Here is a 144,179-nt window from a genome sequence, read left to right as displayed (position 1 = left end):
GTCGCACTCCACCTCCTCCTCTGCCATAATCTTCTTCTACCTGTTTCCAAGCAAACTCCCCTCCTACTAACGCTGCGCTGAGTCCCCCAACAGGAACAATCGACATGTTCGCTCTTCAGCCTAACCACCCTCGACCCCCTGCTCCCGTCCCACATAGATTGCCCTCAGCCTCGTGCTCTGCGCTCCCCTCTGCCCCTCCCGCTGCCCTGTCCTCTTTTGTCCCCTCCCCAACCTACTTCCCACGCCACTTCCTCCAGCTGCCTCCCATCCCGCTCTGAAGCAGCTTTAAAGTTCTGCGTTTAGATGGCCGCCTGCCTTGCCCATTCACAAAATTCCGTCCTTCCCTTTCTGAAAGCTCTCTCGCAAGGGGTTCACTGCCCCAAGGGACCTTCACTCAACAGGTCCAATCTTGGTGGAACAATTGCAGATCGACCCCCCTCCCCTCCATCCAGCCCTCTAACACTTCTGCAGTTTCAAACCCTGTTACAGCAGAGAAGCAGGAGGATTCTGTACTCACTGCTCAACGCTCAAGACGTCTTCAAGGTTCTGCGTGTTAGAAAAGCTGTGATGTTCGAGTTACTAGCCCTCTATCTCAGTGAAACACTGCAGGAGGTGAAGACTGATAAGGAATAGCAGTTAGCTGAGAACCAAACCCACACCAGTTTCAACAGGCTGACCTGCAGTTGGCCGGGAGTGGGCCCACCTCTAGAAGGCCCAGGGGCTGTCTGTTGCTGAATTCCCCACTGCTGTCTCGCTGCCCCACCTTTGCTCTTTGTCGCCCCCTATCATGACTCATAGGGGAAAGCCAGGGATTGGCTGCTGTGGCACGGTGGGTGACCTGCCGTCCCATTCACACCAGCTGATTGTTTCTCAGTTTACGGCTGACCAAGTCACCCAGCCTCAGTGTTTCTGGTGCCTGGTTCATCCCCACACAGAGAGGAAGGTGTAGGGGTGAGGCAGTGCCATGGTTACTGGTGTGTTAACAACAGGGGGTAGGTTGAGGCTGTGACTAAAGGTCACAGGCAGGTGATGCCTAGGCTGAATATTGGACTTCAGGCCCAGGCCTAGGCTTGACCTTGCTGCTCAGGTGGGAGCCATGCCTGGTACAGGGCAGGTGGGAAGCCAGCCCACCAGCAGCTGGGCTCAGCCCAGTCTGAGGCCTTTCTTTGAGGCCTCAATCTTCACTTCCTTTTGCAGGTCACTGAGGTCACCCAGCTCACAACTCTCTGAGAGCTCCCTGTAAGTAGTTATTCTTTCTGGGGGGAGGGGGGAAGGAACTCCCACTCCCACCACATCTACTTCAAAGACTAGCAAAGTTTCCCTCCACGGTTGCTGCCTGACCTGGTGAGTCTTTCTAGAATTTTCCATTTTTATCCTCTCTCCACAGTCTCTGTTGATTTTTGAGGGAAGTTGGCATCTCTTATTGACCTCATATAAGACACTCACCTTCCCTTTCACCCTATGGAAGGTCATTTATGTTAGGGGACTCTTGGTAAGCTTGATCCTAGAATTGTCCACTAATCGCAGTAAAACAGCAATAATTCTAACTGGCTGCATCATAGTATGGGGGTGGGGTGGGCTAATATTAAAATAAGCTGCAGAAAGTTGTAAACTTAGTCAGCTCCATCATGGGCACTAGCCTCCATAGTATCCAGGCCACCTTCAAGGAACGGTGACTCAGAAAGACAGTATCCATCATTAAGGACCCCCATCACTGAAGACATGCCCCCTTCTCATTGCTACCATCAGGGAGGAGATACAGGAGCCTGAAGGCACACATTCAATGATTCAGGAGCAGTGTCTTCCCTTCTGCCATCAGATTTCTGAGTGGACGTTGAAACTATGAACACTACCTCACGACTTATTTTCTATTTTTATTTTTGCACAATTCATTGAATTTAACAATAACTATTTTATATATACACTTAAATTCACAGTTTTTTCCTCTGTTATTATGTATTGCATTGCACTGCTGTCGCAAAGTCAACAAATTTCATGACGTATGTCAATGATATTACCTCATTCTGATCTGCTATCCAATTATTCAGAATTCCCAGTTGTTGGACATCCCCACTCCCTGGTCGTCATTTCCCATGGACCCCTTAAACGCATCGAGGCCCCAGTACCCGCGTTCATTGTAAGGTTACCATGGCCCCCTTTCTGCACTCCCCTTAAAATCGCTGGAAGATTTACAAAACTGCTGTGGAACGTGTAAAAAAAGTGATTCAAAGTGTGTTGGGGGAGGGGGGAGGTTTTTGTGCTATTGAAGTCATGAGGGAGCTGGATTCAGAGAATTTTACTAAAAAGACCAAGGCTGATTGAATCCTTCGAGCAATAGGGATTCCAGGCCCATTAAAGACCACCACAAATTACAGATACCGTTTCATTATTGGGGATAAAGACCAGCAAAGAACGATCAAACAAGTGGAAATTATAGGGCCCCTTTAGTCACAGGGGATAAAAGGCCACGTTAAGCTGAGGTTACAGATCGAGAAAGTTCTGGGTGTCCAGGCCGGAAGCAAGGGACAGGCCTGTTCAGATCGCTGCTTCATGAAGTTTGCTCGGCTCCGCACTGAAATACAGGGTCTCCTGTGGACTTCAGTTCACAACGCTAGTTGCTTGTGGATTTTTTCTCTCTCTCTCTCTCTCTCTGCACATTGGGTGTTCGACGGTCCTTTTTTTATGTACATGGGTTCTTTTTATGGGCATGACATATTTTCTTTTCTCATTACTTATTGGGTATTTGATGGTCTTTTTTTAAAATGGGTTCTTCTGGGTTTCTTTGTTTTGTGGCTGCCTGTTAGGAGACGAATCTCAAGGTTGTAAAATGTATATGCACTTTGACAATAAATGTACTTTGAACTTTGAGGCCTGATGAGCAACCAGTGATTACAGTCTCCAGCTGAACACTGAGACACAATAAACTGTATAACTAAACTACTACTGACTCGACTGGACTATCGGAGATTACATTAATGTTCCCTCTAAGGTGTGCCCATGTGCGTGCACACACATCTTTCGTGGCTAACGCACAGAGAAATTTAAACTGCGCACCAAAGTTTGTCACCCTTGACCTTGTTGGCATGTTAAGTATTTGTTACAACTGTACACAATCACATTTCCCTTTCTGGTTTCTGATGCGGATGGTGTTTGCAATGTGGAGATGTTGGTGATTTGTCTGCGGATTTTAGAACTGGTTTACTTATTCTGTTTTTATTGAAGAAATTAATGATTCACTATGTCGAAATTCCAAAGAAGCAAAAGGTGCGAAGTATAAATTAACTGCTAGTTCATTTAAAGCGGAATGGCTCAATGAAACAGTAGAAACTGCTTCACCGAGAGCTCATGAGGTCAGGAACGTGCAGCTACTAGAAATATTTATGTACAATCCGGAAACTGGTGTTACCTGTGTGTATTGTCGTGATGCAAAACCTGCTGGAGAATTTGCAAGTGGGAAGAAGTGGAGTGATATTTGGAATTTGACTTTTTAAAGCATCATTTTGCAAGCAAATCACACATGGACAAACAAAAGCTCCATTGAAAAAAATCCTTCATTACCCTTTGAAGGCCTGCTGTGTATGTTTTGTGAGAGGGCAGATGAACGAGAGTGAAAACGATCAAACCCAGAGGAGATCAAAGTTCTTATTGACAGAGTTTTGCTAGCTGTTGAAATGAATACCTTTAGATGTAAAATTCAGTGCGCACATGTTGTCACTGGGCAAAAAATTGCACAGCACAAGCCTTTTGTGCACACTGGACATCACAAATTAGAGGGAACATTGGATTATATGTAGCTTAAGTATTTTACAAGGATATATACGCCTGATAATTTACCAGGGATTACAAGATTCATACTCAGACTGTGCTGTTCAAGATCATAAGAATTAACTTGCACAAAATACTGGAGAGACGCAGCAGGTCAGATCTGACGATGGGACTCTGCTCTAAATGTCAACTGTTCATTTCCTTCCGTAGATGCTGTTGGCCTGCTGAGCTCCTCCAGGTGTGTGTGTGTGTGTGTGTGTGTGTGTGTGTGTGTGTGTGTGTGTGTGTGTGTGTGTGTGTGTGTGTGTGTGTGTGTGTGTGTGTGTGTGTGTGTGTGTGCGTGCGTGCGTGCGTGCGTGCGTGCGTGCGTGCGTGTGCGTGTGCGTGTGCGTGTGCGTGTGTTTGTTTGTTTGTGTTTTGATCCCAATTTCCAGCATTTGCACAATCTCTTGTGCCATGATCGTATGAATTCTGAGTTTAAACGGCCTTGGAGAGAACTGAAGCCTGACCTGGATTGAAGAACGGCAAATGAGTTTGACTTCAACAGTTTCTCTCCGTGACTGCGTGGATTTCCTCCGGGTGCTCTGGTTTCCTCCCACAGTCCAAAGAGATACTGGTTGGTAGGTTAATTGGTCAATGTAAAATTGTCCTATGGTTATGTTAGGGTTAAATCAGCGGTTGTGCTGCTCGACGGGCTGGTTGGCCTATTCCTCGTTGTATCCCAATAAATAAATAAATTTTCCGACATGAGGAGCATGAATATTTTTGGGAAGGGAATTAAAAAGGTGGGAGCCTGATCTTCAGTGACAACGGGACACTAGTGACCTGTCATCTTTAGCTCTGTACACGGGAATTAACGTCTTTATTCAAGGAAGGCCGAGGACAGACCTGGTAGAAGTTCATAAAATTGTGAGAGGATTTTCAAATACCCAGGGGCAGCATTTAACGTGAGGGGGCAAGGTTCTGAGCGGGTGTACCGGGGCAGGGATTTTACACAGAAGGTGCCTGAGAAATGCTGCCGGAGGTCGTGGTGGAGACGGACATGATAGAGGCTCTTAGAGAGCCATGTGAATATGCAGAGAATGGAGGGATATGGACCATGAACAGGCACAAACTCATTAAGTGCCATTAGCTTAATTTGTTTGGTACCAACATCACTCCCGTGCTGTCTTGCTCTGTGTTCTTTGTTCTATGAACCGGAATCAGATTTAATATCAACGGCATATGTTGTGACATTTATTGACTTTCTGGCAGCAGTACAATTCAATACATAATGATAGAAAAATACCCAAATTAAAGTAAATATATATTAAATCGTTAAATTAAATACATAGTACAAAAGTAGAAATTTAAAAAAAAGTAGTGAGGTAGTTTTCATGGGTTCAATGTCCATTCAGAGATCGGATGGCAGAGGGGAAGAAGCTGTCCCCGAGGACACTGCCCTGAGGTTTACTATTAATACCTGCAATGGGTGGGTTGTTCCACAAGGAAGGATTGGGCAGGCTGAGCTTGTATCTGCTGGAGTTTAGAAGAACGAGGGGGAGCTTATTTAAAATGGAACAGCTCCTGAGGGGTCTTGACGGGGTGCAGGTGGAGGGGATGCTCCCTCTTGTGGAAGAATCTCGAACTAGGGGCAACTGTTTAAAACAACAGGACGCCGTTTGAGTGCAAACACTTCCCCTCACGATTTCTTATTACCTCACTTCCGCCAAGGGCGGTGAGAGCAGGGATTTGATGTTCCAGGCGGAGGCGGCAGGGGCGGGGGAGGGAAGGCCACTGGTCACGTCGTTGTTAAATGGTGGAACAGGGTTGAGGGGCTGAGTGGCCTGCTCCTGACTGGATTGTGTGAATGGGGAGTGGAGAGGAATGCACAGGATGAGGGACCACAGGCCTTAAGCAAAGGAGGGAAGAGCTCAAGCATAGCAACAATAAGACGGAGAAAGACAAGAGAGCAAGGGAGGGTTATTGCTGTTTACTGTCCTGCCCCACGAGATTGGTGGAGTGGACATTTGAAGATACCAAAGCGCCCTGACGGATGGGTTTAGGCTTACTTCTTACACTGGAGCATAGATAATTGGCCCTTAAACAGGAGGACAGCAATGAACTGGCCTAACCTTCAGGAGAAGTTCTTCTCTTTGGTACCAAGGTAAATCCGAAACTGTTTGACGTGTCTTGCTTCTTTTCTTGACCCTGGTCCCAGTTCTCTGAACTCAAAGGGCCCGAACTTGCTGGTAGATTCTGCACTCTGAAGACCAGAACGTCCCTGAAGCCCCCCCTCTGCATCCTTCTCCTGATCTTTCTGAACTGAACCGGTGCCGAGAGTTCGCCTTCTTGCTCGGCGCGGTTCACCCTGGGCGGCCGGCTCTCCGTCGGAGGGGGCGAGAGCCGATCTCCAAACCCTGGCCTTTGCTCACTGGGAGGGAACCCAGCATCTCGAGTGGGGATGAGGCTCCTGCACTCCAAAGCACTCCTAGCATCTTTGCTTAACGACCTGCGGAGATCTGTTGGTGTCCCTCCGTCCCTCAGCGCGCCTTCAGGACTGGGCCCGTGGGTCGTGGTGTCTTTGGCTGGGAAGAGAATACACGGGCCTAACCTGACATGGTACGTGACTTGTGGCTTTTTCTCATCACGAGGTGGCTCGCCCTCGCCCAGACCCCATGAATATCGTGCGTCTGCCCTCTGAGGGATGCTCTGGGGTTTAGTTTTGTGACTGGGGACAGTACCAGAGTAGTCCGGCCCCAGACTCTCACTGTCTGCGGGAAGGGCCAGAGGCTGCACTGGGGCGGGGAGCCGAGTGCAGGGCCGCTCCGAGTCCACCCAGGAGCGAGAACCGAAGCACTCCGAGCCTGGAGATGAAGCTGGCTTAAAGTCCGGAGCCTTTCTAGGCCGATCGTGCTGAGAGTTCCGCGTACGTGGTCCTGATCGTACAGAGCAAAGGTCTGAGTGAGGGCTGGGGTTCGTCTGTCCCGCTGAACTGCGGCTCGGCAGCACCGCGGCTTTCTCGAGGAGCCGGTCCAAGTCAGCTTTTTGCCTCCGTGCTTCTGCGATGGTGATGTCCTTGTGCACGGTGACGGCCTCTCCCACCTGGCTAGGCTGCCTGTTCATGCACCTTTCTCCGGTCACATCCCGCGCGGGAGCCGCCGAGCTGCCGAGATCTGCGTCAGACGGATCAACCTTGACCATCCAGCCAGGACGTGGGCTACTGGGTACGCTGGGGCCCGGACCCCGTCCTGCCGAGCCCCCCGCCACCTTGGACCGAGCCGAAAGCTGTCGAGCTGGCCCGGGGGCAGGGTCTTGGCTCCTGTTGTCCAGCAGGCTGTCCGAGCACTGCGAGAAGGAATCGATGGTGATCTTCCGCTTCAGGATAGGAGTCAGGATCTGCTGCCTGAGCCCCTGGTCAAGGCGGGGCTGACTCTGGAGCAGGTTGTGTGAAGGGCGCCCTTCTCCATGCCTCTGGCGCTCCTGAGACAGCGGTGGGCTCAGCGGTGGCTTCCTTGCAACGCGTGCGGTAAAACCAAACTGCTTCTCCATTTCTGACACCGTCCACCCGCTCTGTAAGACGAAACCAGATGTTACAGACCGTCAATACCCAGCTTTCAGACCCAACCCAGCGCTGCACCTTTACAGTAAAAAAAAACACAGATTACAGGATCGGTATCATTCCTAGCAAAACAACTTCACTTTTGTACCTGGAAAATACCTTTTAATTATTATCCCAGCAGGTGATGTTTCATCGGCTCCTCACTCAGCTCCTCTGGACGGAGAAGATTTCAGAACCCCCTTCATTGACTACAGGTCAGCATTCAATGCCTTCTTCCCCTCAAAACTAATCAACAACCTTCAAGTCCTAGGCCTTCAATACTTCATTGTGCAGCTGGATCTCCATTTCCTCACTTGCAGACCACAGTCAGTTCAGATTGGCAACAGCATCTCCTCCACGATCTCCCTCAGCACAGGGGCACCACAGGGCTGTGAGCTTAGCCCCTGCTCTACTTGCTTTACATTATGACTGTGAGCTAAGCACAGCTCCAATATCATAACTGTTTGCTTATTTATTATTATTACTTTTATTACTTAAGGTTCCTTAAGGTTATAGCCGGGTCTGGTAATGGGGACAAGCTCACACTACCTATTAAATGCTCTCAATGGCGTGCACCTCTTAAATAGCTTCTGACAACCAAGTCCAGCTCCTGGCCTTCATTTGTGGCTTAGCTGCTAAGCCTGGCGGAACTGTTTCTAACAGACAGAAGGAGGGGCAAACGCGGGCAACCGGTGCCTTAAAACCAGTCGCTTCAATAGGGCTCATCAGCCGTGGTTGGCAATTCATCTAGGAGAAGGAAAACTCTGATCTCAAACCCCTGGCGGCTAGACCCACTCATGGGGAAGGCTTCGGGAGTAAACCCCGAGGGAAATATCCGGAGCTGGAGCCCCTAATGGAGTCCTACGTTGAGTTCGATGTTGACTGGCAGCTGGTGCCTAACTGTATCGGACTCTGCCGTCCCTTTGGGTTCATCAGATACTTAGAGAGAGGGAGTTGCTACATGGGCAATAGCTTGCTCTCCAATTTGTACTGCCCTGACTTGCGTACCTAGACAACTTGGACTCAATATCCATGGTCAAATATGACTGCCGGTGGCCAAGAAGAAGAAGACGAAGAAATTATTACTGTTTCTTTCTCTCTCCTTGTATCTGCATAGTTTGTTGTTTTATTTGTTTGTAGTCTTCCACTGGTTCTATCGTGTTGCTTGTACTTATTGTGATTGCCCATAGTAAAGTGAATCTCAGGGTTGTATATGGTGACATATATGTACTTTATAATAAATTCACTTGGTACTTTGTACTTTTTTAGCTAATATCTGCCTGAGGCTGGAAAACCAGGAAGGGGCATTCAAGGTCAACACACGTACAACACTGGAGGAACTCAGCAGATCAGGCTGCATCTATTGAGGGAAACGAATGGACCATGCTTCATGCTTAGACTCTTCATCAAGATTGGTAAGGAAGGGGGAAAAGGACAGAATAAAAAAGTGTAGGGGGAGCGGGTGAGCCATAAGCAGATAGGTGAATCCAGGTGAGGTGGGGAAGGCAGGATGGGGGTGGGGGGTGAGAATGGGAAAAAGGAATGATATGAGGTTGGAAGGTGATAGGTGAGGAAAACAGAGAGCTGAAGAAGACAGATTCTGATAGGAGAGGACATTACATCCATGGAATAAGGGAACGAGGTGGGGGAATCAGAAGGAGGAGGTGAAGGTGATGGGCAGGTCATGAGGGTGGGTGAGGGGAAAGAGAAGAGTTAAAGCAGGAGTCCGCAGACCCCTTGGTTAATGGTAGGGGTCCATGGTATCAAAAAGTTTGGAATCCTTGGCTTAATGGGACCACAGGGACAAGGGAAAACGGAGCGGATTGGTTAAGGGAGTCAGTGATATTGATGTTGTTGACATCAGGTTGGAGACTACCAAGACAAAACATGATGTGTTGCTTCTCCAATCTGCATCTGGCCTCAATGTGGTGGTAGAGAAGGTCATGGACAACAGTGCAGTGGAGAGGGCCATGGATAACATAATGGTAGAGAAGGCCATGGACAATATGGCAGTAGAGAGGCAATGGACAATATGGTGGTGGAGAGGACATGGACAACGTAGCGGTAGAGAAGGCCATGGACAATGGGGCAGTAGAGAGGCAATGGACAATATGGTGGTGGAGAGGACATGGACAACGTGGCAGTAGAGAAGGCCATGGACAACAGCGCAGCAGAGAGGGCCATGGATAACATAATGGTAGAGAAGGCCATGGACAACGTGGCAGTAGAGAAGGCCATGGACAACAGTGCAGTGGAGAGGCAATGGACAATGTGGCAGTAGAGAAAACCAGAGACAGACATCATTCCATGGAGAGACATTGGATGGTTTGGGAATAGGGTCACCCCACTTCTCCTCAAGATTTACTTTGTTAATCATTTGCAGAATGAGCTGGTAATCTCCAATTAGGACTGTAATCCCAGATGCAACTTTGCCTCGTTCCTTCTGAGCATTACAGCTCCAACGGGCTTGCTGTCATACCACTGCCGCGGTGGTGGTGGTGGGGGCACAGTGGGCAGCTGGTAGAGCCACGGTCTCATGGCTCCAGTCTCCCTGTTCTACCCTGACCTCTGGTGCTGTCTAAGTGGAGTCTGCATGTTCTCCCTGTTCAAAGTAAACTCATTATCAAAGTACATATATGTTACCATATACTACCTTGAGCATGTTCCCTCTAATTTTTTTAACAGCTCACTGACCAACCATTGCTCTGGGGGGGGGGGGAGATTTTTACACGGCCTGAAACGTACGCTACACTTTGAATGATACTTTATTAAAGAAAGTCTCAGCTGGGTGGCAATAAAGGAACGTTTCAGTTACTGCTGCGCACCCTCGCAGCTGAGAGGGAACGGTGACCCTCTGATTCATTTTCTTGCAGGCATTTACAGGAAAAAATGAGATACCGGTAATAGAATTTTACAAAATAACTGTACATAGACAAAGACTGACAGATGCCAACGTGTAAAAGTTGGCAAACCGTGAAAGTAAGATGAATATTGAGTACTGTGGCCATGTAGGTTTCTCTCAGGTACCCTTCTTTCCTCCCACGCCCACACTCCTGACTCATTGGAATTGAATGAGTACTCTACACTTCTGTCTGGTGTAGGAGTGTCAGATGGATCAGAGGGGAACTTGATGGACCTGTGAGGGGTAGGAGGTCCCAGGGTTGCTGGCAGCCTTGGAGGAGTGATGGGACTTTTACAGAGCCACAGGCATACAGCGCGGAAAGGTGCCCTTTGGCCCAACTCAGTCGTGATGCCTATATACAGTGATCCCATTTGCCAACTCGATTCCAGTATCCCCCAAACATATCCCACCCACGCACCTGTCCAAATACGTTTTAAAATTAGAGTCATAGAGTCATAAAAAAGTACAGAACAGAAGCAGGCCCTTCAGCCCATCTAGTCCATGCCGAGCCATTTAAACAGCCTACTCCCATCGACCTGCACTGGGACCATAGCCCTCCAGACCCCTACCATCCATGTACCTATCCAAATTCTTTCACTGCCTCTGGCAGCTCCTTCCAGATACTCGTCATCCCCTGTGTGAAAACTTACCCCTCATGCCCTATTTAAATTTGCACCCTCCCACCAGAAAAGCCAAGCACAACTGAACTAATGTTATTGATTACACCACCAAGTTCTTCATAATTCCTTACAACAGTAAAAGAGACCATTTAGCCCGCAAAGGCCCCTGATTCTCATCCCCCACTGATGCCACTAATGATCCCGTAAAACCTCTCCCCCGCCCCCCACCATCACATTCTACCCCTCACCTACACACAAGGGGCAATTTACAACAGGCAGTCTAACCTAGCAACCTGCATGTCTCTGTGCCACGGGAAGCGAAGCCCAGGTGGGGAGAGCACTGAGCTTGGAGGTAAGCGAGGACAAAGTGTGTAGTGTGCGTGTTGCCCTTTTAACCAGCGTGGCTTCGGGGGGACACGGGTTAGACAAATCTGCTTATTCTGAGCGGCAATACGAATTGCCAGTTTTCAGGACAATGATATTGAAAATCACAAGCTGGCAGACGTACTCTGAGGCTCCTTTGTAACAGGGAGGACAAAGACCCTGGCGTTTAATGAGAAGGTGAATTTTCCTTCAGGGTCTGAGGCACCCAGGAACATGCGTTAAGTTGCACCTAGTTTTCAATAACTTGGCACCTTATTTTAAAAAGTTGTGTGAACAACTTTCTACCCACTTATTTAATCCCTGTCACTCCTATTGGGGTGTAGGCCACCAACAGGAGTTCACCAGAGTCCTCTGTCCTGGGCCAGTCATTCACGTTGACTCTAGGTGTAGTCCATCTTCTTGCTGGATCCTTCCTCTCCCAGGGATGAGGTCTTTGGAACTTCTGTTCGCATTTCTGTAGCTCCGGATTTTACAGGATGGGGTTGCTAGCCCTATGGTCAACCCTCCTCCTTTTGTAGCTGGGTTTGAGGCTGTATGACTTTCTACCCAGTGGCTAAAGTTATCACCTCATCTCCGACGGTGCAGTAGCCCCTCGGTCCAGCACCCCAGTGTTAGCAGAGCACAATCAGCTAGAGGCGTTCAGCAGGTTGAGCAGCATCTGTGGGAGGAAAGGAATCATCGATGTTTCAGGCCCCGATGCAGAGTTTCAACCTAAAACATCAGTGATCCCGTTTCTTCAAAGATGTTGCTCGGCCCGCCGAGATCCTCCAGCAGATTGGGTTTTGCTTCAGACTCCAGCATCTGCGGTCTCTTTTTTTCCAGAGTGTCCACAGATCTTTTACTCTGGATTAAAGCAGCCTTTGAGTCAAAGAGAGTCAAGTGCCTGGACAGGGAAGGGAGACACCCAGCCTTGTTATTTGATTGAATATGATTTAGCATCAAAACTGCTTTAATTGGTTAAATCCCAAGCAGCATTTGATCTCAGCTGGGAATCAACAGTCTGCCATTCTCTCTGGGGAATCCTAGAGCTTCCTACTCGTAAAGTCCATGTAAAGGTGCTATAAAGCCACAACAGCACCTACCTGCTATTTAACATGAAGCAATGGTAGTCAGGCAGTTGCCCTCATGTTGGGTCTCTCAGAACCTTTGTTGCCCTGATGCATCCAGAATGATAAAGCCCCACCGAGCCGACTGCCCCTCACACCCGGCTGACAGGGTTTTCCTTTCCTGTGTGGAGTGGCCCGATCCACTTCATACTTCCCCGAGCTGAGGCAGCAGAATGTTGGCCTGCACTTCGCGAGCCCACGTACAGCTCAGAACCCTGCAGTAATTTCCATAAATTTCCACACAAGTGGGGCCTTTGTAGTTCCTTCCTCTCACGGCATTCCTCCTTGTTTTTTCCCTCCTTTCCAACAGGAGTGGCCTGTTGAAAATCCCTGAGCTGCCCCTCACGGTTCCCTCGTTTTCGGAGGGACGCTTGTCCGGGTGGTCCCACCAGCGCTGGACATGGAAACTCACGGTACCATGGCAGGCCATTTGTCCCGTTGTATCCATGGTAGCTAAAAATGGGCTTGGCCTGTGACCCTTCGGGTTACAATTGTTCACCTAATAATCCGGTGGCTGATGGGCTCCTGCCTCCACCTCCCTTCCTAGCAGTGAGGATCAAGCCCTCAGAAAACGCTGAGTAAGAACATAGAGCGTTGAATAGTACAGGTCCTTTGGCCCATGATCTTGCGCCACTCTTTTAACCTACTCCTTGTTCAATCTACTCCTTCCCTCCTTCATTGCCTATTCTTTTCATTCAGGTGCCCTTGTATGTCCCTAATGTATCCCTCTGCCGCTACCCGCTACTTCCCACTCTCTCTGTAAAAGAAAACCTACCTCTGACATCTCCACTAAACTTCCCTCCACTCACTTTAAAATAATCTCCTCTGGTATTGGCCGATGCAGCCCTGGGAAAGAGGCAATGACTATCAACTCGATTTATAATCTTATACACCTCTCTGAAGTCACCTGCCACCTTCCTTCACTCCAAGGAGCAGAGCCCTCGCTTGCTCAATCTTTCCTCATAAGACATGATCTGTAATCCAGGCAGCATCTTGGTTAATCTCCTCTGCATCTTCCAAATAACCTTTTCCTCATCTTCTGCCTTCCACTGAGGCCCTCTCTGTGTGCGGAATTAGGCTTCTTTTCTCCGACCTGTCATCCTTCATTCCATCTGCCTTGTTCCAAAGGAAACAATCACGGGCCAGCCACTTTTCAAAGCCTTCCCCGGACACTGCTAGTCACATCAAGGCCATTCCTATTCAACCGAGGAAAGGATCACAGCACTGAAACTGCTGCCAGACACACAATGGGCTGAATGGCATTCTTTTGCTGTGGTATTTTATGGCCCTTTGGGCACATTAATTTTCCAGCTTGTTTGAGGTGCGGAGGATGGTGCTGGTGATGCTCCACGGCAGGAACTTGGTCTGAAACTAATCCAGCTCTAATGTAACTCCCTCCTCCTAGTTCCTCATCGAGTCATACAGCAATGAACCAGACCCTTCAGACTAAATCATCCATGTCAATATGTTCCCCGGTGAGACGGTCCCATCTGCCCAGGTTTGGTCCAGTGCCCTCTGAACCTTGCCTATCTATGTAGAAAGATATCTAGACTTAATTTTAAGTGCTGCTAATGTTCCCACCTCAACCACTGTTTCCATCAGCTCGTCCCAAATACGCAGCACCCTTTGTGTGAAGAAGCTGACCCTGCCGACCCTCATAAACCCCCTGCTCTGATCTTAAATCTATGCTTTCTTGTTTTTAGTACAGCTCTCTGGGAAGAAGGCAATATGCTTTCTCCCTGTCGTACCCCTTCATGATTTTATATGCCTCTGCTCATTCACCCCTCAATCTCCAACATTAGGAATAAAGTCCCTGTCTTCGCAACACCTCATTGTAACTCAGGCCAGGCGATACCCTGGTAAATCTTCGCTGCCCTCTTTCTCTATCTATATAAAGAGATACTGTATGTAGATAATTTATTGATCCCAAAGGAAATTTCAGTGTCACCGTAGCATTACAAGGGCACAGATATACAAATATTAGAAGAGAAGTAAGAAAGAATAAAAGATAAGTTACCTCAATCATTCTAACAGGAGCAGGGGGGTCCTCACTTTCCCGACTATAGGTTGACTCATTATCGAGCCTAATGGCCGAGGGTAGGAATGACCTCATATGGCTCTTTGGAACAATACAGTTGTCTTAGTCTATTACTAAAAGTGCTCCTCTGTTCAGCCAAGGGGGCATGCAGAGGGTGAGGTCAGGGCAGTCATTCAAGACTTATGGTTGGCCGTTCTTGGGGACTGGGACCACACATGATGTTTTCCACACAGTCGGGACCCTTTCCAGTCTGAGGTTCAGATTGAAGATGGGCTGGAGAACTCCACACAGCTGCTCAGCACACTCCGTCAGGACCTTGGGGTTCACACTACCTGGTCCTAATGCTTTGCTGTGTCTGTGTTTCACAAGAGCCCCTCTCACCTGCTCAGGAGTGAAGGTGGGTCCATGATGACTGGGGGTGGGGGGTGGCATAAGGAAATGACCACAGTACTCCAGGTGCTGCCTCACCAACATCTTACATAACTGCGTCGTAACTTCTCAGCTCCTCTACTCGTTGCCCTGACTCAAAGACCAACATGCCAAGAGTCCTCTTCACCATCCTGTCTACTTGTGATGCTGCTTTCAGCGAACTAGGTGCTTAAAAATTGGCTTTATTTGTTGCACGTAGATCGAAATGTCAAAACGTGGTCAAATGTGTCGCTTGCGTCAAATCAAATCAGCGAGGACCGCGCTGGGCAGGCCGCAGGAGTCACCACGCTACTTGTGCTGCTATAGCATGCCCTCAACAACACAGCATAGCCACAATCAACAGAGCACGCCCCCAACTTGCACTCTGAGGTCCCTCTATTCCATAACACTCCCCAGGGCTCTTTGTTTCACTTTCTAGTTCCTGTTGTGGTTTGAGCTCCCAGAATGTAATACCTCACATTGATCTGGATTGAAATCTATTTGTCAGTCCTCAGCCCACACTCCAAGCCGACCTAGGTTCCCCCCGTAATTCTTCATAACCTTCTAAACACAACCTCTTTCATTAACATTACTGAAAGTTATTAACCATGCCTCGAGCTTTCACATCCAAATCATTTACAGCAATTCTTCCGCCAACTTCCGGCCACATCAGTGGCATCCTAGAACGTCTGTGGGAGACCCTGACCAGCAGTGGTTCAAGGAAGCAGCCCACCTTCAGCTTTTCTGGGGTTGGGAAGGAATGCCGGCCAGATCCCAACAAATGACTGACGACGTGCACACTGTGAATCAATCTATGCTCTGTCCTCCACCATGGAGCACTGAAGAGTTGACCATTTTATTCAACCTGGCAGAGGTTTCTGAGCATGACGAACCCAGACCCCCCCCCCAACCCAACCTCCGCCAAACCAGACACCATATTTACATGGGGGTCAGACCCCTCTGCAAACCCTCCCCCCGGGAACGTGCAATACACCGCCAAAGAACACGGGGCGGCCGTCAGCATGATTCTGAACAGAGTGACACAGAGCTGACCCTACCCCACCACCATCCCTCCACACATCAAATCGCGTGGAGGCTCAACAATGGCCAGCAGTCATGTTCTTGGTCCAGGCATTGCAACCATTCCTAAGGCCAAACATCAGCGATGTCCGTGAATGAGGCTTTGTGTCTCACTTCATGTGTCAGACTGATCAGTGAGGGTATTGTTTTGGAGCGAGACTTTTGTTCTGAAGAAAATGTCATAAAGTGGAAGTTTCTTTTCCCTCCTTGTCGATTGGATAAAGGCTCCGTCCGGAGAACGATACCTATGGCTATGAGACCGGCAAACATTCTGGTCTTTGATGGAAAGCCAAACCAGTAGGCTGTCCTCCTACAGGGCATGGAAACTGGCCCTTCGGCCCATTGAGTTTGTGCTGCCCATCAGCCATTCATTTTATTCTCCCTCCCCATTCACACCAAGTGCCCCCAGATTTTACCCCTCACCTGCACACTGGGGGCAAATTACAGCAGTCAATTAACCCAGCAACTAATCTTTGGGATGCGTGAACAAACTGGGCACCCGGGGGGAAGCCATACCGTCAGAGGAAGATGTTGCCCGACCTGCTGAGTTCCTCCAGCATTTTGTGAGTGTTGCTCTGGATTTCCAGCATCTGCAGAATCTCTGGTGTCAATGGAGGAGATGCTGGTATGAAACTGGAATCGGTTTATTATTGTCACATGTACCAAGACACAGTGAAAAGCTCGTCTTGCATTCTGTTTATACAGATTAAATCATTACACGGTACATCCAGGTAGAATAAGGTAAAACAATAACAGTGCCGATTAAAGATTAAAAGCTACCAAAAAAGTGCAATGTTCATAATGAGGTAGATTGAGAGGCTAAGAACCCATCTTATAATACAGGAAGTTCGTTCGAGAGTCTGATGTCAGTGGGATAGAAGCTGTTCCTGAGTTTGGTGACACTGCACGGTCTCCTGGTTTTAATAACCTTTTTATAACTTGTTATGTGTAACCTTGTCTGGGCTGTCCTCACCAAACCACCAGATAAAGGGAGCCATGTGTTACAGGGATGTATCACCCCAACGTCACTCGATGGGCGACTCTTCACATCCAAGACGTGGATCTAATTCCCATTCCCAGTGGCCGGTGCCCAACGGCCAGAGATTCCTGGAACATTCATTCGGGTTTTTGTCTCTCCTCTCAGGTGAACTTCAAGGAAGGCAGTTCCAGAGTTCTCCCCGTGTTCTGCTCAATCAGCTGATCACGTCGCATCACAGGGACTTGCTGCATGCACTTTGGCCAGTTTGATTTTGACACCATAGAGTCGAACACCACAGAGAAAAGCCCCTCAGCCCAGCATCCTCACTGACCATCAACCGCCCATCTGCACTAATTTTGTTATAATCTCCCCACGTACTCATCATCTCCCCCAAGATCTTACCGCTCACCTACGCCAATGGGACAACTTAGATCAGCCAATTAACCTGCTGAACTGCATGTCATTGAGATGTGAGAGGAAAACGGAGCACCTGGAGGAAACCCGTGCAGTCACAGGGAGAACGTGCAAACTCCACACAGACAGCGCCGGAAGTCAGGATCGACGGAGCAGTGAGGCAGTCGCACTATCTGCTGCGACAGAACGGAGGATTTAATTCAAAACTATTCATTGCCGAAGAATAATTTTGAACATCCAAAAATGTCAGAAGTCACAACATAGAGAGGGAGGGGGGGAGGGAGGGAGGGAGGGAGGGAGAGAGAGAGAGAGAGAGAGAGAGAGAGAGAGAGAGAGAGAGAGAGAGAGAGAGAGAGAGAGAGAGAGAGAGAGAGAGAGAGAGAGAACACTTTAAAAGAAGCAACAGGGTGGAAAGCTGAAAAACATTCTGTCATAATGAGTCAGGTTTTGTAGGAGATGGGACTGCCTCACAGTCCCAGAGATCCAGGTTCAATGCTAACCTTGGGTGCTGTCTGTGTGGAGTTTGCATGGTCTGCCTGTGGCTGTGTTTCCCCGGGTGCTCTGGATTCTTCCCATATTCCAAAGATTTTCTGATTGGTGGGTTAATTGGCTGCTATTAATTGTCCCAGTTGGGAGGAGGGTCAGGGGAGGACTAATGGGAATGGGACAGAGTAGGTTACAGGAAAGGAAGGAGAGGGGTTGGTGTCACAGGTTTACCTAAACACTGACTTCGAGTTTCTGAGTCACAGAGCACTGATACATACATTTTAACCCAACGAGTCTACGCTGACCAAGATACGCACCCAACTAGACCCAAATTCCTGTGCTTGGTCCATATCTGTTAAAGCCTCGCCCCTCCATGTACCTGTCCAAGTGTTTCAACCACTTCTTCTGGCCATGTCCCATGTACTCATCATCCTCTGTGTGAAATAGTTAATCTCCCGGCCTCTTTTACTAAATATTATCTCTTATACCCTCTAATTTTGGACTCCCTTACCCTGGGGAAAAGACTGTTACCATGCTCCCTATCCGTGCTTCTATTGATTTTAAACATTTCTGTTCTCGTTCCGTATATTCCAAGGAACAAAAACTTAGCCTGGCCAACCTCTCCCTATAACTGAGGCAGCATCATTGTCCTCATTCCATCTTTCCTATATTAGTCTCACCAATAACTTACAACTGCAACTAATGTCCCATCTCCTATACAGTGCCCTGACTGTTAAAGGCTAATGTGCTAAATGTCTTTTTCGCCACCCGATCTATCTGTAATGCAGATTTCAATGAACTATTTACATGTACTCCTTGGTCGCTCTGTTTCATTACACTCACTGGTGCCCCACCATTCATAGTATAAGCACTCCATTGCTTTAACTTTCCAAAATGCATCACCTCAAACTTATTTGTATTGAAATCTATTTGCCACTCCTTGGCCCACTTCCCTAATTGATCAAGATGCCCCTGGAGTATGGGCATATGAATTTCTTCTAAAACGTCTCCACTTGTTTCCCTTACCTTGAGCAACCAGGATTTTCTGCTTAGTGAACACCAAGGGGAAATATCCATTAGAAAACCCAACCATCTCCCATGGCTTGAGACATAGACTGCCCCGCTGATCTCTAAAGGAACTACTGTCTTCATAACTGCTCTTTTAACTGAAACTGCTTGGGGTTCATCTTAACCTTATCTGCCAGCTCCATCTCATACCTCCATTTGCCCACCCTATTTCCCACTTGAGGATCCTCAATGAAGTGCTTTGAGAAGTTGGTGATGGAACATATCAACTCCTGCTTGTGAAGTGACCTGGATCTGCTCCAATTTGCCTACCGTCACAACAGGTCAGCAGCAGATGCCATCTTATTGCCCTTTCACTCAACAGTGCAACATCTGGAGAGTGAAGGTGCATACATCAGGATGCTCTTCATTGACTATAGCTTGGCATTCAATACTATCATCCCCTCTAAACTAATTAAGAAGCTTCAAGACCTCGGCCTCAATACCTCCTTATGCACCATTTGTGGGAGCAGAAACACTTGGCGCATTAAATCTGAAATTCTTCATCAGAACTGAAGAAGTGCAAGGTAGGTGGGGAGGGTGAAGAGTGGAGCAAGGGGGAAATTCTTGGACCGGGTGAAATAATGGAGCTGTTAAGAAATTGCAAAATGTGATAATGATGACCAAAATATATGCAAGAAATACTGAAGAGCAGTGGGCAAAAGTGGCTCGTGCTGATATAGGTTGAGAGAGTGAGTTATCTAGGGATGGAGAACCGATACTTCATTGCATTTTGTGCATTTTTTTGTGCGTGGGGGGTGGTTATGTTTGATGCTTTTTGAATGGTTTTGTGGCTGTCTGTGGGGAAGACGAATCTCAGGGTTGTATACTTTGATAATAAATGCACTTTGAGCCTTTGATTCCTGCAGTCTGCAACAGCCCAGACTGATATCCAGTCTCATCTGCCCCTGCTGGGCAGCTGCTGGCTCTGCTGATGAGGTTGGATTTCTTCAGACTAAGGAAACTGTTTTAGAATAAAAACCCTAAGCACGGCAGGAGCAGGATTGCCATGCATTCTCTCTGCTCCTGAGGGTGGCATTAGATGTGGAAATTACTTGAAAAATGGGTAGCTCAGGAGGTTGATAGTTGGGCTGAGCTGTTCTCTGATCTTGGTAATCCATTTGATAATGTTTTGCCACCATACAAGGAGACTTCATCAGTGCACTGTTCATCTGTGGTGTGTCCTTCGAATGCCTGGCCTTTATAAACTTATTTAATGCTCCAAGAACATAGAATTCAGCTGTACCTAAACCTACAGCAACATTAAGGAGAATAGTACGCAGACCTAAAGAACAAACCAGGACAAGACCAATATGGTCTACAAAATCCAATGTGGGGACTACAGCCAAACTGGGGGACAACTGTCCACAGGGGCCTATCCAAAGGCTGTGAAGCAGCATGACCAACTCTCCCATGAAGAACGAGAGTGACTAGATACACTAGTGAAATTTAAGAGACTACTGGACAGGTATATGGAGGAATTTAAGGAGGGTTATATGGGAGGCAGGGTTTAAGGGTTGGCACAACCTTGTGGGCCGAATGGCCTGTACTGTGCCGTATTGTTCTATGTTCTATCAGTAAATGCTGTGACGCAAACGAAGAGAATTCCTAGAAGCATTGTTTTCTGCGAAGTATTCGACAAGCAGACACCTAGGCCTCGATCCCATTTATAAGCAAAATTCCAGACAACGCACGGAGTTCACCACCCAGCCAATCTGCGACAAGGTCGCCTTCCCTACATCACAATTGAGTTTCCGTAACGACGACCAATCGACTGATTGATAAGAATATTAAGGCCAGCATTCGGAGGACACACCAGAGGTGAACAGTGCGCTGATGATGTTTCCTTGTATGGTGATGAAATGTTTGCAAATGGATTGCCAAGATCAGAGAACAACTCAACCCAATTCAGTAATAGATATATTTAAGATGGAGGCAGATAAGCGAAAGGTCGAAGGAAAGAGGGTGATGGGGAACAGGCACAGGTGAGGAGTTGAGGCAGCATAGATTATATTGAATGGTAGGGCAGGCTTGAGGGGTCGAGCAGGCTCCTTCTGTTCCTGTTCACTAATGTTCACATTCTGCCCTTGATCTGCACTGGGAATGGGATCCTTTACTGAGAAGATTGGAAATGAATGTCGCAGATTTTGTTAAAGATTGTGACAGAGGACTCTCTGATCTACAGGCTGTTCCCGGGGACGCACACCGAGACCAACATCCGGTGCTGCTGGCAGATCATCAACTCGGTGAAAGACGCTCTTTGGTCGGCCCGAAACTTGATGGTCTACCAGCACACGGAGATGTCCGTGAGGGAATGCTGCCGACTGGCACATTCTCGGCTGCAGGAGTACGTGCTGAGGGACGCACTCAAACTCTGTGCAGCCACCGCAAGGGCCCGGTGGGGAAGGACCACAGTCTAGGGTTCCTCTGTTATTGTACAGGTGGGGACTGGGTCCTTGGTAAAAATTCTTCAACAAGAAATGTGTGCAAAGTAAAGTTAATGCATAATGTAAGTTGAATCTTACAGGTGGCACTGAAACTGATCATATATCAGGGTGCTACATAAAATAGTTTGCAAGTTTTAAGCATAAAGTGATTGGTTGGCATCCATCTGTCTGGAAGGACAGTGGGTGATGATCATCATCACAAGCCTGAGCAGAAGGTATGGAGATCCTGAGAGGCCCAGTCATCAAGATCCCCCTCTCGGCCTCACCAGTGTAGTCCGAAGGAAAGCTTATGAAGCAATGTGTTTGGCATCAGCTTGGCTGCAGGAGCTGCTGGAAAGATGTTCACTGATGTTCAGCCACCTCAGGGACTCCACTCCGGATTTACTGTCTGGGTTTACTCCCGTAGCCTTCGTCTCTCCCGAGGCAGCCCACAAGGCAGTGGGGCTATTTACCCACAGCTGGTTCATGATCACCAGGCCGTGTCCACACACCGGTGGGCCTGTGTGCTACGTGTGCGGGGGCCAGACCTCCTCCCCGTCCTCTGTAGTTCAGCCTGAAAGTGGAGAACCAGTGGAGAAGGGTTCCATGTGAACAGCAGTTGAACATGGGTCAGTCGGTCCTAAGAGATGGGCGAACGCCGTTCTGAAGGGACGGGCAATGGCCTCCGTTGCCCTGGGACACTCTGAGGAACACATCTGGGTCTCTGCGCCCGGCCGCTCTGAGGACCACGTCTGGCTCCCTGCGCCCGGCCGCTCTGAGGACCACGTCTGGGTCACTGCGCCCGGCCGCTCTGAGGACCACGTCTGGGTCCCTGCGCCCGGCCGCTCTGGGACAATCTGTAGTTCTGAAAGGAGTTCGGTTTCCGAGTGTCGCCAGTGAGGAGGCACTACATGAGGCTTGCTGTTGGAGAGGCTGTGTAGGGGCAGGGAGAGACTTACACATCCAGCTCTCCGTTTTGCAAGACTGTTAGCCAGAGGTGGAAGCTGAAGTTGAGACCAATAAGCCCTACCAATACACTACCACACTAGACACAACAACCATTTGGACACGTTTGCTGCTGGAACACCTTCAGGGTAGTGAAGGAAGTCTAGCTGCTTAAATATCTTGGTAAAGGAAGTGTTCTGGGGTGGCTGAGTGCTGCATCCCACAGTTCAATCAGAATCAGGTTTATCATCACCGACATGTGACGTGAAATTTGTCAGCAGCAGCAGTTCAATGTGATACATACTCTAGCAGAGAGAGAGAGAAAAAATATAATAAATAAAACTTAATAAATAAACAGGTAAATCAATTACGTATATTGAATAGATTATTTAAAAAATGTGCAAAAACAGAAATACTGTATATTTAAAAAGGCGAGGTAGTGTTCATGGGTTCAATGTCCATTTAGGAATCAGATGGCAGAGGGGAAGAAGCTGTTCCTGAATTGCTGAGTGTGTGGCCTCAGGCTTCTGTACCTCCTACCTGATGGTAACAGTGAGAAGGGGCCATTTCCTGGGTGCTGGGAGTCTTTAATAATGGACGCTGCCTTTCTGAGACACCGCTTCCTAAAGACGTCCTGGATAATTTGTAGGCTAGTACCCAAGATGGAGCTGACTAGATTTACAACCCTCTACAGCTTCTTTCCATCCTGTGCAGTAGCCCCTCCATACCAGACAGTGATGCAGCCTGTCAGAACGCTCTCCATGGTGCAACTATAGAAGTTTTTGAGCGTATTTGTTAACATGGCAAATTGCTTCATACTCCTAAGAAAGTATAGCCGCTGTCTTGCCTTCTTTATGACTACATCGCTATGTTGGGACCAGATTAGATCCTCAGAGATCTTGTCACCCAGGAACTTGAAGCTGCTCACTCTCTCTGATCCCTCTATGAGGATTGGTATGTGTTCCTTCGTCTTACCCTTCCTGAAGTCCACAATCAGCTCTTTCGTCTTACTGACGTTGAGTATGTTCTGAGGGGTATTAGGTTGCTCAGGACTCGTGTGAGCTGAGGTTAGTGTGTAATGACACCTCCAGCACACCTCTGCTGCACAAGGAGGGCGGGGAAATTGCTGTCTCAGCTGGAGGGTGTCCACATAACAAACTCAGAGTGAGAGGCCATATGTTGAAGGGTGACAGGTGGAAGAAACATGTCACACAAAGGGCAGCGGAACCAGGGACGATAAAACGGAGATTGTTCGGTGAGTGATGGTGTGTCGTGCAAAATGTTGCTGGTTTTCTTTTTGCTGAGGGATTTCTCTTCTGTGAAATAAACGTTTCCGTAATAAAAGAAGGAAGTGGTGAAGTGGCAGAAGGATTGCCAGCATGGGGCCTTGTGTGAAAGGTTCGTCAGCTGAATATGGGTTGGGAGATATACCTTAATGGCACACAGTAAGGGAACGTGATAACCCTGAGACCTAAAGGGGAAAAAAGGCAGAAAGTACATGTGGCGCAGTACTGGCTGTAGAAAGGCAAAACAATAAAGAAGGGAGTAACTAAGGAGAGATTTACAGCCAAAAATAAACCAGGCATGGAGTGAGGAGTGAATCTGTGGAACTTTATATATTTTTCGAGATTGTGGGATTTGGGACCATGAGGAGAGGTCGAAGGGAGAGGGGGAAATGGACAGAAAGCTGTGCTGATTAAGCGTTTGGCTAAGGGGCAGACACCCTGTTTTTTTTTCTGTGATACCTCTCCTAGTAGGTCTTCAGAAAGCAGGTCAAAGACAGAGAAACCAAATCAAGTTACCATAGATACTCAAAATCTGGTATAAATATGGAACGTGTTTAGTAGGTCAGGTGGGGACGGGAAAGCTGAGTTATGACATTGGGTTGATGACCTTATCAAGCACACCCGGATCTACTCTGTACTTTTCCATAGTTGTATGTACTGTAGAGACACACACGCACACACACAAAGGAGATAAATTACAAAGGCCCGATTTCTGGGGATGTACCCTCAAACCAAAGCTGACGTATTTAAATTGATAAGGAATGGACGGACAAGGAGAGAATTTTCCCCTCAGATGGAAGTGCCCAGACAACAGGCCCAGTGGGAGAGCAACAAGCAAAGTGCTGGAGTCAGACTGCATCTGTGGAGGAACTGGACAGACCCTTCGTCTGGACTGATTGGAGGATAAAGGGGTGAGGGGAAGCGGAGAGGCAGGAGCTGGCATGTGATAGGTGGATCCGGGTGATGATGGGGGATGATCGGCAGATGGAGAAGGCAAGTGTGAAAGTAGTGACCAATGCTGGGAGGAGATGGGTGGAGGCAACGAAGGACTGCAGGTGGTGGAATCTGAAAGGAGAGGAAGATGGAGCATGGAATCAAATAATGGAGGGAGATGGGGGGAAGTGGGAGATGGAAACAGACCCTATGGAAGGAGTGTGTGGGTGACGGCAGTTGAATTGGGAGGTGGAGGGGAAAGAAACAAGAGATAGGGGGCTGGAGTGGGTGTGGGAAGAATTAGGTAGATCAGGAGGAGAGAGAAAGGGGACAGAGGGGGTGTTGTTGGCTATCTGAAGTTGGAGAGTTGGGCTCCGTGTTCCACCTTCCTATCCTATCTGCAGCCCCTTATTGCTTCCACTATCACCTCCCTGTCTCCACTCTCCCCTTCTCCATCCGCATTCCTCACCTGGATCTACATATCACCTGCCGTCTCTTAATCCACCCCAACGTTCATAAATTCACACCGGCTATCTCCCCTCTATCTTTCAGTTCAGATGACCTGAAACGTCTTCATTTCCATTTCCTCCACTAGTTGCTGATTGTTTTTTTCAGCCCTTCGCATGTTGCTCTGGATTCCAGTACCTGTGTCCCCAGCTCAATGACAGAGGCCGGGCGAAGAGGAACGACATAGGGAAAGCTGGTGGGTGGGAACTTCCCACAAACACACAAAGATCAAACATAACGTACAAAAAAGCTGGAGGAACTCAGCAGGTCGGGCAGCATCCGTGGAAACGAGCAGTCAACGTTTCCGGCCGAGACCCTTCGTCAGGAACGAAACGTTGACTGCTCGTTTCCACAGATGCTGCCCGACCAGCTGAGTTCTTCCAGCTTGTTTGTATGTGTTGATTTGACCACAGTGTCTGCAGTGTACTTTGTGTTTGGATCAAACATAAGCTTTTGTCATGCGATTGACCATGTTCTGCCAGTCCTAGCAGTGACTCCTCCAGAAGGACCACAACCTTGTCATTAGGTTTGGAGGATTGTGTGCCTCAAAAACCCGGAGAAATATGTTGGCTGGAGTCAGGACTTTATGCTTTGCCTCTTGGTAGGCTCACCCATGCCAAACAGGTCAAAGAGCAGAGGACGGATGAAGAATGGTCCACCAGTCCTCCAAGTTTGGGGGTTCAGTTTATGGCTAACAACCCTGACTGGTAAAACAAAATTGTTACAGAAACAGCAGTGAAGAATCCTTCTACATTCCTGAGTCCCCACCCGGGACTTGCATGACTGACAGAAATGAAACCCGAGAGGGAGCTACTGGCACGACAAAGGAAAATCTGAACACTGCCAGAGACGGAGGAGCAGGCAGAAAGTAAAGAGTGACTGGACTAACGGTGCTAAAGGAGTCACGGTGTGGATCGGTGAGAAGGACCGGGAAAGGAAGAAAAGAAGGAAGTTCTCCCCCATTGAAGGAAGCTTTCCCTTGTTTCGGCACTTTGTACCCGGTGAGGGTGTTTCGAAGAGTCGCCGGTGTAATGCAGAAAGCATGGCCGCCAGTCATGCGCAGGAAGTTCAGGTTAACAGTAAAATGACTGTGTGCAGATGGTTTATTATAGCAGTGACACTGGTGAAGGTATAAATACAGTCTTGACAGAAGGATCCCCCCCCAAAAACCCCTACCCTTACCCGGCTTATTGTAAAAGAAGCGCTGGGGATCTGTAATACTCACCAGAGGGGACGGGCGGAACCTTAGGTGTAACATCTCATCCCCATGATGGCTGGGGCCAGACCCTGACACACTGAGTGGTTTTGCCCGAAGGTGCTACTGCCCCCTCTGCCCTCCTGGCTGGGTACAGAAGATCCAAGGATGTTACTTCAAGGGAGATGACGAGTTCTCCCAATGTCCCCAACAGTGTTGCTGTCTGTGGGTTGAATACTAGACTGCACCCCTTGCAGAAGCGGCCTTACCCACTGGCTGGGAAATGTTTTGCAATGACGAGGCTTCGCAAATGTTCATGATTTGTAGAAATCACTGGATGCCACGCGGGTTCTGAGACACTGGTGGTGGGGCAGAGGTTTGGGTTGACGGGAGCAACGTTCCTGCTCTGCCACACTGTCCCAGCCACAGCACCCCCTGAGCGGGGGGAGCTTCACCATGGCAACTGCTCTTGCTGGGGCACAGGAGACGTTGACCATGGGAGATGCTCCACAGCTGCCTTGATTGAAATAATAAGATGGGGACAACACTTCACCCCCTGATGGTGAGAGGCAGTCGGTGTCTCACCTTACAGCCTGGCCACGATTCAATGGAAGGACACTCTCTCCGTCTCGTACCTTATCGAGGTCATCTCTGCAGTTTAGCACCTGGTTACATCGCCATCTGGTAAGGAGACTCCAAGATCAAAGGAGACAGGATCAAAGAGGCTGCAGAGGGCTGTGCACTGTGCACTCCACCACTCCATCAACAGTCCATAAACCCATGAATATGACTGCACTATTCCTCTTTCGCATTATTTATCTATCCATCCATCTATTTATTTATTTATGTGGCTTAGTAGTTTTTTATGTCTAGCATTGTACTGCTGACTAAAAACATCAAATTTCATGACAGATATCAGTGACGATACAACTAATTCTGGTTTTGAAAACGATCTGCCATAGTTGGGAAGATCTTGGATCCTGCTGCAGGGATTTGATCCAAAATGTTGACAATCTCCTTCCTCCACATATGCCGCTCAACCCACTGAGTTTCTCCAGCAGATTACTTGTTGTTCCTGGTTCCAGCATCTACAATATCTTGCATCTCCAGACTTTGGACCTTTTTTGGATTGTCACGACAATGAGAAGAATACTTGACCTTATTGTTTTTCATCTGTATTAACGATTTAATGATATTGACTTAAATGATAATGTGGTAAATTCTTTAAGGTTGTTATAGCTGGAAGGGGGTTGTGGTGGTACATGTGGATAAGCTCCTACTATCTACTAAATGCTCCCAATGGCGTGCATATCAAATAGCCTCTGACAACCAAGTCTAGCTCCTGGTCTTCACATGTGGCTTAACTACTAAGCTTGGAGGAACCATTTCTATTGACAGGAGAAGAAGCTGGGTTACTGGTGCCTTAAAATTTATCGCTCTGGGCAGATGGGGCTCATCAGCTGCGGTTGGCAGCTCATCTAGGAGAAGGAAAACTCTGATCTCAAAACTGTGCTGTCTTGCGGCTATACCTACTCGTGAGGAAGGCTTTGGGAGTAAACCCTGAGGAAAAAATCTGGCACAGGAGTCCCTAAAGCAGTCCAACGTTAAGTTCGGTGCTGATCGACGCCTCCTACAACGGCGCTGGTGCCAAACTGCATTGGTCTCTGCCATTCCTCTGGACTCATCAGCTGTGTAGCGAGGGAGCTTTTGCTACATCGGCAGCAGCTTGCTCTCCACATCGTACCTCCATGGCTTGCATAATAGCGGTTCTGCACCAACAACGTGGACAGCTCGGAGGCAGCATCCGTGGTCGACCCCGAAACAGAGAGCCTGAGCTGTGGCAAATTGTGTCAGTAAATTTGCAGACGACACGAAGACTGGAATGTAGTGACAGCAAGGAAGGCTATCAAAGCTTGCAGCAGGATCTGGACCAGCTGGGAAAATGGAATGAAACATGCCAGATGGAACTTAATGCAGACAAGTGCGAGGTGTTGCACTTTGGGAGAACAACCAGAGTAGGTCTTCATTTCAAGAGGACTAGAATTTAAAAGCGAGAATGTGATGTTGAGACTTTGTAAAACACTAGTGAGGCTTCACTTTGGGTATTGTGAGCAGTTCTGGGCCACTTATCTGAGAAAGGATGTGCTGAAACCGGAGAGGGTTCACAAAAATGATCCCAGGATTAAACAGCTTGTCATATGAAGAGTGTTTAATGGCTCTGGGCCTGTATTCACTAGAATTCAGAAGAATGAGGGGTGACCTCATTGAAACCTATCGAATGGTGAAAGGCCTTGATAGAGTGGATGTGGAGAGGATGTTTCCTATGATGGGAGAGTCTAAGACCAGAGGACACAGCCTCAGAATAGAGGGGCATCCTCTTATAACGGAGATGAGGAGGAATTTCTTTAGCCGGAGAGTGGTGAATCTGTGGGATTCTTTGCTACAGGCAGCTGTGGAGGCCAAGTCTTTATGTATATTTAAGGCAGAGGTTGATAGATTCTTGATTGGTCGGGGCATGAAGGGATACGGGAAGAAGGCAGGAGATTGGGGCTGAGAGGGAAAATTGGATCAGCCATGATGAAATGGTGGAGTAGACTTGATGGGCCAAATGGCCTAATTCTGCTCCTATATCTTATGGTCTAATTCAGTGAACAGTAGAACAAAGTGATCTGGAAATACTGATCTAGAATTCCTTTAGAGTGGGATAGCGAAATTCTAGGCTGTTTCTAGAGTAGGTCACATGGTCAGCACAACATTGTGGGCCGAAGGGCCTGGAATGTGTCATAGATTTCTATGTTTTGCTGCTACATTTTGTAATGAAGCTTTTGGCAAATTGGTCTTCATAAATCAGTGCACAGTGCAGGTGTTGGGATGTAATGTTTAAATTGTACAAGATGTTGGTGAGGCCAAATTTGGAGAATTGCAGAAAAAAATTTACAAGGATGTTGCCAGGGCTCAGGATTTATAAGAAAAGATTGAATAGGTTTGGACTTTGTACTCTGGAGTATAGGAGAACGGGGCGGGGGGGGGGGGGGAATCTTAGAGAGGTATAGGTAGGCTAGGTACATGAGGGCTTTTCCCTCCCAGGTTGGGTCAGACTTGAACTACAGGTCATAGGTGAAAGGTGAAATGCTTAAGGGGAACTTGAGGGGGGTATTTCTTCACTCAGAGGGTGGTGCAAGTGTGGAACACATGGAAATAAGAGAAGTTTGGATAAGTATATGGATGGGCGGGGTGTGGAGGATTATGGCCCAGATGCGTCTTGGTGGGAATCGACAGAAAAACAGGTTGGCACACAGATGCTATGTGCCAGAGAGCCTATTTCTGTGCTGGAGTCTTCTCTAACTCGTTGACTCAATAACCTCTTAATGTCTTCAATATGATTTAAACTCTGAAACCACGAAATCTCGGCTCAGGGTAAGTCTGGTTCCTTGGAAAATATGGCACCTAGATCTCCTGAAGGAATGGATGAGACCAATTATGCCCAAAAACTGCAGCTGGACTCACCTGTCCTTGCTGGCTGTGTTACGTTACCAACCTACTGTCCCATGGGTAAAAATAAAGCGATCTAATTTTGTCCCGGGCTGTAGAGGAAGCTATATTATCTGCTGAGAGAGAGAGAACTACTGACTCCCAGCAGCGAGCCGCTGCCATTGTTTCCGTCCTGCTTTGATTGGAGGCAACAAGGTTACTATGGGAACACGTGCATGTAACAAGCAATTTTCTGCTGTGTTAAAGGGAAATAGCTGTTACAGAGTTTAACTCTTCTCCAAAATCCTCTTATTTCTTTAGAAAGGATAATAGGCCTTTAAGAATCACGCTGACAGGGACGCAATAACAGTTTGCGATCCACTGGAATTTAAATACTTCCAAATCTAACATCTGGATTATTGATGCCCTTAAAGCTAAAATGATAGACACTGATTGACAACTACCCCATTCACGGAGGGATTTCTTTGGACAAGGGTAAGGCTGTAAATCTTATTATTCCGTTTTTTCTTCATGATCCTCACTAAGGCAAGTGGGGAATTTAGCTAAGTGATTCTGTGGGTAGCTGCTGCCTTTCTATCGCAGAAGGTCAATACATTACGCTACTCTTTGCAAAGAGATGAGTGATGATCTCTATATAGGGCTGAACCTCGACCTGCTTTGATTTTACCGTCCGTTTTGTGTGACCTTCTACAAAGTATTGACCACTTCGTGCTTTTAAAGAATTAGAACGAAAGACAAATCAGTTGACTACGATATTTTTTTTATTTTAAGACATGCTCAAATGCTGCCTGACAACCTGTAGACAGGTTACGTTTGCAAACATAAAGATATCTTCTCACAGTTTATGAATCAACTCAGACTGAGTGAATCTTTTACACATTTGGGCGTTTACTACTGCATAGACAGATGATGTGGATTCAATATTGCACTTGCCAGGGTATTAAAGCTTAGGGTGGTAAAATACATCAGCCCCAATGGGGTTGAGTGGATGGTGGATCCGGTCTGAGAGGCTTGATTGAGTTGAATTCACTGAACGATGCAACTGAGCGCAGAACTAGTTAAATATCGTTATTCTCTTAACCTTTTGATCCCGCTGATTTAACCTCGTGTGGATGGCAATTGTGATTTTTCAACCGGATGAATTGATTGGATTACAGTGAATGGTTTGATCTGAGTCTGCATTATATACAGGAAGGGTACGAATGGTTTGATTGGAGCTTGGATTATATACAGGGGTGAATACTGGACTGCAATTGTCAGAATGAATAGGTTTGGTTTGGATTCTCTAATAGGGGTACAATTGGGCTGTCAATATCTAAATGGTCGGGGTTATTCTACTTTCACAAATAGATCTGTGGCAGGAACCTTATCGGGGGATTGTCGTACACACAACGCGGATTGACTGAGTATAGATCATTTGGTAGAACGGCAGGTTTCGACCTAATTAAGCTTTACAAACCATTGCCCGCCATCAGTGGTCAATATGGCTTCCAAGTAAGGAAAGTTATTTCATTACATTCCAAAGACGACCAAAAGCATTCTAGGTTCATTTATATATTTGTAACACGGCTACTTCAGTTAATTTTATGCAAGCAAACTCGTACGATTGATGAGCACCGGTTGGTGTCTTGCAGTGGACCTCAAACGGTGAGGGTTATGGGGTCCAGACTAAGCGTCGGGAAGCTCCGCAAAGTTCATGGGCAGTGGAATTCGGCGTCCGGGTAGAAGTATTTAAACCGAGAGGAATCCACGATAGATCCGGATCACTTACTCGGACCTGCAAAACGAAGTCAGTGGAATTGGTATCAAGTAAATCTGGATTCACTTTGAAAACAGGCATTTTGTAAACACGAGAGGTTCTTGCAGGTGCTGGAAATGAAGAGCAACGTGCACAAAATGCCGGAGGAGCTCAGCGGGTCAGGCAGCATCTATGGAGAGGAATGAACAGCCGATGTTTCAGGCTGAGACTGTTCTTCAGGACTGAAAAGGAAGGGGAAGGAAGCCAGAATAATGGGGGAGGGGAGGAATACAAGTTAGAAGGTGACGGGTGAAGCCAGGTGGGGGGAGCGGTTGAGGTGGGAAGGGTAAAGGACTAAAGAAGAGGGATTCTGATAGGAGAGGTAAGTGGTCTATGGGAGAAAGGGCAAGGGGAAGAGAAGAGGTAAGAGGGGACCTGGAAGGGGGGCAAATATTACCGGATGTTAAAGGAATTGATGGTTGTGCCATCAGTTTGGCGGCTACCCAGATGCCCGAAACGTCGACAGTGCTTCTCTTCCTGTAGATGCTGCCTGGCCTGCTGCGTTCCACCAGCATTTTGTGGGTGTGGAATATGAGGTGTTGCTCCTCCAATCTGAGAGTGGTCTGACTGTGGCAGCAGAGGAGGCCGCATTAGGACTGGAATTAAAATGGTTGGTCTCTGAGAGATCTGCTTGTGGCAGAAAAGCGAAAGTGCTCGACAAAGCGCCCCCCCCACCCCCCAGTCTATGTGAGGGTTAGTATTTTGTAGCAGGGCCACTGAATGATGAAAGGAAGGATTCCCCACCATCAGAATATCAGCACAAATCCCACAATGACGATGTGGCCGAAGATTCTCTCAGTTCATTATAACCTCATGGTAAACAGCATTAAAGCAAGGATTTTTTTGTTCAGTGCAGCACTCACCCGCCGTGCGCGAGACAGCTTTTAACCACAGCAATCTCAGGCTGAATGGAGTTGACCTCCTTTGAATTATTCCTATCGATATTTGTAGAGAGGCTGAGCTGTTAAAAGCAATGCCATTAGCTGCTAGACATTCAGAGGATTTATTAATGGAGTCTGTAGGAGAGCCATGCTCTGCGTGAACTCGTGTGGAATGCACTGCCAGCGAAGGTGGTGGAGGCGGATACAATAGGGTCTTTTAAGAGACTTTTAGATAGGTACATGGAGCTTAGAAATATAAAGGGCTATGCGGTAGGGCAATTCTAGGCAGTCTCTAGAGTAGGTTACATGGTCTGGACAACATTGCGGGCTGAGGGGCCTGTAATAGTCTGTTATCAGACTCTAGGTGGGTGCAGCACAGAATGTGATCCTCCGGAGTCTGAGCCCAGTTTGAACTTCAGTAGACACTGGAAGGGTAATGGAGATAAAAGGCTTTTCAAGTTATATATTCATCAAGATATCAGCCCGTTCTCCGCCAAAAAGAACTTGAGCTAATTCCATTCACAAATACTGTGTACAATCCACCTCTGCTTCATAAATGCAATCACATTGAGCCTCCCCCACCCCCACTTCCACAATGAAGTCATATGTACTCTATTCCTACTTTAGTGTCGAATCGTCTGCCAAGTCCGTTAATGAACAGCAAATTGATTTAAGACTGTGTGCTTAAAAATATGGGAACACTAAGAGTTCTTTTAATTTTAATTTTTTCAGAAAAAAGTCCTTCAGATCGATCACCCCTTACGACTCAAAATCGGATTTTTGTTAATTAATTTATTTATTGAGATACAGTGCGGATTAGGCCCTTCCAGCCCTCCGAGCCGTGCCACTGAGCAATTCCCCGATTTAACCCTGGCCTGATCACAGGACAGTTTAGAATGACCAATCAACCTACCGGAGACCCGGAGGAAACCCGCGCAGTCACGGTGAGAATATACAAACTCCTTGCAGACAGCAGTGGGAACTGAACCCTTGTCGGCTGTACTGTAAAGCATTGTGCTAACCACTAGCTACCCTGTTAAACTTAGATAGATAGATAGATACTTTATTCATCCCCATGGGGAAATTCAACTTTTTTCCAATGTCCCATACACTTGTTGTAGCAAAACTAATTACATACTATACTTAACTCAGTAAAAATATGATATGCATCTAAATCACTATCTCAAAAAGCATTAATAATAGCTTTTAAAAAGTTCTTAAGTCCTGGCGGTAGAATTGTATAGCCTAATGGCATTGGGGAGTATTGACCTCTTCATCCTGTCTGAGGAGCATTGCATCGATAGTAACCTGTCGCTGAAACTGCTTCTCTGTCTCTGGATGGTGCTATGTAGAGGATGTTCAGAGTTATCCATAATTGACCGTAGCCTACTCAGCGCCCTTCGCTCAGCTACCGATGTTAAACTCTCCAGTACTTTGCCCACGACAGAGCCCGCCTTCCTTACCAGCTTATTAAGACGTGAGGCGTCCCTCTTCTTAATGCTTCCTCCCCAACACGCCACCACAAAGAAGAGGGCGCTCTCCACAACTGACCTATAGAACATCTTCAGCATCTCACTACAGACATTGAATGACGCCAACCTTCTTAGGAAGTACAGTCGACTCTGTGCTTTCCTGCACAAGGCATCTGTGTTGGCAGTCCAGTCTAGCTTCTCGTCTAACTGTACTCCCAGATACTTGTAGGTCTTAACCTGCTCCACACATTCTCCATTAATGATCACTGGCTCCATATGAGGCCTAGATCTCCTAAAGTCCACCACCATCTCCTTGGTCTTGGTGATATTGAGACGCAGGTAGTTTGAGTTGCACCATATCACAAAGTCCTGTATCAGTTTCCTATACTCCTCCTCCTGTCCATTCCTGACACACCCCACTATGGCCGTGTCATCAGCGAACTGCTGCACATGGCAGGACTCCGAGTTATATTGGAAGTCTGATGTGTACAGGGTGAACAGGACCGGAGAGAGTACGGTTCCCTGCGGCGCCCCTGTGCTGCTGACCACCGTGTCAGACCTACAGTCTCCCAACCGCACATACTGAGGTCTATCTGTCAAGTAGTCCACTATCCAATCCACCATGTGAGAGTCTACTCCCATCTCCGTTAGTTTGTGCCTTAAGATCTTGGGCTGGATGGTGTTAAAGGCACTAGAGAAGTCAAGGAATGTAATCCTCACAGCACAACTGACCCCCTCTAGGTGAGAGAGTGATTTGTGCAGCAAATACGTGATAGCATCCTCCACTCCCAAGAGTCAAAGTATTCTACAGGATTGTTACCTCCCTTATTGCAGGATATTATATTCTACCGGAGCTTTCTCCTTATCCCTGTATTTTCTGAAAATTATTTCTGCAAAATAAGAGATGACATTCTTTTAGACTTTTTCTCTTCCACGGGGTCCAATTCTGCTTTCGGTATCACACAACCATTTGTCTATTCAGCCCATGAAAACCCTATCTTCACTGGTGGAGCACACCTGATGGGCCAAATGGCCTAATTCTGTTGCTACTGTGTGACACTCTTAGACATGTACAGTATATAGCTAGGGTGCCTAAGACTTTTGCACAGTGAAAACCTTAATTTTATGTACTGCACTGTGGCTGTCGCAAAAAAAAACAAATTTTATGACGTAACTGATGATAAACCTGATTTTGATATTGGTCTCTATTGTGGACTGAGAGTGGGAAGGGAGCAGGAGGAGGGGAAACATGGTTGGGGAAAGGGGAAGAGAGAGAGAGGGGAGGGGGTGGGAAGCACCAGAAAGACATTTTGTAATGATCAATAAACCAGTTGATTGGAATCAGATGACCTTGCCCGGTGTTTCAGGGCTGGATGCGTCTGCACCCGTGCCACTCCCTGGCCCTGACACTCCTCCTTTGTCACCTGACATGTACAGTACTGTGTAAACGTCTTGGGCACCCTAGCTTCATATATGTGCTCAAGATTTTTGCACAGCACTGTATATACCCACCATCGTGTGTGTGTGTGTGGGGGGGTTATTTCCCCCTCATTTAAACCCATGCCTCTAATTTTAGACTCTCTACCCTGGGAATTAGACAGTGAATATCTATTTTCCTACGGCTCTCATAATTTTATAAATCTTTAAGATCACCGCTCAGCTTCCTTTACTCCAGGGAAAACTATCTCAATCTGTCCAATAATTCATGCTCTTCAGTCCAGGCAATGTTCCTGCGAATCATTTTTGCATCCTCTCTAGTGTAATCAGCTCATGCAGATCCAGAGATCTGCTCAAAACCCCAGGAGCAGTCTCACCAATGGTTAGTACAGCTGTATCGTGACAAGCCATCCAGTGTACTCAGAGCCTTCACTGATGAAGGCAAGCATGCCACACGTCATCTTCAGCAAAAGTCTGAGGAACATGTTTAAAAAAAAATCTGTAAAGCCAAGATGCTTTCAAGAGCTATGAAATGAAAAGTTTCTAAATATCAAAAACTACTATTAAGAGCAGCAGGCAGTAAAAAAAGACTTAATCAAATCAATTTTTGGCGTGACCACCCTTTGCCTTTAAAACTGCATCAGTTCTCTCAGCTACACTGTCGTGCAGTTTTATTTATATAAAAAAAATAGCTGGTCAGTTGTTCCAAACACCTTGAGGAATCTGACAGGGTTCTTCTGTAGACTTTGGCTGTCTTGCTTGCTTTTTTTTTAATACATAAAAAAAACCTAGCCGTACCTAAGACTTTTACACAGTGCTGTATGTCCTGGCAGGGTTAATTGCCCAGTTCTTTCAGGTTTTTGAAACACTGAGGAATTAACATATCACTTGGCTCAAGAACAGCTTCTATCCCACTGTTTTAAGATACTGAATAGTCCTTAGTATGATAAGATGGACTCTTGACCTCATAATCTACCTCACTGTGCTACACTACGATATGAATGCCAATCGTTCCTTCCTGAGGCCGCATTTTGGCAAGTCAGATCATTTAGCTGTACTCCTGCTACCTGCATACAGAGTCAACAGAACAAGGCTTCAGAGACCAAGACACTAAGGCAGAGGAACAGGTACAGGATTGCCTTGAGTCAGTCAGCTGGACTGTGCTCAGGAACTGATCTGAGGACCTGAATGACTACACCAGGGTTGTTCAGATTTTGTTAAACAGCTGTGAATGAGTGTGTCCCCACAAAATTGTTCAGAGTCTACCCCAATCAGAAGCCCTGGATGAGCCATGAAATCTGGAATTTGCTGAGATCCAGATCAGAGTTATTCAAGCCTGGAGATCAAGAACGCTACAAGAGGTGCAGGTATGATCTCCGGAAAGCCATCTCTTGGGCGAAGTGGAGATTCTGGACTAGACTGGAATCAACGAGGGATGCTTGAAAGCTGCGGCGGCGTTTGAATGCCATCACCTCCTACTAAGTTAAATCTTGCGACATAGGGGACAGCAGAGCTTCGCTTCCAGATGAGCCCGATGTTTTCAATGCTCGCGTTGATGCCCAGAACAGGGAGGGACCATTGCACACCCCATGTCTCCTGATGATCCTTTGGTCTCAGTATCCGAAGATGACATGCAGGCTGCCTTCAAGAGAGTGAATCCAAGGAAAACATCCAGTCTGGATGGACTACCTGGCTGAGTACAGAAGGCCTGTGCCGACCAGCTGACTGGTGTGGAACAGGAAACGTAGCAACCTTCCTGACTCTAATGATATGTGTGAACTTGATTTCTCAACCTGTTATATGGGCTCAACTTGTTTGTATTCTTATTTTTGTAGCAATAGTAAGGCGATTACTCGAATTGAGTATAAATTTCTCCTAAGGAATTATTTCCTTCATGGTGAATGCCTCTGCATGACTTTGTTTAATATGGGGAGTCTGATACACGGCAGCCACCACGTGGTCTTTGACAATCAGGGTCAGAGTCCAGTAGGATGGAATGCAAGATGGCCGGGGACTCTTTACTGCCATTGTGATGAGTCATCACCTTGCGCCAGCTCCACCGTTGAGGTCCTGGTTGGATGCTCTTTGTCTGGTGCCTCCTCCTTGACCTTACTGCCTTGGGTGGTCTTACCAGGAACAAAGTTCCAGATGGTATCACGCTTGGGATCTCATAAACATCGCCATCAGGACAAAATTGTGATGCTTGGAGAATTTTTCTTTCTGTTTTCCTCGGGGAGTGGAGGACATTCCCAGTCTGACCTACCGGGCATGCCTTCCTGCTCAACAGTTTGCAACCCCCACATTCCATTGCCTCTGTTCTCACTTTGCAACTGCTCCCTTCACTCACTGAGTAGGTAACCTTGATTACCTCATTTTCACCCCATCAGTCAAACTCCTATCCCACCTTCTCTGCATTTTAACACCCTTCTATTGCCTCATTCTGACTGTTGACGAGAATTCTTTGACCTGAAAATTTAACCCTATTTCTCTTCTCGCTCTGTTCTGAGTGTTTCCAGCATTTTCTGTTTTTAATTTTAGATTTCCAGCATCTGCAGTTGCTTTGGTTTTCAGAAGTTGGAATCGATTTCTTGCCTTGTTCATGAAAACCAGACAGGAGATTCTGAACAGGGACCTAGTTTCCTTAATCCAACAGTGCTGTAATCTTTCTGTAAGCAGTCCTGACGAAGGGTCTCGGCCCGAAACGTCGACAGCGCTTCTCCCTATAGATGCTGCCTGGCCTGCTGTGTTCCACCTGCTGTGTTGTTGTTTGAATTTCCAGCATCTGCAGATTTCCTTGTGAGTGCTGTAATCATTTCTGTTAGCTAACTTCAGAAACCCATCCCCGCACTCCCAATTTTTAACTTATCAGCTTTATAAAAAAAAAAGTTTCATAGGATAAAAACTTATCTAAGAAACATCACATAATGACTGCCTGTGTTAATGGGCAAAATGAGGTGGCACAGTGTTGTTTCCAAACAGAACAGCGTGGGCTCAGCTGCTGCCTGGTCAGTACGGTCTGAATTTATCCAGACCTCCATGCCTTGTGACAGATGCCTATCATCCATTCCTTTCTTCACCACTGGGCTCCATATGGTTCAAAGGCAGAGCCCAGAACCCTCAGCACTCGACAGGGGCTGCAGCACAAGGTAACTTCTCACTTTTTTAAAATTGTTTTAATAATTTCTTAATGTGTTATGTCTTATTCAAAAAGTTTGAAAGTTTAAAATTTTTTAAAATTTTTTTGTCACTATCAATGATATTTAAGAATGTCCGCCCATCCTAGCCTTTACCAGTTGGACCCCCCTGAGGTTCTCACAGAATGGTGGGGTGAAATCTCAGGGTGGCGTTTCAGCTGAAGACCAATTGGCACAGAGGGCCAAAGGCCCATCACACCAGTCGGCTGGCTCAGCCTCTGCATCGGTGCACCGGCAGCTGCCTAGGGAAACTGCCTACCACACCTGCCAAATCTGGCATAATTTGGCCCAGTGGTTTGTGTCATCTGCCAAATAAAATTCCAAATGCCAGGACTTTCTCTCTAGCTACTCTTGATCCATCACTGCTGCTTGATTGATGGAGGAGCCAGGTCCCAGTGCAGTGTTTGCTATGCCACTTATAGACCTTAGTGAATTTAAAGGTGAGAGTAATTCTTGTGGAGTCCATCATTGACTGGGCTGGTTCCTCTCTGAATGATGATAATGAGCCACAGGAGTAAAGTTATTTGCTAGTAAAACTACCTACGTTTTTGTGATGGAAATTTACTTTCTAGGGATTGAGAAGCTTGTTGCCAACCTCATCTTTCTCACCCGGCAGTGTGACCCTTCCCAAAGGGTTAGCATTGTTTATGTCAAAGTTAAAAGGATCTCATTGGAGCCTATCAAATGTTGAAAGGCCTAGTGAGAGTGGATGCTTCCTATAGCGGGGAAGTCTAGGACCTCAGAACGGTGGGACGTCAATATAGAACGGAGGTATTTCTTTAGCCAGAGGATGATGAATCTGTGGAATTCATTGCCACAGCTGGCTTTGAAAGCTGGGTCATTGAGTGTATTTAAACTGGAGGTTGATAGATGTTTGAAAAGTTACGGGGAGAAAGCAGGAGAATGGGGTTGAGAGTGAAACGGATAAGCCATGATCAAATGGCGGAGCAGACTCGATGGGTCAAATGACCTAATTCTGCTCAAACGTCTTATGGTCGTAAACTTCTAACCAATATTCTTTGCCCAACTTTCTGTTGAGTGAACGAGAACCAATCTTCAGTCTTGATGTAAATTGCAAGCAATAAGTTTAAAAAGACAGCTTTATAAACAAACGGCACTGTCTGTAGAGCACAGGAAACTGGTCCACAGCAGGTGATTGGCTACTCAAGAGTTATGATCTACAAAATGAAGTGACCATAAGACATTCCGGTCTGCACTAGCTAAATATAAGCCAATGGGGTTATGTTAAGTGGTCTACATTAAACCAGATAACTACAGCTAATTTTTTTTTTGCATCACTGTGATAGGATGAGGAAGGTTCCAGACTGGGATTATGTTGTCACTTAGCACATCAAGCATAGTCGCAGTAGGATCAATAGATAGTTAGGATATTTGTGTACTCAGAGAGTCGGCCCTCACAGCAGTAATTGCAGGTGACTAGGATCTCTGTCCCCAGAAGCTTTTAGACTATCTACGTGAATTACTTCATCCCAGCAAAGGTATCTGAGAACCATCACGTGCAAAAACTGTCAACTAGTATCAAAACAGTATAAATATTAGAAAGTATTGGGGATTGTTAGGAATGACAGAAGGACAAGGTGACAGAAAGAAGAATGGGAATTCATTCCTCAACCTTTGGTTTCTGCGTTGGTATGTTCTTTTAGTTTGTAACAATTGGACCTGTGCTTGGAAATCCTTTGCAGTTTATAAATCTTTTGGAATTCAGACATTCTTGATTAAATCAGAAATCCTCTGCAAGTTTTAAATGTGTGTAAATAACTATTTGTCTAAATTTAAACGAGTACAATTAAAAATGAAATGAACTGTGTTTAAACTCCTTTGTTAGCTGGAGGTATCTCCTCCTTGGTAGGGATGGGGACCTACCACACAACCAGTGGGTATTGGCAACTAGACCTCACCACAGAGACTAGGCAGGGAAGTCAGCTAGTCCTTGGAGAGTAGGTGAATACAGTATAACCTCCCTATAGTGAGGGTCTCCATAGGTATCTATATCAGAGGCTTAAAATCTCTTTTTGAGTTTAGGGCTTTTTTCTACATGTATAATTATGCTATATTGCTGTAATGGCACCATTAGCTATTATGGCAATCATACCATTCACCTGAATTTCAACTTTAAGGTCAATTTTAGATCCCAAAATAAAAATGAATTGTAACCTCCATGTGATGACGAGAAGGACAATTGAAAGAATTTGGTTATGATTAACAGGTCTAGGGGTTGCTTTACCCATGAAGTGCACTGCCAGTGGAGAACGCGGTGATTATCTGTTGGGCGGACGTGGCGGTCTCACTGGGAGGCTCAGACTTCAGGCGGCCTGAAGCCCAAGTTGTCTCGGATCATCAAGGTCTTCCGAACTTCCCTCTCCGTGATGGGCCGCTGGGTCCGCCACTTGTGGGCTTCCTGGAGGCCCGGCTCGAAGTAGTAAATGCAGGCGCCAAACCCCACCAGGATCAGGATGGAAATCATCAAGTAGACAGGAACGAACCAGTCCAGGAAGTGAGGCATGTCTGAAAGGAAGAGGACAGAAGACATCTCTGTTTGTTGTATAATAGAACAGAGAGCATGGAACAGTACAGGGAGAGGCCCTTCAGTCCACAATATCAATACTGTACTGACCATGATGCCAAATTAAATTAATCTCTTGTGCCTGCACATGACCCACAGTATATCCCTGTATTCTGGGTGCATGGTAGTGTAGTGGTTATTGTGAGGCAATTACAGCTCGGTCGTCAGAGTTGGGAGTTAAATTAAATATCTTACACGTTTGTTCTCTTGCATGCAGTAGGTGTCTTGTACTGTGTAAGACTGTTGGCACTGTGTACCTCCAGAGGAACATGGTTTTGTTCAGCTCTACTTAAACTTGAACATGAACTTGAATTCCACTGCTGTCTGTAAGGAGTTTGTACGTTCTCCCTATGACCGTGTGGGTTTCCTCCGGGTGCTTCAGTTTCAAAAGACATGGTTAGTAGGTTAAATTGTCACTGTAACTGGTCCTGCAGTTAAGCTAGCGTTAAGTAGGTGGGCTGCTGGGCAGCACATTGAGCCGGAAGGGCCTATTCCCCACTGTATCTCTACATTAAAAACAAATACTTCCTGCATATTCATGTACCTACCGAAAAATCTCTTGAATTCCTCTGTTTCCATCACTGCTCCTGGCACCTGCCACTCTCTGTGTCAATAAAAACATGTCCTGCACAAACCCTCAGTAGACTGGTAAGTGTACGTGGGTTTCCAGATGCACTATGAACATGTAAAATGATGGACCTGGTTTGATGGGAATATGTGGAGAACATGTTAAATGGAACATGGGCTGTTCTGTGAGCTAGCATAGAGATGATGGGTTGAATGGTCTTGTGTGCTGTGAGGTGGGGGGGAAATGGAAATATAAGTGTGCCAATTAGCCATTGTCCATCCCTTGCACTTCCAATTTCTATCTTGCCTGAGAGTCGCCAGAAGATTCAAAAGGCAAAGCTTTGTGCAGGATTTACCCTAAATGGCCCTGTGCTCAGCCATCTTCTCCCAGAACCCGCTGAATCCAGTTCCACAGGGCAGAATCTCTCATGCCCTCTTCTCAGCACCGACATCAGGGAGGAAGTACAGGAGTCGGAAGATGAACTTTATAGGCAGAGCTTCTTACCCTTCGCCATCAGCTTTCTGAACTCGTGAACACCATCTCACTAGTCTTCTTTTGCACTAGGTGTATTTTAATTTTTATTGTAACGTAGAATATTTAATGTCGTATATCGTCCTGCTGCCACAAAACAACAAATTTCACGATGGGTGTCAGCAATACTGAACCTGATTCTGATTTTAGATCCCATACACATCCCTGTAGCAAAGATGCCTCATCTGCAAACCACTAACTCTCGTTTATCTCCCCGCGGATGCTACCTGACCTGCTGGGGGTTTCTAGAATTTTCTGTCTTCATTCCAGATTTCCAGCCTCTGAGGTTGTTTCGATTTTCATCTCTGAGCTGGATTGGGTGGAGATCGGCCCGCACCGATCTGAATGTGAATGTCCAGCGATGCCCGCAGAGTCAGGCCAGTCTGGACTTGCTTACCAGTGAGTGACTTGCTGACCTGAATTGAGGGCAAAATTAGACAGAGGGGAGGGGGGTGGTGGTGGGGTGGGGGGAACATCCCTCAGAACTCCAGCGTCAAAATGAAGAACTGTCCCGCCACTCAGCCCCCTCCCCTTCAGCAGTGTGGCAGCAAACTGCTGGATTTGGCTTGTCGGAGTGAAGCTGATTTTGCCAGCACTCTGCAAACATCAATCTCGTTAACATTAAAGAGTTCTGTCATTCTCCCTCTGCTGCAGTGAGACCCCAGCAGTAGCAGTTTCCCCAGGCCCACTGCCTCATTTCTCGCAAGTTGCACAACAGTTCCCTCCTTAGGAAATGACCTTTCTCAAATGTCACATGTGGAAATTGTGTTGCAGTCACTCAGTTTCCTTTTAAGGGTTAGATTTGTCATCTTCCAGGAAGGTGAACTAACGAATGTTGACTATTCATCTGCAGTGATTAATTCTACATAGTTGCTTCTATTCTATCAGACTCCTCTGTAATTTACTTGTCATAGCTAGGGGAAGTAGTGGGGACAAGCTCCCACGCTCTTAAACGCTCCCAATGGCGTGCAATTCAAATCGCCTCTGGCAACCAAGTCCGGCCCCTGGCCTTCACATGTGGCTTAGCTACTAAGCCCTGTGGAACCGTTTCTGTTGGCAGGAGGAGGGGCAAAGGTGGGTTACCAGCACATTAAAGACCATAAGATATAAGAGCAGAAGTAGGCCATTCAGCCCATTGAGTCTGCTCCACCATTTGCTTTGGTCAGCTGTGGTTGGCAGCTCAACTAGGATAAGGAGAACTGATCTCAAACCTCCGCTGGCTAGTGGCTACACCCGCTTGTGGAGGTGACTTCGGGAGTAAAACCCCGGGGGGGGGGAGGAATCCGGAGCTGGAGTCGCTCGGGCAGTTTGCCATTGAGTTTAACGTTGACTGGCAACTCCTGAGATGCTGCTGGTGCCAAACTGTATTGGTCTCTGCTGTTCATGTATATCACCAATATACAGAAGGCCGCTGAAGCTACTGCATCTGGTGCTCCTGGTGCAGCCTTCTATATATTGGTGAGACCCGACGCAGACTGGGGGACCATTTCGCTGAACACCTACGCTCTGTCCACCAGAGGAAGCAGGATCTCCCAGTGGCCACACATTTTAATTCCACGTCCCATTCTGATATGTCAATCCATGGCCTCTCTACTGTCAAGATGAAGCCACACTCAGGTTGGAGGAGCAACACCTTGTATACTGGCTGGGTAGCCTCCAACCTGATGGCATGAACATTGATTTCTCTAACTTCTGTTAATGCCCCTCCTCCCCTTCTTACCCCATCCCTTATTTATTTATTATTCCCCTTTTTCTTTTTCTGCCCCTCTCACTATCACTCCTTGCCTGCTCTCCATCACCCTCTGGTGCTCCCCTCCCCCTTTCTTTCTCCCTAGGCCTCCCGTCCCATAATCCTCCCCCTTCTCCAGCTCTGTATCCCTTTTGCCAATCACCTTTCCAGCTCTCGGCTTCATCCCTCCCCCTCCTGTCTCCTATCATTTCGGATTTCCCCCTCCTGCTTTCAAATCTCTTGCTATCTCTTCTTTCAGTTAGTCCTGATGAAGAGTCTCAGCCCGAAACGTTGACCGTACTAGTTCCTATAGATGCTGCCTGGCCTGCTGTGTTCCACCAGCACTTTGTGTGAGAAACTGCAGAGTTGTTAATGCAGCTCAGTGTCTCAAAGCTCAAAGTAAATGTATTATTACAGTACATAACGTCACCATATACATCCCTATGATTCACTTTCTTGTGGGCATAATAGATTGATAATAAAGTAATAATAGAAACACTGAAAGACCGTGCCAATTTGGACGTTCAACCAGTGTGCTAAAGACAGCAAACTGTGCAACTACAGAAAGACAGAAATAAAAAAAGAAAGAAAGATTTGGTACATCATCAAAAATTCTCGGAAATTTCTACAGATGTACCATGGGGAGCATTCTAACTGGTTGCATCACCGTCTGATATGGAGGGGCCTCTGCACAGGATCGGAACAAGTTTCAGAACGTTGCAAACTCAGCCAGCTTCATCATGGGCACTAACCTCCCCAGCATCCAGGACACCTTCGAAACGTGTTGCCTTTAAAGACAGAATCCATCATTAAAGACTCCCATCACCCAGGACATGCCCTCTTCTGATTGCTACCATCAAGGAGAAGGTGCAGGGGCCTGAAGACACCATGTTTTAGGCACAGCTTCTTAACCTCTGCCATCAGATTTCTGAAAGGACAATAACTCCTTGTACACTACCTCACTTTTTTATTTGCTCTCTTTTCTGCACTACTTATTTAATATATAATTAAAATTATAACTTGCAATAAGAATTATATATTTATTTTTATTATGTAATTAGAAAGTACTGCTGCTGCAAAAACAGCAACAGCAGTGCGATTATGGAGAGCAAGCTATTGCCCACCTTGCTCGTCACCGAAAACACTCAAATTTCTACAGATGTACTATGAAGACCATTTTGACTGGCTGCATCACCTTATGGTATGGGGAGGGGGGCTGCTACTGCACAGGATCGAAATAAGTTGCAGAAAGCTGTAAAATTAGTCCGCTCCATCATGGGTACCAGCCTCAGTAGTATCCAAGACATCTTCAAGGAGAGGTCCTGAGGAAGGTGGTGTCTACCATTAAGGACTCCAGCCCCCCACCCCCCAGCTACAAAGGACATGCTCTCTTCTCACTGCTGCCATCAGGAAGGAGGTACAGAAGCCTGAAGGCATGCACTCAGTGATTCAGGAACAGCTTCTGTCCTGACAAAGGGTCTCGGCCTGAAACTTTGACTGCTCGTTTCCATGGATGCTGCCCGACCTGCTGAGTTCCTCCAGCGTGTTGTGAGTACAGCTTCTTCCCCTCTTCCATCAGATTTCTAAATTGGCACAGAACCCATGAACACTACCTCACTATGGTTTTATTTCAGCTTTTCCACAATTAATTTAACTGTTTGATATACGTATTTATACTTTAATTCAGTTTTTTTCTATAATATCATGTACTGCTGCCACAAATTTCAGGACGTATGCTGGTGATATTAAATCTGATTCTGAGACTGCTACAATGAGATCCACTGTATAGTCTGTCAGTGGACAAAGTGAGCATTGATTAATCTCCACGAGGTTCCACTCCAGGTCCGCCCAGCGTGATGATCTCTGGGTAGTATCAAACCAGACAACGTCATGCCCCATAAACTGATACCTGGCTTTAAGTGAGGTTGTTTCAGCAGCCCCACTGTGAATCCCTGTGAGATAGCAGTACATGAACTGTGTACAGAGCATCTAGGGGATCACTGGTGTGAGAAAAGGTAAAAATACTGTTGTGAGAATGGGATCCTCTCCTGTAACCTGGACTTGACCAAGAATTAAAAATCCAGAACTCTGTGCTGGGAGTATTAGTACCAACACTTAAGACCTTGAGACATAGGAGCAGAATTAGACCATTCAGCCCATCGAGTCTACTACTCCATTCGCCATAACTTAAGTCTGCTCCATTCGCCTTAAGTCTGCAATAAGATCCGCAAACCAAACCAGGTGCTCTGGCACCTCCTTTGCTCTCTCTATTATACCTTTAATCCCTTTCGGGACACAGGCAGCACTCTCCAAGTTGGCAGTTAGTGGGTCAGTGGTGGTGGGGTGTTGATTGCCTCCCCTGTGAGGGCTCAAAGGCTTTTTCAGATTCTACCGCTTTGCTGTGGGGCTGGAGAGAATTTCTTTCCTGTGAAGACATGAGTGGGCAGGATGGGTTTTGTAGAAATCCACTATTGCTAACATATTAACAAATTATTGACCGTTACTAATACTAGTTCCAACTTTTTTAAAGAAAGGAGTAAGGACCAGAGGAAATGGTGGAGATTGTATATAGTTAGAATATTTGCACAGGTACACAGATAGAAAATGTTTAGAAGGATATTGACCAAGCTGTTATGATACACACCCAACCACGCCCATTCCGCAATTCCAACGCTCTAATTATCCAGAGTATGGATAACTGGCATAGCCCCTTTAATGATTCAGAGCAGCCCTGCTAATTCTCTGCCAAGTTCTGGCATCAGGATTTTTGTTTCTTAAGGACTACCTGAAGGGAGGTTCAGTGTTCAAATCGTAAGCTCAACTTGGGTTATCTCCTACAGTCTTGTTTAGTGCTCAGTTCTTGTGTCAGTCTCGTACCGTGTCTCGATCCTAGCCTCGGATACTCCAGCACTTGGGTCCTAGTTATCCTCATCAAGGTCTCTCATCACGCAATCATGGACAAATGGGAATAGCGCAGGAAGGCAACTTGGTCAGCATGGGTGAGATGGGCCGAAGGGCTGTTCTTCATGCACTACAAGTATATGACCCTAAAACATTTTGGTCTAGGATTATATAATGAATTGAGTTTAATTTTCCTGGACTCGGTGAGAGTTAAATTTGCATGTACAAATCAGGCCACACTGTCCCTAAGACATTTGGAGTGTGGTGCTTGCTGCAGAGAGCCCTGCAGCTGGTGGTTTGATCTGCAGAAATGAGATTACACAGTACAGACATCAGAAAGACCACAAAGTTTAAATTCACCACAAAACTGAAGCTCACGAGAACGTTGCAAAGCTGACTCGCCAAAGGGTTATTGCTAGAGTACCCTGTGCAGCGGTTATAATCTGTTACCATCAGCCTTCCCTGATCCATCTGCCAGCAATTCACAGCGGCCAATTACCTCACCAAGCCACGGGTTCGCTGGGATGCGGGAGGAAAGCAGAGGGAACGTGCAAACTCCACGCAAACAGCACCCGAGTTCAGCCGCATCACGAGCTGCACTGCCGGGTTGCCTGACGGACAATCCCCAACCTGTTAGTCCTCTGGGCCCACTTGTAAGAGTGACAATGTGGGACCCTGCTTTGGGAAATGTTCAGTAAACACCGTTAAATCAGTGGACGTCGTGGTAGCGTAGCGGTTAGCGCCATGCTATTACAGCTAGGGGCATCAGAGTTGGGAGTTTAATCCCGACATCATCTGTAAAGTGTCTGCACGTCCTCCCCGAGGAACGTGGGTTTTCTAGAGTGCTCGGGTTTCCTTGCACAGTCCAAAGAGGTCCTGGTTAGTAGGTTAATTGTTCATTGTAAATTGTCCCGTGATTAGGCTAGGAATTAAAATTGGGGTTGATTGGCAGTGCAACTCATTGAGCCAGAAAGGCTCATACCACACTGTATCTCTAAATAAAAAGAGAAATAAAACCACTCGTGTAGTTCTTGATTTGAGCTTCACCATCGAGCTCCTCGGAAGGAAATCATCAAATGAGGGTTATAGATAGGATAAATGCAAGTAGGGTTTTCCCAGTCTCGCCCAACCTCAGTGGAACTAGAGGTCATGGGTTAAGGGTGAAAGGTGAAGTGATTAAGAGGATCTTCACTCAGAGGGTGGTGAGAGCATGGAACGGGTTCTCAGCAGAAGTGATGAGATGGGTTTGATTTTAACATTTAAGAGAGGTTTGGATAAGTACTCGAATGGGAGGAATATGAGGAGCTATGGTCCGCGTGTCCATCGATGCGAATAGGCAGAATAGTTCAACACTGATCAGCTGAACTGAAGGCCCTGATTCTATACTGCAGTGCTGTATGACTATCTGCAAATAACCATGTGAGCAAACCATAGAATACTACAGCACAGGAACAGGCCTCTTGGCCCTTCTAGGCTGTGCCGAACCATTTTTCTGCCTAGTCCCACTGACCTGCACCTGGACCATATCCCTCCATACACCTCTCATCCATGTACCTGTCCAAGTTTTTCATAAATGTTAAAAGTGAGTCCGCATTTACCACTTCATCTGGCAGCTCATTCCACTCTCCCACCACTCTCTGTGTGAAGAAGCCCCCCCACCCCCATGTTCCCTTTAAACTTTTCCCTTTTCACCCTTAACCCATGTCCTCTGGTTTTTTTTCTCCCCTAGCCTCAGTGGAAAAAGCCTGCTTGCATTCACTCTATCTATACCCATCATAATTTTATACACCTCCATCAAATCTCCCCTCATCCTTCTAAAGTCCTAATCTATTCAACCTTTCTCTGTAACTCAGTTTCTCAAGTCCTGGCAACATCCTTGTAAACCTTCTCTGCAATCTTTCAACCTTATTAATATCCTTCCTGTAATTTGGTGACCAAAACTGCACACAATACTCTAAATTCGGCCTCACCTATGTCTTATACAACCTCACCATAACATTCCAACTCTTATACTCAATACTTTGATTTATAAAAGCCAATGTACCGAAAGCTCTCTTTACGACCCTCTCTACGTGTGACGCCACTTTTAGGGAATTTTGTATCTGTATTTCCAGATCCCTCTGTTCTACTGTACTTCTCAGTGTCCTGCCATTTACTTTGTATGTTCTACCTTGGTTTGTCCTTCCAAAGTCCAAACATTTAACATAATCCATTCTTCCTGCATTTTCTCATCAGCACAGCATCTGCTCTGTTCTGATGTAATATTCAAAATTAACAAATTTATTCTCACTGACGTGAATGATTCAAAGTACTTAAGTGATCTTGAAATACTTACTGGGCCTCTCTGTTCAAAACCAGCCAAGGACTTGGGACAGGTGATTCTTAACCATCACAGTGACACAGCAACACACACAAAATGCTGGTGGAACACAGCAGGCCAGGCAGCATCTATAGGGAGAAGCGCTGTCGATGTTTCAGGCCAAGACCCTTCGTCAGGACACAGTGACACAGTATCATTTATGTAGATAGATGGATACTTTGTTGATCCCAAAGGAACTGGCAGTCACAGTAGCATTACAAGTGCACAGATACTGTATACAAATATTAGAAGAGAAGTGAGAAAGATTAAACAATGTTACCTCAAACGGTCTAGGAGGGTGTCATCACTTCCGCTGGCTATAGGTTGACTCATTATAGAGCCTAATTGGTGAAGGTAGGAATGGCCTCATATCGCGCTCTTTGGAGCAGCACAGTTGTCTTAGTCTATTACTAAAAGTGCTCCTCTGTTCAGCCAAGGTGGTATGCAGAGGGTGAGAAACATTGTCCAGAATTGCCAGGATTTTCCACAGGGTCCTTTATTCTACCACAGCCTCCAGTGTGTCCCATTTGACTCCTATAACAGAGCCAGCCTTTCTAATCAGTTTATTGAGCCTGTTGGCATCACCCGTGTTGGTGACATTGCCCCAGCACACCACCACATAGACCACAGACTGGTAGAATATGTGAAGGTGAGGTCTGCATACTCCAAAGGACTTCCGTCTCCTCAGAGGTATGTCTGGCCCTTCTTGTACACAGCCTCTGTATTGGGCTACTTGTAGGTCCTCGCCACGTCCACATCTCACCATCAATAGTAACAGGGAGTCTGTCATTCAGATGAAGCCCCAGATACTTGCAGGTTCTCCCACATCTACGCTCTCACCATCAATAGTAACTCAGAGCCTTGCTCAGGGTTGCTAATAGCTGGTCCAGTGAAACATAGTTACAGTTCTCAGAACCCTCAGGTAAAATTTATGGAATTAAAGATATTGTTACAGAATGTCAGGTCATAATTAATGTCAGGCCATCTGAGGAGGCCCAGGACTAAGCCAAACCACCTGTGAGTCGGCGGTCATCATGAATAACTGTGTTTGTCAGACAAATCAGAGTCTCCTTTAACATGAGGTGAACAGGGATCTGTACTGTGCTGTGTAGTTCTATGCTCTATAACTGGTGGTCATCGTCCGGTAAGGTGTCTGATAGAACATTGAAATGGATCCAGCCTATTGGGACTGGACCCTCCCCCCACCCACCCCCGTCATTCCCACCTCCAGTCATGGGGTCTGGATATAGAGTGCCAAGTGGGTTGTCTGCCCCAATCACCCCCCAAAGCCCGAGGTGAGGTGAATCCTCAGCTCCCAGGAGGACGTTAGTCTGATTTGGGGACAATGTTCAATTCATATCAGAGACTGGAGCATGTAATCCAGGCCCAGCTGTTTGTGCAAGTACTACTGAACATTAAAACAGCGCAAAGAGGTTCCTGGGGATGGTGGGTTTACCATGTGAAGAAAGACTGTATTCTCTGGTTTTGGGCAATGAGAGAAGGTCTCATTGAAATGGGCATAATTGTTCAAGGGTTCAACAGATTCAAAGCAGGTGGAAGTTCCCCTGGACAAGGGGCGCCTCTGGCTCAGATCAGAATAGAGGTTCATCTGATGGAGGCTTATAAGGTTGAGATTAGTAGAGAGAGGAGGCAGCCAGTATCTTTTTCTCAGGGTTGAAACGTGTAACACCAGGGGGCATGCATTTAAGATGAGAGGAGGTAAACGCAGAGGAGGGGTGTACGTGCGTGATGATTCTTTTACACAGAGAGAGTGGTGCCAGCCTGGAACGTGCTGCCAGGGGTGGTGGTGGAGGCAAATTTGACAGAGGCATTCAAGATGGGCAAATATTATGCAGGAATGATATGGACATTATGTAGGCAGAAGGGATTAATTGGGCATTTGATTACTAGTTTTACTAGTTTGGCACAACCTTGTGGGCTGAAGGGCCTGTTCCTGTGCTGTACTGCTCTATATTCAAACCGGAGAGGCCATTTCGGAATGCGGTGAGGAGAAATGTCATCACACAGAGTGTGATGGACCTTTGGAATTCTCTCTCCAGTGGGATTACGGAGGCTCAGCCAGATATTGCCTTTCTGGATATTATGGGAATCATGGACGTGGGAAACGGGAAGGAAGGCCGCACTGAGGTGGAAGATCAGCCGTGACCATCGGGAAAGGATCACTGGGCCTCCTGCCCCAGATTTCTGGGCATGTTGTTACAGTGACGCTTGGATGGAAGCAAATGGTCACAGGGACAGCTACAAAGAGGACTGCTGCTTCTATATTCATTTAAGTTTATGTGAACACAAGTTTTTCATGTCTGCTGCTGCTGCAAATAGCTCGTTTTCAGGCCATACTTTCCATGGGTATGTATGCCCATGACAATAAACTTGGATTTGAACTTCCTCAGTGCCCTCACCAACATTTGCCTACAACAAATGCCACTCTTAAAGACAGGATGATCTTGTCTTTATCACATTGCCTTGGGTGGACCTTGCCTTGTGTAAATCCATGACCTTGATTCCTGTAAATGGAAGCCAACTACAATAATGAGCACTCTCTCAGGTTGGAGGAACAACATCTCATTTTCTGTCTGGGTAGCCTCCAACCCGACGGCATGGCTTTGATTTCTCTAGCTTCCTGTAATTTCTCCCCTTCCCCACTCCCAGCCTCTCATCTTCCATTATCCATTCTAGTTACCGTCTTGCTCCTTCTTGTCTCCTCACCTGCCCATTACCTCTCTCTGGTTCCCCTCCTCCTTCCCTTCCTTCCATGTTCCACTGTCCTCTCTTATCAGTTTCCTCCTTCAGCCCTTTAACTTTTCCACCCATCCCCTCCATCTTCTCATCTCCCCTCCCCCCACCCACCTTCCCTTTAACCTGGTTTCACCTCTCACCTGCCAGTTTGTATTCCTTCCCTCCCCTCCACCCAATTCTGACCTTTCCCCACCCCCTCCCCATCCTTTCCAATCCCGATGAAGGGTCTTGGCCAGAAACATTGACTGTTTATTCCCCTCCATAGATGCTGCCTGACTTGCTGAATTCCTCCAGCGTTGTGTTTACATTGCCCTGGATTTCCTGCACATGCAGAATCTCCTGTCTCCATGGGCTTAAAAATACTTCGGGTTTTCAGTGACAATGAAAGATGCTTTTAGAAATGCAAATATTTTAGTTGGTCTACCATGTTGAAGGGAACATTCCTCTGGCCTGAGGATCATGGAAGAGCGTTGTTCAATCTGAGAGAGACACCTTTGTCAAGGGTTCTCCTACAATTCACCGACCGCAAGGACAACTAAAGTAAAGTTGAACTACTTAGTCACCATTCACTAGACTGCAACTTTCCTGACTTTCCCTGTGGCCTTGCCTGTTATTCCTCAATTTATCCAATTCCCTTTTGGAGGCCACAACCACTTCTGCAGGAGCTATGTTCCATATTCCAACCAAACATAAAGAAAGATTTTTGCCATCATTATCAATTTTCTTCACTTTATTTTAGACCCGTAACCTCTAACCCTTGAACTATCCACCAAAGGGGAAGATCTCCTGTGATCCCTTGTGTCCAGATATCTCTTCATTTAATATGGCCAGATCTCCCCTCAGTTGTCCACTTCAAGGCATCTCTGATGTAACATACCCTTTCATGTCAGGATGTATTCTCCATTAGTGGGTGGTTAGTTGGTCATTGTAAATTATCCCGTGATTAGGCTATGACTAAATTGGGGGACTGCTGGGCGGGCTGGAAGAGCCTGTTCTGTGCTGTATCTCAATAAATACTCTTTAATAACTTCACACTCTTCCCATTATATGCAACCGGAATTGAACACAATAGGATTGAAAGAGTGCAGAGAAAATTTACGAGGATGTAGCCGAGACTTTAGGGCTTGCAATTATAGAGAAAGGTTAAACAGGTTAGGACTTTATACCCTCCAGTGTAGGAGAATGAGGGGAGATTTGATAGAGGTATACAAAATGATGAGGGCATAAATAGGGTAAACTGGCTTTTTCTACTGAGGCTGGGTGAGGCTAGAACTAGAGGTTATAGGTTAAGGATGAAAGGTGAGGGGATCTTCTTCACTCAGAGGGTAGTGCAACTGTGGATGGAGCTGCCAGCACAAGTGGTCAATGTGGGTTTGATTGCAACATTTAAGAGAAGTTTGGATAAGTGCATGCGTGAGAGGGCTATGGTCCTGATGCAGGTAGATGGGTCTAGGTAGGACGAGATGGGCTGAAGGGCCTGTTTCTCTGTTGTAGTACTCTCTGAGTCTGACTCCTGATGATGCTCTTGTACCATCTACCTGATGGCAGCAGTAAGAAAAGAGCGTGGTCTGGGTGGTGAGGATCTCTGATGATGGATGCTGCTTTCCTACGACAACATTTCATGTAGACGCGCTCAGTGGCTGGGAGGGCTTTAACCATGATGTACTGGGCCGAATCCACTACCTTTTGTAGGATTTTCCATTCAAAGGCGTTGGCATTTCCATACCAGGCTGTGATGTAGCCGATCAATAAACTCTCCACCTGCATATCTATAGAAGTTTGTCCAAGTTTTTGACGTCATGTTATGTTATAAGATTAATGGCAACTCCTTTGCTTGCATCTTCGGAAATATCTCTAATTTCCATCTTTAATATCTCTTTTATTCCCTTTCAGCGTTGTTTTGAAGACCCTGACCTGGAGTTACGTGCTGACTATGGTTCTTTGCGGGAATGGGACCCACTCTCGGGGTTTCGTAACTGGCCATTGTTCGGCCTAAGAGCTCTGCTCGTCTGTGGAGGACCGGGTTTCTGTGGCTCTGGAAGATGGGGCAATCGGAAATCGGCGTCCGAGCAGAAGACCGGTGTGTCGTGGGAGATGGAAGGTCTAAGGCCGTGTGCCCAGAGACCCGAGTTCTTTGGGCACAGAGGTTGGAAAAAGCGGCGCAACAGACTTTTAACGTCGTAAACTAGCGTTATGTCTCCCCACTCGCTGTGAGACGGACACACCTCTTTCTCCACTATTAGGGAACGAGAGAGCCTATGGTATGTCGAATGCCGGGTGAACAATGTAGTCTTTGGGGTAACTACAAGTCTGTGTCTTTGCTGTTGCCTTGCTCACATTTGAGTGCTCAGCGGCGGGTTTCAGTGCTTTTTTTTGGCCAGCGGGAGGAAGGGAGAATTGTTGCTTGCTACTGCTTACACGCGGGAGGGAGGGGAGCTGGGGGGAGGGGGACTTTGGGGTTCTAACCCAAAGTGTTATTCATTCATTCTTTGGGGACACTCCTCTGTTTTCCTGGATGGTTGTGAAGAAAAAGCATTTCAGGATGTGTATTGTATACATTTCTCTGACATTAAATGTAGCTTTTGAAACCTTTTTGAGTTTCAGCATGACTTCCCTAATTTTATACTCCATGCCCAATATTGTGCCTGTCCCATTCACCGCTTTCGCAACCTGGACTATCATTTTTAATGCTTGCTGAGGCCCTTTGTGGCTAGTGGCCAAGGGGCAAACATGGAGCATATTGAAGCAATAAGCCATTGCTTGTAAGTGTGGATGGACAGGCCGAAACAGTGTTAGAGAAGCCTGCTGGCCCATGTACTCAGGGTCTCTTTTCCAAGTGGAGATTTGTCGCATCTGTACCCACCTCCATCAGATTGCTAGATCAGGGTGACAACGAAATGTTTCCATGAAGGAAGCCAGCTAATTCATCCACACCAAACAGGGGAAGGTGATAGGCAGCTTTTAAAGCAGTGGCTTCCAAACTCTCTTTCATCGAATGGTTCGCCCACACTACCTGATAATATCTAGCTGGCTATAAATCTAATTGTAGGGGCATTCAGACCCTGAAAGAAAATGACATTCCCTGCATACTTCTCCGTCACACATCCCTGCGAAGGTGGGATGGCTTGCTTTTCAGCCCAGCTCGTGTTCGCTCTGCCTCGTCTGAGCGGGGTCAAGCTGCAAGTAAGGTTAATTTTGGCAACGCACAGCACACATAATGCTGGAGAAACTCAGCGGGCCAGGCAGCATCTATGGGAAAGGGTAAACAGATGACGTTTCGGGCCAAGACCATTCATTAGGACAACTTTGGCAACTTTTTTTAAAACATCCCATGACTAACTGAAGCAGTGATTCCACACCCCCCCCCCCCCCACCCCAGTTTTCTTTAAAGAGCCATCCTGAGCCTGTTTGTCTTCCAATCTTCACTGTATTCAGGCTATTCCACCCAGTGAGTTTATCTTCAGGGGGTGACTTCCTTCAAAAAGAATTCAAAGTGTCAAAGGAGTTTACTGTCATTTGCACATGTACGTACAGGTGCGTTCAGTGGATGGAGGACCAGACTTCTGCACTGAAGCACAGCATCTGGTATTCTGAAAGGCAGCCACAAGGAGTACCCTCACCTGTCAGTCAGATAGAATAACCTGAGAAGATCACAGAAGGAACGCTGCACTATCAACAACACTTTTACTGCCAAGATGTGACTCCCCACAGAGAAATGAACAATAGTTATCATTCACAATCAAAGTTCAGTTCATAGTCAGAGGCAGAGGTACGTGTACTCAGAGGCCACTTTATTAGGTACACCGGCTCGTTAATGCAGGTATCTAATAAGCCAGTCGTGTGGCAGCAACTCGATGCATAAAAGCATGAGGCCCAGTTGTTCAGACCAAACACCAGAATGGGGAAGAAACGTGATCGAAGTGACTTTGACCGTGGAATGATTGCTGGTGCCAGACGGGGTGGTTTGAGTATCTCAGAAACTGCTGATCTCCTGGGAATTTATTTATTTAGTGATACAGTGCAGAACAGGCTCTACCAACCTGCCCCAGTAACCCCACAACCCCGATTAACCCTAACCTTATCACCGGACAACTTAATTGGTCATTGTATTCTATCCAGTAAGAACGTGGACTGTGGGACAAAACCAGCGCACCAGGGGAAACCCCACAGATTCCACAGTGAGGACGTACAGAGACTCCTTACAGAATGGCGCCAGAACTGAACTCCGGAACGCCCTAAGCTGTAACAGCATCGCACTGATGCCACACCGCCATGGAGCCCGACATTTTTCACGCGCAACAGCCTCTAGGTCTTACAGAGGATGGCGAAAATGCCTTGTTAATGGGAGAGGTCAGAGGAGAATGGCTGGAGTGCTTCAATCTGACAGGAAGGCGGAGGTAACTCAAATAACCACAGGTTACATCGGTGCTGTGCAGAAGCGCATCTCTGAACGCACAACACATCGAACCTTGATGTTGATGGACTGGAGCGGCAGAAGCCCACAAACGTACACCCAGTGCCCATTTTATTAGGTAAAAGAGGTACCAATTAAAGTGGCCAATGTGTGTATGTGCACAGGTGCAAGGAAAAACTTACTTGCGTCACTGACACAGAGCATCAGATAAACAGCATTCACCAGAAAAACATTAATTATATACAAATTTTTACAAGATGATTTATCACACACCCCTGTATTCCTCCGATTTGAGAATGTCGCTCGGAGGGCAGTTAAACTCGATCATATTAGTTAGCTTGCAGTTACAAGGCAGCCAGATTCGATAAGGAATTCTATTCTATATAATATTCTATTCTATATATAATAGAATGCCATTCTATTAGCAAATATCAACAGTATTTCTGAATCCACAGCACAGGACTCTGTACTGACCAGGAAGCTCACCGGACCAGACTCCTGTTCACTCCATTTGTGGACCAACTGATTTTAAAGACTTAGCTAAAACTCCTCTTACTAGTTTATTCCCAAACTATCAAAGTTACTTCATTAAATCAAACACATTTCTCTGTTTGAACGTTATAGGTATCAGCACAGAAGTCCAGTAACTCGGTAAAATAGCATAACTCCGTGATAACGTAAGGGGTGTTCATTCTAAAGTGAGTCATTATCACTCTGCCCCCCCCCCCCCCACCACTAAAGCAGATGCTCTGGTCACCATACTGTTTGTAGGAGTTTTTTACGCACGGTAGTTTCCTATGCTAACACAGTGGCTCTGCGTCAACTGTATTTTTGTTGCTGTAAAGTGTTTCCTCTGAGAGATTTCAAGTTCAAGTTTAATTGTTATTCAACCACACACGACTACAGCCAAACAAATACAAATTTTCCATCCTTGGTATTAACGCATTCTTCTCACCTTTTTGGACTCTTCCCTACATTACTAATGGGAACACACATGCACTTAAGCGTGTGCAGGGCCAGGCTCCCAGTGATCAGCAGGGTTGCTCTATGTTTGGCCTTGTCGTCGCTCACCCAGTATGGGGCTGGACAGCGCTTCCATGGGGTCCGTGCTCCGGCAGCTGAACTGCCTGCCAGGAGCAAGCAATCGTGACAGGACGGCACAGAATACATGCACTACAAGGAACCGGACTTACTCTTTGTGGAGCCCACGGGGTTCGAGGGAGGGAGGTCGCACAAGGATGGCCACTTCCTGTGTCCTCTTCAAGGTCCCATTTTTCAGTTGTGCTCTGGATCAGCTGTAGCCTGATGGTGATCAGCTGAAGGGGTCTGTTCTTTCCGCTCTGTGACCTGCTAGCAACTTCTCTCTCGCTTTCTCTCTCTCTCCCCCACCCCCCTCTCTCTTGTGCTCACTCTCTCTCCCTCCCTCTCTTTCCAAAGCCCGTGCCGGGTTCTCTATATTCCTTCCCTATCTCTCTGTTTCTCTCTGTCCTTTTCCAACACACCGCCAATCTGGCAGCCCTCCAGCCTGAGAAATCCCTCCCTGAATACTTGTCAGCCAATCTGCGCCTTTTCTTTTTTGGCAGGACGATTTTTTTTTAAATCCATCTGTTGCCATGGTAACCGGCCTGCTGAGCTGTTCCATGTGGTACTGAGGAAAGAGAGAGAGAGAGAGAGAGATGAAGCATCACATCAGACAGTGACCTATGAACTCCCAGAGGCACAGTACACAGAAACAATTCTATATTCTGCCAAACTTCACATCATTTCTGGCAAGGTCTCTTATTTACATACAGTCAGCAGTTGATTGCATTCGGCAGAGACAGGTTGAGGCCTACAGATTAAAAATTCGTAAGCAGCCTAGCGTCAAGATCACAGCAATGATACGCCGTCACATCAGCAGTGGGCCCAGGTGATGGGGGTCTTCACCACTTCCAGTGGTCATGTTCGTCTAGTACTGCAGAACGCCCGCAGCATTATGCCCCAGAATTCGATGCCAAACCCCCAAAAGAGGATGTCTGGGTGGATGAGCAGAGAGAAGACAATGGAAGTAAGTTATTCTTCCCCCCCTGCTCTTCCGCCACCTGACATTCCCTGATTAATCTACCTCAGTATTGCTTCCCCGCAGTTGGAACTGGATCTGGGAAATGGTTTATTATTGTTACATGTACCGAGATACAGTGAAAAGCTTTTCTTTGCTTCCTATCCAGTCAGATTCTACACATAAATAAACCAAGACAGTAAAAACAGAATGCAGCAGATGGTGTAACTGCAATACGGGTAGGCAAATAAGATGCAAAAGGACCACCACAAGGTAGATTGGGAGATGGAGAGTTCACCTTTCAGCATACGGATCTGGCCTTGTCAGCGCCTTAGAGACGACTGTCTCTACACTTGGACTGACTTCTCTTGCAATAAACACTAACACCCCTTTTTCCTTCTTGACTGCTTGCTGGACCTGGATGTTAACTTCCAAGTGATTTGCGTGCAAGGACACCCATGCCTCTGTGAACATCAGACATGAGGAAATCTGCAAATGCTGGAAATTCAAGCAACACACGCAAAATGCTGGTGGAACGCAGCAGGCCAGACAGCATCTATAGGAAGAAGCACTGTCAACGTTTCCGGCCGAGACCCTGATGAAGTTCCCCTTAAAACTTCTTCCTATGGATGCTGTCTGGCCTGCTGCGTTCCATCAGCATCTTGTGTGTGTGTGTCTGTGAACATCAACACTTTCTAATCTCACTCCCTTAAAAAAAAAAACAGTCATAGAGTCACAGAAAAGTACAGCAGAGCAATGAGACCTTTGGCCCATCTAATCCATGCCGAAACCATTTAAACTGCCTGCTCCCATCAACCTGCACCAGGACCATAGGCCTCCACATCTCTACTATCCACGTACCTATCCAAACTCCTCCTAAACATTGAAGTCGAGCTCTCATGCACCACTTATGCTGGCAGCTCAGTCCACACTCTCACGACCCTCTGAGTGAATAGAATTCGCCTCCTGTTCCCCTTAAAACTTTTCACCTTTCACCCTCAGCCCATGATCTCTGGTTGTAGCCCCACCCAACCTCAGGGGAAAAGCCTGTTTGCATTTACCCTATCTATACCCCTCGACATTTTGTATACTCTATCAAACCTCCTCTCAATTTTCTGCGTTCCAAGGAAGGAAGTCCTAACCTATTCAATCTTTTCTCATAACTTCGGTCCTCCAGACCCAGCAACATTCTTGTAAATTTTCTCTGTATCCTTTCAACCTTACTTATATCTTTCCTGTAGAAACTCCAGTAAGTGCTCCACTTCAAAAAAAAACTCTGCTAAGGTGGATGACCTCCTGCTTTTCCACATCATATTCTATCTGCCATGTCCTTGCCCTTACACATAACCTGTCCATATCTCCCTTAAGCCCCACTGTATTTCCTCACAGCCCATATAGTCACCCAAACTTGAATATACTGTATTTAGCATGTTCCCTTTGTCTGAGTCAGTGATGTGCTTTGTGAAGAGTTGGGGTTCCTGCACTTGAAGTACATAAAAGTGGACAGATACTTAGGACCTGATGAAATGCATCCTATGCTGCTATGGGAAGGAACAGAGGAGATAGCTGGGGCAGTGAAAGAGATTTGTGCATCTTCTCTGGTATCAAGGGAACAGAGGACTGGAGAATAGCTAATGTTGTCCCATTATTTACGAAGGGCAGTGGGGATAAGCCAGATATTGACAGACCAGTGAGTCTTCAATCAGTGGTAAGGATATAACTGGAAAAAATTCCCAAGAGCAGGATTTATTTACATTTGAAAAAGCACACAAAGAGTGGAGATAATCAGCTTGGCTTGGTTCATGCAAAATCTTGTCTCACCAGTCGTGACTGGTTGCATCTTGGTGTGGTGTGACAATTCAATAATGCAAGAAGCTGCAGAGAGTACTGGACTCAGCTCAATACATCATAGCTCTATCCCTCCCTGGGTGGCAGGAGGTGTAGAGCGCTCCTTCCCTCTACTAGCCTGCAGGTCACCCTGGGCAAGGTGTATCACCTGCTTAACCCCCTGGATCAGGGTCACATGAAGCCATGGGAGCAGGTGGTGGATGGTCATATGAGCAGCCGGTGCAAATCACAAATCCTGGTTATGCGACCACTGATGCCAGGCGGACAATCTCTGAACAGTATTGATAATGGCTGAGGTCACCCGTCTTATAAAGACACTGCCCAGAAGAAGTCAATAACAAAGCGCTTCTGCAGCAAAATTTGCCAAGAACAATCATGGTCATGTGACCATGATCACCTACGTCACACAACACGGCACACGATGATGATAACATCCCTCTCCCCACAGATGCTGCCTGACGTGCTGAGTATTTCCACCTGTTTCTGTTTTTATTTCAGATTTACAGTATCTGTAGATTTTGCTTTTCTTTGAAACAACATATGGAGCACAAGAAGTAACTGATGATGCAATGGTAGCCTTTCACCACCATATATCTGGTAGGATGCTTCTCGGCAGAAATTTTTTTTTACAAGTTCTTAAACTAGAAATGTGGCCGGGGGTTGGGAAAAATTAGACAGGAAGCAATAATCATAGTGTTAGCCAGGTACGCTAAAATTACCAAGTGTAATGTACTTGGGTGGTAGGTCACCCTTAGGCAAGATGTAGCCACCTGCTTAGCCCCCCTGATCAGGGTCATGAGAAGCCATGCGAGGAGGTGGTAGATGGTCTTACGAGCTGGTGATTATCACAAGTCCTGGGTTGTGTGACCGCTGACGCCAGCAGACAATCTCTGAAGATTATTGATAATGGCTGGGGTCACCCATCTTGTAAGGACACTGCCCAGAACAAGGCAATGGCAAACCACTCCTGTAGAAAAATTTGCCAAGAACAATCATGGTCAAAGACCATGATCACTCACATCATACGACAAGGAATGTAATGATGATAATGATATTGTACCGATGAAGTAACTGGAAACCCAATAATTACATATTTTGGAAATCTGAATTGAAAAGAGTGTGTTGGGCAGGTACTAATCTGATACCAGTCCTTTGAAATAAGCACTCTATTCTACCTCTGTTTTGGGAGATCACCAGGCAGACTAAGAAAGAGATTCAAGGATGACCTAAAGAGTTTCTGTGAAGAAAATCACCTCTTGACCTCTATAGGTGGGATGGTCTTGAGAGCCTTGAGGCCACGTGCTGGGAGCAAAGAGAAGCAGAAGAAGGGCTTCAGCTCATAAAGCAACCATCCGCCTGCCCTGTCGAGCACGTCTGCCCTACCTGCAGTCCCCACAACCACAATCCCACATCTCACAGAGGAAACGTATCATAAACACAAGGGATTCTGCAGATGCTGGAAATCCAGAGTCACACACACACACAAAGCTAGAGCAGGTCAGGCAGCATCTATGGAAATGAATAAACTTTTCAGGCTGAGACCTATCATCAGGAAGCAAGTTGCCATCGATTCCAGGGGACTGCCTCAGGAGAATGTAACATATGCCCAACTCTGATGCACCTCGTTGTCACCAATTTTGCCCCCACTTCACCAATATTATTCAAAAGTTAGTGATTTTGAAGACAAAGAGAAAAGTTTGGGCATTGGAACGGAAGACTAAAAAGATAAAGGGGGAGGAGATTAAATGCCCAAAGGACCATGAAACTTTTGGAAGCAGTGAGCAGAACAAGCAAAATCTTTGCAGATAGAATCCAGCAGTCCGGGTCTGCAACACCATGTTCACAAGGAGAAACTTTGTGCATCTCCAATGGGAATCATCAAATATTCCCATTTAGGATTACTGTAGCTGAAATCCATAGTCACAGCCATGGGCACTGCAATTAGCAACACCTTTTTAAGATGTTTAAGGAATTCTACGGATACTCAAAATCAATGAACCTTGAATGGGAGATTCAGGCCGCGAGTGGTGTTCACCTTTAAGTAAACGTAAATGGGGATGGCGTGCCGGTCTGCAAATACAATTGAAATGCAGAGGCTCTAGATCCCCAATCCTGACTATCCTGTTGGCGAACGTACAGTCTCTAGAAAATAAAACGGAAGTCCTCAGAGCAAGATTGCTGAAGCAGAGGGATATCAAGGACTGGTGTGTACTTTGCTTCATGGAAACATGGCTATCTTCATCCATCTCAGATGCAGCGCTGCAGCTCGATGGCTTCATGATTCTCTGCAAGGATAGGAAAGCTGAGACTCTTAAAAGGCAGAGTAGGTGGAGAATGCTTTATGAGTAACTCATCGTAGTGACCAAAAGTGGCTGTTCTGTCTCAGTCTTGCTCACATAACCTGGTACATCTAGCAGTCAAATATCATCAATTTTATCTGCCGAGGGAATTAGCAGTGTACATTCCAAAGTCAGACAGGCACTGGCGGAGCGGAGTAATGTAAACAGTAGGCACAAAACTGTGCACCCTATCATTATGGGAGATTTCAACCAGGCCAGCTTGAAGGAGTCTCTGAACAACTACCACCAACATATCACCTGTGGAACCAGGGGAGCCAACACACCTGACCACTGTTATACCACCATCAAGTACCTGTACCACACCATCCCACCCCACACTTTTGGAAGTCTGATCGTCTGGCTGTACCTCTACACCCAGTATAGGTAGAGGCTAAAGGCCGTAACATCAGTGGTGAGGACCAAGAAGGTACGGTTGAGGGAGGCAGAGGAATGCTTACAGGAGTGCTTTAAGTCAGTGGTCTGGACAATATTCAGGGATCCATCTACAAGTCTGAACGAATATGCCACAGTTCTCACTGACTTCATCAAGATCTGTGTAGGTGAGTGTGTTCCTTCGAGAACATACCACACATATGCAAGCCAAAAGCTGTGGATGAACCAGGAAATTTGTAGTCTGCTGAGGGCTAGATCTGTGGCATTCAAGACTGGTGATGTAGAACTATACAAGAAGTCCAAGTACAACCTAGCAAATGCTATTTTAAGGGCAAAAAAACCCAATTTTGATTGAGACAGAATCGGATGTACAACAGCTCTGGCTGGGTTTGCAGGTGGTTACCTCCTACAAAGCTGTGATGCTTCACTCCCAGATGAGCTCAACGCCTTTTGTGACTGCTTTGAAAAGGAGACTAAAGCTACTTGTGTGAATCCCTGCAGCATCTGGTCACCCCGTGATCTCTGTTTTCGAGGCTAAAGTCAGAACTTTATACAAGAGGGTGAACCCATGCAAGGTGTAAGGCCCTGATGTGTACCCGGTGGGAACTGAGAACAAAGTTCTAAGTAAGTTTTATTATCAGAGTACATACATGTCACCACATACAACCCTGAGATTCTTTTTCCTGCGGGCATACTCAGCAATTGACAGATCAAAAAGAGTGCTAAGTCAACAAACTGTGCAAAAGCAAATATAAATAAATGGCAATAAACAATGAGAACACAAAATGACAAAATAAAGAGTCTTTAAAGTGGTGTGGGAACCAATAATGGGCTGGTGAGTGTAGTTGTGACCTTTTGTTCAAGAGCCTGACGGTTGAGGGGTACCATATCATAATCATACCAGTGCCCCAGAAGAGCAGGGTGAGCTGCCTCGATGACCATCACCCAGTGGCGTTCACATCCACTGTGATGAAGTGCTTTGAGAGTTTGGTCCTGGCTAGAGCCGACTCTGGCCTAAGGAAGGATTGGATCCACCATAATTGGCTTATTGCCACAATCAGTCTGCAGTGGATGCAAACTTACTGGCTCTCCACTTGGCCTTGGATCAGCTGGCTGCTGTTTATTGACTACAGCTCAGTGTTTAACATAATCATACCCTCAGTTCAAATCACTGGGTCCAAAACCTGGGCTTCTGTACCTCCCTCTGCAACTGGATCCTTGACTTCCTCACCACAGTCTGTGTTAATTGGAAATAACACCTACTCTCTCTACATCCACGACTGTGTGGCCAGGCACAGCTCAAGTGCCATCTCTAAGTTTGCAGACAACACGGCTATTGTCGGCAGAGTCTCAGATGGTGACGAGGAGGCATAAAGGAGTGAGCTAGCTCAGCTGGTTGTGTGGTGTCGCAACAACAGCCTTACATTCAGTGTCATTAAGACCAAGGAATTGATTGTGGACTTCAGGAAGGTGAAGTTGAGGGATCGCACCAGTCCTCATCGAGGGATCAGCCGTGGAAAATGTGAGTAGTTTCATGTTCCTGGGTGACAATATCTCTGATGTCCCATCCTAGGCCCCACATATCGATGCAATCACAAAGAAGGCAGGACGGCTATATATCGTTAGGACTTGAGGAGATTTGGTGTGTCACCAAAGACTCTTGCAAATTTCTACAGGGGTAACATGGGAGCATCCTTTCTGGTTGCATCACCGTCTGGTATGGAGGGATCACAGCAGAGCAACGGAAAAAAAGCTTCAGAAAGTTGTAAGTTCTCCCAGCTCCATGGTGGGCACTAGCATCCCCAGCACTGCAGGACACCTTCAGCAGGCGATGACTCAAAAAGACAGCATCCATCATTCAGGATCCCCATCACGCTAAGACTACCATCCTCTCATTGCTACCATCAAGGAGGTGGTACAGGAGCCTGAAGACACACGCTCAGCGATTCAGGAACAGCTTCATCCCCTCTACCATCAGATTTCCGAATGGACATTGAACCCATGAACACTAGCTCTTCCTTTAAACTACATATTTAATTTCCTTTAATACTTATTGTAAATTATAGTTTTTAATATTATGAACTGAAATAGACTGCTGCCATACAACAACACAGTTCACGATATTAAACCTGATTCTGACTCATTCTGACAGCGCTTAGTGTTTGCAATGAACGACGGAGCCCGGGAGTCCGTGGTCCTCCCAGCTGCAGATGTCGCTGCGACGCTGAACTCAGCAGTACTGACTCTAATGGCTGCGCATGACAAGTCGTTTCGGCATGACGTAATGTAATCTGCACCCTGCGTGACAACGTAAGATGGGAGGGGCTTTTTCAAAGCGGATGGCGGGACATGGCGACGTTGAGGCCGTTTAATAAACACCCGGACCTCAACACGGCCACTATGCTGGTATGGACCCTCCCCCTCCTCCTTCCCGTCACCGAACCGACCCTCCTCCTCCTCCTGCCTCATCCCTCACTGACTCCGCTCCCCCTCTCCTTCACCAACCCTTCCTCCCCTCCAGCCTAACCTTTCCCCCCTCCTCCCCATCCTCTCCCCTCCTCATCCCCCTTCCATCACCGAACCGACCCTCTCCTCTCACGGACCCGACCCTCCTCCTCCCTCATCCCTCACTGACTCCGCTCCCCCTCTTGTTCACCAACCCCTCCTCCTCTCCGCCCTAACCCTCTAACCTATTCCCTCCCCTCCACCCTAACCTTTTCCCCCTCCTCCCCATCCTCTCCCCTCCCTCATCCCCCCCCTCCCTCATCCCCCCTCCTCCTCTCCCCTCCCGATCCGGTGCCCCTAGTCCCCCACCTGTCCCCTCTGGCCCGGCGCCCCTTCTCCATCAACTTTTCCTGCACTTCTCCTCACAGCCTCCACTCCCTCATTCATTCCTCTCTCCCCCACTCCTCGTCCCACTCTACCTTTCCTGGTCTGACTGTCTCGCCCTTTCCTACCTATGCATTTGTCCTTTCCTCTCTTCATCTCTTCCTCTCCACCCTTCAATATCTGAATACACCCCAACGAGTTGATCAGGGATGGTGGGGAGAGGTGAGTTGCTAGCTTTAGTAAGTTGGGTGAGAGCATAGCCGGACTGTGATTGCCCTCTTTCAGCAGCCTGGTTGAATATCTCTGAGCCTTTACAAAATCTTACTGAAAGGTGGGGAGCGAGGCAATTAGGAATTTGTCTTCAGTTTGGAAGTCTATCTTGCATGGGGTTGATGCATGAGAGATAAGTTAAATTTACAAGTCTCTTAAAAGTATTTCTGTCTTTGCAGTTAGTTGGAGCCGAAGCTCTTCCTCTGGACGAACTTGCGGCGGCGATTCTGAAGGAGAAAAGGTCGTTTGAAGTGAATGTGTAAGTTCTGCTAATTACAGGCACATTGAAATCCGTTGGGCTCAGTGGTACCCTGGTAATGGGTGATGGAGTAATGGGTTGCCTTTATTTCAGAAATGTTGCATTTGTGACAATGGCATCAAAATTTTCTCCAATGTATTTGTTCTCTCTTTTATTTAAGTATTTCCTGATTTCAATTGAAGTGGTCCAGCTATTACTTTAGGACTTTGTACTCTTGTTCTGGACTTTTCAGCAGATCAGTGCCTCTTATCTTACGTAATTCTTTTGACACTTAAACAAGCTGATTAGGTTTCAAAAGTAGAAACTACAAGTGTTGGAAGTAAACATGAGGAAATCTGCAGATGCTGGAAATTCAGACAACACACACAAAATGCTGGTGGAACACAGCAGGCCAGGCAACATCTATAAGGAGAAGTACTGTCGACGTTTCGGGCAGAGACCCTTCATCAGGACTAACTGAAAGGAAAGATACTAAGAGATTTGAAAGTAGTGGGGGGAGGGGGAAATGCGAAATGATAGGAGAAGACCGGAGGGGGTGGGATCATGAACATTGACTTCTCTAACTTCTGTTAATGCCCCTCCTCCCCTTCTTACCCCATCCCTGACATATTTAGTTGTTTGTTTTTTTTCTCTCTCTCTGCCCATCACTCTGCCTGTTCTCCATCTCCCTCTGGTGCTCCCCCCCCCCTTTCTTTCTCCCGAGGCCTCCCGTCCCATGATCCTTTCCATTCTCCAGCTCAGTATCACTTTTGCCAATCACCTTTCCGGCTCTTAGCTTCATCCCACCCCCTCCGGTCTTCTCCTATCATTTCGCATTTCCCCCTCCCCCCACTACTTTCAAATCTCTTAGTATCTTTCTCTTCAGTTAGTCCTGACAAAGGGTCTCGGCCCAAAACGTCGACAGCGCTTCTCCTTATAGATGTTGCCTGGCCTGCTGTGTTCCACCAGCATTTTGTGTGTGAAGTGTTGGAAGTAAATCAGGACATGCCGGAAATATTCAGCTGATCAGGCAGCATCTGTAGAGTGAGGTACACAGGTAACAGTTCGGGTTCTTTGTCAGAATTGGAACTAAGAAGACATTTTTTTGTTTTCAGTAACTTTTATTTATTGAGATACAGTATGGAACAGGCCCTTTCAGCCACACCACTCAGCAACCTGTGATTCAAAGATACCACGGATCAATTTACAATGACCAATTAACCTTCCAAACAGTACGCCTTTGACCAGCGGCCAATCTGGATATTGGAATTTTGAGGAGGAGGTCCACTGCCTGAGAATAAAAAGCACGAGTAGGTCGTGACGGCATAATTGTGCGTTGACCAGTGACCAATGGCGTTTGGGATTGATTAGTAAGAGCAAATAAAAGGAAGGCAGAGGCAAACGCAGTGGCCATTGTCTGGACCACCAGAGCGGTGATCTTAAAGTGTTAGCTCTTCGAGGCTTCACTTAGAGAAAGCAAAGTAAAGAAAACCTCACTTTTTTTCCTTCTCTATATCTGCTGAGTTAGGATAGTAGAAATGACAGCCAGGTGTTACGTACCCGTGACAGTGGTACCCTTGTCACGTGACTGGGGTTGAAGCTATACTGGACTTGAGGTAATGGTCTTGTGATGGTGGAGTGACGTCATTTTCCTGCCAGTAGAGGTCATGTGACAGGTTTTTTTTACGGGGTATAAAAGGAAGACCCCACCCTGTCAGGTGGGGCAGTTCGTGGCTGGATTTGCCAAGCTGACTTCATGCCACTGCGTGATTTAATGTGATGACGCAGTTTAGTTGGAAAATGAAGTTTTATCTATTGCCTAAAGTTTAAAAGGTTATTGCCAGCAGTTTCTTTACTGTGAAGAGTGAAGATAAAAGTTTAGGAAGTTAAAGATCGAGGAGAATCGAATTTCGACGGTGGAATGGTTTCGACCTTGTGTGATCCTCATTCGGAAGGATTTTGTTGACTGTTCTCGTGTTAATCTCTGCTGGGATAGCAGGAGATTGAGGACAGAGTGTGGAAGGAAAGGTCAGTGCCTTTAAACCGTTAATGTTTCATAAAAATTCTACGTGGGAAGAGTTTGACGCCGGGGATCGAAGGACAACGACGTGGAAGAGAATTTAAATCGCTTTAAAAAGTCTCTCCTTTTAAATGGACTGTGAGCATTTTGAACTTTCGGCATATCGCTTTAAGAACTGTTTGAGTTGCATCGCTTTAAGAACTGTTTTTGCTGCATCGCTTTAAGAACTGTTTAAGCTGCCGCACAGCAGCTGTTTTCCGGTTACGTTAGTGTTTGTTTACTTTTGGGGGGTTTGTTTTCAGTGTTTAATAAACGTGTTATTTGTTATAAAAACCCTTGCCTAACTCACATATATTTATTGTTGCCGGAATACGTAACACAGGGCAGTGAAATGTTCTTCTTGCAGGATTTTGGAAGGCAGGGATACCTCCAGTGTCCCTGACAATTACAACTGTGAGAAGTGCATCCAGCTGCAGCTTCTAACAAACTGCGTTAAGGAGTTGGAGCTAGAGCTGGATGAACTCTGGATTATTCAGGAGTCTGAGGGGGTGATAGATAGGCCATATAGAGAGGTAGCTACACCCAAGGTGCAGGACACGGGAAACTGGGTGACAGTCGTGAAGGGGAAAGGGGTTAAGGAGCCAGTGCACAGTACCCTTGTGGTCATTGCCCTCAACAACAAGTATGTCACTTTAGATACTGTCGAGGGGTAATGACCTAACAGAGGAAAGTCACAACGGTTGGGTCTCTGCCACTAAGCCTGTCTCAGTAACTCAGAGAGAAGTAGGGAGAAAAGGCATGCTGTGGTGATCAGGGATTCGTTAGGAGAATGGGCAGGAGGTTCTGTGGGTGAGAACGAGATTCCCGGATGGTCGAGTCCTCAGCATTCTTAAGTAGGAGGGTGAACAGCCAGGAGTTGTGGTCCATGTAGGTAGGACAAGTTATGTGGTTCTGCATAGGGAGTTCATGGAGTTAGGTGTTAAGATAAAGGGCAGGACTTCCATGGTTGTGATTGCAGGATTGCTACTCATGCCACGTACTAGTGAGGCTAGAACTAGGAAGATTATACAGTTTAATATGTGGCTAAGAAGTTGGTGTGGGAGGGAGGACATAAGATTTTTGTATTGTTGGGTTTTCTTCCAGGGAGGTTGGGACCTATAGAGAGGGCCAGTTTGCACCTGAACTGGAGGGGGACTAATATCCTAGAGGGAAGGCTTGTTACTGCTGCATGGTGGGGTTTAACCTAGAGTTGCAGGGGGGTGGGATCCAGAGTGCCAGAACAGTCAGTGGGGAGTTTGTGGAGGCAGATGTTGGTAAGATCTCAGACTAAGTAAGGAAGCAAAAGTTTGAGCTAGTGTCCTGAGCTGCAAGGAGTGTTGTAGGAAAGATGGATAATAGTGCTGAAGCTGGTTTACAAACACAGGCGACCTGTAGTGAGGAGAGGCTGTTGACAGGACAAAATTGCAGACAACTGAATGAGTTGCAACGTTAAAGTGGACAAAATCGAAAAGGGTGAATAGAAGACTGAACGTGTTGTATTTGAATGTGTGCAGTATACGGAATATGGTAGATGAGCTTGCAGCACAGTTATAGATTGACAGGTATGATATTGGCATCACTGAATCATGGCAGAAAGATTATATCTGGGAGCTTAATGTCCAAGGATACACATTGTATCAAAAGGATAGGCAGGAAGACAGAGGGGGCGACATTGCTCTGTTAGTAAAAGATGAAATCAAAGAAAAAAATGAAAGAGGTGATATAGGGTCACAAGGTGTTGAATCATTGTGGATAGAGCTAAGGAACTGCAAGGGTAAAGAGACGCTGATGGGAGCTGTATACAGACCCCCAAACAGCAGTAAGGATGTGGCCTACAAATTACAACAGCAGATTGAAAATGCATGCCAAAAAGGCAGTGTTGCAATAGTCTTGGCAGACTTTAATATGCATGTTGATTGGGGGAAATCAGGTAGGTGCTGGATTACAGGAGGTGGAATTTCTAGAGTGCCTACGAGATGGCTTTCTCAAGCAGCTTATGCTTGAGCCCACCAAAGGATCAGCTATTGTGGACTGGGTGTTGTGTAATGAACCAGAATTGATTAGAGAGCTTAAGGTAAAATAACCCATAGGGGGGGTTACATATATATAAATAAAGTGTAAAAGACAGATGAAAGTGGATATTGGACTGCTGGAAAACTATGCTGGAGAAGTAATAACGGGGGAAAAGTTCACTGTGGAAGACACTAGCAGTATGGTGGAAGTTCTAGGTGTCAGAGGTGTGAAGTGTGTGAAGTTACTATAATTAGAGAAAAGGTTCTTGGGAAACTGTAAGGTCTGACAGTAGATAAGTTACCTGGACCAGATGGTGTACATCCCAGAGTTCAGTAGGAGGTGGCCGAAGAGATTGTGGAGGCATTAGTAATGATCTTTCAAGAATCACTAGATTGTGGAATGGTTCCAGAAGGATGTAAAATTGCAAATGTCACTTCACTGTTCAAGAAGGGAGGCAGAAGAAAGGAAACTATAGGCCAGTTAGTCTGACTTCAGTGGTTGGTAAGATGTTGGAGTCGATTGTTAAGAATGAGGTCTCAGGGTACTTGGATAAAATTGGCTGTAGTCAGGCATGGTTTCCTCAAGGGAAAATGTTGCCTGATAAATCTATTGGAATTCTTGAAGAAGTAACAAGCAGGATAGACAAAGGAGAATCAGTTGATGTTGTGTACTTGGATTTTCAGAAGGTCTTTGACAAGGTGCCACACATGAGACTGCTTAACAAGCTATGAGCCTGTGGAATTACAGGAAAGATTCTAGCATGGATAAAGCAGTGGCTGATTGGCAGGAGGCAAAGAGTGGGAATAAAGGGAGCCTTTCTGGCTAGCTGCCGGTGACTAGTGGAGTTCCACAGGGGTCTGTTGGGACCAATTCTGTTTATCTTGTACAGTCAGCCCTCCTTATGCGTGGGGGAATGGTTCCGGGACCCCCCCGTGGATACCAAAACACACAGATACTCAAGTCCCTTATTTACCTATCTCAGCGTGGTGGACTTTAGGACCTGGCGGAGTTCCAGACCTTATTTAACCTGTCTTAGTGCGGTGGACTTTAGGACCCGGTGGAGCTTGGGACCCACCGCCCGCAGTGTTTCATTGACGGAAAATGATCACGATTCAAAATAAAGTGGAAATAATAAAGCGATCGGAAAGAGGTAAAATGCCAACGGTCATTGGAAAAGCGTTAGGCTACAGTCAGTCAATGATCGGAACAATTTTCAAGGATAAAGTGAGAATAATGGGGTATGTGAAGGCCCTGCCCCGATGAAAGCTACAATTATTATTAAGCAATGCAGTGGTTTAATTATTGAAATACGTATGTTTCTTAAGTGTTTTATATGCATAGAAAGGTAAAATATATACTATATACTGAGACAAACATTTGACTAACTGACGCTAAATAATACCGGATGTACCTGTTCTGACTTAGAAAACTTCTGTTTTTTTTTCGATTCCCGATCCGCGGTAACCTATGCACATCCTCTCATATACTTTAAATCATCTCTAGATTACTTATAAAACCTAATATAACGTAAATGCTATGTAAGTAGTTGTTATACTGTATTGTTTAGGGAATAATGACAAGAGAAAAAGTCTGTACATGCTCAAACAGCAAGTGCTGGAAGAGCACTTCCGGGTTTTCCCGATCCATGGTTGGTTGAATCCGTGCATACAGAACCTGTGGATAAGGAGGGCCGACTGTATGTCATTGATTTGTATGGTGGAATTGATAGCTTTGTTGTAAAGTTTACAGACGATATGAAGATTGGTGGAAGGCAGGTAGTTTTGAGGAAGTAGAAAGGCTACAGAAGGACTTGGATTAGGAGAACAGACAAAGAAATAGCAGATGAAATACAGTGTCGGGAAGTGTCTGGTCATGCACTTTGGTAGAACAAATGAAAGGGTTGACTATTTTCTAAATGGAGAGAAAATACAAAAAACAATTGGGGTGCAAAGGGATTTGGGCGTCCTTGTGCAGCTTTCCCTGAAGGTTAATTTGCACAGTTGCATCTGTGGTGAGGAAGGCAAATGTAATGCTGGCATTCATTTCAAGAGGACTAGAATATGAAAGCAAGGGTGCAATGTTGAAACTTTACAAAGCACTGGTGAGGCCTCACGGAGTACCGTGAGCAGTTTCTGGCCCTTTCTCTTAGAAAGGATGTGCTGAAACTAGAGAGGGTTCAAAGGAGGTTCACAAAAATAATTCCAGGATTGAATGGCTTGTCATGTGAAGACCATCTGATGACTGGGCCTATATTCACTGGAATTCTGAAGAAAGAGCAGTGACCTCATTGAAACCTATCGAATGGTGGAAGGCCTTAGTAAGAGTGGATGTGAAGAGGATGTTTCTTACGGTGGGAGAGTCTAAGACCAGAGGACACAGCCTCAGAATAGAGGGGGTGTCCTTTGAGAATGGAGATGAGAAGTTTCTTTAGCCATGGTGGTGAATCTGTGGAATTCTTTGCTACAGGCAGCTGTGGAGGCCAAGTCTTTATGTATATTTAAGGCAGAGGTTGATAGATTCTTGTTGGTCAGGGCATGAAGGGATAGGGGCAGAAGGCAGGAGATTGGGGCTGAGAGAAAATTAGGTCAACCATGCTGAAATGGTGGAGCAGATTTGATGGGCCAAATGGCCTAATTCTGCTCCTGTATTTTATGGTCTTTGGACTGTGGGAGAAGACCAGAGCGCTTGGAGGAAACCCATGCTGTCATGGGAAGAACGAACAAACTCGTTACGGGCAGTGGTGGGAATTGAACCTGGGTCGCTGGTACTATAAAGCGTTGTGGTAACCATTGCATTGCTGTGCCACCAGTGGGTAGGATAAGGAGAATTATCTGTTGGGGTGAGGCTCGATAACTCACTGTGACAGTTGTATTCTGCTTTGTGGTATGTATAGCGAATAGAACCGTGATATGTGTCCAGCTGACTGGACAATTCTCATGAAGTAGAACTAGGTCAAGATCACAGATGATGGGTAGAAATGGCCATTTCTGATACAGGCAGGAAGAAAGACAAAGTTGTTAAAGTAGGATAATTTGGTGCAACAGATAAAATGCTGGATGAACTCAGCAGGTCAGACAGCGTCTGTGGAGGGAAATAAACAGTTGATGTTTTGATGCATCTCATCTGGTTTCAACCTGAAGCATTATCTGTCCATTTCCCACCACAGTAGCAACGCCTGAGCTGCTGTGTTCTGCAGCAGACTTTTTTTGTGCCAGAATCCAGCGTCTGCAGTCTTTTGTCTCTCCTTTGGGAAATTTAATATTGATTTCAGAGGCTGCAATGTTCCCAGATGGAAAATGAATTGGGCTTGCCTTGGACCTTGTATTAGTGCAGGAGGTCAGAGTGAAGTGGGAAATTAGACTGGAGAGAACCAGAAGCTCAGGCTGCGTCCACACTACGCCGGATAAATCCGTAACCGAAGCTTTTTCTCTTTGTTTTCACCCTCCATCCACACTAAAACGGTGTTTTCGTCTCCTGAAACTGGAGCTTTTCAAAAACGCTTTCCAAGGTGGATATTTTTTGAAAACGCTGCTCGGTCATATCAGTGTGGACGGGGTAACCGGAGACTTCTGAAAATGCTATCAGACGGCAGCGCGCTATTTCATTGTTTTCTTGAACGCAACCTAACAATTTCAGAACAGACAGCAACGAGACTGAAGCCAGAAGAGTTAGAAATGTACTCACCAAATACTTTGACCCATAACTTACTGAATAAATAAGTATACTGTACTCACTTTGCCCTGTTTTCTGTCCTTGCTCGTATGAAGGTGGTTTACCTATTTATGCAAGTACTTCTCTGACAATAGATGTGTAACAGCCTAATGTAACATTGTATGGAAATACAAGATAACACTGATACAGACATTAAAACATTTAACAAGGTGCTTTATTAATGCAATAGAGTTAGTCAGATTTTCAATGTTCGTCGTCAGCGGGGTCTATCTGTCCGTGAACTCCCTGTCTGTTGCCACTGTACTCTCCAGTATTTGTCTTTTTTTAGTTTTAAGTTTTTTTTTAGTTTAAGTAAGGGTGAGAGCCAACAGCTGTCCGTCGTTTTAAGTTTTTCTAGTCTGTAACTACACAAACGTGCACTTTTACAGTGAGATTCGACACCAAACATATCGCTTGTTTTCGGTACTGCATGTGCAGTAGGAGGAGATTCTCTGAAATATCCGTTTCAATGTGGATAGAGATATTTTCAAAAACGCATAGCGTGGACGCCTATTGTTTTTACGCGAAACCGGCGTTTTCAGAATTATCCGGTCTAGTGTGGATGTAGCCTCAGTTACTCTGAGAACTGAACACAGTTACTACACAAACCAATAGTCCGATCCACATTTGTTTTCTGTAGTGTGGGGGGGGGGGGGTGGGAAACACCACTTTCTGACACCTACACATACCGAAATACACTAGATTTGTGGAGGTACAAGTGAATCAGAGTTTCACTGAGACTGTTTTGAACCCCTGCTTGCTGGGTGGGAAATGGGTGAAAGGGTACAGGATAGTTGTATGAGTCTAAACGTAATAGACGTTGTGGCTAGCTGCTCCCCTGAGACAGTGATCCGGAAAGGAGAAATCTCAGCTGGACCATGTAGTAAGAGCACTTGGATTAGAGTTGTGCTCAGCCATCTGCGTGCTGTTAGTCTGGTATTGTTCCTACTCATCATAGGCAATTTACACCTACCCACTGATGTAAGACTGGTTCACTAGACAATCGCTTGACCTCAAAATCGACCTTATCTTCTTGTATCTTATTGTTTGCTTGCTTCTCTCACTGTTGCACTTCATTCTGAATTCTGTTATTGTTTTACCTCGATGCACTGTGTAATGATTTGTTATGCACAATATGCAAGACAGTCTTTTCGCTGTAAGTGTGACCGTTATAAACCAATTCCAGTCTGCGTGTCTTTGAGAAGTGTGAGGAAGCCAGCACAGGCACAAGCAGAATGTGCAATCTCCACGCGTGTTAGGTTGGGATTAAAATCTGCTTTCTGGCCTCGAGGCAACAGCTGTGCCACCCATATCTTATTTAATATTGTGAAGTGAAAATAGTTCTTCCTCAGATCTTTCTGAATCTGGGGAGTGGGTACTGAATAGTGAGAGTAAGGGGGTGCAGGTTCCTCAAAAGAAGCAAAGGTAGACAGAGTGGTGAAGGTGTATGGTATATTTGCCTTCCTCAGCTGAAGCTCGAGCATTACAGTTGGGATTTCATCTTGCAGTAGGATAAATCATTGGTGAGACACACTTGTAACACTGAGGTAACACTTGCAGTACTGTGTGTATTTGGAAGGGTGTGATTTAGCTACAAACTGTATAGAGAAAGTTCACACTTTTATTATCCTTAATTATTTGGATGGAGGTGCGGAGTTATTGACGCTACTGTGTCATTGCATTTGACATAATGCAATGGCCCGTGTTGGTTAGGTTTCTTTCTTTTGGGGGGGGGGTTCTTATTTAATCCATTTTTCGTAATTACTATGAGTTTGGTAGGTTATTATCTATGGACTATCATCTATTTGTATTTATACCTTAACCTATTGTTATGAACCCCGTAACTGGGTTACTTACCAGCAAAGATAGAGGCGTCCGTTGGAGTCTGGTGATTCTATTTTTAACAGTATTTATTAGCAAAAATACACAAAAATAATATCAATGCAAATATACAGATAATATACATCGTCAATACTAAACCTAAAAGTGCGGGTATAATAATAATCAATAAGAAATAAGCTCTATCGTTGTCTAGGGGATAATGAATTGTCCGATGGAAATATAAAGTTTGTTTCAGTTCACACAGGCTGCCGTCGTTTGTTTGTCGCTGTGTTGCAATTGTTGGAGAGAGAGAGAGAGAAATAGAAGAATAACTTGCCGACTTTCCTTGGTACGGTCTTGATCCGTATCCGTCCTTTAGCTAGACCGTTCCGTGGAGGACTCGCCACCCAGGCAAGGATGGACACACACACAAGCCCCCCCACTGGTCTCGTACGTTTCTCCTGGTGTGTCTAAGGGGTGTTCCCCAGACCCATCTTTTATCCTCACTCACGGGGTCTCAGATGTCAGTCAGGTTGGGATGATGCAATCCCTCAACCAGACCACTCTGGTTGTCCCCTGAGGGGTTTCAATGAATAGTACAGTACTCAATACACAATTCCTTCTCCAAGAGACAATAGCAGTAATCAGTGGTTCCGTTCCGCTTTTTGTTGGGAGATATTCCAAACCTTGTGTATTCTGCATTGTCTATAACAACTGCCTTTGCTGTTATCCTGTGTCTCTCTCATTACTGACATGCTGTGAATCTCTCTCATTTCCTGGGTCTCAGACCCGAAATAATAGTGATCTTGCGATTCTCAAAAAGGAGGGGGGGGGGGACTTTGCACCCTTCGGCCCATCAGAGTTGCTCCACATTCGTAACACTATTAATTATGTACTCAGAAGCTCTCTGTATTCATGTTTCATTTATGTTTGTTTAAAATTAATAAAAAGATTTTAAAAGAAAGAGAAAATTCATAGTAATGTTGTGTTGATGGGAGGGCTGAAGTTACAGGAAGAGACTGGATACGTTGGGATTGCTTTCCCTGGATTGAACAAGGGTCAGAGGTGATGTAGCGGTTTAAAAAATTGGGGATAGTGAGTCAATGGTTAGTCTTTTTCCCAGGGTAGGGGGTGCTTTAATCTATAGGGAATAGGTTTAAGGTGATGGATCTGAGGGGCAAGATTTTCATACAGAGGGTGGTGGATGTATAGAATGAACTGCCAGTAAAGGCGGCTGCAGTTACAATGTTTAAAAGTCAAGTACATGAATAAGAAAGATTTAAGGGGATATGGACAAAACAGTATCTTGGTTGCATGGATGAGTTGGGTTGAACAGCCCATTACCATGCTGTACAACTCTGAATTTGATTCATTACCTTAAACTTGTACTCTCTGTGCGAGAAGACAACAACCCAGCCTATTGATTCTGTTCTTATAGCTGGAATGCTCTGTTCCGGACAACAGTCTGGTGAATGTTTGCACCATGTTGCATTCTTCCTACAGTATAGTGACCAGACCTGAACACATTTGTGGAGTAACCAATGTTTTATACAGTTGTCCCATAACCTCTCTGTTGTCATATTCTCTTCATCAGTCAATGAATGCTAATGTCCTATCTTCCTTTTTCACCTTATCAAAATCTAGAGGGCAGAGGTTTAAGGTGAGTGGAAGGAGTTCTCAATGTGACTGAAGGGACAACAATTATTTTTTACCAAGATACCGATATCTAAAATGTGCTGCAGGGGAAGTGGTGGAAGCAGATGAAATTACTATATTTAAAGGAAATTTAAACCACCATTTAAATAATGATAGAAAAATGTAGTCTCAGAGCAGGGAAACTAAAATGGGACATGACAAATTATGAAGGGTATGGATTAGATGGACAACAGGCCACTTCTCTCCTGATCACAGGTGAACGAAACTAAAGGACAAAGATTTAGGATAAAGGGTAAGAGGTGGTTCGAAGGTACAATTTAATGTCAGAGAAATGTATACAACATTCATCCTGAAATGTTTTTTCTTCGCAGCCATCCACGAGAACAGAGGAGTGCCCCAAAGAATGAATGACAGTTAAATGTTAGAACCCCAAAGTACTACCCCCAGCTTCCCCCTCCCACGCATAGCAGCAGCGAGCAACAATTCCCCCTCCCCCCACTGGCAAAAAAAAGCGTTGGCACCGCCACCGAGCACTCAAGCGTGAGCAAAGCAACAGCAAAGACACAGACTTGCAGTTACCCCAAAGACTTCGTGCTTCACCTGGTATTCGACATCCCGCAGGTTCTTTCTCTCCCTAATAAGGGAGAAAGAGGTGTCTTCACTTTCCTAGTGAGCGGGGAGACATAACAAACAACTCGCTGGTTTACGATGTTAAAAGTCCTTTACGTCACTTTTTTTCGAACTCTGTGCCTGAAGATCGCAAAGATCTCGAGTCTCCAGGCACACCCCGACACCCCCGACAACAGACGGGTCTCCTGTTGTGGCACCGACCCTCGATCCGCCCGTCTCCAGAGCTCAGAGATCCTACGCATCTGAATTCGAGCCGGACCCTTAGGCTGAGCCTTTTGCATGCCGAACAACGGCCAGTTATGGAACCCCGAGAGCAGGTCCCATTCCTGCAAAGAGCTGTAATCAGCATGCAACTCTGGATCAGGGTCTTCAAATGAACCCTGAAAGAGAAAAATAGAGATATTAAAGATGGAAATAGAGCTGTTTCTGAAGATGCAAGCAAAGGAGTAGCCGCTGGACGCCATTATCCCTCCTAAGCTCCGGCTTCATTTTTACCCAGCGAATGCCGTGTACCTGGAACATACCGCTCTGATGAGTGGTGGAAGCAGAATTGTACAGCATTTACATTTCGAGATAAAAATTCTTGTATAGAAGGCTACAAGTCAATGGAAGATAGGATTAATACAGATGAGTGCCCACTGGTTGATGAGATTGTGGTTGGTTGAAAGGCCTGTTTCCACATTGACTGACTCCAAGTCAAATAAAAATTGATTAGTGTGGTTGGGCAAAAACAGGATGGATATGGTGAGCTGAAGGGCCAGTCTCCGACTTTGCTGGCGCGTTTAGAAATAATTGGCATCAAGGCTCCTCTATTACAGCTTTAGGAACCAAGCTTTCATTGTGTATATCCTAGCTAAATGCATCACCTTGCACTCATCAGGATTAACTGCCACCTACCATTGCTGTCCCTGATGTATATTCATGGCCATGTTGTGAGTCAGTCCAGGGTGGAGCTTGGCAATATACTTCTGTTCTCTTTGGTTTACTTAGATTGGCAGTCACGTGTGACTTAATTGTAGCTGTGCCCAGGGAATTTGCCTAATTTAGTTATCTTTTACAGAGAATTAATAACAAGAAATGGCGGATAAGGTAAATCAATACTCTGTCTCAGTCATCATGATAGAGGACACTGCAGACATCCCAAAGGTTTCTGCTGAGCTGATTTCAATCACAGTAGAAGAACTTGCAGCAGTTATTGCCATGAGGGATAACAATAGATAAGGTAATTGGACTAAAGGTAGACAAGTCACCTTGTCCCCAGGGTCTGCATCTGACTGTTTTAAAGGAAATGGTTGCAGAGATACTGAAGCTATTGGATGAGATTTTACAAAATATGCCAAGTTCTGGGAAGATACCTACAGACTGGGACTGTTCCAGACGACCGTGGTGGGTCTCATCAGCAAGAACGACGAGTCAGCTTACAGAGAGGATGTGCAGCGGCTAACGGACTGCTGCAGAGCCAACAATCTGTCTCTTAATGTGAACAAAACAAAAGAGATGGTTGTTGACTTCAGGAGGGCACGGAGTGACCACTCCCCGCTGAACATCAGCGGCTCCTCGGTAGAGATCGTAAAGAGCACCAGATATCTTGGTGTTCACCTGACGGAGAATCTCACCTGGTCCCTCAACACCAGCTCCATAGCAAAGAAAGCCCAGCAGCATCTCTACTTTCTTCGAAGGCTGAGGAAAGTCCATTCCCCCCCCCCCCCCCCCCCCCCAATCCTCATCACATTCTACAGGGGTTGTATTGAGAGCATCCTGAGCAGCTGCATCACTGCCTGGTTCAGAAATTGCACCATTTTGGATTGCAAGACCCTGCAGCGGATAGTGAGGTCAGCTGAGAAGATGATCGGGGTCTCTCTTCCTGCCACCACAGACATTTACACTACACGCTGCATCCACAAAGGAAACAGCATTATGAAGGACCCCATGCACCCCTCATACAATCTCTTCTCCCTCCTGCCGTCTGGGAAAAGGCTCCAAAGCATTCGGGCTCTCACGACCAGACTATGTAACAGTTTCTTCCCCCAAGCTATCAGACTCCTCAATACCCGTCCAATACCCGTCCAAGCCTGGACTGACACCTTGCCCTACTGTCCTGTTTATTATTTATTGTACTGCCTGCATGGTTTTGTGCACTTTATGCAGTCCTGGGTAGGACTGTAGTCTAGTGTAGCTTTCTCTGTGTTTTTTTTATTACGTAGTTCAGTCTAGTTTTTTGTACTGTCATGTAACACCATGGTCCTGAAAAACGTTCTCATTTTGACTATGCACTGTACCAGCAGTTATGGTCGAAATGACAATAAAAGTTGACTTGACTTCATTATTGCGTAAGCAAAGAAGACCAAAAATGGGTAACCATTGGCCTATTAGGTTCATATCCATTGGAGGGATGATGGAGTCTATAATCAACTGGATATGGGTAGTTTGAATGGGCAAAACCTTGGCAAGTGAAGTTTAATGTGGGGGGGAAGTGTGAGCACAATTTTACGCATAGTTCTAATCAACAAGTTACAAAACCTGGGCCTCTGTGCCTCCCTCTGCAACTTGACCCTTGCCTTCCTCACTGGCAGACCACAGTCTGTGGATTCTCACTAGCACATCTCAAGGATGTTTGCTTAGCCCGCTGCTCTACTCTCTCTACACTTACAGCTGGGTAGGTCGGCACAGCTTAAACGCTATCTATAAATTTGCCAACAACACAGCTATTGTTAGCAGAATTTCAGATGGTGACAGAGGCATACAGGCATGTGATAGATCAGCTGGTTAAGTGATGTCCCAGCAACAACCTTGCATTCAACATCAGTAATACCATAGAATTTATTGTGAACTTCAAGATGGGAAAGTCCAGGGAACACACACCAATCCTCATCAAGGGATCAGAAGTGGAAAGGGTGAACAGTTTCAAGTTCCTAGGTGTCAGTGTCTGAGGGTCTACCCTGGGCCCAACATATTGATGCAATTACAAAGAAGGCAAGACAGTGACTGTATTTCATTAGGAGTTTTAGGAGAATTGATATGTCACCAAAGACACTCGCAAATTTCTACAGATGTACCATGGCGAACATTCTAACTGGTTGCATCATTTTCTGGTATGGGGTGGGGAGGTTCTATTGTACAGGATCGGAAAAAGCTGCAGAAAGTTGTAAACTCTGCCAGCTCCATCGTGGGCACGAGCCTCCCCAGCATCCAGGACACTTTCAAAAGGCAATGCCTCAAAAAGGTGGCATTCATCATTAAGGATCCCCATCACCCAAGACATGCCCTCTTCTCATTGGTACCATCAAGGAGGAGGTACAGGAGCCGGAAGGCATACTGTCAATGTTTCAGAAATAGCTTCTTCCCCTCTGTCATCAGATTTCCTCAGTACTTTTTCTTCTTTTTGCACTAATTTAATCTTTTAATACATGTTGTAATTTATAATTTTTTTTATTATATATTGCAATGTACTGCTACGGCAAGACAACACGATGTATGCCAGTGGTTCATGTATTTTGGTAAGAGCAATCTAAAAGCAGCTTGTCATCTAAATTGAGACATGCAGAAAAGTGAAGTACAGAGGGAGCTGGGTGTGTTTGTGCATAAATTGGGAAAGTACTACAAGTGGCACATTGACCTTTATTGCAAGAACATTAGATTTAGAAATAGGTGTTATTGGAACCATACCTGGAGTATAATGTGCAGTAAAGTTTTGGTCCCCTTTTTTAAGTAAGGATATACTGACATTGGAGGAATTCTTAAACAAGTTACTTCCTAGGACAGAGGCACAAGAGACTGCAGATGCTCAAATTTGTAGTGAGAAATAAACTGAGGAACTCGAGTGCTTCCTCAGATGTTGCTCACCCTGTCGAGTTTGTCTAGCAGTTTTACTTAAATTCCTGTGCTGAGAAGGTTATTCTATCATAAGCAGTTAAATAGACCTCCTGTATAATCTTTAGTGTTTAGGAAGATCAGGGATATTTTATTTAGTGGCATCTCATGGCTGGGTGTCAAGATATTTACACTAATGGAGAATCTTGCACTAAAGCATCATTACAAGATTAAATTGGATTCATTTAAAACTTGAGTGCATAAATTCTTTTCTCAGAAGATTGTGACTAGGATTCTTTACTCTGGAGTGTTGTTAAGTACCCCCAATGATCTGGCTTCCACAAGGACACATAAAGCATTAAAAATTGGAAAATTGAAGGCTGTGGGGAGGAACTGAGGCCTGGGGAAGATCAGCCATGGCCATATTGAATGGCAAGGCAGACTTGAGGGACCAGTTAGCTTCGTTATGCTTTGTTGTTTAGTATAACATTTTGCTAATAAACAATCCCAGATGGTATGTCGACACCCTGGTGAATGCTGCTATTCCTTAGCAAAAGCCTCTGCTTATGAGGATGCAGCCGTCACTTCCACACCTCAGTGGCCGCACTAACCTTCAACAGCAGTTGCAGGCAATTTATGAATTTGCGCCTTTTTCCCAGCCAGCTGCAGTAAGGACGGGTTTATATCCGGTTCCAGATCAACATTGCTGTCAGTAAAGCGTATGTGTGTAGACATAATGACTCTTTCACTGCATGCTGGGAGCTCAGCAAGTTGTCATTATTTAGCCAGACATTATATGAAGTTAGGTGTTGATCACTCATAATACTGAATATGGGTCAGACTGGAGGAACAGGTGTCCTAGTTCTTCATTACTCTGGCTTTGAGTCAGCCTTTTGTCATCACTTTTCAAAAAATGAGGGCAGCTTTCTGTGTGATATTTTCTCATTTTGATGTTGAGATGCTAGGACAGTGGTCCCCAACCAGCAGGCCGCGGACCGGTACCGGACTGCAAAGCATGTGCTACCGGGCTGCGAGGAAACAATATGATTTGTCAATATGAAACGATGTGAATCAGCTGCACCTTTCCTCATTCTCTGTCACGCCCACTGTTGAACTTGAACACATGCGAAGTCATTACCTACATGAGGTCATCAGTCACCTAAACGCAGTGATACTTTAGCGCCAGGGATTGGTGGTTGGCGTCAGGCAACCGGCCGCCTTGCAGCTGGCGAGAAGTGCCAATGCTACTGGCCTGGAGCATGGGAGCTGCCTCTAAATCTGTTTAGCACATCAAATGTTTGTGGGGAACTCGGTGCTAAAATATTCGCAGACGACCTAATTTGGGCTCAGAGTTTCATAAGTAGCAGAGCAGCTACCTCGCTGCGATCTACTGAAAGTCATCCCTCGAGCCAAACTTTTGTCGGCCGATAGATCCTACCTACCTACGGGGGGTGGGGTGTGGGCACTCCTTGCTTGGTCAGTCGCTTTCTCTGGACTGTGACCACCGTGGTCCCGGTACGGGGACTTCCGGCCCTTACCTTGTCCTCTCACTGGTGTGTTGCAATGATTTATATGTTTATACGATAAAAATATGCGCTGTGTGTTTAATATCCAAACGTTACTTAAAATGTTATGATGCTATTGACTTGTAAGTGAGTTATAATTGACTTATCACTATGTTCATGCTAGGAAAATATACGCTGTGTGTTTAATATTAAATTCGTTAGATAAACCCTTTTAGAAACGAAATTGAGTGTATTAGCCATTTATAAGTGACTTATAGTTGATTTATCACCTATATTCTGGTTGTGATTAACCCCCCCCCCCCCCACCCCGCTGGCCAGTCTGCAAGAATATTGTCAATATTAAACCAGTCCGTAGTGCAAAAAAGGTTGGTGACCCCTGTGCTAGGAGTATAACTGATTAACTAAATATCAGATAATTGCAGAAAGCTTTCATCTCTTCCTCTGTGTGTAGTGTTTAGCCCAGGCGGATGGCTTGAAGTACAGTATATTTCCTGTACTAGTCAGTTGGTGCTAACAACTAAGAATTAACAATAACTGTAAATTTTCCTTCAGTAATTCAGTATTCATGGTTCTTTTCATTGAGAATATATATTATCTAACCCATGCCTACAGTTTCATTAGAGAACTTAAAATATTACTTTTATTTTAGCCATCTAGCAAAATGTCTGCCGTTGCCAGTGGAAAATGAACACACCCGACCTCGGATAGACCTCATTGTATTCCTAATGGATATGCGCAATCAGCATAGGTGAGTTAGATGTTCTGGTTTCAAGAATCATTCCATGATCCATTTATGTACTGTACATCTGATGGGGGTACAGTTCCTAGAGAGCATGATTCAATGACTCAGTCCTCCTTTCCTGGCTTGTCTATCACTTGCCACCTCTTGCTTCTCCTCGCCCCCTCACCTCTTTAAACAGACCATTTCTCCTGTACTTGTTCAGTCCAGATGAAGGCTCCTGACCCGAAACAGTGACTGTCCATTTCCCTGCAGAGATGCTGCCTGAGTCAGCGTTCTTCTGGCATCTTGTTTTCTGTTCCAGGTTCCAGTATCTGAAGTTACTGCATCTTAAACTGTTACTCCTTGACAGTACCACCATTTTTAATCAAACACTTGTGAGCTGAAGAGGGATCCAAACATCCTAATCTAACTCTATAGACATCGGTTGAGCACAGTTTACATCAATTATGTTACTAACAGAGAAAGTAGGAACTAGGGTTTTTTCAATTTATGCCTTAACTTGGATTATCTTGAAATGTTTCTGCAACCCTTTTGTTGGAACAAGATATAGCATACTGAAGTCATAACATATTGGTTTATTTTTATTGTTGTCTTTTGTGTATCAGCCAGCCAGGTTATTCCATACATCGTGGTAGTGAAAAGGAAAAGCAGAATGTAATGTTAGTTACAGAGAAAGTATAGCGTAGGTAGGTAAATAAAGGACCAGGGCCACAATGTGGTAGTTTTGGAGATCAAGAGTTCATCTTTTAGCATTTGAGAGATCTGCTCAAGTGCCTGATAGCAGCAGTGTAGAAGCTGACCTTGAGTTTTGTGGTACGTCCTCTCAAGAGTTTGATATCTTCTGCCCGATGGGAAGAGAGAGACAGACTCAGTATGAAGGGCCTTGATCTTTTTCTTTCCCCAAGGTAATGGAAAGTGTGAGGGGAAACCAGTGGAGGAGAGGCTGGTTTGCTTGATCGATTGGGCTGCTTTCAACTCTATAGTTTCTTGCGGTCATGGACAAAGCAGTTGCTATACAAAGCTGTGATGCATTTGTGTTGTATTAACTACACATTGTCAGAATAAACCTCCCCACTGAATTGTTATTTTTATTGTTTATTTGTTCTGATTTTCATTTCCTTTACTATTTGAGCATTATTTTAGCTTTACTAACTTCTAAATAACATTCTAATCTCAGACTTGCACTGTTATTTTTAATATAAAAATCAAGTTTGCATTTTAGAACAGATTTCATGGCCTTAGTCCAAAATGCTATTTGTTCAATTAAATGCTTTTGAACTGTTTTTTGTTGTCAATTTTCCCAGCACAGGTAATATTGAGCTAAATAACTAGTTGGCGGTGAATGTCAGCCAGGAGAGTACTGCTTGTGTCTAATTTATATCCTCATAGTTCACTGCTGTCAGTTTAAATTACATACTCTTGCTTTGAGACCTTGATTCCCTGCCCTTTTGATTTACCACACCAGTTCTACCATTGAGCCAAGGCAGATAAAAAGAAACACATTGCATCAATAAGGTGGTGAATGTGGTATGATACCTCTGCTTCAGTATAATCAGGCCCATTACACTGAACTGTTGAAAGAGTCCACACGAGTGAATCTGCAGATGCTGGAAATAAATAAAAACACAAAATGCTGGCAGAACTCAGCAGGCCAGACAGCATCTATGGGAGGGGGTAGTGTCAACGTTTCGGGCCGAAACCCTTCATCAGGAGTGAAGTAACATGGGATGGTCGAGGGGGGATAAGAAGTAGGGGGAGGGATAAAGTAGAGAGCTGGGAAGTGATAGGCTGGAGGGAAATGGGCTGGGGGAAGGTGGAGAATTATGGGAAATAAAAGAGAAAGAAAGGTAGGACTGGGGAGATTGTAGTGAGGAGGGAAAAAAGAGAAAGAGAACCAGACTAAAATAATAGATAGGAATGGGGGTAAGGGGGGGGGGCAGGGGTATCAACAGAGGTCTGTGAGTTGGATGTTCATGCCGGCAGGTAGGAGGCTACCTAGGCGGGAGATAAGGTATTGCTCCATTGACCTGCGTGTGGCTTCATCTTGACGCTAGAGGAGGCCATGGACAGACATGTCGGAGTGGGAGTGGTCTGTGGAATTGAAGTGTGGCCACAGGGAGATCCCGCCACTGCTGGAGGACTGAGCGCCGGTGTTCAGCGAAACGGTCTCCCAGTCTGCGGCGGGTCTCCCCAATGTATAAATGGCCACATCGGGAGCACCGGATACAGTATATCACCCCAGTTGACTCACAGGTGAAGTGGTGCCTCACCTGAAAGGACTGTCTGGGGCCTGGGATGGTGGTGAGGGAAGAAGTGTGGGGGCAGGTGTAGCACTTCTTCCGTTTGCAGGGATGAGTGCCCGGAGGGAGGTCGGTGGGGAGGGATGGGGGGGGGATGAATGGACAAGGGAGTCGAGTAGGGAGCGATCCCTGCGGAAAGCCGAGAGTGGGGGGGGAGGGGAAGATGTGGCTGGTGGTGGGATCACGTAGGAGGTGGCGGAAGTTTCAGAGGATTATGCGTTGGATCTGTAGGCTGGTAAGGTGATAGGTGAGGACCAGGGGGACTCTATCCCTGGTGGGCTGGCGGGGGGATGGGGTGAGGGCAGAGGTGCCTGAAATACGGGAGATGCGATGGAGGGCAGAGTTGATAGTGGACGAAGGGAAGCCCCTTTCTTTAAAAAAGGAAGACATCTCCTTTGTCCTAGAATGAAAGGCCTCGTCCTGAGAGCAGATGCGGCAGAGGAATTGAGAGAAAGGGATAGCATTTTTGCAAGAGACAGGGTGGGAGGAGGAATAGTCTAGGTAGCTGTGGGAGTTAGTAGGTTTGTAGTAGACGTCGGTGGATAGGGTGTCTCCAGAGATAGAAACAGAAAGATCTAGAAAGGGGAGGGAGGTGTCAGAAATAGACCAGGTAAATTTGAGGGCGGGGTGAAAGTTGGAGGCGAAGTTAATGAAGTCAACGAGCTCAGCATGTGTGCGGGAAGCAGCGCCGATGCAGTCGTCGATATAACGCAAGAAAAGAGGAGGACAGATACCGGTGTAGGCTTGGAACATAGATTGCTCCACATGGCCAACAAAAAGGCAGGCGTAGCTAGGACCCATGTGGGTGCCCATGGCTACACCTTTAGTTTGGAGGAAGTGGGGGGAGCTAAAGGAGAAATTGTTAAGGGTGAGGACTAATTCCGTGAGGCGGAGAAGAGTGGTGGTAGAAGGTGACTGGCTGGGTCTCTCTTTGTGGTGCTAGAATTACCTGAGTGTAGGTGATATAGTTGTGTCATTTGCAATGTGCTTGAATGTTTGTCTTGGTGGAAACACCCTCCCCCCACCCCTTCTATAGAAACTTGGCTCGTTAGCACTCTGCTCACAGCCACTGTACTCAGCGGTGAGGAAGTCTCCTTTCTCGAACTCCAAGTCTAGGGTCAGTATGTCTTGGGTTTTACCAAACTGGAACGTTATGTTTTGACCACCTGAACCCCGATCTGAACGAATACTACATAAATACTGCCCACATGCAATTATCCGTCAGCAAGAAATAACAGATCATACACCAAATACAATTATAAAGGTGTATTTACTAATGTCAGCTTAATCAAACAGTTATTAAAAGAAAAAGAAAAAAAGGCCATTATAATTAAACCAGTCTAAATGAGCACAAAGTTTGAACTTATATCTTCCAAAATCTGTATAAGTCCCTTACTCAGGGCACCGACTCCTCAGCACTGATCACTAGTAGAACTTCCCATCTTGGACTCCATCAAATCCGCACTCCAGTTGAATCAAAACTTATGGTTATCTCTCCTGATCTTCTTTATCCATCTCTCACCAGTGTCCATCACAAAACCCTCCATTAATGTAGCCTCCATTATTCCTTGGGACCTTTCTTGTCTGCTTGGGGATGCCTCCCCTGTCCATTACTTGTGCCTTTTGACAGCTCAGATCCCCCTGTCACCTGACTTGAGCTCAGCTTCATCCCCAATTGCATTGGTGCCCAGCTTCCCTAATCTGTCTAGCATTGTGTCTGCCTGTACACTACTAGTCCCCCCCCCCCCCCCCCCCACTTTCTCGAAGTCATTGGGGAGAGATTCAAGAATCTCTATCGATGCTTGGGGAATTTGCACATTCGGTATCTAGCTCTCCACTATATAAGCCACAGACATTCTGCGGTCAGCCAACTTGTGCTTCCCTGGTAGCCCCAAGTTCCTTATTAAAACTCTGTCACCAGACATCAGTTGAGAGAATCTAGGGGTAATGTATACCACACACCCATCTCCTCAGAAGCCACACAGCTTGCAGTAGGTAGGTCCTTTTTGGGTCTTTCCACTAATCGTCTTTTCCCCTCCTCCTGTGCAGAGTTTTCCTGCTAGGTGTAGGGTCCATACTAGGCTCTGGGTCAACACATACCTCCTGCTGTAGAGGTAAAAGGTGATTCCGGTGGAGAATTCTGACGGGACCATTCCCATCCTCTGGCTTCACTTTGAAACCTAGCACATTCGGCATCTGACTCTCTACTACATAAGATGTAGACATCCAGAGGTCAGCCAACTTGCGCTTCCCTGGTAGCCCCAAGTTCTTTATTAAAACTCTGTTATCAAGCAGCAGTTGAGAGAATCTAAGCTTTTGATCATACCTCCTTTTGTTTCCTTGATTTTGCTTGTTAGCAGAGACCGCAGCCAGTGCATAAGATTTGCAGTTCTTTCCTCATGTCAGACACATACTTAAGATAAGTCTTCTGTAGCAAGTTTTCACCACCAGTCCCAAAACAGAGATCTACTGGCAATCTCGCTTCATGCCTGAACATCAAGCAGTATGGCAAGTGTCCAGCAGCTTCATTCTCTAGTTCCTTCATTGTACAGCTGTAGCAGTGGACCAAATGCTCAAAATGCTGACTCACTTGCTCTTTTTGCTGATATCCAAAGGTCCAAGTCTGTCTAGCATTATCTGATGGAGCCTTTCAGGCTGGGGATCACCCTGAGGATGATAGGGTGTGGTCCGCAACTTCTCAACTTGCTCAGTAACATGTATGAGCCTACTCTGAAAATCGCTTCCCTGATCAGTGGATCTGTCTTGGGAGGCCATAATGAACAAAATACTTCCCCATAATACTTTGGTGACTATGGATGCCCTCTGATCCTTTGTGGGGAAGGCTTGAGGATATCTGATATAGTGATCAGTAATGACCAAGACATTTGCCGTGTTGCGGGTATCAGGCTCTATGGAGAGGAAGTCCATACACACTAAATCAAGTGATGCCCCACTCTGTAAATTGGATAATGGAGCAACCCCTGTATCTTCCTCCGAATACCTTGAATGCACGACTTACTGTACTCTGAAACCTCAGGCTTCATTCGGGGCTAATAGAACCGATCTTGGACCAATCCACTAGTCTTGTCAAACCCCAAATGACCTGAATCATCATGAAGTGACTTCAGCACAATCCTCAATGATTCTCAGGCAAAACCAACTGGGAATACCAAGGCCTGCCTGGAGGAGATGTGACTCTGGTTCCTCAGCTCCAGTTTTCTCCATTCCCTCATCAGTAGGGTAGGATGTTTTGTCTTTTCAACTTGGGCCATCTCCCCTTCAGCAACAGATGCCCAAATGGCACCTATGCAGGGGTTGTCTCGCTGGACTCAAGGCAGGGAACTGCCTTGTGTTCAGAGTGGTCAAGTTGCAATAACCTTGTGGAATAGCCCAACCCGAAGCTCCCAAATGATCCCCAGCTCTATCCTGCCACAGCCTTGCCGCTGGTTTCCCTGTGGCGGATAACTGGCACATTCCCTTAACACCAGAGTCAGGAGTGCTCTCCCACTCTCTGCCCATTTCCAGCACCTCATGTGAACATTGGGACAATGCATCCACATCAGTTTTCCAGCTCCTCGATCTATATTTCAAGCTGAACTCATGACCTGACAACGCTGCCAACCATCGGTGACCTGTGGCATCCAACTTCACTGAGGTCAAGATATAAGTCAGTAGATGGTTGTCAGTCCTCACCTTGAACTTGGTACCAAATAGATATTCACTTATCCATCACAGCCCATTTCAATGCCAGGAACTCCAATTTGTGCATAGGATTGTTTCGTTTGGAGGGTGACAGACTCTGGCTGATGAAAGCAGCAGGTCCCAACCTTTTGCCCTGGTCCTGATATAGAACACGCCCCTAGACCCTCACAACTGGCGTTGGTGTACAGGACATATGGCAGCTGGGGGCTTGCAAAGGCCAATACAGGTGCTTTACTCAGCAGGAGGAAGGCCTCTTCATATCTTGCATCCCATCTTTCTCGGAAAGGCTAGAATAAATGTTGCCTTGTCCTTTCTTTCTCCTCCCCTTCTTCCCCAAGAGAGGGTACCCACCCAGAAGCTGATTCAAAGGGTGGCTTACTATGGAGTAGTTCTTCACGAATCTCCTGTAGTACCCACAGAATCCAAGGAAGGAGTGTAGAGCACTCACTTTCTTGGACCTTGGCCATGTGCTCATTGCCTCTATTTTGGACAGATTTGTAGCTACTCCATCCTGTGAGACTATGTACCAGACATAGTTGACTGATGTCTTGCAGAACTGGCACTTGTCCAGTGACAATTTTAACCTTTCAGATCTCAGGCGGTCTAGCGTCTTCAGTAACTTTGTCTCGTGCTCTTCAAACACTATGAGATCATCCAAGTACACCAGTACCTCAAGCAAGTTCATCTCCCCAACATTCTTCTCCATGACACATTGGAGCATTCTTTCAAACTGAAAGAATCCAACTGGACACATGAGTGTCTTCTTCTCCTTGTCAACTTCACTCATGGGTATCTGATATTACCCACTCCTTAGGTCCAGCACACTGAACCATTTTGCTCCACTCAGGCATGCCAGTGCACCTGCGATCTGTGGAATGGTATATTGGTCAGGGACTATAGTCAGTTCAGTGTCCGATAGTCAATATACATTCATACCTTCCCATTCTTCTTCCTCACCACTGTGCACAGGGATTCCTTGACTCGGTGATAATTCCACTTCCCTTCAGTTTCAGCAGATGCTGCTGATCATCTTCCACCTCCACAGGAGCTAACTGTTGAGACCGTTCTCTGAAAGGGGTATTCTTGGAGCAAACCACATCATTCATCAGTAGAAAAAGACATCTTCGAACTTTAACATCTTTTTTGTCAGTCTCCTTTTCCATCTCTCAGGTACCAGGGAGTCACCAAGGTTGAACGACTTTGCTGTTACCTTCCTCAGTCCAGGAGATTCTCTCTCCTGGTTTTCTCACCTGAAAACTAGAGATTATGTTCATTGGAAAAGATGTGCCATTGGCATCCCGCGTCTGACGGTGACCTCTCTCACCGCGGTGTTCCTGACAATCACTGTCGTTCTGTTTGCATGTACAGCTGACATTTTCTGAAGTTCAGGCCTCACCAGCATTCCAGCAGGTAAGTGTGACTCTTCTTTGTGATCCTCCAGAGCATCCACCAGGAGGGCCTCGGCATCAAGCAGTCTAGGGAATTTGGGGTCTCCTGTCACTCTAGCTACTTCCCCAAGATTAACACCATGGGTTTGGGCTGGGTGTACAAGACATTTCCTCGTTTGTGCTCATCATCTTGCACCTAATCAAAACTTGGAGGAACGCACCTTCTCAAAAACTCCTCCTGAGCACTTGGTTTTCAAGAAATTGACAAGGTTTTCAAGAAATTCTCTCCATTTCTCTCCTTGCTGGTTCCCACAAGCCTTCTCACAAGGGAAGTATTTGTTCCCACAATAATGGAAGCTTTACCCTTTTCACTAATGTATCAAGGCCCTCAGCTACTCCAACACCTACTTCTGAAAACTCCAGCTTCAAAGAAGGGTAACTATCATATGCGAAATCATCAGTACTGAGTCCCCAAATCTCTAGGGCACTAAGTGGCATCGATGACAAATGCGTCAAATACTAAAGAACACTTGGATGTAGCTTGCAGGCGTGGCAAATGGGTTCTGTTTAAGGAGCTCCCCTCAGCAGCTGGACTTTTTAGACTCTCTACCAGTTGCTGTCTTTTCATATTATCTGAGCACTGCCACCCATCCAGTAACTGAGATGTCTGCTCTGCCCAAGTCTCATATTCCTCCTCCTCCTTGGGGGTGGGCTTCACTCCCGAGAGCATTCTCAACCCACAGTAATTCTGACTCCGCCAGTGGTAATTGCCGAAACCAACTCGGACTTTTCAGCACTTGCTGAGGGACCTAGTAGACCTTCCACATCAGACAACTCCTTCCCCTCACTTTGCAGAAACTATAGCAACTTGTCTTTGCCCTGAGGCTTCTAATTCGCCACCCTCAGATACAATCTCTTCTCTCCCCCCCCCCCCCCCCCCCCAAGTATAGATGGCTCATGGCCCCGCCTCTGCAGGTGCCCAATCGTACCAGGCAGCAGCACTCCAGTCACGTCACTGCTAGTCTGAACTAAAAAGACATCTTTGCCTGTCATTTTGGTCAAACTGCTGTTCGATGAATGTAACTTTCCCTAGTACCGGAACTGAACTTAAATCAGCAATTCATCTGGGCTGTGGATATCCGCCCCGCTCAGAACACAAGCATTAGTTGTGGGCAATCACTTTGAATCACAACAAAGCTTAATCCCAGCGGCGTCCATGATCAAGTACCTTAATCACTTTCCCTGACACTAGTTTAAACTCAGGCCGTTTAATCAATTCTTACTGCAATTACACAATATTCAGTGAATCAATCCCAGACAAGCCCACACAATTAAACCCCCTTGCCCCTCCTTCCACCCTCCTTTACTGGGCTTCTATAGAAACTTGGCTTATCAGCCACTCTGCTAACAGCTACTAGACTCAGCAGTGAGAAAACTACCTTTCTCAAACTTTGTATGTCTAGGGTTGGTATAACTTGGGTCCCACCAAGCTGGAACGTTGGAAAGTTTTGACCACCTGAACTCCAATCTGAGCGAATACTGTGTAAATACTGTCCACGTACAATTATCTATTGGTAAGAAATAACAGATCGTAACTGACATACAGTTATAAAGAAGGTGTATTTACTTGTGTCACCTTAATCAAACAGTTATTAAAAGAAGAAAAAGATAAAGGTCCCATTATAATTGTGTCTAAATGTGCGTAAGGTTTGAGCTCATATCTTCCAAAATCTGGATGTGTTCCTTATGGCGCTGACTCCTCAGCACCAATCACTGGTAGAACCTCCCATCTTCGACTCCATCGAATCCGCATTCCAGTTGAATCAAATCCTACAGCCGTCTCTCCCGATCTTCTTTTCTCTTCATCTCCCACTAAAAGACCACAACCCCCACTAGTGTCTATCACAAAACCCTCTCTGCCCGGCTTTCTCTAGAACCTTCACCCAAATCCACCATTTTGACTCAACATTCCTAAATTGAATATTACAGCCCCTTATCTTTACCTGAAACCCAAACACTAGCAGCAGAACACACTGATTCTACAGAAAGCTATTAAATGAAATACCCTACAGCTTTCACAGTAAAAGTCTTAACCAAGGCATTACACTGGGTTTTACCCTACTGGATTATGCAAGTTGAGAGCAAGAGCAAATTTTCATTTGTGATTCCCACAGTGCAATTGCCAACAATAGGGCAGCAGATCTGTACAAATATTTGAATTAAGTATTTGGCCAAAGTGTTAGTGTTGTCATGGGGACTTGCCACATCAAACAACTGTTGGTCATTTCCGGCCTTTGCGATTAAAAAGGAGAATAAATCAACATTGGGGTTGGGGAGTGGAATCTTGATGTCGTTCTGCACCTGTAAACAGTACACTGTAAAGAATTATATTAAGCTTTGTTTTTAATTTCAGTGTAGAAACTGTGAAGTCATCATTGGCTTATGTTGATGTGAACTTCTTTCTTGGAAAAGTTTGTTTTCTGGCAGTTGGGGGTAAGTTCAGCTAATTCTTTTGAACCACTTTCAAAATGTGCTATTCCTCACTTGCCCTTTTCTCTTGCATCCCTCAAGTCAAATTTTACATAATCAGCCCACAGGGACTTTTTTGACTCTTGATTTCTCAATTTCCTTTCAACCTTGGATAGTGCTGTTTTCTCAGTTGCAGTTCAGTTGAAAATGTAATCAATTGAAATCTAATCTTGAAATCCATCAGTGGCTTAAAATCAAATTTAGATTAGGTGAGAAGATGAATGAAAGCACGGAGTGATGAAGCGCCACGATGAAGGACAGATTCTACAGAGCGGAGTGGAAATAGATAAGCAGCGATATTTTGAAGTGTATGTATTTTAGTACTAGAAGTATTATGGGTTAAGGCGATAAGCTTAGTTCCATGTAGTGATCCATTCCCTATGTTGTGACCATTACAGAGACTTGGTTTTGAAAGAGGGACATGAATGGATCCTTAATGTCCCAGAGTTACCAAGTTTTAAAAAAGATATGGAGCTAAAAGGGGGGGGGGGGGGTGTTAATCAGAGACAATATCACAGCTGCACTCAGGACAGAATGAAAGGCTAGTCCACTGAGTCTGTAGGTTAAACTCAAAAATAGGAAGGGTGTAATCTCTGAGATTATACTACAGACTCCACCCCAATAGCCACTGGGGCATTGAGGAACAGATATGCAGGTAGATTAAGGAAAGGTGTAAAAACAATAGTGTTGTTGTCATGGAGACTTCAACTTCCCTAATATAAGCAGGGACCTTAGTACAAGAGCTTTGCATGGGCAGAATTTGTTAGGTGTATCCAGGAGGGTTTCTTAAATCAATATATATAGAGAGTCCAACGAGAGGAAGAGCTGTATTGAATCTGGTGTTGGGTAATGAGCCTGGTCAGGTGACTGACCTTTCAGTGGGTGTACAGTTAGGTAACAGTGACTACAACTCCTTAAGTTTTAAGATAGCGATAAATGAGAATAAGTATGACCTTGTGAGAGATTATTAAATTGGAGCAGGGCAAGTTATGAAAGCATTGGATAGGAACTAGGGAGAGTTAATTGGGAACAGCTGTTTTTTGGGCAAGTTCACATCTGACATGTGGAGGGTTTTGAAAGACCAACTACACAGAGTATAGGACAGGTATGTTCCGGTCAGTAGGGAGGACAAGGATGACAAAGTTAGAGAACCTTGGATGTTGAGAGAGGTGATGAATTTAGTCAAGAAGAAAAAGGAAAAGTATGTAAAGTGTAGGAAACCTGAATCAAACTGCCTTTGAGGCTTATAAAGAAGCCAGAAAAGAACTCAAGAAAGGAATTAGAAAAGCCATTAAAAGTCCTTGGCAAGTAGGAAATAGAGAATCCCAAGGCATTCTGTGCATATATCAAGAGCAAGAGCGTAACTAGGAAGAGGATGGGACCACTCAAGGATAAAGGGGAGAACACTTCTTGGATGTGAAGGATGTGGCTTTGGTCATTAGTGCATACTTTACATCAGTATTTACCAAGGAAAAGGGCTTTTTCGAGCTAGAGGAGGTAGCATTGTGTCTCTTAGAACTCAAGTTCCCAGGGCCTGATAGGATATCTCCCAGGTTATTGAGAGAGGCAAGAGATGAGATTGCTGGACCTTGACTAATATCATGTCCTCTCAGGCCACAGGCAAGGTCCTAGAGGACTGGCGAGTTGCTAATGTTATTCCATAATTCAAGAAGGGAACCAGGGATAATTCTGAAACTTCAGGCCAATATGTCTCACGTCAGTGGTAGGGAAGCTACTGGAGAGAATTGCTAGGAATAGGATTTATCCATTTGAAAAATCAGGGTCTAATTAGGCAGAGCCAGCATGGCTTTGTACAGAGCAAGTCACTAACATGATTGAGTTTTTTGACGAGGTGATTGATGAAGGTGGAGCTGTGGATATTGTCTGCTTAGATTTTAGTAAAGCATTTGACAAGGTCCCCCATGGGAGGCTCATCCGGAAGATGAGGATGTATGGGATCCATGATGAATTGGCCAATTGGATTCAGAGCTGGCCTGCCCATAGAAGTTGGGGGTGGTGATTGAAGGGAGTTATTCTAGGTAGAGGTCTGTGATTAATGGTGTTCCACAGGAATCTGTACTGGGACATCTGCTGCTGCAATGTCTAGAAAAGACCTGGATGAAAATGTAGATAGGTGGGTTCATAAGTATGCTAATGGTACGAAGATTGATGGTGTTGTGGATAGTGTAGAAGACTGGCAAAGAATACAGTGAGATGTAGATCAGTTGCAGATATGGGTGGAAAGATGGCAGATGGAGTTTAACCTGACCATATCTGAAGTGTTGTACCTTGGTAGGTCAAATATAAAGAGACAGTGCAAAGTTAAGGGAAAGACCCTTAACAGTGTTGATGAGCAGTGAGGTTGGGGTCCAAGTTCATTGCTCCTTGAAAGGGGCTACCAGGTTGATGGGTGATTAACAAGGCATGCTTGCCTTTGTTAGTCGAGGCATTGAGTTCAAAAGTCAGGAAATTATGTTGCAGCTTTATAACACTCTTGTTATGTCATATTTGGCATGCAATTCTGATTGCCCCATTAATAGAAAGGTGTTGAGGCTTTGGAGAGGGTGTAGAAGAGGTTTACCAGGATGCTACCTGGTTTAGAGGGCATGTATTATAACAAGAGGTTGGACAAACTTGATTGTTTATTCTGGAGGGCAGAGGTTGAGGGGAGATCTGATAGTTTATAAGATTTTGAGAGGCTTAGATAGAGTAGACGCTATCTTTTTCCCAGGGTTGAATTGTGTAAACCAGAGGGCACGCATCTAAGGTGATAGGAGTAAGTAAAGGAGACGTGAGGGAGAAGATTTTTTTTTTACACAGAGAGGTGGGTGTCTGGAATGCGCTGCCTGCACTGGTGGTAGAGGCAGATATATTAGGGACTTTTAAGAGACATTTGGATAGGTGCATAAATGTGAGGGAAATTGAAGAATATGGACTGTGTTGATAGAAGGGATTAGTGGGCCATTTGATTACTAATTTAATTGGTTTGACACAACATTGTGGGCTGAAGCGCCTGTTCTTGGGCTGTAGTGTTCTATGTTGTATTGAAGTAGAATTATGGCATCTGTAAGGTTGTGTTGGGAGCTCCACAGTCTATCACAAGTTAAATCTCTAAATCGATAAGGGCAAATGTTCATTGGCTTGCAATTCAGACATTTTTCTGTTTGTTTTAGACAAATCTGTTAAACACCAGTCAGTGGACATGTATACACTGAAGCAACTGGCAGATTCCTACTTGAGCCCCCTGATACCTGTTGAACTTGAGGTATGAATAATGACGGTGACTCATGGTAAGATGTTATATGCATGGTATGATTTCTCCTTTGGGAGAATCATCTGTCACTATCTGTTTTATTTGATTTTTATCCATTCAATGGGTCTGATGGCTCTAGTTGGGAGGTCTGTATGGAAGTGTAGTGTTCAGTTTTAGATGGGAAAGGAAAATTTTGTGGGGTGGAGGGGGTGTTGACAGCTGCAGCGAAATTGTGCCTCTTAGTTGCTGCCTGTGTGAGAAAAATGAGGCACTATTTTGAGAGTATTCATTTTGATCAATGGCAAACCGAGCTCTTTCCCAAAATGTTTTGCCATCTCTGGTGGGACGGACGTGCATCTCTGTCCTGGCAAGCTGGTTCTTCAGGGAGAGCCTCAGCCATCAGTTGCACTGCTGCAGAGATAACCTCCAGAAGAGAACAATCACTTCAACAGGACTAGGGAAAGCTGCATAAAAAATCTCCCTGGAATAAGTGTTATCTGAGATCGCAAAAGTTTTGTTCTCAAATTTTAATTGGAAAGGGAATAATTATAAAAGGATGTTCTAATGTTGACGTTAATGCAATGTAAAGTTACTCTTGAAAGGTATCAGGAATTAACAGCTGAAATTTAAGTCTGCATCCAGTAATGAAAAAGTTTGTAAGGTCCAATAAGTTGTATTTACTTTCTCATGTTAAGACCCGGCTCTTTTGTCAAAACCTGAGTATTTTAATCGTCTTATTTCAAGACTGAAGGTTTTTTCAGCTGCTGAACAACTACTCGTTACGCCGCTATCATTTAAGGCAACAATGAATGTCTTCCATCTCTGTCCATACCATCATCACAGATGTGGAAGGATTCTTCATTGCTGTTTCCGATAACAGTTTTTTTTGACTAGTCACAGTTGTTAGTCCTGAGCTGAACCCCCTGAACCTGGAGGACTGATGGAATGCTGTTAGTCTGTCCTCTACCCTTTGACCTGTTTGGCATAGGTGACCCTACCAAGAGCCAAAGCAGAAGGCCCTGACTCCAGCCAACATAGCTCTCTAGGTTATAGAGGGGTTCCAGCCTCCAAACTTTATGACAAGGTTGTGGTCCTTTTGGAGGAGCAAAGATGTGAATTAGAGGGAAAACAAGGGTTGTGTAGAGCTGCCTTCCTACACTAGGGTGGTGGTGATGAGATTAGCAGGAACTCAAATTTTAAACAAATGGAACTCCAAACTGAGTTTGCCACTTTCATCTTTGGAACAGATCACTGTTTTATCAGATGATAATTAAAATGAAATGAAAATGAGTAACAATCTTTGCAGATGATGTGATGAGATGAAGCAAAGGTAAAAGGGTTAAATGTCATGAACTGGGGCCAAACAAATACACCAGCCATGTGGTACATGAGAAGCACTAGAATCTGTTTTACAGTTGTGGAATTTATAATTTTATATTTCTTTATGTCACTTGGGTCTGAGTGACATTTATTTTATCAGTCCACAGAAAGAAGAGCAGTGATAGCCAAAAGGCTTCTTCAGATGTTGAAGGTGGCGGCTGGCCTGGTCCCAGGTATCTCAGCCCTTGCTCTCAGTTCTTTGATAAGGCCCTCCTTCAAGACCGACATGGAGAAATGCTAAACGGCCTGTTGTATGGACATTTCCAACTTACAATTGCAAGGCCTCCCATGATATTTCTTAATGTAACTCATACAATATCTTGAACTTCAATTCAGTGTCCTACCCAAATGTATTGTGGAAGCACCTTAAATACAATTGAGATGTTAAGTAATTATTGTGTATGTGGCCGATTTGGTGTTTTCACTGTATGAAGTCAGTTGAAATGCAGGGTTGGATGTAATATAAAACATTTTTGGAGCAACACTGGTCTGTCAGTGAACAATTAGTATTTGGGAGTGGGGATTGGACTGAGAATAGAAAACTTGATTTCAGAATACAGAAAGTTTGAGCTAGAATTCAACAAGGGATGAATGTGGATTTTTCAGTCTTGGGATTTTAGGGAAATGGTTTCTTCCTATTAGTTCAATGATGCTTGTAAATAATGCAATGTGTAATAGAAATAAAGTATAAACTAACCATTTTGTTGGTTTCACCTTGTTTGTCTCCATGGGTTTTTTTCTAACTGTGAAGTAATGCACATTTAGGGAAATGGCTGGAGTAGCTATTTGCTTTATCATTTGTTCATTATGTATTATGTCAGATGATGTGGGCGATCATGGTCTTTCCTTGACCATGATTGTTCTTGGCAAAGTTTTCTGCAGAAGTGGTTTGCCATTGACTTCTGGGCAGTGTCTTTTCAAGGTGGGTGACTCCAGCCATTACACTCTTCAGAAATTGTCACCCTGGCGTCAGAGGTCGCATAACCAGGAGTTGCGATATGCACCAGCTCCTCATACGACCTTCCACCACCTGATCCCATGGCTTCATGTGACCTTGATCGGGGGTGGTGGGGGATTGCTAAGCAGGTGCTACACCTTGTCCAAGGGTGATCTGCAGGCTAGTTGGAGGGAAGGAGCACATAACACCTCCTTTGGCAGAGACGTATCTCCACCTTGCCACCCCCTTTGCTTAATAACCTTGAATAAATGGGCAAAGAACAATGTTCAAATGCATCTGATTTGTCTTGAGGTTCCGGAGTGGGCACAGATTAAAGACATTGTCTTCTGAATCTAGGAACGTGGAGGAATCCAACTCTACTCAAGGGTGTTGTGGCTTAACTGCGCTAACATAGTGGCTGAAGGAAGCTTGATAAGTATTGTGCTTCCTATTTTGTGTTGTGTTTCATGGGGGGTGAATATAGAAGGGCTCTTATCCTTCATGGGTGACGCATTAAAGGCCTTGGAGCAAACATTGAAAAGCTCAATTCTGATGGAGAGTCTTTAAGCTGAAACGTTAATGGTTTGTCTTCATAGAAGACCTGTTGTGTGTTTTCAGCATTTTCTATTTTATTTCAGTTGTTGGTTAATGGCTGCATAATCAATGGTAAACTTTGTAGGGATTTTTAAAAGACAGTTAAGGATCTTAAATAATCCCATGGGTTTACATGAAACAGCTTTACATGAAACATTCCAAAATGGTTTATGTAGAGTCTGGGTATGCAACCGGAGCCCCACTGGGACCTGATTATCAATGTAGTTCCTATCAAAAAATGACTTCAGTGTTTAAATCGGATAGGGTGGGGTTGGCTCTTTATAAATGAGTGTGTCGCAACTCAGGATTTTATACAAATGAAAATGACAGGATCTGTTGGAGACTGAAGTTGGTTAATGTGGTTCATTAACTGAACTAAATGCTTGGCTAGTGGTGGGTATTAGTCCTGGATGAGGCCACACTGGCACTGTGTTGGTTTTAAAATAAAAAGCAAGTAGCAAATTATTTCCCAGATTCACTTCTATATTCCCCATCTTCAACAAGGCCTCCACTTGCTGAGACCCATGTATTACACAACTAATAGGTCTGTATGCCCTAAAGGTGTTTGTTTTTGCTGATTGTTTAATCAATTCATTAATATGACTTAATTACATAATGATCTTGTAAAGGAAAAGCTTTGATTTAAACTCTGCATTTCACACCTATCACATTTTACATACATACAACTTTCTGTTGATGATTTTAACTCTAAACCCTACTAGATCCTAAAGCTATCGAGTCGCTTTGAGTTAAGACTAAATCGGTTTTGCGCCTTTGGATAGATTTATTGTCCCAAATGGACTACGTGGTTTACATTGTGATGCAGTGCCATTCTGAATGTCACTAGTCCAATTGTTGGTCTAAGGCCATAGCCAGTAGTGGTTTTGCCCTTGCTGCACCCATCACACAATAGAAATTGCAACATAAACAGCTCATATTGAGTATCATTTGTTGGGTTGTCATATTTTTCAATGGGTTTCCTATGTCCATGTCAGCTGCCTGTTTTCCACATGTCCTTTCCTGACTTCCATCATTGGGACTAATGTAGCATGCAATTTGAGATTGTTTTGAAATTTCCTGGATTTCATTTTGATTTCCTGGTTGGCATGTTTTCCCTTAAACCTATTTCTTTGGCAAAACCACACCTCTGAATGACAACAGTTTTTATCGCAGGTTGGGTAGCGGACTTAAGTCAAGGATCAGTTTTTTTCACCGTAAAGTTAGAAGTGCAGATATGAACCAAAATGCATAAATACATAAAACTATGTACTTACAATGTGAACAGCATTATAAAAAGTGGTTTCAAGTGTTTATAGTAAAGTGCAGTGACTGTAGACATTTGCAAGTATTTTTGGTGACATACCAAATCTCCTTAAACTCCTAATGAAATATGGCTGCTGAATAACTTTTATAGCTGCATCAACATGTTGGGTCCAGGTTAGTTCCTCAGAGATATTGACACCCAGGAACTTGAAATTGCTTGCTGGCTCGCTCCACTTCTGATCTGTCTATGAGGATTGGTGTGTCCTCTTGTCTTACCCTTTCTGAAGTCCACAATCAGTTCTTGGGTCTTACTGACATTAAATGCAAGGGCGTTGCTGCGATGCCACTCAACCAGCTGATATATTTCGCTCCTGTATGTCCTTTTGTCGCCATCTGAGATTCTGCCAACAATGGGTGTATCTTCAGCAAGGCAAGGCAACTGAAACCCACCCCGTGTTGATGAGAGGATATGGAACATAATTCAGTGTGAAATCCATATTCTAGTAAACATAGGATAGAATATTGGGACTGAAAGAGGCCATTCAGCCCCTTGAGCTTTTTCTACCGTTTGTTTAGATCAGTGCATTATAGTATACACTATACATTGTAGTATCTCAAAGCTCTACCTACTGATCAGTGATATTAAGCTAAAAAGTTCTAAAAAGAACATCACAGGACTAGAATGGAGCAGGCAATGATGTCGATAGAAGAGAGCAGCAAAGATTACAGTCTGACAGTGTTATTTCTGTTTGTAGAGCTATGCTCTATCCTGTGCTCAAGAAAACCCACACCTCCAGTTCATAATTACCTCTCCTGTGTGTTTCCATTTGAAATAGCTGCAGTTAGGACAAGTTGTCAGGGGGTGGCAGTGTTGCACTGTTCTGAGGGTGCGTGCAAGATCAATGTAAGTGCTGTCTAGCACAGTCTGTTCAATGTTTTTTACTTGATCTGCATAAACCCCATAAACCACAAATCATTGATCAAACTGCAACCACATTGGTTTCTTGGTTCTATACTGGGGATGAGCTCTTCCACAGCTTCCTTACCAAAGTGCAAATCATTAATATATCCTGATTCAGATGGCTAAATGCATGAAAGGTGAGGGCTACGTATAGTTTATCAGTCATAGTCATAGGACACTACGGAACAGAAACAGGCCCTTTGGCCCATCTGGTCTGTGCTGAACTCTTATTCTGCCTATTCCCATCGACTTGAACCCAGACCATAACCCTCCCATCCATGAACTTATTCAAACTTCTCTTAGATTTTGAACTTGAACCGCGATGCATTATTTCTGCTGGCCGATCATTCTACACTCTTAACACCCAATGAGTGAAGAAATTTCCCCTCGTTCTTTTTAAGCATGTCACCTTTCACCTTTAACCCTTAACCCATGACCTGTTGTAGTCTCATCTAACCTTAGTGGAAAAAGCCTGCTTACATTTACCCTATCTATATACCCCTTATATTTTGAATAGCTTTATCAAATCTTCCCTTATTTTCCTATGCTCCAGGGAATAAAGTCCTAACCTATTCAACCTTTCACTATAACTCGGGTCCTCAATTCCCGGCAACATCCTTGTAAATTTTCTCTACACTCTCTTGAACTTACTGATACCTTTCCTGTAGGTAGGCGACCAGAACTGCATACTCCAAATTAGACCTCACCAACATCTTTATACAACTTCAATATAACATCCCAACCATTGTTTCTCAGAACTTTGATTTATGGAGGGCAATGTGCCAAAAGTTCACTGTGTGGCCCTGTCTGCCTGTAATGTCACTTCCAAGGAATGGTGGACCTGTACTCCCAGACCCCTCTGTTCTACTGCAGGCCTACTGACAATCTTCCTTGCTGTTCACTACGCCCCTGTTCTTGGTATCATACACAAATTTGGTTTACCACATTATCGTCCAGATCATTGATATAGAGGACAAACAACAAAGGACCCAGCACCGACTCCTGTGGCACACCACTAGTCACAGGCCTCCATCAGAGAGGCAACTGTCTACTATCACTCTCTGGCTTCTCCCACAAAGCCAATACAGTATCTAGTCCAATTTACTATCTCAACATGAATGCTGAGTGATTGAAACCCCTTGACCAACTTCTAATGTGGGACCTTGTCAAAGACTTTGAAGACAACATCCACTTCCTTTCCTTCATCGATTTTTCTGGTAACTTTTTTGAAAACCTCTAAGATTAGTTAAACACAACCTACCACACACAAAGCCATGTTGACTATCCCTAATCAGTCCCAAATACTTATATATTTGGTCCGTTAGAATACCTTCCAATAAAGTGCCCACTACTGGTGTCAGGCCCACTGGCCTATAATTTGCTGGCTTATCTTTAGAGCCTTTCCTAAACAACACAACAACATTGCGGCACCATGGGACGTGACAGTTAGCACAACGCTATTACAGCTCGGTATGATGAAGCTCAGAGTTCAGTTTCAGCGTCCTCTGTAAGCAGGTTTGTATGTTCCTTCCTGTGTCTGCTTGGGTTTCCTCTGGGTGCTCCAGTTTCCTCCCACGGTCCAAAAGTGTACTGGTTAGTGGGTTAATTTTTCATTGTAAATTGTCCGTTGAATGTGGATTCTAAAAATCTTTTCCAAAATATTAGCGATTAGATTAGAGAAGGTATTGCCTCAAATTATTTCTGAGGATCAGACAGGATTTATTAAAAATCGTTTCTCACATTTTAATGTTAGGAGGTTAATGAACATTGTATTCACTACTGCATCTAATACTCCAGAATGTGTTATTTCGCTTGATGCTGAGAAGGCGTTTGACAGACTTGAGTGGGAATATTTATTTAACATACTTGAGAAATTTAATTTTGGTTCAAAATTTATATCTTGGATTCAATTGATATATCACACACCCTTGGCTGCTGAATTTATCAATAATCAGAGGTCCCCTTTTTTTAGAATACGAACACAACACTGGAAGAACTCAGCAGGTCAGGCAGCATCCGTGAGAAAAGAGTAGCCAAAGTTTCGGGCCGAGACCCTTCATCAGGAATGGGGGGGAAGAGAGGGCCGAAGCCCAGTAATAGAGATAGGGGAGGGGATAGGGCCTAGAGGCACCAGGTGGAAAACCAATCAGAGGAGGGAGGCCACCCACTTCAACTCTGCCTCTCATTCCCATCTAGATATGTCCATACATGGCCTCCTCTACTGCCATGATGAGGCCAAACTCAGGTTGGAGGAGCAACACCTCATCTACCATCTGGGTAGCCTCCAGCCTGGTGGTATGAACATTGAATTCTTCAATTTCCGGTAATTCCCTCCCCCTCCCCCTTCCCCTATCCCAGGTCCCTCTCTGCCTCTCTCCCCTTTCAACTTTCTGCTTCTTTATCTCTACAGTTCTTTCATGCTTATCCCCTCCCCCTCCCCCCTTTGTCTTTCCTCTGATTGGTTTTCCACCTGGTGCCTCTAGGCCCTATCCCCTCCCCTATCTCTATTACTGGGCTTCAGCCCTCTCTTCCCCCCCATTCTTGATGAAGGGTCTCGGCCTGAAACATTGGCTACTCTTTTCTCACGGATGCTGCCTGACCTGCTGAGTTCTTCCAGCATTGTGTACGTATTCTTTGATCCACAGCATCTGCAGTTGTATTTTTGTGTTTTGATCCCCTTTTTTTTAGGCTTTTTCGAGGTATTAGACAGAGCTGTCCTTTAAGCCCTTTACTATTTGATATTGCCCTGGAGCCCTTGGCAATTGCTATTCGTGATTCACCTAATATATTCAGCATTATTCGTGGGAATGGGACGCATAAAATATCACTATATGCAGATGACCTGTTATTATATATTTCTAACCCAGAGAAATCCATTCCTGCAGTAATAACACTACTTGCTCAGTTTAGTAGTTTTTCTGGTTATAAATTGAATCTTGATAAGAGTGTGTTTTTCCTATTAATTATGCAAGTTCCAATTTATAGACAATCACCATTTAGATTGGTTACTGATTATTTTACTTATTTGGGGGTTAAAATTACTAAGAAGTAAAAGGATCTATTTAAAGTTAATATTTTACCTACAAGTATCTGGGAGTACAGTTGGACGAGAAGCTAGACTGGACTGCCAACACAGATGCCTTGTGCAGGAAGGCACAGAGTCGACTGTACTTCCTTAGAAGGTTGGCGTCATTCAATGTCTGCAGTGAGATGCTGAAGATGTTCTATAGGTCAGTTGTTGAGAGCGCCCTCTTCTTTGTGGTGGCGTGTTGGGGAGGAAGCATTAAGAAGAAGGACGCCTCACGTCTTAATAAGCTGATAAGGAAGGCGGGCTCTGTCGTGGGCAAAGTACTGGAGAGTTTAACATCGGTAGCTGAGCGAAGGGCGCTGAGTAGGCTACGGTCAATTATGGAAAACCCTGAACATCCTCTACATAGCACCATCCAGAGACAGAGAAGCAGTTTCAGCGACAGGTTACTGTCGATGCAATGCTCCTCAGACAGGATGAAGAGGTCAATACTCCCCAATGCCATTAGGCTTTACAATTCAACTGCCAGGACTTAAGAACTTTTTTAAAGCTATTATTAATGCTTTTTGAGTTAGTGATTTAGATGCATATCATATTATTACTGAGTTAAGTATTGTATGTAATGAGTTTTTGCTACAACAAGTGTATGGGACATTGGAATAAATGTTGAATTTCCCCATGGGGATGAATAAAGTATCTATCTATCTATCTATCTATCTATCTATCTATCTATCTATCTATCTATCTATCTATCTATCTATCATGTTAAACAACTGTTTACTAAATGGTCCCCACTGTCCTTATCTTTGATTGGTGGAATTAATGCTATTAAGATGATTATTTTACCTAAATTTCTGTATCTATTTTTATTCCTAAATCTTTTTTTTGATATTATTGATTCTAAAATTTCTTCATATCTTCATCTTCATTTCTTCATAAACTGGCAGTATAGAAATCCCAGTTTAAGTAAGAAATATTTACAGAAATCAAAAAAGGAAGGTGGTTTGGCTTTGCCGAATCTTAGATTTTATTATTGGGCAATTAATATTCGATATTTAACGTTTTGGACACAAGAGTTGGATGAAACTCAATGTCCAGGATGGATGAATCTCGAGCGGGAGTCTGTACAAGGGTTTTCACCGGCTTCTATCTTAGGAGCTGTGCTTCCCTTTGCACTTACTCAATTGAATAAACAAATGATAAATCCAATATTTAAACATACAATATGAATATGGTTTCAATTTCATAAATTTTTTGGATTGAATAAACTTATCCTGTCAAGTCCTATTATATCTAACTTTTTTTTCCCAACCATCTAGAATTGATCAAGCTTTTGTTTTATGGAAAACAAAAGGAATAACATGCTTTCATGATTTATTCATGACTGATTATTTTATGTCTTTTGAACAGTTGTCTAATAAATATAATTTGCCTAGATCACACTTTTTCAGATATTTACAGATTAGAAACTTTCTGAATGCTACTTCACCTACCTTTCCGATATCACATCAAATCGAAGTTACAGAATTTTTTTTAGGTTTAAACCCCTATCAGAAGAGTTTAATAGCAATTAGTTATGATCTGACTTCGAAAATACGTCTATCTGATAAATCTGATAAAATTAAGAATGAGTGGGACAGAGAACTTCAAATATCTTTATCTACAGGAGAAATGGGAGAAAATTCTTAAACTAGTTAATACTTCTTCAATGTGTGCCAGACACGCTTTGATACAATTTAAGGTGGTTCATAGGGCTCATATGTCCAAGGATAAGTTAGTTTATTTTTACCGTCATATAAATCATGTTTGTGATAGATGTAATTCTGAAGTAGCTTTCTTGACACATATGTTCTTGTCTTGTCCTCTTCTAGGAAAATATTGGAAAGATATTTTTGATATTATTTCAGTAGTTCTGCATGTTGATTTACAACCTCATCCTAGTACTGCAATTTTTGGACTACCAGTGATAGACTCCAGTCATTTTTCCTCTTCAGCTTGTTGTTTAATTGCATTTGTGATATTAATAGCCAGAAGATCCATTTTACTTAAATGGAAAGATTCTGATCCACCTACCACATTTCAGTGGTTTTCCCAAATGATAGCATGTCTAAATTCGGAAAAAATTAGGAGTGGTACCATGTACCACTTCAGTTAAATTGAAGACAGTTGGAGGCCATTTATTCAATATTTTCACATGATGTAAGTTGACTCTTTCTGAATCCTTTTTCAGTAATTTTTTTTTGTTCATGTATAGAGGAGCGGAGTTGATGACAAATTATAATTTTAACCGATGGAACATGGCAGCCCAATTTTTGTTTGATTTTTTTTTCTAGTTTAGTTTTTCTTAGTTCAGGGTTTTTTTCTCTCTTCTTATAAATATCTTTTTCATGGTTAATTACTAAGAGATTGGGAGGCTAATCTCCATTTGTTACTTAAAATATGTGTTCTTACATGTTAACCGTTGTTAATGTAGTCCCGATCTCTGTACCATTATCAATATTGATATGTTTATTAATTTGAAATTTAATAAAATTTCAGCGATGGGTTGCTGAGTGGTGTGACTCAAAGGACCAGAAGACCCAGTTCTGTACTGTATCTCTAAATAAAAAATCAAAATAAATAAATTAACTATTCTCCAATTTTCTGGCACCTCACCTGTAGCTAAGGATGATTTAAATACCTCATCTAGGGCCTCTGCAATTTCTGCATTAGCCTCCCTCAAGATCTGTGGGAACACCTTGTCAGGCACTGGGATTTATTCATCCTAATTTGCCTCAAGACGGCAAACACCTCCTCCTCTGGAATCTGTATAAGGTCTACGACCTCCCCATTGCTTTGCCTCACCTCTGTAGACCCTGTGTTTGTCCCCTGAATAACTACAGATGCAAGAAATCCATTTAAGATCTCCCCCATCTCTTTCATCTCCATGCATAGGCTACCACTCTGATCTTCCAGCGGACCCATTTCGTCCCTTGTTCTCGTTTTGTCCTTAAAATATCTGTGGACGACCTTAGGATTCTCCTACACCTTGACTGCTAGTGAAACCTCATGCCTTCTTTTAGCCCTTTTGATTTCTCTCCAAAGCGTTCTCTTGCATTTCTTATATTCCTCAAGGACCTCATTCGTCCCTAACTGCTTATGCTTGACGTGCACCTCGTTTTTCCTAACCAGAGCCTCAATATCTCTCAAAATCCAAGGTTCCCTAAATCTGTTATCCTTGCCTTTTATTCTAACAGGAACATACAAATTTCTACTCTAAAATTTTCACTTTTGAAGGCTCCTACTTACTGGTATGCCTCTGCCCAAATGCACCCGTGGGACCAATTAACCTACGAACTGAGAGAGTGGGAAGAAACCGGAGCCTCTGGAGGAAGTCGGCATGACCGTGATCAGGGCGTATAAACTCCTTACGGAACTCAGGTCGCCGTGATAGCGTTACGCTAACCGCTACGCTGCCTCACTGCCCACTAGGGAGGCGGGAAGGAATTGGACAGGGATAGAGTCAACGATAAGCTAGTATGTTCAGTGAGACGAGAACAAGCTAGAACAATGGGCCAGTTTCTCTCAGGGCTTCTTGGAAAAGATCGTATTGACTGTGTGGTGGGGGAAGCAGCTCCGGCCAGTCCCAGGAGGTGGTGACCACTTCCCTTGTGTCACCCAGTAAAGGGGCTCCTTTGTTTGCCGCAGATCGGCCTTCCCCCCCCCCCCCCCCCCACCTTTCTTGTTTGAAATTCCTCACAATGCCGACATCCTTGGAGTGTTCCCACCTTAGACGTAGCTAGATCAGAATGGGAACTTGAGACCGAGATTCCTCTGGCAGGTTTTGGGACCTTTTTCGGCAATCAACGATAGTTCATGTAGTCATCGCAGTTTGGTTTCGACTGTTACCCTAACGGAAGCAAATTCATTTCAGCCCTCCACCTTTGTTGCCCCCTGTGGTTTCCTGTTTTGGCTCTGCACTGAGCCCATCTTATGAAACACTGAGCAGTTGCTCTTGCTTTACCCAGTCATTCACAGATCACAACCACTATGAGTAAACCTTTCCGCTGGTGGAAATGACCATCCCTGTTCTTACAAGACCACAGACTCAAGCCCTGCAGAGAGTGGTGCGGGCAGCCCAGCGCAGCTGTAGATGTGAACTTCCCACCATTCAGGTAATTTACAAAGGCAGGTGTGTAAAAAGGGCCCGAAAGATCATTGGAGACCTGAGTCACCCCAACCACAAACTGTCCAGCTGCTACCATCCGGGAAATGATACCGCAGCATAAAAGCCAGGACCAACAGGCTCCGGGACAGCTTCTTCCACCAGGCCATCAGACTGATTAATTCACGCTGATACAATTGTATTTCTATGTTATATTGACTATCCTGTTGTACATACTATTTATTATAAATCACTATAAATTGCATGTTGCACGTTTAGATGGAGATGTAACATAAAGATTTTTTCTCCTCATGTATGTGAAGGATGCACGAAATAAAGTCAATTCCATACATTGGCACTGCAGAGTACTGAGAGATCACTGCATCAAAAGAGGTGTCACCTTCAGAAGAAATTAAAGAGGCCCTGTAAGAGTGGTGACAGAAATCGACATGAGTGTAATTACTTCTAACATACACTTTCTTTAAACCACCAACAAATGGTGACGTTTTATATATATATGGAAAATCCCCACCCCTAAAACTTACTAATGTACAACGTAACATACATTGGCAAACTTAACCCTAAAGAGTCTGGGTGAATTCTGTCTAATGAAATTAAAGAGTCCCTACACACGCTCTCCCCCCCCTCCCCCGCCAGAATTCACCCTAGCAGACAAATTCAAACAAGCAGGGGACCACAAGACTCGTCCGAACTACTCCTGCCTTCAGGGGCAGGTGCTGAGGAGGAAGAACATTCGATGTCAGAAAGTCTGGAGGTGAAGGTGAAGTGGGAGCTCCACTCCCACTGGAGAGTCCGGGTCCAAATGGGCGGGCTTGAGACGATCCACAGAAGCACTGGCCTGGATACCTCCAGAGTCCAGTGTGAAGAACGTTAAACCCCGCATCCAGCATGCGGAACGGGCTGTCATAAGGCGGCCGCAGAGGCCCCCGATGTCCATCGTGACGCACAAACCTACATTTCGCCTCCCGCAGGCCCGGCAACAGGTCTGACCACGGCATGCCACGCTGCATCGTGGGCACGGAGTGGACGCTTTGGCGCTGTTCATAAAGGGCGTCCGCTGCTGTGAAGCAGACCACGGGACCGTGGATGTCGGGAGAAACTCTCCCGGCACCCGCAGGGGTTGCCCCAAAACGAGCTCTGCAGAAGAGGACTGAAGGTCTGTCTTAGGATCTGTCCTCAGGCCCAACATGACCCACGGCAGTCCGTCCACCCAGCAACCGTCACTGAGGCACGCACGGAGAGCGGCTTTCAGTGAACGGTGGACTGTTGGCTTGAGGGTGGTCCAGTGCACTTTGACCCCCACTCCCAGATTACCGCCAACCGCTCACCAAAGCTCGGACGTTGCCAAGGCTGAGTTTGACACCATGGAGTGCCTGGGTATTGTCAGGCAGTCCTGCCGTGCATGGAGTCCCCCCCCCAACCCTGCATCGGGCGGAAACCAGGGGGTGGGCACCGCATGCCAGAGCCCGGGCGATCCACGAGCCAATCTCCGCGCCTGAAACAGTCAAGAGCAGCACTGCCTCTGGCCAACCTTTGGTCTTATCAATGATGGTGAGGAAGTGAGTAAACCCATGGGCCAGGGTCAACGAGCCGACCAATTCCACATTCGCGCGGTCCAAGCGCTGCTCAGGGACCGCGAAAGGAGATACAGGAGCCTTGGCGTGTCAATGCACCTTCGCGCATTGGCATGCCATACAAGGACTGGCCCAGTCCCTGGCGTCCTTCTCAAGCCCATGCCATACAAACTTCTCTGTCACCAGCTCCAGCGATGCCCTCCAGCCCGGGCGAGAAAGCCCGTGGACCGCATTGAAAACGCCGCCAGCTCGCTGGCACAACCAGCCTGGGTCACGCATCACGCAGTAGTGAAACGCCGCTGTCACCGAAAGCGACGTCCACAACTTTCAACCCTGTGTCTGCCGAGCGCAGCGCCCGCGCACTCGCGTCCGAAACCCGGTCTGCCGCCATCGTGGCGCAGTCCACGACCAAATGGACAGCACCAGGAAAGGCAGTCAGCCACGAGGTCACGCTTCCCGCGACGTCCTGGATGTCCGTGGTGAACTCTGAACTAAAACAAGGATGTCGAGCAGACCAAAGTTCGGAGACCTTAGCCATGGCGAATGTTAGGGGCTTTTGAGTCACAAAAACCATAAATGGACGGCCCTCTAGGAGAATATGAAAATGCCGTACTGATGAGTACAAACAAGAAGCTCACGATCAAGATGCTGTACTCGTGCTCGCAGGGAAGAAGCTGACGATTAAAAAAGGCGAGCGGCTGTCAAACGCCAAGAACCAACTGCTCAGGCAATCCGACTCGCCCGTGGTGAGAGCGATGGGAGGGGGTGCACCAGCAGCATTGCATTAGATGATGCCTGCTCAGTGTCCGAGAACGCCTTGGACCTTTCCTTCGTCCGGTCTACGACGTGCTCGGCCACTTTGCCCCCAAGGGCCCTATAGAGGGGGCGCATGAGCTGAGCCGCTTTGGGGACAAAATGGTGATAAAGGTGCACCATGCCCAAAAACTCCTGCAGGGCCTTAATGGTGACTGGCCAAGGGAAGCGCTTAACGCCCTCGTCTGCATTCGGCAGGGGAACTGCCCCACTGCATTGACACGGTGTCCTAGGAAAACGATCACGGACTGCCCAAACTGGCACTTCACCCGGTTGACGATGAGACGTTCTGTCTAAGGCATTCGAAAAGGGTTCTAGAAGGGCTGGCTACCAAAATGTCCTCCGGGTGAGCAAACAGGAATGGACAATCCCTGAGATCACTGTCCACGAGGTGCTGAGAGGTCTGGGCCGCGTCCGAAGGAACTCAAACTAACCAAACGGTGCATCCAGTGGTTTTAGTACCGTCACTTGGTGGTAACTGCGAACGAGGTCCACCTTCGAGGAGATAATTTTCCCTGCCAGGCGGGCAGAGAAATTCTGGATGTGTGGGATCGGGTAGAGGTCGGGGGTCATGGCGTCGCTGAGGCAGTTGGTAATCAACACATGGGCGCCTTCCGCCCCCTGCATCCCCCTGCACCATGTGGAGAGGGGAAGCCCGTGGGCTGCGGGGCCAAACTCAGCCCTGGTGACGGCCAGCTTCTCTGGGCCGAGGCGCCTGGTGCGGGCGTGAATGGGTGGGTCAGCGGTGAGGAGGAGGTGGGCTCGGCCAGGTCTGGGAGCTCAGCGAGGAGGCGGAGGCGGAAAGAGCGCTGGATAACTTTGACGTGCCGGAGAGCGAGCAGAAAGTCTCTGCGTGGAAGAGGAGCCGGTTCTGGACATCAGCGAGAAGGCTGCCGGTGCAGAGGAAGTCGGCTCCCATCTGGATGTGGCCACCGCCGCCAACACGGAATTCCAGCCGATCTTCCAGCACAACGCCAAAAGGCCGGATGGCACTGCCGTCCGCAGCTTCGAGAGATGGTCCATATTTCCCGGTGCGTATGTCCAATTTAGACACGGGCAGGATGCTCACCTGAGCACCCGAGTCACGGAGAAAATGGCGCCCGGGAACAGAGTCGGTAATGAACAGCAAACTGGCTGACCTGCCGAGGCCCGTAGCAGCAAACGGGCACCAGCCAGCCTGTTTCCCGCAGGGTGGGCGCCACTTCTTATCTCTCGGCCCAACCTCGTGTGTGGTAGAAACACAGGGTGGGAGCCCATCGTTGAGCCGCGGCGATTGTCTCAGGTTCAGGTGGCGGCGAAGTCGTCCGGCCCCCATGGTCGCACAGGGCCTCTTGGTGACGGTCAGCCTCTCTCACTGGAGCCCGGAGGTCATCGAGGGGCCCGCCAGAGCCGATCGCACCTTGCCCGGTAGCTGCGACAGGGAGAGGCTCTCTGAAGATGAAACGCAGCTGATGTCCGCCCAGGAGGGACAACTCTGACGACGTAGAGTCGCCTGAGCCGGGCAGCGAGAATAGCTGACGGCTGCACTCAGACTCGGGAAGTTCGAAAGTCTCTGGAAGGAGTTGCTTCGGAGTCTCGTACCCGCCGATGGGTAGGACAGCCATCACCCTAGTCGTTGTAGAGCTGCCTAAAGCTGTGACACCATAGTAATGTTTCGTGTCACCTTAAGAGATTCCCCGCTCAGGCCTCTGCCTGAGCCAACCAAATGGCGGCATGTTCCCGCCAGAATTCAGGGAGCTTGAGACCAACGGTGTTTGCAGTCATGGTTGTTTAGTGTGTGTGTGTGTGTGTGTGTGTGTGTGTGTGTGTGTGTGTGTGTGTGTGTGTGTGTGTGTGTGTGTGTGTGTGTGTGTGTGTGTGTGTGAGTGAGTGAGTGTGTGTGTGTGTGTGTGTGTGTGTGTGTGAGTGAGTGAGTGAGTGTGTGTGTGTGTGTGTGTGTGTGTGTGTGTGTGTGTGTGTGTGTGTGAGTGAGTGTGTGTGTGTGTGTGTGTGTGTGTGTGTGTGTGTGTGAGTGAGTGAGTGAGTGAGTGAGTGAGTGTGTGTGTGTGTGTGTGTGTGTGTGTGTGTGTGTGAGTGAGTGAGTGAGTGAGTGTGTGTGTGTGTGTGTGTAAGATGAAAAACCTGCCTCCAAAACACAATAATGTACAAGGTAACATGTAACATACATGGCGAACTTAACCCTTAACAGTGTGGGTGAATTCTGCCTGATGAAATTAAGGAGGCCCTACAGCCCGGACAAAAGGAGATTGACATAACAATTCTGGCAGTGCTGCATGCTTAGGGCCGATGACCCCTCACCCTCTCCTCACCAATACTTAGCCCTCAACCAGTTGTGGTAAAACAGGTAATCTGGCTGCTGATCAGACATTAGACCGTAAACCTCAAGATATAGGAGCAGAATTAGGCCATTTGGCCCATTGAGTCTGTTCTGCTTTCATCGTGGCTCATCCATTTCCTTCTCCGCTCCGATCTCCTGCCTTTTCCCTGTATCCCCTCATGCCCCGACTAATCAAGAATCTATCAACCTCTGCCTTAAATATGACTTGGCCTCCAAATCTGCCAGTGGCAGTACATTCCACTGACTCAATTTGATTCAATTCACTCTATTTTCTGTGAGGACTTTCACTGGTGCAGTGGTAAGCGCTTAAGATGCACAACACCACACTACATATAGTTAAACCCCAGACAGTATAAGATACAATAGATAATAAATACAAAGAATTAATGCATTGTTTAAAAATACAAATACACATAATAAAACTGATTTATTTTACTGTCAAAGGCACTATGCTACTACATATTCAAAATTGGGTGTTTTCTGTTTTCCAGTAACATGGTGGCATGCTTGGTTACAGTGGCTTCTCCGCGTCTGACAAATGGAGCAAATGTTTCTTTTAAAACAGTTTTCTTGTGACCGGAAGAACCTGTTGGATACTGGTAATATACAATACTGCAGGTCTGGTTCATTGCCTCATTGGCAAGACAACGTGGCCTCAGCGGTTAACCCTCATGCCGCGGCGTCGTTATTTACAGCCACCCATGGGAGAAAGCGTCAGAGGCGCGGCGAGTGCGCTGGGATCTGTGCTGGGTTGTAGGCTGGCTCCTGCAGGCCAGCACTCCCCTTGCTGCTGCTTTCCGGTGTTCGCTCCCTGGAAGACAAGCAGGATTGCCTCAATCTGGGGCTGACCCAGAGTAAGATGAGGAACTGCTGCGTGCTTGTCCTTGCAAAAACATGGCTCCATGCACCATCAATCTTCAGGCCATGCCCCTCAGGGACTTGTGCTAATATTGTTTTGTGACTGTCTGTGTGCTGGACTGCAATGTAATGTGTCAACATTTGTTTTACTGCGAGCGTCCTTTTAAGCGCCTGGACGAGGCGGGTGGATGGCGTCATTATAACAAAATGCGGGGAGGTTTCTGGGACATTCAGCAGAGAAGGAACAGCGGACTGCGAGCTGGGTGGAGATAGTTGAAGAGTTTGCTACAGCAGCGGATGGGTCTAATCCTTCTCCATGTCCAGAGGATTGTGATAATTAGTGGCACACAGTGCATATTAGATACCTGACTGTCACTTTACATGATCCATGCTTGGATTTCTGGAGTATTCCCATGGAGACCGCTTTTTGTTAACCCATACATGGATTTGGGTGTGTTAGGTGGCGACCACTTGGGTTAAGGAATATTCTGTGACTGTCATCTTGTAATATCCCCAGGTGGATTTTGGAACACTACTCAACGTCTGGAATCTGCTGTGACTGCTATCCTGTATCCCCAGCGTAGCTCCGCTGGAATTTTCCATGATTGCTGCCTCGTGTCATCTTAGTGTGGATTTACGAGTTTCTTTCCCTCACCCGTTTCCGTGGATTTTGGCTTGCCATCTGGGTTGCCATTTCTGGGTCTGGGCTTGAGTACGATTTGAGAAGAACTGTTCCCAAACCTGGCACCGTTTGTGAGCTACAGAATGCATAGCACTGTTAATTTTTGTTTAGGGGAGTAATTTGTTTAATTGTCCGTATTTTGGGTAGATACTGAAAATATAGTTGTTTAACATTAAAACTGTCTATTGCTGCTGGCTCATAACAGTAACTATGTGTGTGATGATATTTACTGTGTTTGCTCCTTGGCCCTGGAGGAATGTTGTTTTGTTTAGCTGTATATGTGTATATGCTTGAATGACAATTAAACTTGAACTTAAATTTGAAGGGACGTGAGCATGATCAAAGTTTTAATTGGTTCAACACAACATTGTGGGCTGAAGGGTCTGCTCTTGAGCTGTACTGGTTTATCTTCAATGTTCTCAAGACTGAGCAGAGCGAAGCAATTGGAAATGATATCAAACTTGGCTTTAAAAAAACAGAAAATGCTGGAATCACTCAGCAGGTCAGGCAGCAGCCGCGGGAAGAGAAATCGGAGATCCTTCATCAGAACAGCTACTTCTCTTTCCACAGATGCTGCCCGACCGGCTGTGTTTTTAGTATTTTCTGTTTTTATTCTAGATTTCCAGCATTTGCAGTTTTTTCTTGATCGTCATTTGATTTTTAAAAAGCCTGGAATCTTGTTGAAGACCTCCTTTGCCATCCTAATACATGTTCCAATCCATAGAAAGATGTTTTATAATTATGTTTAGCTTAACCTCTGTTGAAATCATCATCATCATCATTATGTGCCAGGGCATATCATGTGGGCGATCACAGTCTTTCCATGACCATGATTGCTTCTTCTACAGAAGTGGCTTTCATCTGAGCGGTGCCTTTACAGGACGGGTGACCCTCAGCCATTATCAATGCTCTTCAGAGATTGTCTACCTGGCGTCAGTGACCACATAACCAGGACTTGTGAATACACTGGCCACTCATACGACCATCCACCACCTGTTCCACAGCTTCACGTGACCCTGATCGGGGGCTAAGCAGGTGCTACACCTTGCCCAAGTGTGACCTGCAGGTTAGCGGAGAGAAGGAGTGCCTTACGCCTCCTTTGGTAGAGACCCATTCTGTTAAAATATGGGAATCTAAACAGGGGTTTAATTATCGCACGCATAATTTACGTATCAGTGACCAGATATGATATGCTAAGGCATTAGTTGAACAATAAGTATTGGCTAGAACAGTTTCCCGGAACCTGATTGTGCTGTTCTTTGAGAGAAGATAGAAAAGTATACTGGGAGACCGGTAATCGATGTGTGTGTTAGAACAATTTTTGGGTTTAGCACATTTACGTTTAGCAAATGACTTTGGCTACCAGTCTTCTCATCTGAATGTGCATCGTGGGTTTAATTTTGAGTGCAGCTCTGAACAATGGGTTCCAAAAAGCCATGAATGTCAGACCAGACAATACTGATTAAAGTTCACTTTGATGTCTGTGGTGTGTGTGTGTGTGTGTGTGTGTGTGTGTGTGTGTGTGTGTGTGTGTGTGTGTGTGTGTGTGTGTGTGTGTGTGTGTGTGTGTGTGTGTGTGTGTGTGTGTGTGTGTGTGTGTGTGTGTGCAAAGAAGGAAGTGTGAAGTTTGTATGCAGTTTTAAAGAAAGCATTGTCCATACATTATAAATATGGAGTTGCCCTTTGATGCTTGGAACAGAAAATATCAAACCCCACATTTGGGCCAGCGAGACCTTTTGATTAAAAGCATCTCCGTATGATGTCTGCTGAACCTTGCTTTGTCGAATAAAGAAGCTGCTTCATAACTACCAGTAACTTCATCGACACAACAGTAGCGTGGAGCGCAAACTCCTACAGTCTGTGTCATGTTGTGGGTTGAATGGTAGTCAGCACATGTGGAGTAATTTAGGACATTTCACACCCACTTATGAGACAATGTGTGTGCATTCCTGGTGTGTAAGGTGTGTGAGTATATTTACACATTGTGTGTGTTTGTGTTTGTTTTGCTGCTTAAGCAGAAGGCATGTATCAGATGAGATGTGTCTTGGGCAGGAGGAGTGTAAGAAGTTTTCGAGGCTCCCACCCATAGACTTCCTTCGAGCTCCACGAAGAAGTACCTCTTTGAGGTAACATGTTTTCTCTCTGAAAGAGGAAGCATTCTATGAGTTAGCAAGTGATTTGTGGGGGCGGGTTCTTTTGAAGGTGTTTGTAGAGAGGGCATGATGTGGGAGTTAGTTTGACATCAGAAATCACTGATTACAAGCATACGCATTAATGTAATTTCCACTGAAGATGCCCACCTTGTGTGCATAAATAACTGCCGGTCTTTTTTGGTTCCTGAACTAATTTTGCCCTTAGTTGCTGTTTATTACATTCCAGTTCATTTCAAAACTATCTGACGAAGTTGGGTCAATGCAGGTGAACTGCAATGCATGCGCAGCTCTCTAAAGACTCAGAGAGAAGGAGGAGGGTGCTTGGCTGGGGTCTCCCATTAGCCATAGCACAGGGAGCACAGTACGAGTTTAATGTGGCAGATGATCCCACAACACATCCATGACCATCCTGACCATTGGTGTTGCCTAAAACAGGGGGAGAACTTCCCATGAATTTGAGCATAAAATACACTCAGTGACCGTTTTAGTAGGTATCTCCTGTTCCTAATAAAGTGGTCACTGAGTGTATGTTCATTGTCTCCTGCAGCTGTAGCCCATCCACTTCAAGGTTCAATGTGTTGTGCGTTCAGAGGTGCTCTTCTGGGCACCACTGATGTAACATGTGCTCATTTGAGTTACTGTCTCTTTCTTGTAAGTTTGAACCAGTCTGTCCATTCTCCTCTGAACTGCCACTCACTGGGTGCTTTATTTCCCACCTTTCTCTGTAAGCTCTAGAGACTGATGTTCGTGAAAATCCCAGGAGATCGACAGTTTCTGAGGCACTCAAACCACCCCATCTGGCACCAACAAACAAAGTTACTTAGATCATATTCCTTCCCCATTCTGATGTTGGGTCAGAATGACCGAACCTCTTGACCATGTCTGCATACTTTTATGCATTGAGTTGCTGCCACACGATTGGCTGATTGGGTGGGGATTTGCATTAGCGAGCAGGTGTGTGGGTGTGCCTAATGAAGAGGCCACTGAGAGTCCAATGGGGAGACTGGAAGCTATAGTGGAGAATGGTGACCAACTTGCACATAACAAGGTCTCAGTGTCGTACAGAACAGAATGTTCCCTTTTACTGATGTGGACTGAAGTTAGCTGGGACAGTTGGTCTCATTTAGGATTTTACGCACATTTGAGGGAACGCGTGTGTGGTTGCATAACCAAAGAAGTTAAGTGTCCGTCTATCAGAGGAGCTTCGTACTGGCTCCAGGAGAAGGATATGGCTTCTCAATGCCTGAATTCCACCAATTTTCCTAACCTAGACTTCTGAACTACTCTACCTGCTCTTTTCTGTTTGCCTCCCTCCCTGTCTCTTCCCCCGTATATTTCATTTCTCTCCATGTTTCTCTGTGCCAGTATCATTGGCAGAGTGGCAGAGCTAGAGGAGTCACTGTCCAGGATCGGTCCCTGCCTGCGTGGCATGCACACGTTCACCCTGTGACCATCTGGATTTCCTCACGTCGTTCCAGCTTCCTCCCACGTCCCCGGGGTGGTTGGTCACTTAGTTATCTTGCTGTAGGTTGCCCCAGTGTGGAGGTGAGCGGTACGGGCTGGGGGAGCATGACTGGAATGGCTTAGCGGAGGATTAGTGTGAAGATGAGCGGCCGATGGTCAGTGGGGCAAAAGGCCTGTTGCCATGTCGTATCTTGCTCTTATTCCAACGCAGGCGGTAATGCGTGAGCTGAGTGATTTGATTGATTCGCTGTTTGCCATGTCGAACGATGACAGGAAACTTGTGGGGGAGGGTTTTGAAAGTGGAAAAGCCATTGCACTGGGCCGTTCCGCTCTCTTGACCTCGGAAGTCCAGCTCCAGTGGTACAAGTGGGCGTCACAGCTGGTGCCTTCTTTGGTTGCAGCGGATGACCAAGACCTCTTCTGTGCCACGTTGTGCCCTCAGCTCTCCACCTTGGATCTCACTGTGGGTCTCATCTGCCCAGTCCAGCAGAGATGACCTCACGTGCTAGGACAGGCATGTCTCTATCTCACCGGGTTTGGGGCCTGCTGGCTACTCTCAGCTGACTTACACCGCCTGTCGAGGAAGTATAATGGGATGTGGCTGCTGTCACGTACAAATACCTACTTCAGACTTCAAATTTCAAAAAAAAAATTATCTAAGTACGTATATGTCACCAGATAATACCCTGAGATTCATTGTCAGTCACAGAAGAACAAAAAATACAATAGAACCAATGGAAAACTAGACACAAAGATGGAGCAAACAATCAACGTGCAAAAGACAACCTGAGCAAATACTAAAAAATAATAATAAATAAATAATTAGATTATGCTGCAAACATGACTTGTTGAGTCCTTGACAGTGAGTCCATAGGTTATGGGATCAGTTCAGAGTTGGGGTGAGTGAAGTTATCCACGCTGGTTCAGAAGCCTGATGGTTGCAGGGTAATAACTGTTCCTGAACCTGGAGGTGTGGGACTTTAAGCTCCCGTACCTCCTTCCCACTGTAAGCAATGAGAGGTGAGCGTGGCCTGGATGGTTGGTGGGGAGGGAGGTGTTCCTGATGATGGACGCTGCTTTCTTGTGGCAGCGTTCCTTGTAGATGTGCTCAATGGTGGGGAGGGCTTTTCCCGTGACGGACTGGGCCGTATCCACTACTTTTTGTAGGCTTTTCCATTCTTGGGCATTGGTTTCCATACCAGGCTGTTGTGCAACCAGTCAGGATACTCTCCACTGTGCATCTATAGAAGTTTTCCAAAGTTTCAGATAACATGCCGAATCTGTGCAAACTTCTAAGAAAGTATCGGCGCTGCCTGTGTCTTTTTTGTGAGGCTGATCTCTGGACAGGTTTTCTGAAATGATAACGCCAAGGGATTTAAAGTTACTGACCCTCTTCCAACTCCAGTCCCCTAATGAGGGCTGCCTCACGGACTTTCAGTTTTCTCCTCCTGTAGCTGATAATGGGCTCTTTGGTTTTGCTGACGTTGAGTGAGAGTTTATTGTTGTGGTATTATTTGATCAGATTTTCCATCTCCCTCCGATACACTGATTAAGAATCAGAATCAGGTGTTAAATCACTGACATATGTTGTGAAATTTGTTGTTTTGTACATTGCAATACATACTAATAATAACTATAAGTTACAATAAGAGGTGTATGTAAAAAATATCTTACATAAGTCGTACAAATAGAGTGGGAAAAGTACTGAGGAAAAAATTGTAAGGTAGTGTTCATGGGTTCATTGTCCATTCAGAAATCTGATGGCACAGGAGAAGACACTTCTCCCAAAGCATTGATTGTGTGTCTACAGGCTCCTGTACTTCCTCTTTGATGGTAGCAATGTGAAGTGGGCACGTCCTGGGTGGTGGGGGTCCTTAATGATGGATGCTGCCTTTTTGAGGCATCGCCTACTGAAGGTGTTTTGGATTCTAGGGAGGCTCATGCCCATGATGGAGCTGGCAGAGTTTACAACTTTCTACAGCTTTTTCCGATCCTTTGCAGTGGCCCCTCCATACCAGATGCAACCAGTTAGAACGCTCTCCATGTAGAAATTTGCAAGTGTCTTTGGCCACATACCAATTCTCCTCAAACTTCAGATGAAATATAGCTGCTGTTGTGACTTCTTTGTAATTGCATCGATATGTTGGGCCCAGGATTGATTTTCAGAGATGTTGACACCCAGGAACTTGAAACTGCTCACCTTTTCCACTGCTGATCCCTCAGCGAGGACTGGTGTGTGTTCCCTCAACTTCACCTTCCTGAAGTCCACAATCAATTCCTTGGGCTTACGTGTGACAGCACTCAACCAGCTGATCTCTCTCACTCGTGTACACTTCCTCATCACTATCTGAAATTCGGCCAACAAGAGTTGTGTCACTGGCAAATTTATAGATGGTGTTGGGGCTGTACTGAGCCTCACAGTCATAAGTGAAGAGTGAGTAGCGCTGTGGGCTAAACACCCAGCCCTAAGGTGCAGCTGTGCTGTCTGGGATTGTGGAGGAGATATTGCTGCCAATCCAAACTGACTGGAATCTGCGAGTGAGGAAATCAAGGATCCAGTTACACAAAGAGGTTTCGAGGCCTGTGTTTTGGAGCTTATTGATTAGTTTTGAAGGAATGTTAATGTTGAATGCTGAGCTGTAGTCATTGAAGAGCATCCTGATGTATGCATCTTCACTGACCCGATGTTCCACGGTTGAGTGAAGAGCCAATGAAATGGCATCTGCCTTTGATCTGTTGTGATTGTAGGTCGTCGTTGTTGTGGCTGACCCTCGAGGCCGAGGATGATGGTCTTCGTTCTGTTGATCTATCACAGAGCGAAGATGCCTGTGCATGTATTTGTTTAACGTGTACTTGCTGTTGCACTCCAAGAAGCACACGATACTTCACAAATCAACCAACTGATTCCAATGGCACGGAAACCACGACGATTGGAGCTGATGGATTGTTGCAGCCTTCATCCGCCTTCACAGCCGTTGAGTTCAAAGTAACTTCGTCCGCCGGTTCCACCGTTGAGGTCTTGGTTGGTTAGGTAAATTGGAGCAGAGCCACAGGTGAGAGCTGAATCCGGTGGGGACCAAAGGTGAGTGAGGTGCAATCCAATTAGACCTACCAGATTTGTAAAATCCCTCCTCAGTTTTAAAAATCTGTTTTAGACCTGTTTTAGCTGACAGGCCCAACATCTATTGCCCATCCCAGATTACCTTTGAGAGAGGAATAGACTATTAATTAATTTCATTTAGCAGGGAAAAGGTCCTTGCAGTCCAATGACTACTGCTGTTCTCCTGGAGATCCCAGGACACTTGCAGGAGAAAGCTTCAGGGAGGGAAAACAGTGTGTTTTCCAGACAGGGTGCCGTGTGACTTGGAGGGGATCCTGGAGTTGGTGGTGCTCCCATGCACTCTCTGCCCTTGCCCTTCCATGGTGGCCAGGCTCACAGGCTTGGGAGGTGATGTCAGAGTGGTCCAGGGGAGTAACTGGTGCCGATGGCGGACGGTACACACTGTAACCGTTGGGTGCCACTGGTGGGATGAGTGAATGCTTACGGTTTACAGCTTCCACCTATTCCCCCCCCCCCCCAGATTCTCAGTTCATCCCCCTGCCCCACCCACTCACTCTCCCCCTCACCTATCATCTGCCAGCTTGTGCTCCCTCCCCTCCCTCCATCTTCTCATTCTGGCTCCTCACCCCTTCCTCTCCAGTCCTGACGGAGGGTCTCTGCCCGAACCATCGACTGTTTATTCCTCTCTGCAGATGCTGCCTGAGCTGCTGAGTTCCTCCAGCATTTTTGCGTGTGTCGCTCTGGATTTCCGACATCTGCAGAGCCTCCTGTGTTTATGACGTGTGTGGAGTGGCTGACAGGCTTTGTCCTGGTTAGCGATGAGCCTTCAGAGATCTGTAGGAGCTCATCCAGATTATCCCATCAGGCTCCCGATGGTGGGACGTCAGTTACCGCTGCTAATCACCTTCTTACTTGCCCTAGTAGCCATGGAATTTATGAAGATGATCAGGTTAATAATGGCCTGCAGGATGTTGAGGGTGGGGACTCCAGACTGACTCTCTTATTAGCAATGACTATTTCCTGGCAAGTTTATGATGCAAATGTCACAGGCCACTCATCAGGCCTTGCCTGAATGTTGTGCAGGTCTTGTGCTTTGCTGACTTGCGGAAGAGTCGTGAATGAAACTTAACTTTGTGCAGGCTTCAGAGGACGACCCGCTTCTGGTGTTAAGATGAACAGAGGCCGCTGCAGGTGGCTGGGTCTGGTTGCCGGCACTGCACTGTATTGCACCGAACTGCTGCTGCAGTGGGGTCCTGGGGCTCGGGTGACTCATCTACAAACGTAACCATCTATCTTTGGCTGACATAAGCCATCGAAGTGCTCTCTCTGGATGCTCCCAACTTCAGCTGTGCAAAGACTTCTTGATGCTACTAATAATGGGGAGGGGATCTCATTGAAACCAATCAAATATTGAAAGGCATGGAGGGGACGTTTCTTATAGTCTAGGTCCAGAGGGCACAACCTCAGACTACAAACATGTCCCTTCAGAACTGAGATGAGGAGGAATTTCTTTAGACAGAGGGTGGTCAATCTGGGGAATTCATTGATGCAGATAACTCTGGAGGCCAAGGCATAGGGTATATTTAAAGCGGAGGTTGAAAGGCTCTTGATTGGTCAAAGCTTCACAGGTTATGGGGAGAATGGGGATGAGCAGGTCGTCTAGCCAATCCCACCTGAAGTATATGGCAGATTAGTCAAGGATCCAGTTGCTGGGTCTTAAGTGTAGGAGTTTGGAGATGAGTTTGCTTGGAATTATGGTTTTAAATTTACTGGAAAATAAGGAAATGCACTCTAATTCATTAAAACTATACATAAGCAAGACTGATAGACAACTGGCCAAGCAATGTGCAAATGTGTGGAGAATAAAAATAGGATAAACCTAGGACTGGTGTAAATGGGTGGCTACAGACTTGATGGGTTGAAGGGCCTGTTTCGGTACTGTCACTCAGAATCATTATCCATGCCTGCTGAAGCACAGTTGTTATGCAAGGGTTGTCATGTTGAGATTTTATAAAGCACTGATGAGACCTCACTTGGAGTGTCATGCGCAGTTTTGTGCCCCTTCGAAAGGATGTGCTGAAACTGGAGAGGGTTCAAAGGAGGTTCACGAAAATGAGCCCAGGATTGGACGGCTTGTTATTTAGAGAGCATTAGATGGCTCCGGGCCTGTATTCACTAGAATTCAGAAGAATGAGGGATGACCTCATTAAAACCTATCGGATGGCGAAAGGCCTCGATAGAATGGATGTGGAGAGGATGTTTCCCATGGTGGGAGAGTCTAAAACCAGGGAACACAACCTCCAAATAGAAAGGCATCCTTTTAGAATGGAGATGAAGAGGAACTTCTTTTGCCAGACAGTGGTGAATCTGTGGAATTCGTTGCCACAGGCAGCTGTGGAGGCCAAGTCTTCATTTATATTCAAGGCGGAGCTTTAAATTCTTGATTGGTCGTACGGGGAGAAGACAGGAGGCCGGGACTGAGAGAAAAAATGGATCAGTCATGATGAAATAGCGGAACAGACTCAATGGGCCAAAGAGCCTAACCCTGCTCCTATATCTTATTGTCCTGTGGTTATAAGTAGCAAGGACTGTGCTGGCCCCACAGCACAGCACCATCATGGACATTTGCCTCAGCCATTTTTATTATAAGGAGTAAGAGTTGCACTCGTTATGTTCCATGATGCCATGATGCTCTACAGTAAAATACTTCTTTAAAAACTGTATAATAACTGCTGTGATGGTGGAACAACAGCAAGAAATTTACATTGGACTTACTTCCACAAACAGCAGGATGCCTTCTGATCAGATCGTCGATGTTAGCCATATTGGCTTGGGGATAAGTACTGGCATATTACCAGCACTAACTATCATTCTAAAATGGAGTGCTGGAGCTTTTTTTCCACTTTAACTTGGTGAGTCAAGGAGTTTGGTTCAATATCTCATCATTTTCTCAATCCCCTAGGAGTGTCATCAGCAGCTTGTGGTTACATCTTTGCAATGGAACATTATGACCTTCTAGTATAAAACTGAGCACGCCAAAACTGTTGAATCATGGCCAACACCAGTAAACTCAATGACATGAGGAACAGTGTCAAATTGAAATCCTTCATGTCAGTTTTGGCCAGAACTTTTGTTAACTAGAGTGATTCTGAAATATACCAACTGCGTCTGCATGGAGCTCTCTGGGAGTTGAGCTCCTGGAGGTTCCAATGGCATTGAAGTGCAAATTTTGTTTCTAATTTCAGCGAATGGTGAAAAATACAGCAGTCTGATTGAAACTGGAAAGATCTCATTTCAGACTTGGCGTGACCTTCTCTGTCCTCTCTCTTCTCTTCGCACCAAGGACCTGGGCTCCTCCTGTCTGAGATTCTTCCTGTTAGAGTTCCAGAAAGACCACAGCTCAGTCAGGTGCTCTCTCACCCACCAGCCCAGGGAGTAGGTGGCTGCACCCATGGGCTCTGCTCTGGGGAGAGGGGACTGAATGAAGAGCAGTGGATGTGGGAATTAGAATGATTCTCATGGAGATTTGGATGGGGAAGTATGGTGAACTGATTCCACAATCTATGGACTAACTTTCAAGGACTCTAAACTCATGTTCTCTGTGTCTCTCTCTGTCTCTCTCTCTCTCTCTCTCTCTCTCTCTCTCTCTCTCTCTCTCTCTCTCTCTCTCTCTCTCTCTCTCTCTCTCTCTATCTATCTCTCTCTATTTCTCTTGCAATCTTTCTCTCTCTCTTTCTCCCCCTCTCCTTCTCTCTCTCTCTCCCCTCTCTCCTTCTGTCTCTCTCTCTCTCTCTCTCTATCTCCCTCCCTCTCTCTTTCACCCTCTCTCATCTCTCTCTCTCTCTCTCTCCCTCTCTCCCTTTCCCTCTCTCTTTCTTTATGGTATTTGCATGGTTTGTCTTCATTTGCACACTGGTTGTTTGTAAGTCTTTGTTTGTGTGTAGCTCTTCATTGCTTCAGAGTAACCAGTGTGCATTCCAATAGTAAATACCACTGTAAACATTACAAAGGCAAATCAGTCTAAAGACGTACCGGTTGATGGGTTAACTGGTCCAGTGATTAGGCGAGGGTTGAATTGCGGACTGCTGGGCAGTGCAGCTCAAAGGGCTGGAAGGGGCTGTCCTGTCCTGAATCTCAGTCGATAAACAAACGGAACAACAAAATACTTCTCACAGGTAGATAGGGTAGTTAAGAAAGCTTATGGGGTGTTAGCTTTCAAAAGTTGAGGGATAGCGTTTAAGAGTCGCAAGGTAATGATGCAGCTCTATAAAACTCTGGTTAGGCCACACTTGGAGTACTGTGTCCAGTTCTGGTCGCCTCACTAGAGGAAGGATGTGGAAGCATTGGAAAGGGTACAGAGGAGATTTACCAGGATGCTGCCTGGTTTATGATCAGAGATTAAGGGAGCTAGGGCTTTACTCTTTGGAGAGAAGGAGGATGAGAGGAGACACAATAGAGGTATACAAGATATTAAGAGGAATAGACAGAGTGGACAGCCAGCGCCTCTTCCCCGGGGCACCACTGCTCAATACAAGAGGACATGGCTCTCAGGTAAGGGGTGGGAAGTTCGAGGGAGATATTAGAGCAAGGTTTTTTACTCAGAGATCTTAAGAGATCTTAAGGCACAATCTAACGGAGATGGGAGTAGACTCTCGCATGGTGGATTGGATAGTGGACTACTTGACAGATAGACCTCAGTATGTGCGGTTGGGAGACTGTAGGTCTGACACGGTGGTCAGCAGCACAGGGGCGCCGCAGGGAACCGTACTCTCTCCGGTCCTGTTCACCCTGTACACATCAGACTTCCAATATAACTCGGAGTCCTGCCATGTGCAGAAGTTCGTTGATGACACGGCCATAGTGGGGTGTGTCAGGAATGGACAGGAGGAGGAGTATAGGAAACTGATACAGGACTTTGTGATATGGTGCAACTCAAACTACCTGCGTCTCAATATCACCAAGACCAAGGAGATGGTGGTGGACTTTAGGAGATCTAGGCCTCATATGGAGCCAGTGATCATTAATGGAGAATGTGTGGAGCAGGTTAAGACTTACAAGTATCTGGGAGTACAGTTAGACGAGAAGCTAGACTGGACTGCCAACACAGATGCCTTGTGCAGGAAGGCACAGAGTCAACTGTACTTCCTAAGAAGGTTGGCGTCATTCAATGTCTGTAGTGAGATGCTGAAGATGTTCTATAGGTCAGTTGTGGAGAGCGCCCTCTTCTTTGTGGTGGCGTGTTGGGGAGGAAGCATTAAGAAGAGGGACGCCTCACGTCTTAATAAGCTGGTAAGGAAGGCGGGCTCTGTCGTGGGCAAAGTACTGGAGAGTTTAACATCGGTAGCTGAGCGAAGGGCGCTGAGTAGGCTACAGTCAATTATGGATAACTCTGAACATCCTCTACATAGCACCATCCAGAGACAGAGAAGCAGTTTCAGCGACAGGTTACTATCGATGCAATGCTCCTCAGACAGGATGAAGAGGTCAATACTCCCCAATGCCATTAGGCTTTACAATTCTACCGCCAGGACTTAAGAACTTTTTAAAAGCTATTATTAATGCTTTTTGAGATAGTGATTTAGATGCATATCATATTTTTTACTGAGTTAAGTATTGTATGTAATTAGTTTTGCTACAACAAGTGTATGGGACATTGGAAAAAAGTTGAATTTCCCCATGGGGATGAATAAAGTATCTATCTATCTATCTATCTATCTATCTATCTATCAGAGAGTGGTTGGTGTGTGGAATGTGCTGCTTGAGTCAGTGGTGAAGCCAGATACACTAATGAAATTTAAGAAACTACTAGATGGATATATGGAGGAATTTAAGGTGTGGGGTTATATGGGAGGCAGGGTTTAAGGGTTGGCACAACATTGTGGGCCGAAAGTCTGAAGCAAGGCAAAAACTAATGCTGATTTGAATGAAATAATTTGTTTAAATCTTACATCTGTCCCACAACGTGAGGGAGTAAAGATCTTTGCGGTATGACTCCGTCACAATGTACAGACATGTGTATTTGCAAGGCTTGTAGAAAGAAGCTGTCCCGTAGCCTGTTGGTCCTGGCTTTAATGCTGCGGTAGCTGCTGGAACAGTTTATGGTTGGGGTGACTGGTGTCCCTGATGATCTTCCAGGCCTTCTTTATGCACCCGCTGCTGTAAGTTCCTCAGTGGAGGGTAGGTCACATCCACAGATGCAGTGGGCTGTCCGTACCACTCTCTGCAGTGCCCAGCGACAGATGTACTGTGCTGTCCGTAACACTCTCTGCAGTGCCCAGCGACAGATGCACTGGGCTGTCGGTACCACTCTCTGCAGTGCCCAGCGACAGATGCACTGGGCTGTCGGTACCACTGTCTGCAGTGCCCAGCGACAGATGTACTGTGCTGTCCGTAACACTCTCTGCAGTGCCCAGCGACAGATGCACTGGGCTGTCGGTACCACTCTCTGCAGTGCCCAGCGACAGATGTACTGGGCTGTCCGTACCACTCTCTGCAGTGCCCAGTGACAGATGTACTGGGCTGTCCGTACCACTCTCTGCAGTGCCCAGCGACAGATGCACTGGGCTGTCGGTACCACTCTCTGCAGTGCCCAGCGACAGATGCACTGGGCTGTCGGTACCACTGTCTGCAGTGCCCAGCGACAGATGTACTGTGCTGTCCGTACCACTCTCTGCAGTGCCCAGCGACAGATGCACTGGGCTGTCGGTATCACTGTCTGCAGTGCCCAGTGACAGATGTACTGGGCTGTCCGTACCACTCTCTGCAGTGCCCAGCGACAGATGCACTGGGCTGTCCGTACCACTCTCTGCAGTGGCCAGCGACAGATGTACTGGACTGTCCGTACCACTCTCTGCAGTGCCCAGCGACAGATGTACTGGGCTGTCCGTACCACTCTCTGCAGTGCCCAGCGACAGATGTACTGGGCTGTCGGTACCACTGTCTGCAGTGCCCAGCGACAGATGTACTGTGCTGTCTGTAACACTCTCTGCAGTGCCCAGCGACAGATGCAGTGGGCTGTCCGTACCACTCTCTGCAGTGCCCAGCGACAGATGCAGTGGGCTGTCCGTACCACTCTCTGCAGTGCCCAGTGACAGATGCAGTGGGCTGTCCGTACCACTGTCTGCAGTGCCCAGTGATTAGGGTTGGTGCAGTTACTGTACCAAGTGGTGATACAGTCAGTCGGTATGTTCTCAATGGTGCCCTTGTAGAAGGTGTTGATAAAGGAAGAAATTGAGAGAGAAAAAGATCTGAGAGCACGGCACCACCCAGGAAAAGGGATAAGAAAGAAGTTCAGAAGTCTTATCGTAGTGGGGAAGAAGCTGTTCTTGTGTCTTCAAGCTCCGGTATCTTCTCCCAGAAGGTAGAGGAGAGAAAGGGAAATGCGCAGGGTGACAGGTATCCTTAAGCATCAAAAGGAACCATGAGAGAGAGACCCAGTGGAGGGAATGGAGAATTTTCTCTTATCGGATGGTCCAAATCTGGTTGTGCTGTGACTGGCTGGAGGAGTGCTCTGGGCTCAGGATTAGTTGGGAGTTTCAGCCCCACTCTAGAGACGCTCGCATGTGATCCAGGCAGAATCATACCCCTCGAGGTGCTGCACAGTTTGCTGAAAGTTCACAATGAGACTGCCTCTTTACTTGTGGGTGGACGTGAAAAGATCCCACTGCTGTGCCTGAGCTTGTTCCGGTGTCCATCCGCCATGTTACCAAGTCACCTCCACTGGCCCTTGTGGGAGCTCTCTGCACGCAAATTCCCCGGATTAGAACGCTTTAAAATAGCCGCATTGGTTGTAAGATGCTTTGGGGTGTCCTCATGTCCTGGAAAGTGATAAGGAAATGTTCATTTTGTAATGCATAGAGAATAGGAAATTTTAAATAAAAATAATTTTAAGGAGTGCAACAGTTAGGGTTGAATTCCTGCCGCTGTCTGTAAGGAGTTTGTATGTCCTCCCCGTGACTGCGTGGGTTTCTTCCAGATGCTCTGGTTTCCTCCCATATTTCCAAAGGCGAGATGTGGTGCTGGAAGCCTGTGGGCTGTGCCTATCTGTGCCGGTCTTTACACAAATGACGCATTTCACTCTGTTTCAATGTACACGCAACAAATAAAGCTACTCTTTAACCTTTAATATAAGCATCAATGTAATTAGTCAAATTGAAAGGAAACTAATAAAATTCAGAGTGCCGTAGGTACAAAAAGTAACTTTCAAGTGGTGTCAATGTTGTCTTAAGCAAATGTTCTCTGCAAAATCCAGAGTAGTGACTGCAACAAGCACTACGTTGGTCATACAGGAAGAAAACATGAGCATCAGTGAGCGAGCAGAAGGCACGACCCACTCTTGCTAGTATCAGCTCACGAAAACAAGTAGGACACCATTTCAAATGAACAACAGGGTCTTGACTCCAGCAAGAGCAAGAACGAGAATTTCTCGAAGTGTGGTTCTCTACAGAAGGATCCACCAACGAACTTATTGACATAGATCCGGCATATGAACCCTTACAGAGAAAAGAGAAACAACAACCTCAGCAGTTAACGAATCGCCAGAAATCTCAGGGTCTAGATAGCGAAGCAAACACTTCCAATGGACCTCCCTCAAAGCTGGCCAATCAGAATCTTCTACTGCACTCAGGGTCAACCAAACTTCCAAATTGTTTTAAGTATTTTCTGTTATGTGAAATAGCGAGTGACCGAGTGGAAGATGAAGTCCCTGAAAATGAGGTGAAGGTAGGCATGTTGAATAATTGCTTCGAGTCAGAAGAGGATCAAAGGACACAGAACACAGAGGACTAAGGGCTGAGAATCCCAACTGAACCGTGCTTGGGAATTGATTTGAACTCACTTCAGCAAAGTAATTTTCAAGAGGAGAAGCGACAAAAGTAGAGACAGTCCCTGGGACTGGCTGACTTCCTTCCCACAACCAGATGGGAGGACTGACATAGGGTCTCAGCCCAAAGGATAAGAAGATAGCAGAAACCCAATGTGTAGTCCTCCAAAACGCTCCCCCTGCAGAAAATGATTGATCACACTGAAAAGTCGTATGCAGTACTGTGCACAAGTCTTTGGCACACATATATAACTAGGGTGCCTAAGACTTTTTGCACGGGATTGTAGTACCGTAGATGTCGGATTATAAGCCGCTACTTTTTTCCCACGCTTTGAACAGCTTTGAACACTGCGGCCTTTACTACGGTGCAGCTAATGCATGATTTTTTTTCATGCCGCCAAAAACATTTTGCCTCGTAACAGTAGACCAATAAAATTGATGAGTAGTTCACAGAGGTCCAATGAAATTGTACGATAAATCAAGCGCACTTTCACAATTAAATTATTGTAAATCAGTCATTTGTACTCACCCTCATCAACATGGAAAACACTCGAAGAAAAGCATTGTGCTGCCTTTATGGCAGTTATTTAGTTTATAATATTTTCGCTTAGTAATTCATTTGTTAGTAATTTCTAAGTTAGAAGTGTTTTAACTATATTTGTTTTCTGTACTACATCCTATGACGTCACACCCGGTTTCGCCGCGTCTTGTGGGAAATACCGGTTTGCGATAAACGGGAAGGTGGGGGGCGAGCGGCATTGGATCTGAGCGAACGCTGCTTTTAAGTTAAAGGCGATCAATAACTTTTCCTGGTAGGCTGCAGTATATATATTTTTTACCAGTCGTTAGGAGATATTGTAATGTTGTTCAGTAAAAAAGTATACGCAACGTAATTTGTGTTACCGATACGTATGTATATTTAAAAGTAGCCGCGTTACAGGCACGGTTCGAAAAAAAGCATTTGCAATATGTATTTGTTTATGTTACCATATGGATTTAATTAAAAGTTAAAAAATCCTCACGTGTAATATCTTTCTGTGTAAATATCTCATATTACAACGTGGGACACCTGCGGCCGAAAATCCGGTGCGGCCTGTACAAGTACAAAATTGATTTTCTTTCTAAAATTAGAGCCAGCAGCTTTTAATCAGGTGCGCTCTGTAGTGCGAAATCTACGGTAATTTTATGTATTGCACTGTACTGCTGCCAGAAAAAAAAACAAATTTCATGACATACATGAGTGATGATATGCAGTTATGGGTCTCTATTGTGGACTGAGAGAAGGAAGGGGGCAGGGAGAGGGGAATCATAGTTGGGAAAAGGGGAAGGGAGCAGGAAGCATCAGAGGGACATCCTAGAAAGATCAATAAACCAATTGTTTGGAATTATTCGACCTTGCCTGGTGTCTCAGGGCTGGGTGTGTCTGCACCTGCACCAACCCCCTGCCCTCTGGCACTCCTTCTCTGTCATCTGCCCCACACCCCTCCCATGGCACTCCACCCTCGCAATTCCCAACATCCTTTGCTCCCACCGGATTTACAAACTTGCTCTCTGCTCCACGTTGACAAATACAGTACCGTGCAAACGTCTTAGGCACCTTAACTATATAAATACTGTATGTGCCTAAAACGTTTGAGCAGTATTGTACATTATCCTGTAAGAAACATGTAAAAGAGAAATCAGGATATTATGATTCAGTTGCACTGCCCTTTCTTGTGAACAAGTTTTACAGTCTGCAGGTAAAAATAAAACATGAAGAATTTGATTTGAATCACACGTCAGCAGATGTTCACGTTATCTTTATTTTCAGTGATGGCACCTAAATGTCACAGTTACATTGACTAACACTTTTGATTCCATATTACCAGAATCTCTCTGAGATATTGAAGGATATTACCAGAATCTCTCTGAGATATCGAAAGATAAGCAGTAAGTTAAGTACTTTAATGTACTGAAGAATTCACAGAATGGAACTGAGCTAGGACTAGCAACAAGTTCTGTTTAATGCCAGCTGTATCTATTTTCTGCCTGTCTGCATTATATTTTGTGTTGCGTCTTTTAATTTGTCACGTGGATTGGGGTGTGGTAGAAGCAAATGAGTACAGTCACATATTCTCACTTTGCATCATTAGTTTAATTAGAGAGTGGGTGGGCCAGGGAATTAATTTTTTTTTTGTTGACCACTTATTTTGCTTATTACTCTAATGTTGTTATCACCAATCTTGATCGCACGCCTTTGCGGGCTTGGTAGTAAAGGATCAAAGGCACTTTTTTCAACAGTGCCAATTCCCCCACTGAGTCTCTGAGCGGTTTTGGTCTGTCTTTCAAGTAGGTGCTACAGCTGCCACGGTGAAGTGGTCAGCACAGCATTTTACAGTGCAGGGTTCAATTCCCCGCCACTGCCTGCAGGGAGGTTGTACGTTCTCCCTGTCACCTCCGGGCGCTCCGGTTTCCTCCCACAGCCCAAGATGTACCAGTTGGTAGCTTAGTTGGTCATTGTACATTGTCCTGTGATTAGGCTGGGATTAAATTGGGGGAATTGCTTGCTCGAAGGTCTGGAAGGGCCTGGTCCACGCTGTACCTCAGCAAATCAATCAAACAGTAAGTAAATAGATAGGTAGGTAGATAAATAGCACTGAACTGTCTAATAGATTTGTCTCCCCTAATCTAATCCTTCAAGAATGCTGTCAGGGCAAATCAAATAATATTCAGGCTCAAATATTGATACTGTCAGGGAATTTAAGACAACCCTCGGACCCAGATATTCAATTGTCTTTTATTTCCAAGGCCACGTGAGAATCGTTTCTCAGAGAGTGGCGATTCTGAATTGTATAGACCATAATGCTCCCTTTTAGGACAGCTACAGGCTTCAGGTCAAGGTATCCTGATAGGGTAAGTATACACGAGACACTAGAATACTACAGTACTCTACAGGCCCTTTGGCCCTCCATGTTGTGCCAACCCATATATTCCTTAAAAAAAGTACTAAATCCACACTACTCTGTAAACAGATGTAACAGTCCAAACATTTGTGAGACTGAATAATAGCGAATCGCTTTTCACAACCACTGCAGCTAGGGGAGGGTAGTTAGCAATTAGTTTAGCATCTTGCTGGTATGTTTTAAAAATATTTGCTTTCCATATCCCCTTTTGTCCTATTGACATTTTCTGTTTCCTTCTGCTAGGACATTCAGCAGTCACACATTATCATTGACCCTCCAAATTCCCTCACAAACGCACGTTGGGGAGCATTTTGTAGCATTTCATAGAGCATGGAAATTCGGCCCATGCCCACACTTTGGAAAGTCCGATCAGCTGGCTGTACTTCTACTCCCTGAGTACAGGCAGAGACTGAAAACTGCAGCACCAGCAGTGAGGACCAAGAAGGTTTGGACAAGGGAAGCACAGGAGCACCTACAGGACTGCTTTGAATCGGTGGACCGGACCATATTCCAGTATTCGTCTTTGAATCCGGATGAGTATGCCACAGTTGCCACCGACTTCATTAAAACCCGTGTGGATGAGTGTGCGTCTACAAAAACTCACTGTACATTCTCAGGTCAATAGCCATGGATGAACCAGGAGGTTCGTTGTCAGCTGGCGGCTAGATCTGTGGCACTTTAAGTCCGGTGACCCGGGTCTCTACGAGGAAGCCAGACATGTCTTGCGGAGAAACAAGAGAAACTCGGCAGATGCTGGAAATCCGAGCAATGCATACAAAATGCTGGAGGAACTCAGCGGGCCAGGCGGCATCTATGGAAAAAAAGAACAGTTGACGTTTTGGCCTGAAACATTGACTGTACTTTTCCCCATGACTTGTGGAGGGTTACTTCAAGAGCTAAGGAACAATTCCGAGTGAGCTTGGTGGTATCATCGGATGCACGACAACTCCGGCAGGGTTCGCAGGACGTTACTTCCTACAGTGTGAAACCCAATAGCATGAACGGCAGTGATGCTTCACTACCAGATGAGTTCAGCACCTTTTATGCCCGCTTTGAAAGGGAAAATATAACTACAGCTATGAAGATCCCTGCTGCACCCGGTGACCCTGTGATGTCTGTCTCGGAGGATGATGTCAGGCTCTCTTTCAGGAGGGTGAACCCTCGCAATGTGGCAGGCGCCGATGGAGTACCTGGTAAGGCTCTGAAAACTTGCGCTAACCAAATGCCAGGTGTTTTCAAGGACATTTTCAACTTCTCACTGCTTCAGTGGGATGTACCCACCTGCTTCAAAAGGGCAACAATTATACCAGTGCCCAGGAAGAGCAGGATGAGCTGCCTTAATGACTATCGTCCAGTAGCACTCTCATCTACAGTGCTGAAATACTTTGAGAGGTTGGTAATGACTGGAATCAACTCCTGCCTCAGCAAGGACCTGGACCCACTGCAATTTAACTGTCACCACAATAGGTCTATGGTAGATGCAATCTCAGTGGCTCTTCAATGGCCCTAGATACCTGGACAATACAAACACCCGTGTCAGGATTCTATTTATTGTCTCTAGGCCAGCGTTTAACACCATCAACCCCACAGTCCTGATCGATAAGCTACAGAACCCGGGCCTCTGTACCTCCCTCTGCAATTGGATCCTCGATGTCCTAACCGGAAGACCACAATCTGTGCAGATTGGTGCTGATATCTCTTCCTCGTTGACTATCAACACTGGCCCACTGCTCTACTCTCTCTATGCCCATGACTGTGTGGCTATGTATAGCTCAAATTCCTTCTATAAGTTGGCTGATGATACAACCATTGCTGTGAGAATCTCAGATGGAGACGACAGGGCACACAGGAGCGAGGTGTACCAGCTAGATGAGTGGTGCTGCTGCAACAACCTTGCAGTGAATGTCAATAAGACCAAAGAGTTGACTGTGGACTTCAGGAAGGGTAAGACGAGTGAACACATACCAATCCTCATAGAAGGATCGGAAGTGGAGAGAGTGAGCAGCTTCAAGTTCCTGGGTGTCAAGATCTCTGAAGATCTAACCTGGCCCCAACATATCGATGCAGCTATAAAGAAGGCAAGACAGCGGCTATATTTCGTTAGGAGTTTGGGAAGATTTGGTATGTCACCTAGAACACTCAAAAACTTCTGCAGATGTTCGTGGAGAGATTTCTAACTGGCTGCATCACTGTCTGGTATTGCGGGGGGGGGGGGGTGGGCGGCTACTGCACAGGACCAAAAGAAGCTACAGAAAGTTGTAAAAATAGTTAGCTTCATCTTGGGTACTAGACTCCATAGTATCCAAGACATCTTCAAGGAGCAGTGCCTGAGAAAGGCAGCGTCCATTATTAAGGATCCCCACCACTCAGGACATGCCCCCTTCTCATTGTTACCATCAGGAAGGTGGTACAGGAGCCTGAAGGCACACACTCAGCGATTCAGGAACAGCTTCTTCCCCTCTGCCGTCCGATTTCTAAATGGACCCAGAGTCCATGAACACTAATCACTTGTTACTTAGGTTAACAAATTTCATGACATGTGCCGGTGATATTAAACCTGGTTCTGTACTGACCGTCAAGTACATACCGACCCTAATCCCATTTTATTTTTCCACGTTCCATCAACCCTGATCACACGAGCCCGTTACACTAGCGGGAGTTTACAGCATCCAATCAAACCACCGACCTGAGTATCTTCGGGGTGTGAGAGGAAACAGGAGCACTCAGGGAGAGCGTGCAGACTCCACACAGACAGAGATCAAACCCAGGTCCCTGGAGCATCAGGTTTATCAGCTGCACTGCCCTATTTAGTCACATGGTACCATCCTCACTGGGATACTTATCTGAAATTACATGTCGTTGGCGCTAGATTCAAGCTCAGATTGCAGACCCTCACTCCTCATGTGAGGGAGATGGATTTTAGCCACCTTATTTTCCCCTGACTTGGAACCCTTGGCGACTTACAGTGTTCCAGGTTTGTTCTGCCAGGGGCACAAGAGATTCTGCAGGTGCTGGAAAAGTACTGCGCTGCACAAAAGTCTTAGGCACCCCTAGGTTTTCTTATATGGTTTCAGACAGTATGGCCTCCACAGAGCCCTGATCTCAACATCGTCAAGGCTGTCTGGGACAGAAGCAAGCGGGACAGCCAAAGTCTGCAGAAGAACTATGACAAGTTCTCCAAGACGCTTGGGACAACTGACCAGCTGATTTTCTTATAAAACTGCAAGGCAGCGTACCTAAGGGAATTGATGCAGTTTTAAAGGCGAAGGGTGATCGCACCAAATATTGATTTGATGTAGTTTTTTTACTGTTTACTCCTCTTGATGGTAGGTCTAGAAACTTTCCATTAGATTTGAAAGCATCTTCACTTTACAGAATAATTTTTGCATGTGCCTAAGACTTTTGCACAGTACTGTAGAGCAACACATGAAGAATGCTGGAGGAACTCAACAAGTCAGACAGAATCTACGGAGGGGAATAAACGGTCAGTGTTTCGGGCTGAGACCCTTCTTCAGTCTTGGTGATCCCCCAGGACTGTGTATGGCTGAAGCCCCTTACCCAGTCCTCTGGATATCAAGATCAGCATTCCTCCAGTCAGTTTTATTTTTTATATTTTAATAATCAATGTGCATGCATCTCCCTTTGAATATCCACTGATATTCGATTTCAGCTGCTTTGAAGTCTCTTTGTGTTCTGTTGCTTCCAGCTCCAAAGTGGCCGTCCTTTCTATACCGATCCCAATCTGCCAAACTCGGTTAATGCCTCTTCACGACTGTGCGCTTCCACGGGCACTAAAAGCGGGGGTGCTCTTAGCCTGAGCGGCCCTCACGGAGGGAGGAGCAGCGGAGGCTTCGGATCGGCGGGGGGGGGGGGGGGGGGCCTTGCCCTTCCTCAAAACTGGGAGAGTGAGGAGACAAGAGGTGGGGAGGGGAGGTGCAGGCCGAAGATGTCATGGTAAAAATTACCGTCAAGGCCTGTTTTGAATGAAGTGCTGAAAAAGCAAACTGAAACGAAGTGCAGGCACATCAGTGGAAAAATAATGCTGTTTATCAGAGATTATAGAACATCACAGCACAGTACACATTCTTTGGCCCGCCATATCATGCCAATCTTTGAATCTATCTTAAGGTCAATCTAACCCTTCCCTCCCACATAGTCCTCCATTTTTCTATCATCTGTGTGCGTACCTAAGAGTTGTTTAATTGCCCCCATTGCCCTTCTACCCCAATGCTCTTGTGGAAGGGTATTCCTCAAACCCACCGCTCTCTGTGTAAAATCTACCTCTGATATTCCTCTACACATTTCCCCGATTACTTTAAAGTTATGCCTCCTAATAAAAATCTCCGACTGGCCATTCAGTCTTGGAACGCAGAAGCCGAGTGTCGGGAAGCTGGCTGGAGAACCATCACCTGCCCCGTGGAGGTTGGGTGCCAGTGCTTCGTCCACGCATCGGTGACGGGGTTGCTCTGTGACGTGACTGGAGGGAGGCTCGAGGCGGCAGAGACCGGAGAAGAGGCAGAAAGGAGCGACTTCCGGCTGTGGCTGAGGAGGAAGGACAGAAATTGAGGGGGGGGACCGACTAACCCCGTTGGAAGCCGAAAGGGGGCCCCTGACACTGATCCGCCACCAGGAGCTGTACCAAGGCTAAGGGAGCGAAACAGCAATGGCTGATAACCCTGCAGCTGATCTAAGGGTACAGCTAGAGGAGTGTCGGGCCGCAGGAATAGAATTGAATTGACTTTATTACTTACATCCTTCATGTATACAAGGAGTATAAATTTGCAATATATAGTAATTTATAATAAATAGTATGTACAATGGGACAGTAGCAAGATGGTTAAATATGAACAGTCAATATAATATATGAATACAATTGTGTCAACATGAGTTAATCAGTCTGATGGCCTGGTGGAAGAAGCTGTCCCGGAGCCTGTTGGGCCTGAATTTTATGCTGCGGTATCATTTCCCGGATGGTAGCAGCTGGAACAGTTTGTGGTTGTGGACCCCAATGATCCTTTGGACCCTTTTTACACACCTGTCTTTGTTAATGTCTTGACTAATGGGAAGTTCACATCTTCAGATGCGCTGGGCTGTCTGCACCACTCTCTGCAGAGTCCTGCGATTGAGGGAAGTCCTGTTCCCAGACCAGGCAGTGATGCAGCCAGTCAGGATGCTCTCAATCGTGCCCCTGTAGAAAGTTCTTATGATCTGGGGACCCGTACCAAACTTCCTCAACCGTCTGAGGTGAAAGAGCTGCTGTTGTGCCTCATCGTACTGTAAATCTCATAGAACATAGAAGTTAAGCACAGGATTTACCTAAAATTGTTTGAAAGGGCGAGAGGGGACGTAGGTTTAGAGTGACATTGGCTGGGATTGCAGGGCCATTTCTGCGGACGGAGTGGGCGCTTTCTGCTCCAATCTGTCTCTGGTTTCTCTGACGCAGTGAGGTCCACGTCATGAGCACTCAATCAGAAGAGATTCACATGAACTGCTGCTTCGCCTTGAAAGGGTGGCCCTTGACGATGGGGGAGAGGTGATAAATCAGCCGTTGTTGGATCTCCTGCAGGCAGACGGGGAAGCGGTGTGAGAAGGAGAGTGGCTGATGGAGCTGGATGAATGGACCAGACCACCGTAGAGGGAACTGTGCCTCAGAATGCTGGAAGACATGTGTGGTGGTGAAAACCCAGAAGAGGTGTTGGAAATGATAAGGGTGATCTGTGGAATGTGGGTGCAAATGTGGGGGAAGGTGAATTCACAGGGGACCCATATTTGCCCTCAAGATCGTATATACGGCCCATGAAAGTTCAAAGTAAAATTTATTATCATACATGTTACCACATACAAGCCCAAGATTCTTTCCCTGTGGGCATACTTAGCAAATTTATAGAACAGTAACTGTAAACAGGATTAATAGACAACAGACTCTGAAAATGAAAATATAAATAAATAGCAATAAATAACAAGCATGAAGTAACAAGATAAAAGAGTCCTTAAATGAGTGTAATTATCCCCTCATGTTAAGGGTCAGATGTCTGAGGGGTAGTAACTGTTCTTGAACCTGGTGGTGTGAGTCCTGAGGCTCCTGTACTTTCTTCCTGATGGCAGCAGTGAGAAAGGAGCACGGCCTGGGTGACGAGGATCTTTGACGATGGATGCTGCTTTTGTACGGCAGTGTTTCATGTAGATGTCTTCAGTGGTTTGGAGGGTTTTATCTGCGACGTGCTGGGACGAATCCACTATGCTTTGCAGGGTTTTCTGCTCAAAGGCATTGGTGTTCCCATAGCAGGCCGTACCGCAGCCGGTCAGCACACTGTCCACCACACATCTGTGGGGAAGTTCGCCGAGGTTTTTGATGACATGCTGAACCTCTGCAGACTTCTGAGGAAGTAGAGGCTCTGCTGTGCTTTCTCTGCAATTACATTTATATAATGTGTCCAGGACAGGTCCTCTGAGATAGTGACACCCAGGAATTTAAAGTTACTGACCCTCTCCACCTCTCATCCTCCAGTGATTACTGGCTCATGGACCCCTGGTTTCCCTCTCCTGAAGTCCACGATCAGTTCCTTGGTCTTAATGACATTGAGTGAGAGGTTACACCACTCGGCTAAATTTTCAATCTGCTTCCTGTATGCTGATGAAGATGTTTTCAGATTCCCCCTTCTCTCTGGCCACTGGATATTTGAATATTGAGTCATCAGTAACGCAGTGAACAGTTAGTGTCCCAAGACAGAAGCTTGCACCACCCACCAGTCCCATTCTCCATTTTAAAATCCTGCTGATGGTTGCTGCTCTCTCCTGCTAACCAGACTGATAACCTCCATTGAGTTCTAGACACCCCATCATTGTCTACCGTCCCTCACAGTGGGCTCTACCGACGGCGCTCAGCTGTAACAAGCATCTTGCTTCCACGTGAGGCAACGCTCATCAGATTCTGTGATCCTTCCCTGTCAGATTGCAGCTGTACTTAAAATGTGCAAATCAGCATTTGATCCTACCCCTTACTGTGCACGGATCGCAGACAGCTGTCAAACTTAGCTAAGACTTTCTGGTTTCACTATTAATATTGCTTGGATCAATGCAAGGAAGAATTGATTGGGATTTGCCCCAAAATTCATTACTTTCAAGGATCACACATTCCACTTCACTCTGCAATGTAATTGTAATTGCAGTCCTCAATCTCCCCGACAAGAGTCTTAAATGTGAGGATGCAAAATATTAAACTCTGTTCAATTTGAACATTAACATCAGTAATAGGATTATACATTCTGGTTACTTTAGGTCAGAATTTTTCTACTCACTCATCAAAAGAATTGCAAAACAGGCATCACTGTATCAGCTTAGAGTTACATCCTCATTGTAGCATCCTCACAGTAATCCCCTCACTGTGACACCCTCACTATAATATCTTCACTGTAGCACCCCCTCACTGAGCCCTGTCACTGTCCCAACACTGCCTCCTCACCCGGGGTGCCCACTCGCAGAGTGTGTAACACCACCATGTGTGTATCTGCGGTTCTGGGGTGGAAAAGCGGACCTGACCTGCTTGGTCCTGATGTTTTTAGGGGTCCGAGTTCTAATTTGAGATGTGTGGGAGTGCCCTGTCAGGTCTGCTCCCAATTCTCTCCATGTCTGGACCCCCATAGCAATGGCAGGGGTGCTTGTAATGTTACACCTGGTACACCCATTCCACTCCTCGGGACAGTGGGGGGCAGCAGAGCGTTGTTAAACCTCAACCCCTGGAACAATGCCAGAGTTTGCATCAGTGACTGATCTCAGCACAAAGTTGACAGATTTTGAGAATAGTTTGTAACTTTACCAGGAAACAGACCCCACTTTAACCTTTACTTTGCTAAGTAAACAAGAACTCAGTGGTCAGAATCTGTCAACAGCGGCTCAGTTACGTCCTTACCTCCTGAGTCAGAGGTTGTGCCTTCAAGCCCTGGTTCTGGGAACATACGATTGAAGTCAGTTCACTTGCTCTGACCCGGCAAGAGGGAAGAATCCATAGAACATAGAACACAGAAATCTACAGCACATTACAGACCCTTCAGCCCACAATGTTGTGCCGGCCATGTACCCTACTCTAGAAACTGCCTAGAGTTTCCCTAGTGCATAGCCCTTTATTTTTCTAAGTTCCATGTACCTATCTAAGAGTCTCTTAAAAGACCCTATTGTATCCGCCTCTACCACTGTCGTTGGCAGCTCATTCCACGCACCCACCACTCTCTGTGTGAAAAACTTATCCCCGACATCCCCCCCATTACCCACTTCCAAGCACCTTAAAGCTATGCCCCCTCATGTTAGCCATTTCAGGCCTGGGAAAAAACCTCTGATTATCCATATGATCAATGCCTCTCATCATCCTATACACCTCTGTCAGGTCACCTCTCATCCTCCGTCGCTCCAAGGAGAAAAGGCCAAGTTCACTCAGCCTATTCTCATAAGGCATGCTCCCCAATCCAGGCAACATTTTTGTAAATCTCCTCTGCACCCTTTCTATGGCTTCCACATCCTTCCTGTAGTGAGGTGACCAGAACTGAACACAGTACTCCAACTGGGGTCTAACAAAGGTCTTACATAGCTGTAACATTACCTTACAGCTGTTGAACTCAATCCTACAGTTGATGAAGGCCATCACACCATACTCCTTCTAAGCAACTCTGTCAACCTGCACGGCAGCTTTGAGTGTCCTATGGACACAGACCCCGAGATCTCGCTGATCCTCCACACTGCCAAGAGCCTTACCACTAATGTTATATTCTGTCTTCAAATTTGACCTACCAAAATGACCCACTTCACACTTATCTGGGTTGAACTCCATCTGCCACTTCTCAGCCCAGTTCTGCATCCTATCGATGTCCCGCTGTAACCTCGGGCAACCCTCCAGACTCTCCACACCACCGCTAACTTTTGAGTCATCAGAAAACGTACTAACCCACCCGTCTACTTCCTCATCCAGGTCATTTATAAAAATCACAAAGAGGAGGGGTCCCAGATAGACCCCCGCGGAACACCACTAGTCACTGACCTCCATGCAGAATACGAACTATCCACAACCACCCTTTGCCATCTGTGGGCAAGCCAGTTCTGGATCCACAAAGCAAGGTCTCCTTGGATCCCATGCCTCATCACTTTCTGAATGAGCCTGGCATGGGGTACCTTATCAAATGCCTTACTGAAATCCATATTCACTACATCTACTGCTCTACTCTCATCAATGAAGGTAGGTTTATGGTCCGATTAAGCTGAAGCCCTGTCTGCCTTCTCAGGCGTTATGTGAAAAACAGGAGCATCCTGCTTAATTATTCTCACTGTATTCAATTCCGCATAATGTAGTCCAACAGCCCATTCCTTGTACCCACCACCCTCCCTGTGGAGAAACCTACCCCACTCTTCTCCTCTTCACTCTAGCCTTAAACTTATGCCCTCTAGGTTTAGATTGCCCTACCCTGGGGAAGAGACTGTGACCATCCCCTTCTATCTATGCCCCCTCCTGACATACCTGTCTCTATAAGGTCACCCCTCAGCTCCTAACGTGCTGGAAGCCACTGACCTTTTTTTAATAATACTTTTAATAAGATTTGTACTCCTTTAACAAACTGGTGTATTTTTCACACTCACTGGCAGAAAGCGGTACAGCAGCTAAGCTAGCGGTTTACCACCCTCAGGGGAAAAATCCGCAGGTGCTGGAAATCCAAAGCAATGCACACAAAATCCTGGAGGAACTCAGCAGGGCAGGCAGCATCTGTGGAAAAGGGTAAACAGTCGACGTTTCGGGCCGAGACCCTTCATCAGAACTTGTGACCCCTTCATC

At 45.9% G+C, this 144,179-nt stretch overlaps 3 protein-coding genes across 3 annotated transcripts in view; 1 reads left to right on the top strand and 2 right to left on the bottom strand.

Moving 5' to 3' along the window:
- The window catches only part of septin3 (septin 3), a 67,101-nt gene extending 60,759 nt beyond the window's left edge, over positions 1-6,342 (bottom strand). Inside the window, exon 1 of the mRNA XM_073033722.1 lies at positions 5,880-6,342. Within this exon, the coding sequence (XP_072889823.1) occupies positions 5,880-6,048 (169 nt within the window). The 5' untranslated portion in view covers positions 6,049-6,342. The remainder of the gene's footprint in view (positions 1-5,879) is intronic.
- A 24,022-nt stretch (positions 6,343-30,364) lies between these two features.
- LOC140719450 (small integral membrane protein 45) lies at positions 30,365-57,779 on the bottom strand. The gene is made up of 3 exons (XM_073034127.1): positions 57,430-57,779; positions 40,639-40,919; positions 30,365-31,388 (listed from the first exon to the last, which is right to left on the bottom strand). The coding sequence occupies exon 2, from the start codon at positions 40,915-40,917 to the stop codon at positions 40,711-40,713; it is 207 nt and encodes a 68-aa protein (XP_072890228.1). The 5' UTR covers positions 40,918-40,919; positions 57,430-57,779; the 3' UTR covers positions 30,365-31,388; positions 40,639-40,710.
- A 7,290-nt stretch (positions 57,780-65,069) lies between these two features.
- pane1 (proliferation associated nuclear element) lies at positions 65,070-99,424 on the top strand. The gene is made up of 6 exons (XM_073034126.1): positions 65,070-65,260; positions 66,133-66,212; positions 84,067-84,165; positions 93,963-94,042; positions 97,252-97,343; positions 98,812-99,424. The coding sequence occupies exons 1-6, from the start codon at positions 65,204-65,206 to the stop codon at positions 98,950-98,952; spliced, it is 549 nt and encodes a 182-aa protein (XP_072890227.1). The 5' UTR covers positions 65,070-65,203; the 3' UTR covers positions 98,953-99,424.
- The last annotated feature ends 44,755 nt before the right edge of the window (positions 99,425-144,179 follow it).

The sequence above is a fragment of the Hemitrygon akajei genome, chromosome 31 (genome assembly GCF_048418815.1).
Source record: "Hemitrygon akajei chromosome 31, sHemAka1.3, whole genome shotgun sequence".
Classification (NCBI taxonomy): domain Eukaryota; kingdom Metazoa; phylum Chordata; class Chondrichthyes; order Myliobatiformes; family Dasyatidae; genus Hemitrygon; species Hemitrygon akajei.
The sequence above is the reverse complement of the archived record's forward strand: the minus strand, read 5'-3'. Positions and strand labels throughout refer to the sequence as shown.

Coding starts and splice junctions, on each gene's coding strand:
- LOC140719450 (XM_073034127.1), bottom strand. CDS start 40,917: ATGCCTCACTTCCTGGACTGGTTCGTTCCTGTCTACTTGATGATTTCC.
- pane1 (XM_073034126.1), top strand. CDS start 65,204: ATGGCGACGTTGAGGCCGTTTAATAAACACCCGGACCTCAACACGGCC. Junction 65,261..66,132: donor TCAACACGGCCACTATGCTG/GTATGGACCCTC, acceptor CTGTCTTTGCAG/TTAGTTGGAGCCGAAGCTCT. Junction 94,043..97,251: donor TTGTTTTCTGGCAGTTGGGG/GTAAGTTCAGCT, acceptor TGTTTGTTTTAG/ACAAATCTGTTAAACACCAG.